This window comes from Caloenas nicobarica, chromosome 4 (assembly GCF_036013445.1).
Source record: "Caloenas nicobarica isolate bCalNic1 chromosome 4, bCalNic1.hap1, whole genome shotgun sequence".
Classification (NCBI taxonomy): domain Eukaryota; kingdom Metazoa; phylum Chordata; class Aves; order Columbiformes; family Columbidae; genus Caloenas; species Caloenas nicobarica.
The window spans coordinates 10,342,933-10,487,111 of NC_088248.1; the positions used below are offsets into that span (position 1 = coordinate 10,342,933).

The 144,179-nt window shown below is 40.2% G+C and overlaps 1 protein-coding gene across 1 annotated transcript; it reads right to left on the bottom strand.

The window, feature by feature from the left end:
* Positions 1-27,668: 27,668 nt before the first annotated feature.
* Positions 27,669-114,726, bottom strand: LOC135988121 (bifunctional heparan sulfate N-deacetylase/N-sulfotransferase 4). The gene is made up of 13 exons (XM_065633799.1): positions 113,746-114,726; positions 86,481-86,568; positions 81,195-81,349; positions 71,458-71,643; positions 69,660-69,788; positions 42,219-42,401; positions 40,347-40,443; positions 38,527-38,650; positions 37,426-37,600; positions 35,433-35,603; positions 33,193-33,302; positions 28,092-28,194; positions 27,669-27,788 (listed from the first exon to the last, which is right to left on the bottom strand). The coding sequence occupies exons 1-13, from the start codon at positions 114,724-114,726 to the stop codon at positions 27,669-27,671; spliced, it is 2,622 nt and encodes an 873-aa protein (XP_065489871.1).
* Between the last annotated feature and the right edge of the window lie 29,453 nt (positions 114,727-144,179).

Consider the following 144,179-nt stretch of genomic DNA (forward strand, 5'->3'; position numbering starts at 1 on the left):
TCCAAAAGGTATCTGTAGGGAGGCTGGGCAGCCAGAGAAGGTGAGGAGGACATGCAGCCTGAGCAAAAAGAGCAGTTTTAAGCAAGATGTCCTGCCTCTCGCAGGACATTGGTGGCAGACGGGACAGCGTTCTCCAGGAGAGCATTCAGGTACCAAAGCGGGGACATCTGCCCTTTAATCTGCATGAAGAATTGCAAAAGCAATGCATAGCTTTGGCGTTGGGATGGCTGCAGCGTTTCAGTTCAAAAATCCCTCTTCCCCACTGCAAAACTGCCTTGGACAGATGTCTGTTGTGGAAAGTTTCTGTCCTAATGTTAAAGCCTGGCAACATTGCAAGCAATTTTCTCAAGAGAAGTGCTGGGTAGCCTGCACCATGTGTAATGCCACTGGCCCCAGCTGTAATAAAGAATATAGCTGCTGCTCTTGCTAGTCTGACTGGATAAGGAAGGATATCCTCATAGGCAACGAGCATTTCTATTTTGATTATACTGCCCCCTAAAGCTGGTATTCATATTGTCGTCAATGACATTTTGCAAAAATGTTGTGTATGTTAAGGATTTTAGGAATCCAGTCTTCTCATTAATAGAGTTATCTCCCTTGGACAATGGGGTCTGTGACCCTGTTATTTCAGCCCTATATAACTCATATCAGACACAGCTCCCGTCCCCAGACATTCTAGACAGACGTGCAATGAGGGGAAAGAAGAGCAAAATATGAAGTGACTCGCTCAGTCACAGAGGAAATCAGCTCTGGGTCTGGTTTTCTTGTCTTCTTCACAGCACCTGTTCACTAGAACAAGCTACCTCTACAGGGTATTGTGCTCTGCTTAACTTAATGGCTGGCGATAAATCCTTTCTAGCTTTAATTCAATGTCTTGGCTACTCGTTGACACTAAATTACATTAAGAATGGCTATGAGCAACATTGCTGCCAAGGGATGTGACAGTGGTATCTGTAAAAAGATGTCAGGAGTGCCTGGAGGAGTGATTGCACATGTATGCAGCCGACAGGATGAAGATTACCCTCTTGAAAACTGAAGACTGAGTCTGGTATTCATTGGTTGTCCCATTGGTTTGTCTTCCATGTGGAATGGCTGGGAAATCAAGTTTAGAAACATTTAAAAAATGTCAGTGAAGGAAAGTTTAAAGAAAACTAGTTGATTTTTATTGGAGAAGAAGGAAAGGGCAGGGAGAAAGAGGAAGCTGGAAAGGGTAATGGCATGTAAAAAGCTGTAATAAAATGGATGAAAATCAGCTGTTTTCCTCAGATGCTGGAGAATGGTGAGGAGTCACAAGCTTAATTTATTAAGAAACTGGAGAGGGTGGAGCAGGGGACTAGCAGCCATGTGTCCTCCCTTCAGAGACCTTCAGACATGGGTGGGCAGCTGCCCCCAGCTGCTGCTGGTCCTGTGGGGCAGCTCCCCTGCAGCCCACCCTCCCCTCACCAGTTTCCCAGTGGGACCTTGAGTAGAAGTTGTTGTGGGGATAATAACACAGGGAATGGTTTGGCTGGGGATGCTGCTAAATGCCATTTGCGGAACGCTTACAAAAGCCGGATTGGACTGACATCTGCCAATAAAAACCATTGCGTAGCTGGGCCTGCTGCTGCGGCTGACTGGTGCCTGGGGAGCCACTGAGGCCCCTTCCAGTGCCGGGTTTCTGGTTCTTTGCTGGCATACGAGGAGGCCTGGTGACATTTTAGTAGTTTTCTTGTTCTGCACTGGATATTGCTTCCACATTAAGCTATTTGTAATATTGGTATTATCGTTTTCCTTTGTGCTGCTCTAACTGTGAGTGGTGCTGTCTTTCACATCTCTGTAGCACTGAAAACCCATGCTGGGCAATTCTGGATATGTTAATGTGTAAGGGCCGGAGTGAAATTGTTACTAGGAGTCCCATATAAAACCAGGAAATTCAATGAATACAATAAATGCTGCACTCAATAAATCCAGTAAGCTCCGCTGTGCTGTTTCTACCCATAAATGCCATACTGAATACATACTTGGAGCTCTGTTGAATTGTGCATCCCTGATTAGCTGTGCTGCACAGAGCCCTTCTCCGGTGCATCCCCTTCTAGGCACAGCTCTGAGCTTCTGCACAGACTGCACCTAAGTCCTGTCTCCCTCTTGTGCGACAGACTGGAGAATTTTATTTTTTTCTTTTCTTTATGAGAACGAATAACACAGCCTGACCTGTAATTACTTCACTGTCTTGTGTTACTTTGCTGGGTTTTAATGTTAAACTAGTCTACGCTTTCAACTTCTCAGATTTACATACTGACAACCTATAGCTGCACAGAAGTGGCTTTCAGGGGGGATGGCAGAGGAGATTTTGGAGGCTGGAGGGAGGTGAACTCTGTAGTGAAAGCACATAAACCACCACATTTCACACCTGGAGAATACATGGAGCCTGCCCATAACAAGATTTTAGGTCATAAACTGCACATAAAGCTGCTCTCCCCTGCTCCCTTTTAATACAAATATATATATATATAAAGGATAATATATAAATGCCACACTCAGTAGCTCTGGGTACTTTTTGTCCCCCTCCTCCCAAAGATCAACACAGCTTAAAAAAATACATGTCTGTAATGGGAGAAAGCTGATAGCAGTACCTGAAAGCTTTTATACTCCTAGGACACCACCCAGATAATTAATTTCCTGAGCTGAAAGGAGAAAGTTTCTTGTCTGCACCAGGGCTGGTGGGTGGAAACGTAAGGTGGTGGTGTTGGTTGCTTGGGTTTTGTTTTTTGTTTTGTTTTGTTTTGGGGTTTTTTTGTTGTTTTTTTTGGGTTTTTTTTGGGAGGGTGGGCTGGGGGGAGATGGGGAGGATTTTTTTTCGTTTGTATTTTTGTATTTATTTTTATGTGTAATATGGGGAGTGCTGTGCATGTGTAAAATACAGCTCTTGTTTGAAAGAAATTTCTGTTTCTGAAAGATGTGGTGGCTTGCTTAGGCAAGCCGAATCTCTTTAAGAAGTTAGGAGCCTGGATCTGTATATCTAGGATGTTTACGGGGGAACTGAGGCAGGTCACCCAGCAGAAGGCGTAGCAAAGATTTAATAAGAACAGCATTAGGAGGCACGTTAATATGAGCCATAGTAGGTTTGTGCAGGTCTAGGAGCTTTACTGCTGGGAGTGAGGTGAGTGTGAAACTTGGTGTGTGAATGTGGCTCCCAGTGTGCTTGGGTGGCCTTCAAAGTTACTGCTGATGGCTTTCCTGTGGTCTAACCTGGTGCTGGAGGAAGAAGCAACTGCTAGCATGCCTAAGCAGGACTAAGACAAATAAAATACCTGTGCATCTGGGCAGTATGGATTAATTTATATTTGAATACTGGGTTCAGGTTAAGCTATTGCTGCCAACAATTTTCCCCTTCCTTTTGGTGAAGAGCTGCGTGTACCCACTGCCAAGCTCTAGTGCCAGAGATGTGCCTGCCCTTTGCGGGGAGGAAGGCTCCACGTTTGTGCCTTGGTCACAACACCAGGATGCCTGGTGAGCCTGGAGGAAAATGGTCCAATTCTCTTTTGTCTTTTGCAGTTGCTCTTGTTGCTGCAAAATAAATGGGCAAGGTGGCACTGTGGAGCTTCCTACCCGAGACGCCTGATAGTGTTAGAGTGGAAGGTATTTGTGGCTTTTTAGCTCTGCTTTACTTACTGCTACCTCTCTGATCTTACATGAAATGTATCTAAAATACTCAGTTCCTTTTTTTTTTTTAAAAAAAAAAAAAAAGGAAATGCATTTGATTCCAAATAAATAGGAAAGAAAGCACAGTTCTTTGCTACTGAGAGTATTTAAGCTGTTAAAAGTGAAGACAGAAGAATTCTGTATAAGAAGCTGGCCACCTCGTCAGCAAGCAAAACTAGCATTGTAAAGATGTAAGCCCAGGAAAGAGAAGTGGAGGAAAAGTCCTATTTGAGGGCATATTTGCCCTCTTTTTCCTGATAGTCATGGGTAAATTCCTGCTGGTTTCTCGTTTCTAATGCGAAAGGACTCTGGCCAGCCCTGTGGAGGGGCAGCTTTAAACACCTGAATTCCCAGAGTGGTCCCTTCCTTCCATTCCCTGTCTGTGTGTCCCTGCAGCCAGAGCCATGTGAAGCCCCGCAGCTGGCTGCCTGTGTCTTCCACCACCCTGTTATCCCCACGGCTTTTCTGATGTATTGCGACAAAGCCACAGCTCCTATGGCTTGCTGCAGGCATCCTCTAGAATGATTAGGGTTTAGCGAACTGAATTCTCATCCTGTAGTTTTGAAAAGGAGCAAAGCTTCCTTGTCTGCATTGTGTTCAGAGTTGAATCGTTTGCATCACGTGGGTAGATATTTATCATTAGGATATTTATCAAAGGAAAAAGATGACATCCCCTTCCAGTTGTCTCTGGCTATGGGCATTTTATATAAATGTTGGCTGAAGACAGAGTGGGATACACTGCCTGCATAAAGTTTGTGAGTTCTTGGGAAACAGCAGCAGATGCTTCCCATAAATAATGGGGGACAAACAGTGCACCAGGGCAGCAACACAGATGTGTAGTGAAACTGCTGAGCAAAACATGCAGTAAAATACTTGGTGATGCATGTAACCCTGTGTATTTTCTTTTGACTCATTCTGGGTGCTTGCATGCTGGACTGGTACTGTAGTTGTGTCTTCTGGGGCACAGGGCATCAGTGTACTCATTTTCAAGTGTTCTGGTGTGTGCATCTTCTTATTTTAAAGGAAAAAAAAACTATCCAGTACACATCTATAGTCACGAATCAGGCAAGTACTTCAGTGCAAAACTGTCAGTATTACTTTGTGGGGAGAAGAAATTTTCCACATTCAGAGACAGACTATATCTCACACTCCAAACAAAGCTTGCAAAAGAAAAATCTGTTCGATATTCAGTCAGCTAAAATGAGCCATAGTATTTATTCCCAGAGCTGTGATCTCTGTAAGTATCAAAGGTGCTTCCAGCCAAAGTACCATGCTTTTTACATCAGTAAAAGACAGGCACCTACAGATAACTCTTCTAAAATGGTTTTATAGCTAGTTAATCAATATATCACAATGGACATATTGCCTTTTATTTTCTGTTTGTACACCACCCAGGATCCTTGTATATAGCGTTGACGCCAGCACAAGGATACAAGAGCTTAGGCATCAATATGAAACAGTTCTTCAGGTATATTGATTTCCAGCTGCTAAGAGAGGGATGACAATAAATTTTTGTAAATTACCTTTCTGTCTGTGAGCCTGTTAAAGCCTTGTCCTGTAACTGAGCCATGATGGACTATCTGTGCCCTCAGTAACACCGCCTGGGGAAGGGGATACATGCAGTTTGGCTGCGGGCAGCATGTGGACAAGAGCTTCTGAGCTCACCTATCTTGAGGCTGCTGCATTGGGGCCACTCTGGTTTTGCAACAGTCCTCTGTGTCAGAGTCCCCATATAAAAGCACATATTTCTCCCCAGTTTCATTATTTAATTGGTCTGTATGTAGAGCTTCACATTCGCTCCTGTGAAAATCCTTGCTCCTTTCATCCTATCAAATTTGTTAAGGTGCGCCCCCGAAACTCATCATGCCTTGCCTTTCCTACCTGCTGCGAAGTTCAGGAATGGCTGTGAGGCTGGTGATTTTTAGGTGTGAGGGCTTGGGATCTGGAAGGTCATACTGCCCTGCAGCTCCCAGGATTTTTGGGTGGCTTCCAGGTTCGTTGAGCTGGTGGCTCCTGCTGCTCTCAGGCCCCGTCACCATCTCGAGTCCCCTGGAGGGAGCCAGTCTGTCAGCAGACAGGGGAACCTGAAAGGGGAAGGAAAGAAATGCCTCTGCTTTGTTTTCACTTTCTCTGTTCTGACAACATGAAGAAAAGGTGGCAAGAGCTTGGGGATGCTGGGTCTTGTTTTATTTTATTAGAGAGTGGGAGAATCTGATATATTTCTTATTTGACTTTTTGTCCTCTTTTCTGTCTTGGAAAGAGAAAAAACTAGGATAATGACTAAAAGGGAAAGAATGCCAAAACAGGAAAAAAACCCCAACCCTGAAAAGATGACTCCTGTATTTTTTTTTTATTAATCTAATCAATATTTGTTTTAATATTGACTTATTGAAAACTTGAATTGAATTACTTTTCATTGCTATGGAAAGTGGGAGTTATGTAGCACAGGCTTCTGTACCAGCAGGATCTAACCTTATTTCTGCAAACACTCGAGACCTTTATTTGGCACAGTTTTTCCCACTCTAAATGCAGAGGCTCTAAGAGTGCAGGCTTGCCGGATGTGCTCAGCATATTGCAGAACTAGGCAAGCAGGAAGGCCATCCACTCAAGGACACTCATCTCCAGTTTATCTCCTGAATTATGCTGCAGAAGCTTCAATTGCTTCCATCAGCAAGTGCCTCTTGCATTTCGGAGAAGCTCTGTGATAAGTAAAGGACACAAATGAAAGAAGTGGAATATTCTGAGCTTGATACCTTTAACAAAGCTTAGTTGTTACAGCTAATTTCAGGGTGTATGTGGGGATAGGGCTGACACTGAAGTGTTGCATTGCTTTACACAAAACATCCCAAAGTCTCGGTGCTGCTCCTGAGCCAGGCACCAGCAGCTTCTCCTTGCTGTTGAGCGAGATGTTTGTAGGGAAAAGGCACGATCAGACCAGTGTGCAAGTGCAGCACCAGGTTGTTACTGTCTGCTCCTTTACAGAGAAGAGAAAAAAACATCAGAAGCTTTTTGATGGCCTGCATCAAAACAGGTGTGACCAGTAGGTCAAGGGAGGTGATTCTCCTCCTCTACTCCACTCTAGTGAGACGTCACCTGGGATGCTGCATCCAGCTCTGGGGCCCCCAACATAAGAGGGACATGGACCTGTTGGATTGAGTCCAGAGGAGGGCCGTGAAGATGATCAGAGGGCTGGAGCACCTCTCCTGTGAAGCCAGGCTGGGAGAGTTGGGGTTGTTGAGCCTGGAGAAAAAAAGGCTCCAGGGAGACCTTGTAGCAGCCTTTTGGTGCCTAAAAGGGACCTACGAGAAAGCTGGAGAGGGACTTTTTACAAGAATGTGTAGTGATAGGACAAGGAATAATGGTTTTAAACTGAAAGAGTGTAAATTTGAATTAGATATAAGGAAGAAATTATTCACCATGCGGGTGGTGAGGCACTGGAACAGGCTGCCCGGAGAAGCTGTGGAAGTGCTCAAGGCCAGGTTGGACGGGGCTTTGAGCAACCTGCTCTAGAGGAAGGTGTCCCTGCTCATGACAGGGGGTTTGGAACTAGATGATCTTTAAGGTCCTTTACAACCCAAACCATTCTATGATTCTATGGTAACATGAGTGAGCTTACTAAAGGACATCTACAAAACAAAGCTTGTCCTTCAGATATGTTCCTTGCTTGTCAGCAAAGAATTACCATATAATATTTCAAGATTCAAAGCATGCCATAACATCTCTTTATAAAACCAGCTACTATTAACGTTACTTCAGGTTTTTTTGTGGTTTCTGTGCATATGTTGGAAACTGAAAATGGTCCAATGATTCATGTGTATCTGGAAATCGTAATTTGATCATTTTGTTTACATTTGCTTAGCCATTTTGTTAAACTGAGCTTGTTTGTTTTTCTTTTAAATAACTGCTTCTGGAGGAAAGGAAAACCTTGACTCTGTCTTATCCCTTGAATTACTTGTACTGCCTGGACTTCACAAGCAGGCTGGTCCATGCATCCCCAAATTAACAAGCCAAGTTTCAGAAACCAGGTGCTCTTTGGAAAATGGCCTATCCCTCTTGAATGTGAGTTTGTCTATAAAAAAGGAGTTTATGTCTGGGGATTGTAACTCTGCAGCAACACAAATAGTAAATCAGGTTAGAGAGGATATGAAACCTGGAGAAGTGAGTGACTTGCCTAGCGAGGTGTTACTACGGAAAGAGGCAAAGCTTCGTGCCCTGGTTCATAGTTCCCTGTGAAATATTGCCTGTCACTGAAAAGTTTCCAATGGAAATGTGTATGGCTGTGTGACTTTTCACATCTGCTAAAGTTTGGCCCCTATGGAGAAAATTATGCCCAGAAAAAATAACTGTATCTATGACAAGTTAGTGAGCTTCATGGCATCATCCCCTGGCAAGGGGAGATCTCCAAGCTAGCGTGTGTTTCTGGCTGGAACAAGCCACATTAATCATCTAAGGATGCAGCAGTACATAAAATACCTTTCAAGTGGGCTGTGGCGATGTCCTTAAATTTCATTTTACAGTCCTGCACTCCTGATTGGGCCTGCCACCGACACTCAGCTAGAGCATCCCTGCCCTACACCTTTGCCTTTCACTGAGCACCACCAACACGCTTGCAGCTGGGGACCTCTCCACCCCCCAATCAAATCTGCTGTGCCTCTGGGTCTGGCCATTGCCACCCCGCATAACTCTTGCCCTATGGTCAGATAACATGATGACAATGACTGCAAGATGGCATGTGAGGTGGCCACTTTCCTGCTGTGAATGGCAATGTCCCCCCATCAGTCATTTTGTTGGATGCTGGGGCTGTGCAGCACGGCCTCGGATGAGGCTTGTGGGTAAGAGAAGCTGCCCCTGCACTCTGGTTTGAATAGGGGAGCAATGAGGAGGAGGGTCTTGCCTGGCCACCACACCTCCTGACCACCTTTCATAGTCATAATTCGTATTGTTCCCGTAAGTGTTTGCTGATGATTAGAGTTACAGCCTGAAAAAAATGAGCCTCATCAAGCTGTGAATTCATGCTAGGAGGATGGCATGTGGCTGGAGGGTGTGAGTGAAGAGGCACTGGTAAAAGAAAAATCATGTCTGCTGGGGGAAAAAAAGAGATTTCTACAGTTGCATAGGTTGTGAGTAGAGGCTGCCAATGATGTTTTCTGTGAGCCTTTAATAACAAACCTGTCTACCAGGTCTTCTAGTATCTGGTGAAATTACCTCATTTTGGTTTTTACACGCATATACTGGAAACTGATAGGTGTTATGAGGAATTTGGCGATCTCGGTGAATGAGAGGCTGCTGATGAAGTTGAATGAATCAAAAGTGATTTGACTGAGTTGAACTTTGGGATTAAAAGACAAAGCTGGAACCAGCCAGGGGTAATGAAGTGCACTCAATTTATCGAAGTCATCACCCTTGCAGAGGATAGTCTGCAACCAACCAAAATCTAAAAAGCCTTCCCCAAATAAGCTTTAACCTTCAAAATGGAGGTACTGGTAAGTTACTTGTGTGACATTTGTGAGGATGTGTATGTATGTGGATTACCACCTCAGTAAAAACCCTTTCACAGTGTGCTTTGTGCTGGGTGTGCACATCAATCTGTGCAGCCTGCCTGGAGATCGTGTGTTTTTCTTTTACTCCCTTTAAAAATATGCAAAAAATTGACTTTTATATAGTCAATGTCATGTGCCGTAATCTTACTTTGAGTGGTGTTAATGACTGTCTCTGAAGGGAGAGGTTATGTACGTGGCGAGGAAGGCAGAGGGGATGAGGTGTCGGGGCACAAGGAGTGTCCCTGGGTGAGGGGCTCAGCCGGCCTGGGAACCTCACCTCTTCTGCAGATCCTGGAGAGGTCTGGTAGTGGGAAGAGGTTTGTGCTGGGGATAGGGTTTGGGGAAAATCATGATGCTCTTTTGGATCTTGTGGAAATTTCCTGAGAGGTTTCATGTCCCTGAGATACCCATCCTGTTCTGGGGTTGCAAATAAGTTCTGAATAATGCTGTGTTCATTTTAATCCCCTTAGCCTTGTTGTTGTTGTGTTGTTTTTTTTATTTTTTTTCTTTTGTTGTTGTTCGTTTGTGCTTTGTTTTCATGGGTTGGTTTTTTTTGTTTGGGTTTTGCTTTTTGTTTTTTTTTGGTTTTTTTTAATACTATAAATACAAAATAAAAAGTGTGGCTGCCTTTTCATGCTGTAGGTGAGGTGGGATGAATCAACACAGGCATCCAGGCTGTTTAACTGGGGACAGTGAGCTCTGTGCCGTGTCCCAGGCACTTGGCAATCGGCCCCATCAGCATACCCTGCCTTCACGGGCAGGCTTCCAATTAATCATAGTCTAATCGCACCAGGACAAGGGTCTCGCTGCTCAAATAACACTGAGGCAATGCTATGCTGGTGGTGTAAATTATGCAGTCCAATCTCGGGAAGGCTGCAGGAAAGACAGTCTATCAAAATGCCATTACACGGCACGCACAACTTGCTGCTGCTGGTGGCTCGGCAAGCAGGTAGCTGCAGACTCTGTTTAATGACAAATTTAATGATAGACTTTTGAAGAATTACTGTTGATTACTTTTCTCACATTCATTTCAACCTTTCTCCCTGCGGACACAGAGATGGGCACACAGCGACCCTGTTTTAAATCACCCTCCAGCGCTGTATGAAACTACTCTAAGCACCAGCTGGAAATAGTCAGGCGTGTCTTTAAAGGAAAAAAGAGAAAAAGTATGTCTATTAAAGAGCCAGATCATTCCTCAGGAGGCTGAGGTGCGTGTGGGGAGCCAGAGGAGGCTGGGGATGCCCAGTGGGTGCAGGGGCAGATGTCCTTTTGGGATTTGGGGGGAAGGAGAGCTGGAGCTCTGCACCCCCCTGCCCAGAGGCATAGCCGGGAAGCTTTTGCTCTCCTGGGATGACAGCCTCAGCATGAGAGAGAGGCATCACGAAAGAGCTAATTGGGTCATTTAAGACTATTCTAGCAAAAAACCCCAAAACGACAGAAAGTTTGAGCTCAAGCACAAAATGTATCTGCAAAATCATGACTCTAGAGTTTCCTACTACTTTATATCCCAAATTCTTTGCTTCCCAGGCAGTGCCTTGAATCATCTTTGCAGAAACAAAACTGTTGATTGCACCATCCCGGCCTAGGACTGCACTCAAGGCTGGTGGACTGAAGGAGGGTGGGATCACCCCAGCTCAGGGGACTTTGGTCCAGTTTATATGGTTTTGGCTGCACAATGGAAAAGCACAAATCCACACATATTTATGACAGTTATGTCCATAGCATCATGTCTATGAGAGAAAGGGGAATCTGAGCCTTTGCATTTTAAAATACATCATGGCTATTAAAAATTGTAGCTTTGTTTAATCTGTTAGATTGAAAAACATTTTTTCCCTCATGGGAGAATCCTCCTTGCACACCTGAATGAGGTAACTCAGGTTTGCGTTGTACTCCATGTGAGGGACAGCTTTTGGTGAGACATGAAGAGCACCATTATATCATCTCCCCTCATAGATTCTTCCTTAAAACTTTATCATTGCTGTTCCCAATATGAAGTGTTGCTCTTTCATGGCCCCTTTTTATTACCCAATCCGACCCTTCCACCTACTAAAAATAAACAGTCTGTGTTATTAGGGAATAAAAGCAGTTGAAGTATCCTGTGAGCTGTTTCTACCCAGAAAAGCATAAAGTTAGAAACAACCTTTTTCAAGACGTTCATATTTTTGTTACAATCCATTTTTGACCATGTATTCATTAATCTCTTTCCAGCGGTAACCACAACTAAACTTTACAATGAGCATAGTCTGAGAAAAAGATCATGGCTGTATTTCTTGAAAGTGTAATAGCAAACAATAAAAGGTGAATGTGAGGAAATAACCTTTAAATTTAATCCCCTTAATCTGTGCAATAACATTCACATATCTGTACTATGTGACATTAGTGATTCCTTTTTTTTTTTTTTAATTGTGGCTACTTGGTTCTGTTAGCTGATAACAATATGTATTACAAGGCTGCGGGTACTTCAGCTGAATTTTTATGGCCAATGCTGAGCTGGCTTCGTGTGTCGCTTATGGAAGTCAAAGATTTTATTTGTGTCTTACTCTGAGTCCAGCACGCCCTGACTTTCACTGCAATGATTGTACCGCAATCTTCTGGGAGCAGCACAGAACCACAGAACCTTCCTCTCTTGCCACTCAAATGTCCACTTCAACATTGACCACGAATCCTAAAAGTGGTGGAAGCCAGGTGGGATGTGGGGCTTTAGGGACGCGGGGCTGGAAGCCTTCTCACACAGCTGTATGAGCCTGGGTGCAGTCGTTAGAGTTGGGCCAGAAGTGGTGTCATGGTGGGGCTGATCTGGTGTCAATAAGATCTTACTGACTCAAAGCAAACTTTGGATGAAGTCTGTATTTCTCTGAGTCCATTGGGTCAAACACTCAGGATGACTGGTAACCAGAGATGGATGCATTGAGGCAAAGTTATGCTATTTTTTTTTTCTGATGTCTAATAGTGTTGCATTGAGATTATTATTAAGACGCAATTAGGAGAATAGATTTAAAAATAATATCATCAGTGCTATTAGGCTTGGGTTTTTTGGGGGGGGAAGGAACAAGCTTTTACTATAAAGTTTTATGGATTTTTTTCTCATTTTGCCTTTTTTTCTAAATGATTTACAAACGGCTGTGGCTTCATTCATTCTGAAAAAGCTTTGTTTTTTGAAGAAGCTGCAGCATGTCAGATTAAAGTGCAAATACCCGCTTCAAGGCTCTAACAAGTTCTGTGCCACTAAGTGCCTTTGATTTCTGCATTTAATTATGTCTCATTGGATTATAATAATCCTATTCCTCCCTGTTTCTTGAACTCAGTTTTCCATACTTGTCTTTCACTTAATTAAAAGTACCTCTGCTGCTAGGCTGGTAGTGAAATTAAGGCTGACATATGGGGGGAACTTTGCATCTGGAGGCATCTTATTTTTGACCTCTAAAACTCAGCATCTACAGGGCTCCTGGTGGGTGAACTTTTATTCTAATATTGTGAAAATCTGACAAGAAAATGATCGCATCTGCATCGACGAAAGTTTGGATGAGGTTCCCCGAAGACATCTCCCAGATGGTGCCCGCTTTCCAAAGTGCTTCAAAATCCACAGTACCGTACATCATTCAACTGGGTTTTTCCTCTTTAGATGTGCCCCAGAGCTCAGAAAATTTGACTGAGTTGACACTGACTGGTGAGACCTGGAGACTGGCAGGGTCCTGTGGTAGGAGGTCCTGGACCACCCCATTGCCCTTGCTGGGGAAGCTGGTGGTGATACGGCTAGTCATTCAGAATCATGATGAAATCAGATGAAATGCTTCAGACATGCTTCTCAAATAACAAGTGTTGCAATTCTCAGATTTGACTGGCTGTTTTTTAGGTACATGAAGAGAAACCAACTTTACAAAAGTTTGGCATGCCTGCAGCTTCTCAACACACACAAAAAGGCCATCTTTTTTTTTAGCTCCCCATTTTTGTTTTCTGGGACCAAAAGTTTATATTCTTCCCTTATGTAAAGAAATGCTCATCTTGAGTCTAAAAAAGTGAAAGGTTATTCTGGAAAAGTGCTGTTAAACATTTGCAAGATACTTAGAGGTGAAAGGAAAGAAAAACTTAAATACCGTGCCAATTTCTATCTAAATTGGGCTAAATTCTGGCTAACGTTTTGGCAAAACTTCCCCTGCTTCCTGTTTTTGTTTTAATAGTAGCATTTTATGATTAGTGATCAGTTTGTTTTTTGACCCTTTTTTTGGTGTGGAAGCGGCTTCATTAGCAGAAATGGAAGAAGCAGCAGCCCTTGACCCTTTCCCGAGAGCTGTGTGTTTGGGAGAGGAGGGCAGATCTACTCTCTCTGCTCCTTGAGCACCTGCTGGAGTTGGAGTAAAGCATGAAAACTTGCATGGAGATAAGAAAAAGATCATTGGATAAGTGAAAGAAACGCTGTGTTCACACCACTGCTGTGTTTTGGAAAGCGCTTTGTGCCAGGGTGGGAAAAACCAAGCGTTTGGTATTTCTGCTGAATGTGGGAAGCGTCATTGGACAAAAAAATCCACTTTTCAGAAAACACTGGGCCAAGTTCATATATTGTGCAGCTCTGTCACAGTCAAATAGAGTTACAGTAAGAAAAAATTTTGCCTGGTGCCTAAATAGATTTATTGCCTTATATAAAACATATCATAATCAGTATTTTCTATAATACCTGCAAGATGCTATGAAATCCATGGCATCAGATGTGGACAAAGTTGGTAAAGTTACCTGTTTCGCATCTCTCATAAATGCACCACTTACAGTCTTTTTGTCCAGCCAATATTCAATGTGTGTAAATGGGTGGGGAAGAGCTCCTAGATTTAAGAGAGAGATTTTATTTATTTCCCAAAATGGTACTAAAACATTTAGAATGCTGTCTTCAGAAAAATAATAGCTAATGCAGGGTAGTAAGTAGTTCATGTCAAGTATTTTTAAACAGCTGTTGTCAGAGTTATATACTAGATAGCATTCTAGTATGTTCAGTTAATTATACAATTAAAAGGTATTTTTTGCATTACTCACCAACACATAATGCTGTGACGAGACAAAGCAAACAAAATGTACTTTGGCATTGTTATATGTCATTCCATTTTGAGTTTGCAGTTGCTTTGAGACACGATGTCTGACTTAAGTTAGATACAAATAACATAGACCTTATCTAATAATGTTCAGCTGAGGCAGCTGAGAAAACTCTTTAATTTTGCAAGTACATGCAGTTATTTTCAGTTCTAATCACCTTATTTCAGTTTTATTCCATTCAGCTCTATTCAGCTGAGCGGATTTTCCTATGTGGCCTATGACTCAAGACCCTTGAGTCATCCTGTGTTTTCAAGCCAAAGGATTTTAGGGTGTTACAGTTCTTATTCTTGAAGTGGTGATTTGGGATTTTTGAGATTAATGCGGCTTTTTCCTCTGATCCCTATTTTCTCCTTCCCGTGGTGCCAGAAGTGCAGATCTGGGCACGGTCCCCCTCCACCCCAGCTGTGCCCACAGCCACGGGCTGGATTTTCGGCCGGCTCCCCCAGAGCGTTCCCAGCCGGTGTGAGGGCTGTGCCGCCGGGATCTGATCACCGCGCCGGCTGTAACCTTTGCTCTGGTGATTAAGGGAAAGCGTTTAAACTCTGCCACCATAATAGGATTGTGCTTTTATACCTGGAATGATTCCAGCTTCAGAGAAGCCTGTCTGAAATCAGATCTGGATTCCCACAGGCTTTGATTATTTCCGTAAGCTGGCGAGTGATGGTGCGATCCGTTGAGCTAATTACGAGACACACATAATGCAGGTTACTACTGGAAGGGGTAGATCTTGCTGGAGAAAACAAGCTTTGGCTTTCCCAGGAAGTCCACAAACAAAAAAAAGCTCTTGCAAGCTTCAGGGCTGCCCCTCGTCTGTGGCTCCATGGGTGATGCACGTGGTGGTCTCCCCGGAGCTCTCACAGCAGTGCAAATCCCTGGCAAAACTCTGCCCTCCTTGCTCTGCTTCCAGCAGGCTGGCTCGTGTCAGAAAACAGCTCCCGCTTCCAGCACTGCTAAAGCATTTAATAATACGGAGTATTTAAACGTGGCAATTTCTCCTCTGATCTAGTGCCTGTAAAAGTACCTCTTAAGGTAGGACATCTAATTTGTCTGCCACTAAATTCCCTTTGTTGAGGACTATGCTTCAGGCTGCCACCAGTTTTCTGCTACTCTCACCTGCTAAAGTAATACATTGTGCTTACCTCTGTTAAATTAGCCACAGGCTTAACCCTCTAACAATGTTCCCAAAGCCTGTTTGCTGTGAGTACAGATTAGAATATGCTTTTTTATTTGGGAATTGCCTCACCTATCGGGTTCGTCAGCTGGTTCTAACACGGCAATCACAGGGCTTGCTTTTCCTGAGGTGTTTTACTAGGACTCCAGACTTTACCATGTGAAAATCTTCTCTCTAAGAAGCACTTTCTGTTTCAGGATGTGCTAGTCATTTCCCTCTCATTATAGTTTTCAAAAACTTCTTGCTAGCATTATGGTCTCCTCTTCATTAACACATGTCTAATTATGGTGATTATTATTAACAACGCCACTAAGGAAGTGACTGGTCCAAACTGGATCTCCTAGCTTTCCCAGTCGGGTGTGAGAAGACGTTTTCCTGCAGTGCTCAGCCTCTGCGGGTAGGACACTGTTGTGGCAGCCTGGCTCTTGTGGGAAAGGTTTCTGTAATCCAGACACACACAACTGCAGCGGTTTCCTTTGCCCTTTTATTACAGAGAAAAAGGATGGGTATCTTCCTGCCCTGGAATTCAACTTGTCTTTTATTGGAAATACCATGAAACTATGAAGGAATAAATTATTGAGATAATTAATCAACAGGTGGCAAGTGAAAAAGGCAGCCAATATGAAATGGAATTACCTGTGGATAAACACATCACTTTAAATTGGCTCTAAGATCTGTAATTGAAGGTTCAAGAGTGCAGAACTCACCATTGGAAGAAAACCAGAAAGTAGATGTACTTAAGGTTGGGCATTTATGAAAGTAGTTTTATTGCACATTATTGGATTTTATAATGTCTTCATTGTTACTGTTAAGTGTCCAGAATTCTTGTTGTTTAATGAGTAAAATAAAAACGTGCTTAATGTGCCGGTATTAAATAGGTCCATGGGAAAGACAAGTCTGCAAAGGATATTTTTGCTTTAATACTCAGCATTTTGTCAAATCATGTCTTAAGGAAGACATGGAAATAGAGATCAACGACTAGGCTTTTGGTAAATGCTTCACTTCATTCTCCTCAGAGCTTAATCCTCCAGGGTAATCACAGAATCACACAATGTCAGGGATTGGAAGGGACCTCAAAAGCTCATCCAGTCCAATCCCCCTGCCGGAGCTGGAACACCCAGATGAGGTTACACGCGAAGGTGTCCAGGCGGGTTTTGAATGTCTGCAGAGAAGGAGACTCCACAGCCTCCCTGGGCAGCCTGTTCCGGTGTCTGTCACCCTCACTGAGAAGAAGTTTCTTCTCAAATTTAAGTGGAACCTCTTGTGTTCCAGTTTGCACCCATTACCCCTTGTCTTACCATTGGTTGTCACCGAGAAGAGCCTGGCTCCAACCTTGTGATACTCACCCTTTATATATTTATAAGCATTAATGAGGTGATATTTCTGAAGAAGGACAAAAATTAGTTTCTCATTTACAAAGGAACATGAAAATAGCATGGACATGTCCATGTGCAAGGGGTCTTTGTGGTACGCAAGACAAAAGACCCTTGTGGTCTGAACATCTGTGACTGGTGCCGATGGCTGTCTGACACAAGGATTGGAAACCCCAGGTACCTTCATGTGTATCAGCAATTGACTGCAGAGAGAAGGCTGAAAAATTTCACAGGATGTAGTTTTCTGACAGCTTCTAATAGCTCTAGTTTTCTGACAAGTCAGAACTGTAAAGCCAGTGAGGTCTTTGCATAATTTTTTATTAACACAGCTGAAATTTCCAAGAGGTCACACAATTATCTTCTGTAAAGATTTCCCTTTAAAGTAAGCCTTTTTTTCTGATTTACAAAATCACCTTCAGAGTATTTTCCTGAATTCTGCTTCTGTTCTAAGCTCACTTATGGACTCAACCTGCGTTATCACCAGTGATGCTGTATCGGGGGACCAGAGGCACTGAAATGTCTCTGAAACGCTACAGCCGCTCTGGTCCTGGGGTGTCCCAAGAGATGAGGGACGTCCCCTGTGCCAGCCCATGGCGAGAAGGTGTTTGAGATTCAAAGCCTGTATGTCGATTTCTCTCGTCGGTTGCTGTGGGAGAGTGGATTCAGCCCCGATCCTCTTTTTCCAATGGGATTGCTGCTCAGCTGCTGTGCACACCTCTCCTATGGGCCTGGGGGATGTGGTTATTAGTGTGAGGGTAGCATAGGCTTGTTAGTGTGTGATTCTGTGATTGCGGATGCTTTATCTCATTGCACAATTCACTTTGTTGCCTGATTAGTAGTTGGCTCTGTTACATGAACATGCTAAAACTTAAGGAAAAGTACTTGGGGTTCATGAAAATATAGGGCTATTTGAAAAAATCTGCAGCACTACATAAATGGTGATTTAAGATCTGCACTAAAACTTTCAGCTGCTGAACAGGCTCCTGTGGTCATAAAAGTTCTCCATTATATGGGTGTTTTCCATGCCAGAGCAAAAACACTGTTGCAAGATGTCACCAATATAAAACACATCTGTCAAAATTTCGTATCTCAGCTTGTCCCACGTGGGGAAAAAATGCTTCTTGTGAAATAGGCTTTAGAAAGACGGTGACAACATGGTCTGTGTTATAGCACTTACGCTACAGCTTCCTACAGTGATGCAAGCAAGCCCTGAAATATTTCTTCTTCAGCTAGATCTTCTAACATGAAGGCAAAGGGAAGAGGTGGCTCCCTGTCTGTGCATCTGACCTTTGGAAAAATGAGTTGTAGTGTTGCGTGGGGGTGCTTGTCCATCCTGATTGTCTTGGCTGCTTTGGATTGCCTCCCCGTATCTTCTTAGGCTAGCAATGTTTTTATCTTGAGGTATTGGATCATATCTTTTCAGAAGATTGAAGGGAATTAAGTCTCCAGGCTCAGCTCTCTCTTCTTCCAAGTAGCTGACAAATTTTAGTATGTTCTGTGTGGCAGTTACTGGAAATAGCTGAAGTCTGCAGAGGATGAGCTGAGATCCATAAAAATGTTCTTCCTACTTAAGACGACAATTTATAATTTAACTGCAGCTCTCAGCCTAATGATGGCAGATATACATGTGGTGCCATCCAAGTCTGCCTTGCTTTGTAACCAAGTAGCTTCCCTGAATTGATACTGGGCATCTGAACAGTGGAAAAACTGTGGAAATAATGCAGAAAAGCTAGCAACATCAAAGAAAACCTCAGCATGCTCCTAGTGCCCGTTGCCTTCATTAACTAGGATATTTAAAAGTAATTTAAGCGAGTGTAGTTTCGAAAACGAAAGATGATGCTTACTTGGGAGACTTGCATTTTTTCCTCTGTGAAAACCAGGAGCACGAGAAAGTAGTACAGAAAAAAAATCAGTTGGTATTGAGATTTACAGGTAAAGTAATAGGTCTTGATGGTGAGAAGTAGCCTCAAGGAGGGTGGGTAAGTAAGAGGAAATGGAGTGGAAGCAGGCTACAGTACAGCAGGGAAGATGGCCTTTTAGGAGGGGAGAAAACATCTAAGACAGAAAACTTTCTCCTTAAATATAAAAATAATGAGCCTAGTGTATCTGTATAATCAACAAATATGAGTGAAGACTATTTCAATACATGTTTTTATTTTCCTGTATAAAAAGCCCTTCCTTCAGTTCAGAGTGGTTCTTATTGCCAGATGCAGTACAGACCCCTCGGGCAGCAGATGTGGCCACAGGCAGGGGCTCGGCAGCTTTTAACCTCCTTCCCAGCCTTGTGGAGCAGCCTGGGGGTTCCAGAGCCTTCCCTGCACAGAAAGGGATCCACCTTCAGTCCATGGATTTAGATGTAAGCGTTAAACAAACAGTCAGGTGACTTTTACGTCTGGGTACTCTATGGAGGGTAATGACTTGATAATAAGGACATAGGCTGCTGAAAATAGCCAGAGCACCAAATGTATGACCTCTCAAACCACGAGTTTGTGGTATGTTGGTTTAGATGTGCCTTGGGCTGCTGAAAGCCACGGATTCTCTGCCTTGCAATGAAATGGAGCAATAGGGAGTTCGGCTTTGGATCTTGATCTGAACGCCCCTCCAGCTAGGTAGTGTTTGGGGACTTTCATAGCAATAAAAATCACTGGGTTCCTTCAGTCCTGAGTCATGATGGGGCAACTAAAAGGTGATTTTTTTGCTTTTTTAAACCAAATTGTTGATGAAATTTTAAATACTTCACATTGCAGAATGATTTTCTTTGCTTACTTGGTGTGATTACACAAAACTCTGCAGGAAGATGTGCTGTAACTACAATGTCGTTAAAAAACTTTTTCTGTTGGTGGGTTTGTTCTTTCTTTCACAAGAATATCTAATTCTCACTGATGGTGATGGGAATTGTATTTCTTTGGAGGACATGCAGATTAATACTGAGATGATTCCCTGGCCTGGGCAAACGCAGTAAAACAACAAAAAAAGAAATTTTTGGTAAATAAGTATCTGCCTCGCAGGAAGTTCTGTAAAACTCATCATCTCATATATCCAGCTCTTTCTTGTAGTTCAGATCATACCATGAAAGCAAGTTAAATTACCCAACAGGGAATGTGTTTTACAGATAAGTTCTGCAAGACGGCAGAGCATACACCAGAGTTAGAACAGCATCAAGTACAAAGTCAATTGAACAACATGCAATTATTTCCCAAATTATGAAGTGCATTTTTCAAGCCCCATAGCATTTTATGGAATTGCAAGTAGACAGATTAAGGAATCCCACTCCACCCACTGCTGACCTTCCTTCTGCTGAAAAAAACTCTGAAAAAAACCCAGGATAATTCAAACTACCAGCTCATAAAGGTAGTTGACCTTATGTGACGAAAACAGATTTGTATATTAATATCTCACATTCCTATTTCAGAAGGAATAGGAGTACTATGAAATCAGCCTGTGCTTGATTGGACTTCGCTGTATCAGGAGAAATGGTTTTGTAAACCCAAACTGGAAGATATGGGTTTATTTAGATAATTTAAATATTTTTCTCTCTGCCCAGCAGCTGCAGCTGACCAGAATGTAAATATCAATCTAGTTTTCCTAGGAAGTCTTTAATTCTTCATGAGCAGAAATGATTGTAAATTACACATAGAAGTCATTTATCTAATTCTGTAAGCCAATTTCTAACTGGAATTTGGATATTTACATAAATGAAAAAGTGGTCTACCTCTCCTCCCATGAACCGCATATAGAAAGAGCCCTTTTTGCAAACGAATGAGCTCAGAAGTTTTAGTGCTTCCAGCTTTCCAGTGGTCTGGGAGGGAACAGTCTGATTCCAGAAGCTAGAAGGGAAAATGCAAACCTTAATGAATTTAATAGAAGTGGTAAACTTTCAGAAGAACTCTGCTATGCTTTCACTGAATAAGACTCAGGCAGGAATCTCAATGAGCCTGGGATGATTTCTGTTTTAGGCAAAAATCTAAGCATCATTCAGGTTCGAGACATGATTTCCATATGGCTTCCTTTCCCACCAAGGATATACAAGAGGTGGCCAAGAAAGGACAGAGATCTGTGAGACAGAGGAACAACTGGCTATATTTTTTTCCAGTAGCCTCTTTATTTAAACGTATAAAGGTGTTTGGGATCCAAAGTGTTAGACAGGTGAATGTCTTTGAGGGCTTTTAAAAGTGCCTGTCAAATTCAATTGATAACAAATAATTATGATAGAAAGCCAATTGCTTTTTAGTTTCTAAGGGACTACAAGTAATTTTTTTTTAAAACAGATGTAAAGCCCTAAAATATTTTGAAAATATTATCTACCACCTACCATGTCTCCCTTGTCTGAAAGCATCAAGCAAACCTGGAAAGAAGCCAAAACCAGTATTAAGATGTCTGTAATGTCATTCTAATTTGCTTAACGATAAAAGCTCTAGTGAGGTGTAATTTGTATTCTGTAAGGCTTGTACTAAGAATTCTTGACTCTGATATGATTTAACCTCATTCTCACATAGATCTGTAAAACAAATGAATATTTTATAGTAAAATGTAGAAGCGTTATGATATTTTAGGGGAAAAAAAAAGTCAGGATCTCTTAATTCTGAGTGCATGGTTTAAGGCACCTTCAAGGCAATTTGCATCTGCTGAAACCAGGTCCTTTTAAGCTTCCTCAAACAGAGTAATGAAAAATCCTGGCATGATAGTTAAAGAGCTTGCACAGGGCTGTCTTATCTGGTGAGCTGAATATCCACACCTCTCATTGAGTGCAGGCAGGTAACACTTTTGAAAGGCAGGTCCATAAATGCGTGTTACTCAGCGTAACAAAGGTGTGTCAGAGGTGCCTGAATTAACGTTCTCTGCCTGGGAGCTGGTGGGCGAGGAGGGAGGCAGAGGATGGGGTGGATGGCGCTCCCAGCACCGCTGCAGCAGCCGCTGTAAATCCCAGAGCGTCGGGGCCAGCGTGTCGAGGACAGGTAGAAACCTTGAGGTGATGCTGAGGCAGGAGGAGCTGAGTCAGTGCACAACTTGAAATGTATTGCAGAGGTTATCGAAGAGCAGATTTTGGCTCAGGAAATAGGAGAGAGAATTGAAGGGAAGAAGGAAAGCTCTCTCTATAATACACCATCAGAAGTGTTTATTCTGCGGCAGTGAGAAGAACTAATAGTAAGGGGTGTGCACATCAATTATTTAAAACAATTCCAGCAAATACAGACTTTGACCTCCCTCACCACCCCCCAACAAAAATACTTTGAGTGTTCAAAATTTATTTTGATTCCTTTTTCTTCAATACCAAGTATTTGTTCAACTGGATTTGCTGTCGTCATGTGGGGCATGGGCAAGACAGTGAAGTTTTTCCTCAGGTCTGTCAAGAGGACATATTTTGATTTGAAATACTACAGAAATGATACTAAGTCTTATAAAAGTTGTCCAGTCACTGAAGCATTGAATACTTCAGAACCTGTGTCACTTGCAAATCCTTATTTGTTTTTGGTAGCTTTTCTGGGTAGGATAGTGATGAAGGAACTGAATCTGTAGACAGGTCCACACCTTTGCAGTTGTGCTAAAAGGATGAACTGAAAGGAAAAAAAAAGAAAATAAAGACAATGTAAGAAATGTTGTCTACAGGGAAATTCCTATGCCAAGAATATACACTTACATAATAATAATAATAATAATAATAATAATAATAATAATAATAATAATAATAATAATAATAATAATAAATCTCTGAAACAATATCTCCTGGCAAATTTATGCAGAGAGGTATGAGCTAATATAATGGTTGAGAGGCTGTTAAAGCTGTTTCAGGAGGTGATACCAATGAGGACAAAAATAGTGAGGTGATCATATGTGATTTCAACTCTTTAAGAAAGAAAGTGTCTACCGGTGAAGGAAGCGATGGCACTATAATCCAAGACCTAAAATGGCAAAGCTAAATTGTATGTGCAAAGAGAGATTCTCCTGACACCAGCAGTAAACTTAATCTTAACTACAATAAAATTAGACACTGAGTCTCTGCTGATTTATATACCTAGACTATACCTGTTTTACGCAGCTGTCACACTCTCACACACCTATTATAAACATCAATATTAAACTCATTATAAACGTAATTTGTTACTGATGGAAACTAAATGACTAGCTTGGACTTGATGTCTAACTCTAAGGTGGCCCAGCTTGGGTGAAATAAGCACCTTGTACCCAAATTATTCTCAGCTGATCATTCTGGATATTAATAGCTTTCCCCTGTCTTGCAAGCTCTGTCTATCACGTGCTTTTCAGATGCAGTATGTTGGCTCAAAATTTAACATGAATGGGAAGGAAGAGGAGGAAGGGTGAGGGAAAGGGAAAATATTCAGCCTTTGCTTTTGTATTCAGGGCATGTCCCCGCTGCCTTGTTATCACATCGGAGAGTCTAGACCCATCAGCACTTTCATTACGCAACATTTTCCTCCCCCAAGAATTTATAATTCTGCCATCTTAATTTGTTTTGGGGGCGCTCAGCAGTCTGATTCCCTATCAGAGGGAAAATTTGTTTTATTAGAAAACATCTATGAGCAGTTAATCCGGCAACTTTATTTTAGACCTTGAGAGGTCAATGCATAATTTAGAAGTTTTTGGATTCCGTTCTGATTGCTTCTCGCTCAAAGACAGCCTCGATTATACGAGCTCAGTTTTATGAGGGTTGGAGTCCTGCTTTAATCATCAAATATGCTGCCACAGACCCTGACACCTGCGTCAGTCCATAGGGTTTTCTATTTCTCATAGTCTTTGAGGCAGGAGGATGGGATGGCGAGAGACCCACATGGTGTGACAAGGTCAGAGATGGTGGGGATGGCTTGCAGCAGGTCCGGGGGCCCCGACCATGGCACAGCACCGACCGAGAAGGTGGGAGCGGGGGAAGAAATTGCCACTCGGTAACAGAAATCAAACTAGTGATGGATTTCCAGCAGTGATAGGGCTACGTGGTGCTTGAACCACATGGGTCGTGCCTTATGAAACCGGCCCCGGGGGGCCAGCCAGAATGTGCTGGAATTAATACAAAGACTCCTGCTGGTCTCCACAGGCAGTAAGTCAGGTCCTCGGTGCGGCAAAGCTCCCTCAAACCTTTGCAGGAATCAGTATTTGCAGGGGAATGGGAGCAAACTACAGCTGCAGGTCTTCAGTATGTAAAACTCCTACTGATTTACAGCCTGCACCACATGGAGGTTTTGTGGAGATGAATCCTGCAGCTTATGAACAGGAAAGAAGGGCCAGCAGTATCTTTCCCAGCTACAGCCCCCTTGCTGTGAATAAATGTTTCATTTTTATTGCGTTTGTTTTGCTGGTCTTTAAGAATCTCAACAATTATGTGGTCAGCAATATGAAAGGCATAAAAGAAATAGAGATCATTTACAGTTAGTTCACACAGGCTTCTCTGTAATACGGTGGTCTAGAGAAATTCTGTGTTGATGGATCTTATTACAAGTGGAAGGAATGAAGCTTTGAAATACTGTTATTTCATCTTTATACGACACATAATGAAGTCACTTCAAATGTCAGTTTTCAATGGAACACGAGATCTCTCAGAAATGTGATGCCCATTCAAACTTAAAAAATAACAAGGAGGTATAAAAATGTCCAGTGTGTTTTAAGGACATGATGCTATTACAGAGCTGAGAGTTGGAAAGACTTAGATTTTCATTTACAAAAAAAGAGTTAAGAATAAGAAAGAATCTTCCAGATATTAAGGCATTTGCCTTATATCCTTAAAAACTCCTGAAACCAATTTTATGTTTATTTTGCTTTTAGTCAAGAAGTTATGAACTCATCTTTTAATTAAAGATGAGGCACTTTTAATGCATTTTAACAGCTAAAATTTTATCAAAGTTTGATTGAGATATTCTTCTCTGACCAAACCTTACTTATGCAAAACTCCCAACAGACTAGTCGTCTTTGGTGTGATCGGTGCTAAAAGAGCGTGAATTTGCAACAAAGCATGTAACCGACTTCCCCCCACAACCAAAAAAACCCCAAACACCAACCAACCAACAACAAAAAACCCCAGAAAGATACACATAATGTTCCCTTTATTTGGCCTTTAGATTGCCCTATCTTGTTTTGAAGAGTTGAAATATAAGAACTAGGAAAATTACTTCAAGAATATGAAAAAAAAAGATAACCTTCCCTCAGATCCACCTAGCTCCCTCTCATCTTCAACAACTATCGCTGTGAGATAAAATGCCGTGTCCTTTTCAGCTCACCTAATTTTAGACCTACACAGCTGAGTTCTTCCTCTGAACAAGCTGCCTATTGTCCTTTTACAATCAATAGAGACGAAGAGGCAAGATTAATCTCGCTCATTTAAGAAGTCTGCTTTGTGATCAGATGAATGATGTCCTAGAAGCCCTATTTCCCTCCATCACCTACAAAATAAAGTGGATGTCTCACTTACGTGAGATTAATCCCATCTCAGTATTTAAAAGCAAACATGAGACAGGGTAACACTTGTCTTTTGGGCTTTTCTGTGCTGTGCGCAGGCTGGTGCAGCACTGGTGGGGCTGGGCAGGAGGGACCTGTCCTTGGGCTCTTCCCACCCCTGCCCTGGGTCCTCCTGCTGATGGAGCAAGGGCTGAGGTGGAGAGCAGGAGCAGAAAGGGCTCTGCGGGGACTTGGTGCTGGTTACACCTCGACATCTCCTCTGTGTGTGTGGGGCCAAGGAGGGCAGCGCCGGCTCCTTGCGTGAATGAGGTACATGGACCAGGGCAGTGCGGGACCGGGAAAAGTGCTGAAATGGTACAGAGAGAAGAAACAGCCAGGCACGCTTAGATGGGCAGTGGTGGAGGAAAGAGGTGGAGGCCAAAGAAAAGCTGTGGAGATGGGTGGTGTCAGAGGACACTGGCCGGCAAGTGCCACCACCGCCCAGCTGGGAACAGGACGGGTGGCACCAGGATCGCTCCGGGAAGCACTGGACTTGCCAGTCCAAAATAACCTAGTGTCATGGTCTTGGTGGACAGTCTCATGTTTTAGGAGTCTGGAAGCGCGAAGATAGACATCTCCATGTATCAACTGGTTGGAAGCCTAAATGAATTAATCTAAGTGTCCTTTGATACCACAGTCCGTGATTTGCACTAATTTGCGCTCCCCAAGGCTATCTCTCGCTAGTCTGAATTCATGGTGCAACCTCACCCTCCAGTTCTGTTTCCTGACCTGGCAGCGAAGCGTCAAATTCATGGGGAGGGAAAGCACAAAGCCTCTGCAGCACCTGAAATGGCTTGTGCCCAGGAACTAAGATGGGGAAGTTTGAAAACTGAAACCTGCTCCATTTTGTGCTGCATAAAGAACATGCAGCAAGGCTTTGTCAGCATTTTTTTTTCTTGAAGAAAAAGTGTTACAAGGCTAAAATGCCTAAATATGATTTGTTCACCCAGCTTAAATTTCCCAGTGTGTTTCGGCCCAGTCTCATTGACCTTGTCCACACTGATCTGAGGAGGAAGCACAGTTCATAATAGCCTATTTTTGGTAATCCACCATTTCATTTTTTCATTTACCTAAAGGAACAAAAAGCATATATTTAAAATTAAGTTGATGTCTGATCCAAATAGGTAGATATGCACGCATAAAAATATATGCATCATATATGCATATGTGATATATAGTGGATATACTTGTCCTTTCAACTCAGTTAAAGTCTGTGGAAAGAGTTTATTCTTCAACAGACACTAGTTTTTTCAAAACCTTAAAAAATACCTTTGGTTGTTAAAGGTGTTTGTTTGTTTGTTTGTTTGTTTGTTTTCCCTGTAATAGATTGCAGACTGGGCACCTACATGACTAAACTAATTTCTTACTTTGAAGGCTTCAGTGCAAAAAGCTTGCTTTCCAAATAGAAACAAAATTGTCGATATTAGGTCAGTACACTGCTTGCGTGGCCTGCTTAGAGTTTAGGAGGCTTTGGTAGTGTTTTAAAGAGCCCTATGGCATTGTGGCAAAATACTTGAAATGATTTTACATCTCAGAGCTCTGTCACAGTTGCTGTAGGAACCCAAGAGATGCAATAAAAAACCTTATGAGGGTGGTAAATTAGCCGTGTCCAAAAGACAGGGAGTAGATTTCACTGGGATCTGGGAGAAGGGCCACCTCACTGCCTTGCACCTCAACAACCCACACGGCTCCAGTAAATAAGGACACACCTTCTTGTGAAGGAAAAAAAACCCACCAAACCTCAAACAAATCAAAAGAAAGAGCATAGACTGTCGTCAGTTATTACAGGAGTCCCAAGGAAGTTAGGCAAGAATTTAGACCACCTCTTTCTGTGGAGAAAGCAATGATAATACATGAATACTACATATATCATAACCATTAGGAATCCTGACTGCAAAATGCTGAATATCCACCCATAAAATGATAGGAAAACCTGCCGGGTTGGGTGGAAAAAAGAGCAAAAACAAATGTGGAAAAACCCCAATGGATGACCAACCTCACAATCCAGCGAGAGATGCTCCCATCCTTTGCTTGTGTCCTGACAGACTGCAGTTTGTCATGTACAATGAAGTCAATCCGTCCTACACAGAGTTTCTGGTACTTCCTGGTGAACAGATGAATTAGGCTATGCACGAATCCCGGTCCAGATAAAGAGTAATGTCACGTAGCTCTGTATTGTCTCCCGGAAGCTGACAAAAGGGGTTGATGCTAATAATTGTCAGCGCGTGCATACAAACAGTTGTCGGTTGCTTTTTTTTTTTTCTTTTTAATAGAAACAGCATTATTCATGAGGTCCTCTACTGACGATCACAAGTGAGTCGGAGAAGCAAGGGGTTTGACAGTGAAGGAAATCGTCCTTATTGGGTCCCTTGCCCTTGCGTGCTACCTGACCTTCTGCAGCTCCTGTCTCAGCCAGGAGGGCAGGGGCTGCCCCAGCCTGTGCAGCAGCTTGGACAATTCCACGTTGTGGTCTCTGTAGTAGCTTGACAGAAACGCTCGAGACTGAGAAGGGTGAAAAAAAACCAACAGTCAAACAAGGACACCCACATGATCCCAGTTTTCAGCATGCATTTGTGCCGCAGCGTGGTGACCTCCTGAGAGCTACGCACTGCTCACATAGAGAATCCCTTAAGAGGAGGCAATTAATCTCCCGTCACTCAAAGGTCATTAAAAGTTTCTGATTTTTAAAAATATCAAGTCCGTGAAAATAATTAAAAAAAAAAAAAGAAGAACGTGTTTGTTTTAGGAGTCAGACGCAGGGTCCCTATTAAAAAATGTTAAGTGAAATCTCTGGAAAGCGCTTACCTCTTGGTCCATTGGTGGGTATTTTCGACCTTTGCTTTTTCCCAGGCACTTTGTTTTCCCTCCTTCCAACAACTGGCACCAAAAGCCTTTCTGAGGGTCAAACCTATAAAGGATTATATTTTTTGAAATATCTAACTACAGAAGAATCTCTGGATACTAAACCATCAGTGTTAGCCAAAGATGATTGCTGCATACATCTCTTTAGATCACTGAAATACTGAGGACAGAGTGGGGAAAAGCTTTCCTCTGTTGTGCAGCTCTGAGTATTTATATGTTCCACAAATTTGCCGTGAGAGTGGCTCAAGGCAAGTTGTTTTTTAGATTTCACTTTACCCGCACTACGTAATTTTTATTCTACTAGTCCAGCATATAAAGTACAAGTTTTAAGTGTTGACCCATAGGATGTCAGTAAAAGTCCTCAGCCTCAGTCTCAAGGATCTTATGTGGCTCTGCTCCAGACTGCGACTCATATTTTGTTGTCTGGTTTTGATCAGAGATTTCATTCATGTCAAACTGCTCTGTGTATCCCTGCAGGTTGCTAATGTTTTGACCAATTGACACTTGAACAAAGAAAGTTTTGTTGAAAAAAATACTAATTGCCTCTTTTCCTGGAATTTTATGCGCTATATTCTCAAGAACATTATCAGCTGTGCTCAGGGAAAGCTCTCCATTTGGCCAGTTGGAGCTGATGCTGTTGCAGGTCAGTACTGTCAAGGTGAGAGGGGTTAAAAGGGTCAAGCGGATCTTTTTGTTGACTTCAACAGGCACAGACTCAATCCATAAGTCTATTTCTACAGAAGTGTGATTGTTGCATAACTATGAAAAGATGAGACATATAATATTGAAATGTTTTATGTTGATTTTTGAGTGAAATAAGCCACATTTAGGTCTTCTGAAAGAACTGCTGATTAGTTGTTGATAATTTAACTGCACCTGAGAAGCTGTTTGTTCCATATCATTAGATCTAAATAAAATTTTCATTCCAAAGACTGCATTATAACACAAACACTGCCTTAGCAGTCTTATCTGAAATATGCAATTTGATTTTGATGTCTAAAATTCAAAGATATAGGAATTAGAGATTAAGGCATTAAAACATATTCACTAAGGAATGAACAACATGCAGCGTTTTGAATTTATTGCTAAGGGATTGCAGCATGCATAAAACATTGAAAAGGTTCACATTTCTGCTATTCAGCAGATGTTTGAAAAGGATGAAGTATAATTGGCTGGAACACAGAGTTAATTAGTTACAGACTACCTTTCGCCCTGGGTTTATCCTTATGACACAGGCGCACCCGCAATTTACTGCTACACATAAGTGAACTAATTTCTGGAGAAGGGTGAACCTTTTTCACCTGTTTTTCTTGCCCAGTCTCTTATTTCAGGCCTGACCTGGGTTCCCTAAATTGTCTCAGTAGCTGTATCAATTAAAAATAAATAAATCATTGATTAAATGAATATATTGATCATAGATTTATCTCTACTTGCGCCTTTCCCATCTGCTCATTGTACAGTGAAGTACTTTAGCTGTCTTGCAGTAATTTCCCAAGAGAAGAAGCAATATAGTGTGCTGGGTAAAAGGAAAACTGCAGAACTCTCTCTCAAACAATATTTCTGCCTCAGAAGGAGCATATTGAACATTATTAAGAGAATGTGCAAATTTGCATAGGGGAAAAGAGGGTAAGACAGCTCAGGCTGAATTCAACCCACTGCGTTCGGGTATTAGGAAACTTTCAGAACTCCTGAAAACATAATTGGGTACAATGGAAGTATTTATTTAAAATAGTGATAGCCTTAAGGCTAAAGTTACAAGTGGGCTTTTTAAAGCAGTCAGCAGAAACCTTTCCTCCAGACGCCGTTATGTTTCTGCCCTTCGACCAACGCAGGGAACACTCTTGCCCTTCCTTTCTCAGCAAGGGCAGATTTGGTGATAGGGCCACGGCCGCATGGCATGGACAGGAACCAGCTGTAAGGAGAGGAGGACACTTCCTCGGGGTTGCAGTGTCAGCCCGTGGGAGATGCGGGGCTGAACCTGGACGCCCACCTCATCTATTGGGAAGCGGGTACCCAATGCTAGGGGTGGAGTGGGTGCCTGTGAGGGCCTGGCTGCACCCACGCCCAGACTAGTCTCGCTTTCCAGCTTTACTCCTTTATGCAAAAAGCTCAGAGTTTTGCTGCTCCTTTGGCTCTAGTGCTTAGCAATTTCCAGCAAGCTCATTTTCCCTTGGCTGCGGGCTGCTCGGTGATCTCCATAGGAAGGGCTGAGCAATGGCCCTGGGGGAAGATCTCCCTTGACAGGCTGGACATGGAGCTGTGCCTGTGGGCAGCGCATGGTGTGAGGAGCTGGGCTGGAGGAGGTGTCATTTTGGCTGCCGTTTGCCAAACCCAGGTTCTGTCCTGCCTCCCTCCTTTGCTGCCTGCTGAGAAAAACAAAGAGAGGAGGAGACCACCAGCCCATGCTATCCTGGACCATGAGTATTCTGAGGATGCTGGGCACAAAATACGTCTTCCTAGCAGTCAGCAGAGCTTTGGTAGGGACATTCTGTGATTAAAAGGAAAGGTCTTTTTTAACTATGTGTCCTAGTTTTCTGTTCATTAGGTTCAGATACTTAAAAAAATTAAGGCCTCAGTCACTCCCTGTGAAAAAGAATGGGTGGGCGAGAGGTAGGAAACATCCTTTCAATGCCCAAGTGGGAACTTCATGAAGACCACTGATTAGTTTCCCTCTCCTGGCAGTTCATCTGGGGATCTCAATGTATTTCTGTTGATGGTATTATGTGTAAAAGCCTTGCAACATTATTTGATTGTGCCTGAGCCCTGCTTCTCTCTCCTCTCTGCTCTCTTTCCATGGGTAGGAAGGGGCAGGTGTTCTGATCAGTGCCTTCCTTCCACCTGGGTTGATTTTACTCTCCTGTAAGACATTCATGTAATTACTCAGGGTGATGAACTTGTTGTTCACTACTGTTTGCAGGACTGTGTCCTTAGGCTGCCTTGTGCCAACTTTAAAAATGTGTGGTATACAGTTATTAGGCAACAATGACTAGGACTGATCCTATGCAATCTTTTTTACTTTGACAGTCCTAACATGAAGCCACTACATCGTTTAATGCATTTTTCTCTTCCATCCTAAATCTATACAGAAGTGTGTGCTTCCACAGTACATTTGCATTCTTCGTTTCTCTAAACAGTGATTGCATAATTTTATAGATCTGTTTACAATCCATTTTTTCCTGCCCAAACAAATATGAGAGGCCAAATTTTTTCCTCGTGTGTGGCTCCACTGACTTTAATTTAGTTACAGAGAGGAAGATATATGTATATGGGTGTGTATTTTTAAAAACCTAGCAGAAGGCAGTGCAGATGTGCAGCAGCAGTTGTTCAAACATCAGTAGTTCAGCTGCGTATTCAAACTCCTCCTTTATTTCATCCACTTCAGAAACCAATGACTTAAAAAATTACATTCTGAAATCCACAATTTTTCCTCTCAAAAAAGATTTTGGCAAGGCAGCATGCTTAAGACTCAAAGAAAAACAAGAACTCACCTCTCACTTTATACCTGTTTTTTATATATATATGTGTATATATATATATATATATATATAGTCATAACCCTCCCAGGGAAGGAAACATTAAAGAGTAATCATGAGCAGACATGAGACAGCATGGAGTAGGTGGGAAGTCCATGGTCTCATTTTCCCCATGAACAGCCTGCGGGGAAGGTGAGGTACAAGCTTTTCTACATCCCACCCCCTGTGCAGTCATGGGCAGGCTGCGCGGTGGCCAGGGCTTGTGCTCTGTGCCTGCACACTGGTTTGGGAGAACCTCCAGCACAGCACCAGGCTGCTCAGCCCACGGACGTCCCCAGCCTCTCCCAGTACAGAGCTTCTGCCTCTGATGAGACGATGCCCCTCACATGGAGGGGCTCAGTGCAAAAGCTTCTTACAATTTTCTGCTGGACTAAGAGGAGAGAGAGAAACTCAGCCCTCTCCTGCCCCTGCAGAGATTCTGCCTTCCTGTGGGGAAGAAAAAATGTCAAAGAGAGAGTGCCACACAGGCCGTTAATCCCCTTTCAGGGAAAGCCTTATCCTCTGGGTGGTGAGGATGAGAAATGTGATCTGGGCTTATTGCAGCTGCTTTTGCTAGATCTGAACTGAAGGCTGCAGGAAGTCAATCAAAGGGCTTTCACTAAGTTCAGGGGGCCTTGATTTGGGCCCCTGCAGAGCACCTATGGTTTTGGCAGCAACACCCCAGCCTGCTCACGGTTTTGTGCTTCACAGGCAACTATGAGCTTCCCTCACACTCCAGGTGTTATGCTTGAGCCCTGCACTTCCAGGTTAGGGATCTAATTATTTTACTGAATTTTAAGTGTACTGCCTGAATTTTTCTATGCCATGTGCCTGGCTACCACCAGCTAAAAAGTCAGCAAAAATGGCTCAACCGTTTATGAAAATGAGATTAGGGAATGATATATTTGGTCCACATTTAAAGCAAACAAGCAAAGAAACCACACAAACAGGTGAGTCCTATCATACTGAATGCTTCCAACCCAATATCTGTCCTTAGGCTCCTACATGAATGTGGTAAAAATGTTTAAGACAAAATTTTTCATACCTGACACTAGGTGGTCTTCACCTTCTGGAGGCTGTCATAATGTTCAACAGTCTGATTTGGAAATGTGTGCTGAGCTCTTACATGCTCAGCTCTCATCAACTGAACCTACATTTTAAAGCTGTACGGCTATGAAAGCAAAACTAGGTCCCCTGAGAAAACAAGTCTCGGGCATTGCCAATTGAACACTCAAACTAGAGCAAACGTTTTTTACGTGCATCTGGGCCTTCGTTCTACATCTAGTACAAAATACTGAGCAGTCATTTGTTCGGTATGTTGTGCAAACTAAATTTACATGTGGAAATGTATGCAACCATGCAACTAAATTCTGTAACCTCTTATATGTAGGCAAGTTAAGGGAAAACTGGATGAGCGTTAAACATAACTTAAAAAACCCCAACAAACAAGTTTTGCAGAATCATCATTGTTGGAGTGTGGTTTTTGGAAGGGGTGTACACATATGGGGCAGATAATAAAGGAACAGACTCACGTTAGAGCTTCAGAGTAATTGTAATGAGGAGAGACTCCAAGAAACTTCTGCACTTCATCCATCACAGTAGCTGGGTCACTTCTTAGCTGCTGTCCATCAATAATAAGCAACTGTAGAAGTAAATATGCTAGCCATTTAAAAACAGGAATAAGGTTACAAAAGAACAACATTATTTCCTTTTTGTGGCCTTGTTTGTGACAATATAGATTTAAATTAGCCTGTGACTTTGTACGGAGTTAATAAAAATCATATGGATGAATTTCTTTTTAGATTTAGTTTTGTACTTTATTATGTTGAATTTGTATACATGGGCCCCTTGTAACTCTGTGTCTGCATATTGTTCAAATGCAAGAGATAGATCTCACAAGTTGCTCTTTCCCCAGTCTCAGAGAATTCTGAGAAAAAGAGATAAGGAAGGAATGTAAAATTTTTGCAAAGGTTTACAATGTGTCAATAGAAAATCTGGCATGGAATAAGAAAAATAACAACAAGCTCACGTATATCTTAGAATTAAATGTTCAGAAATTATACAATTACATGTTCAAAAGTGATGTTGTGGCAATTTATTTGAGACTTAGGACCAGACTATCAACCTTATACACTTGCAAAATAGTTAGCAAAGGATTTTTTTTGTTTTGTTTTTAATTAAAGATTGATGTGATGTAAAAGTACATTGACCTCCACAGGCAAATGTTAAGACAATGTATCAAAAGTCTACCAGAGTACCAACAGTATTACTAATAACTATTCTGGATGGATGTATTTTATATTTATTGTGAAGGCTTATTATGAATTATTAAGTTTTTGAGTGCACAGGCTGAGTTGAATGCACATTACTGAGTGTCCATTAGTAAGCACTATGAGTGCACTCTCTGTGTGCACCTTATTAAGAACAAGTGCATTTTGTTGTGTATCTTGTAAAATTAATCACTATAACTATGAAACATGAGTGGTTACCGGTTTTACATGAAATATGTCAATGTGCCCCTGCATGTTTAATAAGAAGGCTACATTTGGTCTTTGCTATGGCAGGAGGAGAGTAATCTTCATGAGAGGAGGTAGCAGCATGGAGTGAGGGCAGATAACGAGCACAGGTAACAGGGTACAGAATGTTCGGCACCCTTTGCATGCTTCGAATTTGCCAGAACAGCCCCTTCTACTTCAGAGGAATAAGTTGGGATGTGGTGGCCGATGAGGAGAATGTGCCTTGTTTGCTCCTAGGGTAGTGCTGCCTGGGGACTGCCCTTGCTGCAAGCTCGGCTGCTTTGGGCAGGACTCCCCATTTATGAAAGAGAAGAAAGACCAGAGATGAAAGAAGTAAGTAAATGACTGAGGCTTTCTCCTTTCTACTGGAAATGGGATTGACCTGCTTCTCCTCTTTGTAGCACAGCTGAGACTGAGGACTGCAAAAAGACAAAGCTCATATTTCTTGTTTTTCCTGACCCCTGACTAAATAGACAAAATGCAGTTCTACATCCTTTTGGCAAAATCGTGTCCCACGTAAAACAATCTCTGGAGATACTTGTTCATTATGCTTGCTCATTAAATACTCTTTTACAACTTTTTCTTACAATAGGCACACATGTGAACTGAGCTATGGATCATATCCAGAGGTAAAGAGTGCTCATGCATGTGTTTCATAGTACTAAGATGTTTGCTTTAGGTTTATATCCAGAAACATTTTTTTTTTTTTTTTTTAGTAATGGGAATATTCTCTAGGTCTATGTGTTTACGTAAAATTTTCACACAAAAGATGATACAAGACAATTCAAGAAAACATCTGAAGGAAGACTGGGCAAAATGAAGAATTTCTGCTCTAACACTGAGAGAGGCTAATTCCGTATCAGGATCAAACAAATCTTCTATGAAAAGGAGTGAGTGGGAAGCAGAATGAAATTTCTTTTTAGAAAAAGCCTTGGCATTTTCTAAATGAATTTGTCAAACCTTCCTACAGTGTCTTATGCTGCAGCTGCTTTTTTCTTGGGGCTCTGAAGCCTTAACAACCTTGGCTGATTCTGCAAGGAAACCCCAAAGTCCCCCATCAAGTCCATGTGGGCACAGTTTGTAGCATTTTTCTGTTGCACCATTTCCATCAGAAGACAATAAAATCAACACACTTCTGCCAAATATTCTGATCTTGCCGAATCTGCGTTTCCCATCACCCCTAATGATAAGGCTGTACTGATTTTGAGACTTTCTGAGAATCGGTAAGCTTGGCGATACAACAGTTTGGAAATTACCTGTGAAGCAGGGTAGTGAGTTAACCATCTTTCGATGTGGACAGCATACCATCCTGGTGTCAGGCATCTCTTCTGGAGAGTCCTTATCTCCGAGGGTGCCCAATGGTCTGATGTAATAACTTCATAAAAATTGAATTTCAGGGCTGCGGGGTCCTCATGGGATCGCTGATGCTAGTGGAAGATATGTAGACACATGTCACAAGGACACTGAAGATTACACCGTAATCAAAGAGAAATAAAAGGAACAAGCAAATTGCTCTGATACTTCTAGCTCCCATGAAGAGCAAAAATGTGCGTCCTAAATGCCTCCTTCCAAATATGCCCTGTAATTCCCTTCTTGTGGTGCTTAGTCCAGAGCCTGCAACCTGCTGAGAGCTGAAGGGCAGTGGCTTATTCTGCTCCACAGCTCTGCGTGCTTCACGCTGGAGCCGTGGGCTGGACATGCGTGGGCGCATTACCTGTATCAGGCTAGACAATCACTTCTAGTTTTAATGCATATTGTCCTCTCTGCCATGGAGCGGTAACTTCCTTCCAGCACCATGCCAGCTGTTCTCCTGGCACATGTCAGCTGGCAGTGCCAGCCCAGCTGCAGCCCGCAGCAGCCCCTCGGCTCCCCACGAGTGACACTTCTGCTAGATAAGAGTGAGGGAGGCCTGGAAGCAGGATGGAGCCACCATTCAGACAAGGGTCCTCCTGGGACAGGCAGGAGGAGAGCTGAGGAACCAAATGCTGTCAGAGCAGACACAATTTTTTTACTGCACTTACACTGGCATTTGTAAAGGTGCAAATGAGGTACTAACAAGGGTGCAGATGGCATCCCTAGGCCATGTTTTATTCCTTGCAGAACCCACAGTAACCGTATCAGACATGCTTACTGCAACATTATTGATTTGTGTCTGTTTTAACACTGTTCTTAGTATTTTTTTTACCTGCATGACTACACTATATTTTGCATGCATGCTTAAATGTCTCTTTAAAAACCTACTACAGACTTTGTTATGGGAAGGTGTGGGCTCAGTAAAAGGCAAGAAAGAGCATCCTAGAGTTTCCTAGGAAAACCAACAGGCTTTCCTTTATTTCCAGTGAGGGGAAAAAAAAAACCTCTCCAGGCACAGCTCTTTTTAACTCCTTGGAAATGAGGTGGAATATCTCTTCTATGAGGACAGGCTGAGAGAGTTTGGGTTGTTCAGCCTGGAGAAGAGAAGGCTCTGGGGGAGACCTTATTGTGGCCTTTCAATACTTAGAAGGGGCCTATAAGAAAGATGGGGACAGACACTTAGCAGGGCCTGTTACGAAAGGACAAGGGGTAATGGTTTTAAATGAAAAGAGGAGAGGTTCAGGCTAGACATGAGGAAAAATTTTTTTACAATGAGGGTGGTAAAATACTGGAAGAAGTTGCCCAGAGAGGTGGTAGATGCCCCATCCTGGAAACATTTAAGGCCAGGCTGGATGGGGCTCTGAGCAACCTGATCTGGTTGAACACGTCCCTGCTCATTGCAGGGGGGTTGGATAGATGACCTTTGAAGGTCCTTCCAACCCAAACTATTCTGTGATTCTATGAAACTTTAAAAGACACTGCATACATTGTGCACCACGGCATACTGCTCAGTTTACAAGCTGGAGGACAGGATGAGGTACCAGATTCTCAGCATCAAGAGTTCTGATTTTCTAGCCAGGCCATGTTCATTTACCCCTGTGTATCTCCCTGGGCGAGGAGCACAGCTTTTCCTCTATGCAGTGTCAGCTGTAATTGAGATTAAACTGTCTGTTTACAGCTGGTGGCAGCTCTGCACTGAGAAGTTTCATCATTTATGACACTGGTGTCATAGGTGCCAGCTGCAGAAGCTGGCATTCAGCATCCTTCCACTTCTACGCAGTGCAAATGCTTTGCAATAAATCCCGTTCTTGCTCGAGGACACAAATTCCCACGGATGTTGGCCATCATCCCCTGCCGTCGATTTCACTATCTGTTTCTTGAAGGCATGGTCTGTACCTGATACCAGGAGTATGCTCGATCAGATGGGTCGATGAGGATGGTGATGATCTTGGCCTTGGGAATGAGGGAAGCAGCTCGTTTAGGGGCTTCCTCAGAATGGAAATAGTTGGCACTTTTCTCAAAGAGGAGGTCAGTGGTGATGTTGGAAGGAGTGGGGAAGAAATCCATGTACCTGGGATGTATACAAACTAGTTAGAATTAGCAGTATCCCAAAAAGTCATGACCCTGTTCTTCCCATTTTATGGTAGGTGAAAAGATGAATTTTCAAACATAATTCTCAAGAAGCAAAATTGAATTTCTCAGCTCACTTGAGAACTGGAGTAGGGAGAACTTATCTTTGCTCTTATATGGTACTGGTGATAGTTAAATCCTCCATGAAGTCAGGTAATTAGATTTTTCCTTTGACAAATGGGATTTTTGCTAATAAATTCAGTGTAAAAAGGGATATCTTTCACCAGTTTGGAGTGACTTTAGTTTTTGCTGCAGAAAAAATGGGAAAAGCTTCAAGATGTCAAAAATTTATTTTTAACATTGTGGAAATATTTCATTTTGGAAGTGACAAATCTTTTCTTTTAGATGTTTTCAGAATGGCCTTTTCCATTTAAAATTGTTTGGAAGTAAAAATAAGTAAAATAGAAAGTTCAATTCAAAAATGTTTTTCTTAAAGTAAAAATAGTAAAAACAATATTTAAAATTGTGATAGGAGTACAGGTGAAATTCTTTACAGTGGGTTATTTTTCTCATGAAGAAACAAATCTTAGTTCATGAAAAACCACTTTTGAAGAAGAAGAGTATAATTCAGTACAGATACAGTCCTGAAAAGACGGGTGCTATTCAACATGAAGACAGACATCATAACTGAGCTGGCTATTGTATTTATTGGTAAAAAATAGAAGAAATTTGCTACTGTATTATCTAAACAAAATTAAGGACTTGATTAAATGTCCCATCATTACAAATTAGTTTCTCTGTCTGATAATGCCAAGCATGACAAATTCATCCAGTAATTATGTAGATGTCATACATGCTTCTGTAATTGTTTCATTGTGATTTACCATGTATTAATAATGACCAGTTCTTTTTTGTTATTTTTCTTACCAGTCAATTCCCTTGTGGTAGTTGTTTCCACTGAAGAACTGAACTTCTTCAAAAGTTTTTGGACTAGGGAGATTACTGATAATGGAAGGATGCATCAGAAGAAATAAATAAAGTGCTGTTGTTCCTATAACAACAAAAAGAGATGCCATTGGGAAACAGAAAAAGACCTTAAACTTTATTCATTTAAGAAAGTACTTTAAATCGATGCACGCTGAGATACAAAAGAAAATTAGAAAGATTACCTTTTATAAGAAAATTGCCTATTCATGAAAGGCAGACGTAAGCACAAGGGGCTTTCAAAGGGAGCAGGGAATATGTGCAGAATTCTGTGCTCATTACGCTTTTCCTATTTCCAGACTCTGAATTCTGCCCTTTGACGCAAGCCCGAGATTGCTGTTGATGGCATTGCTTGCTTGACTGTCTGTTTAATCAGTGATGGAATTTGGCCTGAGCACATTTGTTTTTCAAGTATTTATGTTGCACAAAAATTCTCAAAAGCACTAATCGTGGGATTATGTTTTTATTTTTTCCACCCTTTTTTGTTTTTTCCTCCCAGAACCACACTTTTGTCCTCTGTGTATTTTTCTTGGGGGTCTGCTATTGAGGAATAAGAACAAGTGATTCTGTCTATTTCAATGCCAACAAACCTGTTTGTAGTAAATATGCTTCAAAATCCCAGTAGCAATACTTTTGTTGTTTGACAAAAACAACTGGAAATTATATACGATGGTAAATGAATTTTTGGAGAATGTGTCTTTGAAATTGCTCTTCAATGATTTTTTGCTACCCAAACTTGCATTGAACTCCGAATCAAGACCTGCCGTCTCTTTGTCACTGTCACAGAATTTCTATATAATCTTGGATTAGTCATTTATTTCCCTGCCACAGCATCCGCTTTCTGTAATATGTCCACAACAGTAATAGCTATCTTGGGAACGAGAATATGTGGCTTAATTTAAATAATGCCCTGAGACCCTCAGAGACCTGCAAGTTGGTAGATACGTTTATTGTCAATTAGGGTCTCAAAAGATGTTGAAATAATTTGTCAAAGAACTGAATAACAAACTTCACATAGGACACCCTGACAGCTTGGTTTTTTTTGTGGTGGATGTTTACATGACTTTCTGGTGCGTCTTATTACTGCTGGACTAAATTCTGTAGTGAAATAGATGTATACAGCTGTTATGCACCAGTATGAAGACCTGGCTGCTGCACAGTCCTTTTCATCTCCTGCAAACAGGTGAGCTGAGGGGAATTTCATCCTGTTCTCAAAGCGAAGCCTGGGATGGCAGCAGAAACACTGGGCTCTCACCACAAAGGCGGCTGAGCTCTACAGTCCTGAGCTGACCCTTCTTCCCCAAAAGAAATCAGCCAAAGCTATCGCTAAAATAATAGATCCTCATATATTAGAAAACATCTATTATTAAGTTTTTAATAAGAAAATTGTCACTGAAGGTAATAAGTACATCGTACTTGAGCCTTCCCTGTTCAAACAAATGCTGCAGGAACTGAACTTCAGGAAATAGTAATAATATCCTGAAATTCAGGAAAGAGTAATAATATCCATTAGAACAGAGATTGCTGTGAAATTTTTGTGCTATTCTGTTGGAAGACTTGTGGTAGCTGTGTCTGGTACAGGAAAGAGAATGCAATTTTACTATACATACAGTTGTCCCTTTCTGTTGGCAGTGAAGGAGTTACTGCCTGAATCTCTTAGGGATGGGAAATGCACCATCCCTATAGCAGGGGGTTGGCTACAGGACACATACACGGATACAAACTGGGGGGCTAGCTTTGGTTACAAATTTATTACTTCTTACCTGTCTTCTGGGGTCCTATCACAAGAAATTTTGGTAAGTGGTCACAAGTTTTGTCTCTGGACCAAATATCCCTGTGTCGTTTATCATCACATGGATTCTGAAGAAGAAAAAGGGCAGTTGTATTATCCTGGGGATACCCTAAATGCTTTCCATGTACAGGAGTCTCTGCAGGATCTAAATGTTGTTCACTAACACCAGAGCCTTACACTAAGCTGTAAAATCCCACATTTCCTCATAAGAGTTTGCTCGTGACAGATGTGGAGCACTCTGGTATGGACTCATGGAAGCCCTTTGGTTGAGCATTCAGGTACACAGAGGCCAAACTCCTGGGTATCCTTCAGGACCAATCCTTACGGGGGTCCCAGCGAAGTCAGGAACACTACACAGTCATGTAAATCCTGGAGGGTTCAGTGTCAAAATCTACACCCTGTGAGGCTACTGCATTTTCTTTCCTCTCTTAGGCTCACTTCATAAACTCAGAGTCCATAGGACGTAGGTATGCACGTATGCGGTCCCTTTGACTAAAATTCAATGTGTTTATGATGGTTTTACATGACTGAGGTTTAAGTTCAGTCATTAGAAAAAAAAAAGAAAAGAAAAGCAAAAAAAGAAAAAACTATTAAAATATCGATTTAATCAAGTTTTCATTTGAAGTTAAAATTGAAACCTCTGTTTGAATAGCTTCAAGGTATTACTTTCTTAGGTGACAAAATGGTTTCAGACGCATAGGACTTAGTGCCAATTTTAATTTACATAAGAACCCAAAAGGAAGGACAAAATAGAAATGTGGGATATTATTCATCTCCTTATCTTTCTACTAGCTATGAATGCAGAATAAAAATGTGTGAACAGAAAACTCCACAGAAAAGGTTAGGAATGGCTGTTCTTTAAAGCAGTTACCATATAGATACTGCTTTTACATAGTATTGGCTGGTAATAGAAGATACAGTTTGCTAGTGAATAAAGTTAACAAAATATAAGGGAGGAAATCATTAACTGATGTGAATCACTGCAGCTTTGCTAAACTCAGTGGAAATATTGTAGATTTGTACTTCTTTTGCATCTGGGCCAAAAATAATAGGGAAATTTTCTGCTCCTTTTTAGCAGCCTAACCCTAAAATAACTGCACAGATCTCCATGGTGTCTGGATTTACACCTGCATAGCTAAAAGCACGGTGTGGCACATCATATTCTGAATAAGAGAAGTGCCAGATATGTGTAACAATGACTAGGAAATTACAGTGGTGAGATTATAAGCAGCACTATTGTGCATTTGAAACAGAGAGAGAAAATAGTCAATCTCTGCAGAAACCCTTTTCCATTCTTAACATAACTGCCCATTCTGCTACCTGTGTTTGCTGCTCTGACCCCTCCCACCCTCACTTTTCCTTGCTGTTTCACTGAAGGAAGCTCAGATGGTGGGAAATCCTCCTTGTAGCTGCAGTGATTCAGTTTAGTGATTCCCCCTTAATGGGCACAATGAAGCTTTATTGTTTGCCTTTAGATAGCTCTCGCTACCTGCCTTCTGCCTGCATCTTCCCAATAGTGCAACAGGATTAGTTAATGCAACACTGTTGGTTAACATGATGCATCAACAAAACTACAGACAGGAGGGGCAGGGAGGGAAGCTTTATCTCACATAAATGGCAGTTAGGTGCTTTCACCCTGCCTGATTGTGGGTGAGTGGAAGAAAGACCATTTCTAGTCAAAAGCAGCGGTCTCTCAGTGAAATTTAGATAATCTAAAAAGGCATGCAGGAAGAAATAACATCTGAATGCGAAGTGCCTTTTATGTATTTATTTATTTATCAGGGAAATATCTTTATTTCAGCAAGTGGATTGTAACTGGAGGAGGAAGAGGTTGTGACGTTACCTGCCAAAGAGGGTCCGTCTGCTCCGGGAAGAGCTCAAAGTACTTATGAGCCAGCTGAACGGGGGGCAGCGTCTGCAGGTTCAGGTTAGTCGAGCTCTTAACAAAGCTGGCCAGGTTTGCAAAGGTGTACAACCCCAGGCGGTCATTCCCGTAATTAGACAAATGGGTCATGAAGATGCTGATCTAAGAGACAAGAGAAACCTTTCAGTCATGGGACATCAGGAGATGGTGGCATCTGGCTGGAAGGCCAGGCGTGGGGCTCCTGAGAGTTTTGCCAAATCATCTTTTCCCTACTCAAAAACAAAAGAAGAAAAGTAAAATGTTAAACTAGTCACACTTACTAGGCTCTCTGTGAGAGCCAAATCTCCAAACTTGTCTCGTATGTGCCATTTCTTTAAAATCCTCCTTCTTATCTGAAGTGTTATATTCACTTGTGGGCTCCCCATGGACCAGCATTTAGGACATTCTTTCAGAGGTCTTTTTATTCTTCTTTTCTGATTTATTTTTACAAACTTGTTTGTTTGTTTGTTTGTTTGTTTCTTGCATGCCTCCTGTTTACTTCAGTGTTCCTCATCCCTGGGTAAGTGGCCGGGAGGTGTTGTCTTACGTGACCCCTTGGTTAGGAGTCCCCAGACCGCAGCAGCTCCAAGAGAGCCGGCTCTCCACTCCTTAGGTGTATAGGCAAGGTTTAGTTTCTAACCTGCTATTTATGGAATTAACTTGAAAAATCTGGCTAATATGCTGTTTCCTCTGAATGCAGGGTTGGCTTTTTTATTTAAAATGGTATGCCTGTTAGTAGGTAAACAGGTTCTGAAATATAAAATTTTTAAGCCTTTGTGAATGATGATATCTCAACTAAATATCACAGTCATTGATTTCTCCTTAAAGCAAATATAACTTCTGTCTTTTTATCAGCCTTACTATGGTTATCCTTTACATGGTCACTGCTTTGTAGATCTCATAATTTCTTTCAGAAGGATAAAAAGGATTTGTAAGAATAACGTGAAGAATACATTTCCCTGTATTTTCTTTATATGAGGTGATCAAACTCGGCTTCATGGCTGCAAAGGCCTGGTTTATCTGTAGATTGTCATTATTTAGTTTTATGAAGATACTATCAAACTGAGTGTTGTTACTTGACTATTTTACTCAGTACATTGGCCTTAGATAGGATGTGCAATGACAGTGGAATTTAATTGCACTGTTATAATGAAATAACATCATTGTGGTAACTAACCTGTGTATATTTGTCTTCTTTTCCACCACCAGCTTTGAAGTTGACAATCAATAATATGCAGCAGGTTGCAAAAAATACAAATTAACTAATGCGGCCACCACAATTAAACAGAACAGCATGTCAGGCAGTGCACTTCTTAATAATGATATCACATGTCATGGAGGCCTTGATGTGTAGTGAAAAATTAAAGGTAGAATGTTGGCTACAGTGAACTCCAGAATATACTGGTGGGAAGTTTGGCAGTTAGCTGTCCTGCCTTAATGCAGGAAATCTCTGGACAGCAAAATAAAGCCTAGGCTTTGTGAAGTCAGTGATTGTTCTTGGTTAGAATAGTGTGTCCATAGTCCAGAGTACTTTTACTTTCCCAAAATCTTGTCCATCTACCACGGCTATGGTTTTCACAGGGGAGATGAAGAATCCACACAAAGGCAGTATCTTCAGTGGCCTTACACGTGAAGCCCTCCTTCACATGAGGTTTAAAATATGTCCATATAGGAATGATGTGTGGATGGCCTTTATGGGAGTGTTCCCTCATGTTGCACTGAACACCTGAGCCCGAGGGCAAAATGTGGCCTGAGCCAGGCCCCTGGTGATGAGAGGAAACCACGCTGAACAGCAGGCATGAACACATGGAAGATCAGATTCTCAATGTGCTGACGGTGGTTTATGTCCTTCTCTTTACACAGCGAGTTCATGTGCACCCTGTGAGACCACAGGTCCATCCACCGTCAGGTTGGACCGGTCTCAGAAAAGGGACACAGGCTCAGCACTCTATCTCCTAGCCTTCCTGTGCCATATTTTGGTTAGGCAGCTGGTTCGTGAAGCCTTGGGAGAAGTTGACACCTGAAGACCAACATGAGCAATAGCCAGACTGCTAAGCCACTTAGGTTACCTGCGTTACCCAGCCAGGATGCAGGTCTGCAGGCAGGGATGGGGGTATAGGCGATGCATATTTTGGAATCCAAAGCACCTGACTGTAAAGAGATTAGTCATCAGAGGTGAGGACACCTGATTCACAGGTAAGTTGCTTGCTTTACAGATAGATACCTATGGCCAGGTGAGCCTCTTTTTGGATGGTTAAGAATGGGAACTGACAGCACAGCTGAAGGCTGTTGGTACCGTGTGTGAGCTTATAAAGTGATGTACAGGCAGCAGGGAGGGGGCTGTGGGAGACACCAGCATAGGCACCTTCTGCCTTTAAGAGATGCAGCAGGAGATCCAGATCTCCAGTACCCCAGGGGTGCGCTCAGGTCAGTGAACTTTTTTTCCCCCCCCACTGTGTCTTGAGGGAATCTGGATGTAGTCTGAGTGATGCCTTGCACAACCCAGGTGCAGGGGACAATGTTTAGCCAGTTTTGAGGCCTGAAACAAAAATTAGACGTGCTATAGATGCCAGGATGGATGCTGTCCTTGCCAGGGGGAGGCCATGGCTGGGAAACTAGGGAGGTGCTGTAGTGGCAGCCTAGTCCCTGAGTTAGAGCCCTGGAAACCTGTGTCTCAGCTGGGTGGCAACCAAGCTCCCAGAGCAGCTGAACTGGTGGGAAGACCTGAGTCTCAAAGCTCAGGACCTTCACACCTAAAATGGCTGCAAAATGCCCAGGGATCTCTCAGGACAGTTATTACCACCAATCCACCTGGCTCTGTCCTGCTGACTGTGAAGAGCTTTCCAAAACAAACTGCTATGACCACCTAAAAATTAAGTTTACCCTTCAGTATGTTGCTTCTTTGTGGTCCCAGGCTTGAGCTCTAGCAAAAGAAAGAGCTGCTGGTAAAAATACTATGTCTGTAGTGCACTGTGCCGATCTACCTTTCAAAATAACCACAGAATACAAAGCTGCAAGCTTTCCACTTTCACTATCTTGCTCTGCCAATGTGGTGCTTCTTTAAGCATCAGCCCATAATGTTTAAAAACACGTCCATTGGTTTGTTAAATTATTTATGAGGCTTTTAGTATTTCTATAAGTTGAAGATGGGTGTAGCTTAGGAGCAAATGTCCCTCATGGCCCATCTGCAGTGTGTTTTCACTGGGCCCACTTCATTGCACAAAAGGTAATTTATTCCTCACTTTTATGTGGTTCTAGGTCTCTGTTGAGCAAATATTGGCAACTGTACAAGTAAGGTTTTTTTCCTGTCAGCCTGACTTTTTGGATTTCAGTGCCTATGCATTTTATGGCTGAAAGTGCTTGCTATAACTGGAGTGAACATTAAAATTGCCCTGAACTTTGTGCATGTCCATATGTAGTACCACAGAAACTTATAAGCAAGGTAATCAATCTTTTTTGGGTTTCCAGTCTACTGACCTTCTCCCTCACCCACCAAAAAAATCCTAACATAAACATACCCTTTCTAATTTAGAGTTCAGGTCCTAAAAATGTGAGAAGTGGTTTCTTCAACCTATTTTAAAATAATGAAAAGGGAAACACTTATAGGAAATATTGATAGAGAATATAATCTTGTCTCTGAAGTGTGTGTTTTTTTTAATAAGTGCTAAAGCATCTGTCAATGACATTTAATATTATTGCAGCAAATTAAGTATGTAAGTACCTCTACTTTTTTATTTTTAGGTTTTTTACACTTGAATATGGACAAGATTTTTTTAAAATGTAAAAATGTACTTATAGGAGATGGATATTAGCTTATTTTAAGAGTTTCATTACACTGTTGCCCAATCCAAAAGCTTCAATTGATCATTATTTATGCAGTCAAAAGATCTGAGATATCTCTCCTGACTTTTTTGCTCCATTGATCTTATTTGACATGAAAAAAAACCCAATATGATGCATTGTACATGGGGTAAAGCCATATGTAATTCTTTGCTGTCTATCTCTGAATCAGTCAAGAGAAAAGGTGATGGATATTAACTGTTCATGTTTACGGCATGGATGGACACGGAAGTGTCTTTTAATGCTGTCGCATCAATACCCAGAAAATGCAATAGTCTAAAAATGTGCTGAGCTAGTATAATGCTGCTGGGAGCCTTGAGGCTGGTGCTGTGACAGGCATCGGTGTTGCACCACTTTGCTGTGTGTTTTTTGGTGGACACAGAAAGGCTTCAGAACCAGCCTCAAAGGCAAGAGTGAAGAAACCAGTGAAAACCAAGGACTGTCCCCTCCTGCAGTGCTCCAAGTAAAACTGGTGAATGAAAGAAACTACTTTTTGTTGTAGAAAGTATGGAAACAAGGCAATCTACAGCACACAGACTGACAGTAAACCAGCAGGCAGCACTTCATCAAGGTAGAGATTACGCTTTCAGTAAAGAGGCAGGATGCTGCTCTGTGAAATGGTGCGGTACAAAGGCAATAAATTGTTTTGGATTCCTGAGGCTGGAGAAAGGGCTCTGGCTGCAGTGCGTTACTCTTAAGGTAAAACTAGCATGAGTCATGCGGGTTAAACAAATGTACAGGGAGGCACTGAGTAAAATCCCTTGCTGTCACTATACGATCTATAGCCAACACAATATGTGAAACGCGGTCAGTTGTGTATGACTTTGCCGGTCATGTTCCCACAGAGGTGGCAGCACACAGACACTTTGCGGGACAGTGGCGTTCAAATGATGCTGTAGTTTGTACTGAGGCAGTATCTTATGAACTTTGGCAATTCACTTCTCCTTCTGTTCCTGTCACTGATCACTCATATTTTGGGAGGTGCAAAGGGGAAAGAATGCTGAAGGTGTAGTTAGGAAAACTTCTTTTATGCTTTCTTCTCTCTTTCTGCTGAGTGTTCCGGATCTCAGTTGCTGCCGCCGCCTCATACAATGTAAAATGTCTTTCTCAAAATCACTTTGCCTTTTCTGTAGCCAGGGCCCTTTTGTTACTATTTTTTTTATCATTTTTTTTAATCCCCATTTTATTGTAAGCAGATAAGGAACATCTATGGCTTTTTAGCTATGACTGTCAAAGATTTGCACAAAAAAGGGAGTTCCGCGATATGTATTTTGTTGGTGACAAATCTGAGATACAGAGGGATGGTGTGATTTGTGAAGAGTTAATCACCAGGCTGATGAATGATAACCTCTGATCCACCTCCATAGCTGTTAGACAGAAAGATGAGAGCTGTCTGTACTTGGAAGAACTGCCATCAGCTTAAGCTTGAAGGGGCAGAGCTCTTTGTATAAAGAGGGGTTTTTTTTACATCTAAGAAAAAATCTGTCCTCAGCTATTTATTAAAGTCAATGGGATTTCCCTTCTTAAGCCTTTCCTCCATTGATGGAGAGATGAGTTAACATGCATTGCCTCCACTGACAGCAATGGGTAGGAGCTTTAAGGGTCAAAGTCACTGGCATGACCTGCCCCATGTATTTTTAATGTCAGTGTGTTTATGTAAAATATGCATATTTTAATCTTGCTTTTCGTTGCTCAGTGCTGTGACCGTTCAAATCAGTGCAAGACCAGAATGGAGCTGGCATGCGGCGTGTGGTGCAGCGTTGGCCACGGCAGCTGCTGCTGGGCTGGTCTGCCCTTGCAGCGCTCCCAGGAGCATCTTATTTATATCTGTATTAAATAGGAAAAAACCAATAGGCGTGGTCCACAGACTGTGGAAATTCTGGTTTTACTATTGTAATGGGCTTTTTTTTGCTGGTTTCTGTTGCCTGCTCTGTATTAACATTTCAGAAATGTCCACAATGGTCTGCAATTTTGCTCTTTTTAAGAGAGAACTGTAGTCCCAAATTTCTCGGACTGCCTGTGTAGTTAACGTGCTATTCTGGTTGGTAAATTGTTTTATTTCCATTAGGCTGGGTGGGCAAAGGGGGGAGAAAAAAAGGGTATGTCACACTTCCTCCACCTGACAGAATCCAACAGAAAGCTGCATCCTGCATCTGGCTATTTACCAGCTCCTCTGTTTCGAAGTCATAATACTTGGTTAGTGAATCATTAACAAACCCAAACTAGTCTGACCTGAGGCAGCTAAGCATGGAAAAGGCTCTGGAGAAGTCAGCAGTGACTTCTGAAGCAGCAGGGCCGGGGCAGCTGCTCTGGCAGGGAACCAGCAGCTTCTGCTGGGTTTCAAAGCAGGATGGGATGACCACCCATCTTCCTTCAAGCACAGGCCTGGTTGATCAAAAAGGCAACACACCCCAAACAGAGGGTAATTAAGGTGGGTGCAAACTTTTGGGGGAGTAGTTTGGCTGCCTGTTTGGGGGGGTGTGAAAGAGGGCCATGGGCTTCAGGCACAGCCTAATGCAGAGTTGGATTTTGCAGGAGAGCTGCTCATCGTGGCTTCCTGTAGTGGGTTGACCCAAAACAGGAGTTGGTGGCAGGGGCAGGTGCTGCCTGCCATCCCACCCCAGAGCCAAATAGGCTGGTGGGGCAGCTCTGAGGAGCGGCATCTCCTGCTGCCTCCCCAGGGATGTCTGGCAGGGTGAGGCTTTCCCCAGGCAGCACCTTGCCTGGACATGCCTGGTTGGTGATGTGAAGTGCTCGCAGATATGTTAAAGAAACACAGATAAGAAGCTGGGGCGGGGGGGCGGCCATGCAGGTAGATATTATGTTTTTAATCTCCACTGAAACTGCACTCAAATGAAGAGCCCATACTTTTCACACCTATGATACGAGATTGTGTATAAACTAATGACAGAGCATTGCACCATTTTATTCTCTGGTTCTTGTTTTCAGGAGTTTTTTAAATGGATTGTATCCAATATTATAGAAGTACAGCATTTTCTCTGCATGTAATGTTTGTGTTTATATAGGTAAAATTAAATCTAGGTTAGCTAGTAGGGAAAAATGAAGGACTTGTTTCAAAATATTGGAATATAAACCATGTTAGATCTGCTTGAAGTGCCTAGAAACTGTATTCTGTAATTAGGGAGTTCGTGCACTTTCTGCAGATGAACAGCACTATGTACCCGTTAATGCAGAATATAGAGCTTTATTTCCTCCTCTAAGTGCAAAACTCAGTATGGTCTTAACTAAAAGCACTCATGACTGCATTAGAGCATCCACGATTAACAAACACATATTTGGAAACTTTTTAAACAATTGCTTAGTTGAATTTAATAATGTGCAGAAATAGGGTGAGAATTGCTGTCACAGAGCCCAGTAGAAACATTCTGTAAAGCTAATGAAGTCTTACCAATAAGTATATTCACAGCAATATCGTGTTATTGTGTATGTGTGAAGTGCTGGTCGAAGGCTTCTGGTTTATAACACAGCATATAATGATTATTAGATTTGGAAGTTTTACCTTTTACGTCTCCATTAACACTGTACTTTTGCTAAGCACCATGTAAGTAGCTAAGTGCCATATCCTAAAAACATCAGGGGAGTGTCTGTTTGCAGTAGTGTACCTAGAGATGGGAGTCCCTACATGTTTTTACAATTGTAGATATGACCTCAGGCATACTGATAACTGTGTCACCTCTGCTATCCTCACTCCACCACATCAACTAGTATTCAGACTCACCTCCAAACTTGTCGGCTGCGGCTTTACTATTACTATGCCAGAATAATGTCAATATCTTGCAGGGAAGATACTTCCGTAAAGCTCACCTCTAATTTTGTCCCACTCTCCTGCCAGCAGGTTTTGGGATGCAGGTTAGCTGCCTGTGTCCAGGGGGCGTCAGGGTGCTTGTCTAAGACCAGAAATCATATTTGTCTTTTTTGGGTGGATCATCCCAGAGAATTGCAAACCACTGTAGATTCTGCAGTGTGGGGCATAGCTTCAAAGAGAAGCTTACAAAAAGTGTTGAACTCTAGTGGGATTTCCACATTGGCTAGCAGTAACCAGGTGACTATGAAAATCACATTAGCCACTTAGCGATGTTTTCAGAGGCTTAAAATCTTTAGTATTTATGGCCACCAGCAACACAACTATCCTGACTGTCAAAGGGTAAACTGACTTCTAAACCCAGGACATAATTGCTTTTAGAACACTATCAGTTGTGTCTATGTGGTGTTTACTACAGCATTTTGTTTGTTATGCATGCAGCTTTGAGTGCTGGAGTATTTGATGTTTCACTTCAAAGCTGTGGAAGACCGAAGGTCAGCCCTGCCTTCAGCTGGTGTGAATCCCTCCAGCCCGAGCAAAAGAAATCTGCAGTTGTGTTGATTTATACAGGAGCTGGTGTTAAATAAGGCTGCTTCCTCTGTTCCCCAGGAGCCTGTGCTCCATAGCCACCAATGTCCTTGCTGTCTATCCCAGTTAATTAAAACAATTATAAAATTAGCACAAAGCTTCTGGTTTCTCCTTGAGGATAACGTATGCCCACATGCTAGAAAAGAAATTCCTGGAGAAAGGGTTGTTAGCACTCCACCTTCCAGATGAAGTGTAACACAACCAATCTCACTGATGTACCTGGCCAGTCTCAAGGATGGCTATCTAGTCTTGAGAATCGAATATTGACTGATAACTTTATGCTGATATTTGAAAGTATGCCTATCCATCAATATAGTTCTTGCAATGAAAATATAAATTACAAAACTTATGTATAAATGTGGTCCACCTCCTCATAGAATAATTTGGGTTGGAAGGGACATTCAAAGGTCATCTAGTCCAACCCCCCTGCAATGAACTGGGACATCTTCAACTAGATCAGCTTGCTCAGAGCCCCATCCACTCTGGCTTTGAATGTTTCCAGGGATGACATTCAGTAATGAGGTGCAACATTCCCTCTTAGGTCCTTTCCTTCTGCCCATCCTTCTGCCCTGCTGCTGGAAAGCCCGGCAACAGAGATGGGTCTTGTGTGTGAATCCTGCTCCTCTAAAATGAACTTGTTTTTCAGTCTTTGTCAACTTTTTACTTTTCTTCATCTCTTAAATAAAATTTGCAGGAAGGAAGGAATTAATGCATGCAAAATAAGCCAAGGGTATAGCTTAATCTTGTGCAAAACCAAGACATATTGGGAAATATATGGTGCAAGCACCCTGTTCTTGTAGAAATGTGGTAGCATATTTACTGCTTTTCTCTGCTCCTCTCTTGCATGAATGTTTCCCAGAAAAAATGAATTTTGCTATTCTGTCTTTTTCCATTGTGCTCAGAAAATGCTGCACAGTTGCTCCAAGAGCAAGCTTTCATAATTGAATCTAGATGGCAGCATGTTGTATTTCCGAATGTGTAAATGGGATGTCATGGCTGAGGAATGCAAAACTGTCAAGTGTCCATTTAGTAACACCAAGTAGCTCTATGCTAGGCTGACCACAGAAATACCTCTTTCAATTTCAAGTGTTTAATATGTTTCACATCCTGACAGCCTCCTATTATGGATTACAGACTTTTCTTGTACCTTATGAGCCAGAGCCCCATTCACTGATAATGAATCCCAGAACACTTGGGCCCTTAATGCAGCTGTTTGTGCAGCAGCACAAAAAGGAAGATGGGAGTGATATTTTTGTGTTGACAAAGCACTAATTTTAATAATGACAAATTGTTTCTCTAGAATTCAGCACTATTCATATTCATGACCCTTCTGCTACTGAGGCAAAATTGCTTTTTTTTTTACATTTTACTCTATTTCCACTCTGCACATCTTTTTATATTTTAGCATTCTTGACAGGATAATAAAATATTTTTCCAAACATGATATCTCTAAAGAAAGCAACAAAGGCAGTGTTTGGAAAGAAACGTTTTTGTCTTTGATTGAAGGGGAAATAAAACCATCGAATGTCATTTTATTTCCCATGCCTATATTCATTACAGTGCCTGTATTCCACCCTAAGTGCTCCCAGTGATGGGAGGGGAAGCTGCTGTCGATCCGTGGTGGTACATGGCCCTGAGACAACTGTACAGATGCTGTAGTGTATCTGTTGGTTTAACATTCCCTATTCAAAGAGCAAAATAGTTTCTCATCTACCCAGGAATGCTTTCTACTTTTCCATTATTTAGTTGATATGATTAAATGAATTCTTTATTATTGACAGAAAAGTCCTGTGTGTTGTTCCTTTCCCTTTGAGAATAAAGTTGATATGTTTGGTTTTTATTGTCTAATATGTACAGAAGTCTCAACTCTAAAATAAAGGCTAAATCATGACCACATTGCAATACAGCAACTCAGCAACTCTTTCCTATGTTGTATACATCTTTGATGTATGGTGTCCTAGATGAAGAAAGCTGGTTAGAAGGTTCCACTCCATTAGTTCTGTATCTATTTTTTTTTTAAAGCCTGCTATTAGAACAAAATAAGGTTGGTGTTTTTTTTACTATTAGGGCACGCTTTCAGAGCTTGTGGAAAAAGTAAGGGTTGCTGTTGATGACTTTAAGCAATCAGTGCATAGCTGAATTACAATGGAAAATAAAATGGATTTTTTTTTGGTGTCCATTTGCCACACTTGTATAAGTGATCAGCAATACAGCTAATTGTGGCTAAAGTTTAATGAATTCTGCACAGATGTGGTGCTGCCAGTTACATCTCTGGGCCCCATGAAGTCTTTACAGAAGTCCAGAGCAATTCAGTCCTCCTGTTATAAGGAAATATTTGCATTTTTGTGAAATTAATGATGTCGGAATTTGGTTTGTTGCCATCTGTGTTTTCTCACTGAAAGACTTCCTTATGCTATAAACATCCTCTCAAAAAACAAACGAAACTCAAAACCCAAACTTACACAGTTCAAACTCAAGAATAAACCCAACTTTTAATTACACAAATGAACCAGATGAAAAAGTGTTTGGGTACTATAGTCTTAAGTCAGATTTATACACCTACTATTTCTGACAGAGTAATGAAAGTATTGTCAAAGAAACAGCTCTGAGAAGGCTTGGATGGTTTTGGTCTTCAGTTTTCAAAGATGATCAAAGGAATTTGTATCAGGAGATAGCTATCAATAACTCATTTCCCTGACGGTATATGTTGTATGGTCCTTGTTAACTTCTATCAAATAACTACAAAATACAGGTTGAGGCTGTCAACCACTTTAGTCATAATCTGCAGATAAAAATCAGTTCAGCTTCCATTATTTTGTGCCAATGAATAATTTGAGTATTTCTTAGCACCACTTTATGATACCAAATTACATCCTGCTCTGGTTAACTCTGTCTACAGAAAATAGTGAAGTATACTCTATGACTGCACTGGAATAATGACAGCTCTCCCTTACTGTTCTTATTGTCACAAGTACTGTCCTGACAGCAGCACTGTCGCAGTAGGAGGGTGAATGAACACCATGGGCCAGCATTAGTCCGAGATCCTCCACGATGCCTTTGAGTGTTGTGCTGTAGGCACCACCTGTGTACAGGGCTGTCTTGCAAGCTTTGTATTTATCACAGCATGGAAAAACGCAAAAATGATTTTAAATAATACGATGTGTCTCTTCTGTATTCATGGGTAAAGTAAAATTTTTGCTTTTGGGTCTGTGGGAGTGATGTTAGCACTGAACAGGGAACTATATTACTCTAAAATATAGTTTCTAAGATCTGAGAAGGAAGCGATATGCCAACTGGAAGCGGGGGACACTCGGCACTTACAAGAAACCTTATGGCTGCCTCCTCTTTAGGACCAGGATGTCCTATGCACCAGGTTGCCTGATCACTCGCACTGCATCATTTTGGGTCCATGTTGAAGCTAGGATCTAAACCTCGCCATGGGAGTGACAGGGGATGGTGCTAATTAGTGACAAAGTACTTGGAGTAGCAATGCCTGCTCTGCAGTGCTGTCCAGTGGCTGTGAGCAGCAGGGAAGGAGCAATGGGTCAGCCCAGTTCTTCTTCAAGGGACATCCAGGCAAGGGTTGTTGAGTGGTGCTAAAACCCTCTGGTTAAATAAAGTGCTGGATTGGATATGGATAAAAATGTTTTACTCAGCATTGCACACACGTGTATGGGGAGGTGACAGGTGATATCTGAGTGCTCAGGCCAGAGCCATGACCATCAACCAGCTTGCAGGCTTTCCTGCTTCTGCCCCCACCAAGTTTTCCCACTGCTTGGCCTTATTTCCAAGGAAGGGTCGGCTTTGCTCTCTGGTGTATACTTATTCCTAAATACCTAATATCTAATTAAATAATGACATGCTTTGGTACCATGTAGATATTACACAAAATCCAGGAGAGATCACTTTTTAGTGCAGATTAAATACCTTTGCAGCAAAAGTAATTACTTTTTCGAGAATTTCTAAAATATCTTATGGGGTCTCTTAGTTGTTTGAGTGGAAAATAGAATGTTTTTTCCTGTTTGACTTTTTATTTTAATGGATATAAACAGGTCTTTCATTACTTTGAAGAAATCTAAATATGATGCTTATGTTTTAAGCAACATTAAACCTCAGTTATGTAGCCAACAGAGGATATGATGATACATAATTAAGAGAATTTGCTCTAGCCATGTAGTACCTTTATGACTGTGATTCCTGGATAAGAGGAGGAGACTCTGCCACTCAGGAATCTGTGTAAACAACTAGACAGCATTCAGCCAGGGGAGTCAGCAGTGGCCAGGCTGCCAAGTAACTAATAACAGTGGTAATAAATATTTATGAATGTTGCATTTGAGCCAAGCTGTGTACTTGACTCTGGTCTCCTTGGGTATGCACTGTGGGTCATCTGGGAATGCTCCATCAAACTTCTTTCACCTGCAATGACCTGGGGTTAAATTTTGTCATCCTACATCTGCTGACTAGTCTGGCAGGTTCTGGGGAAAGCAATATTTCTAGGCAGGATGAAACTAGTCCTGAAGTAAACACGGTCTTTTTTTTTTTAAGGTTGGCAGACTGGGAACCCTAAGAAACAAAGCATTTGCTTTAGCACTGCAGATGCATAACATATCACTCAGGGGCCTGTGTTAATAACAGTAGAGGATGTGCAATATGTCCCAGATCACAGTTCAAAACAACAGGCAAAGATGCAAGCTGCCCTATTCACTTCAACAGGACTTCAGTAAGTTCAATAGTAGCCCAACCTAGTGACAGAATCCTTTTTTTTTTTTTTAAAAAAAAAAAAAAACCAAGCCAAACCAAAAAACCTGGGTCTTTGGTAATTTTTCTCTCTATTTACCCTTCCAATCATTTGGTTAAAACATATTCCTCTGAGCCGGCTGAACTTTGAGACAAATGTGCTCATGTATCTTCTAATGGCAAATAATGGTCAAAATTATTATTAGCTTGGATAAGCATCCATAAATGACTGTTTCTCTGACATTTCTCTTTATAGATGTGTTTAAACAAGATCTGGTTCTGACTGTGTTTTGAATGATGGAATGAATTATGTCTATTACCATTAACATAGTACTTCATAGTTTCCAGATAGAGGAATCACAGAATCACACAGAATCACAGAATGTCAGGGATTGGAAGGGACCTCAAAAGATCATCTAGTCCAATTCCCCTGCTGGAGCAGGAACACCCAGATGAGGTTACACAGGAAGGTGTCCAGGCAGGTTTGAATGTCTGCAGAGAAGGAGACTCCACAACCTCCCTGGGCAGCCTGTTCCAGTGTCTGTCACCCACACTGAGAAGAAGTTTCTTCTCAAATTTAAGTGGAACCTCTTGTGTTCCAGTTTGAACCCATTACCCCTTGTCTTACTATTGGTTGTCACCGAGAAGAGCCTGGCTCCATCCTCGTGACACTCACCCTTTATATATTTATAAACATTAATGAGGTCACCCCTCAGTCTCCTCTTCTCCAAACTAAAGAGCCCCAGCTCCCTCAGCCTTTCCTCATAAGGAAGATGCTCCACTCCTTTAATCATCTTTGTTGCCCTGCGCTGGACTCTCTCCAGCAGTTCCCTGTCCTTCTTGAACTGAGGGGCCCAGAACTGGACACAATATTCCACATGCGGTTTCACCAGGGCAGAGCAGAGGGGCAGGAGAACCTCTCTCGACCTACTAACCACCCCCCTTCTAATACACCCCAGGTACCATTGGCCTTCCTGGCCACAAGGGCACAGTGCTGGCTCATGGTCACCCTGCTGTCCCCAGGACCCCCAGGTCCCTTTCCCCTACACTGCTCTCCAACAGGTCATTCCCCAGCCTATACTGGAAACCTGTGGTTGTTCCTACCGAGATGAAAGACTCTACACTTTCCCTCGTTATATTTCATTATTTTTTTCCCTGCCCAACTCTCCAGCCTGTCCAGGTCTCACTGGATGGCAGCACAACCTTCTGGTGTGTCAGCCACTCCTCCCAGCTTGGTGTCATCAGCAAACTTGCTGATAGTGCACTCTATTCCCTCATCCCAGTCATTGATGAATATATTGAATAGTACTGGTCCCAGTACCGACCCTTGAGGCACTCCACTAGATACAGGCCTCCAACTAGACTTTGACCCATTGACCACAACTCTGGCTTCTTTCCTTCAGCTAGTTCACAGTCCACCTCACTACCCGATCATCCAGTCCACACTTCCTCAGTTTAGCAGCAAGGATCTGTGGGAGATGGTGTCAAATGCTTTACTGAAGTCAAGGTAGACCAGATCCATCACTCTGCCATCATCTATCCACCTCGTTATGTCTTCATAAAAGGCTATGAGGTTGGTCGAGCACAACTTCCCCTTGGTGAAGTCATGTTGACTGCCCCTAATGACCCTCTAATCCTTGCTATGCCTTGAGATGGCACCAAGGATAAGGAAGGTAAAGTCAGAGCAATACTGACATTTCCCTCTGAAAATTACTACCCAGAATCCTGCACAGCACACAGAGCTGTACAACAAGTGTAAATCATCTCGTTTAAACTGAGGTCGCCTATAAACACTGAATAAGTGTTTTTACTGTTATACTTTCTTTCAGACTGCAAAGAAAGAAATGCTAGGCAAGTTGATATAGATTGGAGAGACATAGGAGATTTATCATTTGTTTTTATAACTCTTCTACTGTCATGTTGCTATTCTTGCGGTTTTATGAAGAGCTGACTGCTCAATGTTATCGTGTATTCAGAAATGATGATTAATTAATCCATTTTGGTGGCCTACTCTGAGCAAACAAACCTCAGAGTTAATTTAATTCTACACTCTTGGTTTCAGAAGAAAAAAATACAGCATTTTCAGTTCACTAGAGGATATAATATTCTCAAATCAGCCACTTTCCAATTAATTTTGAATAGCAAACACAGCAAGGAAATTTTGTTCTTGTCCATTTACTTGTATTAAGGATTCATTTTCAATAATCAGAGAATTCTGAGTCAGCTCATTTTTACCTTACGGGCTTGCTCCTGACACTTTAATAAATTATCATATGGTGTGTGCTTGAAGGTAACAGATTCTTTTTCTCTTTACCCAATAACCCTCTTGTTGACACGTAGTCATTTATTACCATCTCTGCCATCACATAACTTGCTGGGAAGTAATTCTGATAAAGTAACAAAATGCATGGTATAGGGTATCAGCTTTCATAAAGAAGGAAAATGTCATAAAAGAAAGAAAGGAGATGTGTTATCCTTGAAATATTTTCTTCATGCTCTGAGTTTTAAGCTAATTAATTTCCAAATATGCTGCTGAAGGCTTGATTTTCCATGGGATAATATTTTCCTATATCAGGTTTTAGCAGGTGGGGTGGCCAGGTGGCATGGAGGAAAAAAGAATGATTTACAAAGGGGAAAAATATTCAAAAGCCTGAGCAAGGTTGGAGTAGATTTAATCATACACCTAGACTTGGGTGATAAAAGTGGCTTCAACTTTTATGTTTGTATTATAATATTTGTATCACGTTATCACTGCTCACACGACTTTCAGTTACAAAAGGAAATATCTTTGGGGAAGAGGTGATTGCACTGTAGACACAGGTACTTTTGTAGTGTGCTATCTATCCATACAAATGTATGTTGTTTGTATTGAACCTTAATGTGTGCTCTCTATCCATACAAATGTATGTTGTTTGTATTGAACCTTAATATGTGCTGTGGCAGGAAGAAAACAAAGTGTTTACAATGCCGAATGTGCACAGGATTTAAGGGTTTTTCTGAATAAAGAAAAGATACTACCCTCTTCCTCAGGCAAAAGCTGACAACTGTGTCCTGCAGTTATACTCTCTGCACAGGTGGCTCTGGCTGGGATGCCCTGGGATGGCGACCTCATGGTCCTCTCTGCAGGGACAAGCATCTGGCCACTCTCTTATGCTTCACTGTAACCTTCACTTATATGTGGTAATAAGGTTTACGTTGTCCAAGTACAAAGAAGAATAAGGCTCAACTCCCTTTTTTCATTTGATTTAGTATGTTTGTGACCATTAAAACAAATTCTGACATAGCTGGTTAATAACAAAACTCCCTTATAATTCAGTAAAACAAACATACTCTTCTCGTTGTGTTGGAGAGGGACACACCTGTCCCTACAGGTAGTAGCCTGCTAATTATGGCTCAACAAGTATTGACATTTTTGTAGTGAGGAGGTTGCTTACTTTCTTTTTCCTGTTCCTGAAACATGCTGAGATGCTCCGTTCACAGGGCCCTTATTAGAACTGCATTATGAATTACTTTTGGATTGCAGTGTATTTCCTACAATGCCCAAGGTTATTTTTTATTCTTTCTACAGCTATGCTCAGAGAAACAAAGCAAATAAAAAGAAAAATATTATTAACACTCAAGATGTTTCATAATAACACTCCCACATCTCTTGTGGAAGGTATAAATTAACCTCTCTCTGCATTTACTTTTAATATTCTGAAGCAATAACGTGTGATTCTCATCCATTTTTGTGACAAGTGAGAGCAGGAAATAAGAACAAAATGTTCAAGGGATGGCACATGCGGGACATGTAGAATCTAGATCAACAGACTAGATATGAACAATAACCCTTTAGTTAGGGTGAGCATTCAAAAATGTAAAGGCATTTAAGTGACCTTCAAAATTAAAAGCATCCCATGGCACTTACAAAGATTTTGCCCATTTCTGCAGTGTGTGATCATGTCTTGTTCAAAGTTAGAATAGTAATGTACCTTATTATGGGCTGTCTATGGCTTCTCTTGAGTTGAGTTCAAAGTTGCCTTTCAATCAAAAATCTGATTTCACTCTCCACAACCAAATTCCCACAAAAGAAGCTAATCTTCCTAAAATTCATATACCACATTTCATCTCAGGTTAAAGCGTCTTAGAAATGTCTGACTGAAGTAGGAAAATGAGTTTAAAAAAATGTGTTTAACTTTCTCCTTTTCTGCTTATTTTATTTTTTTTAATTTATTCTTTTTTTAAACTTTAAAAATTACTTGATCTGTCAGTTGCATATATTTCTTATTTTGTTGGCTTTGAGGACACTAGGTGTTTTGTGCAGGGTACGCATGTATCTCTAGACACCATGTGGTGATACAGATATAAATCTAGAGTAAAGATATACATATATATATAAAAAAAAATATACATACATATCTATAAATACAAACATGTAGGAATGGCCCATGCAAGTTCTTTACAGTGGAGCTATGAAAAGGAGACAGTGGGATACTGAATTAAAATGCCTTGTAAGAAGCAAGGGAAGAGTTAGACCAGCCAGGTCCATGTGTGTAACAAAGAGAAAAAGGAAGGAAGAACAGGAAAAGAGAAACATCTCATGAATTAAGACACTGGATGTAAGGAACAATCTGATTCTTGGTAGAGATCTTCAATTTAACCACCTCTCCAGGGATAGCTGACCTTCTTTGCTCAGGCTGCAGAAAATCTTAATTCATTGGGTTCAGCTGTGACCAGGACAGAGATGGGAATGTCTTGAGATGGTTGAGGGTCCCACGTTAGGTCCACATCTCAAAGCTTCATAGACTTATTTTTGCTTTAGTGTTTGACTGAGGTCCTTTTTTGTGCTGGTACTTGCTGGCTTAATAAAAAGCTGTCTGGGTTAGAGAGATTATTATTATTTTTTTTTTTTTAAGGAGAAATTACTCTCTTGCTCTTGTTTGTATGAGCGATAATATTTAGGGTTGTATTTATTAGCTTATCTTGGCTGTTAAATGTTTATGGCTGTTCTTTATCGTCTGTGAAACAGGAGAGTAAAGGAGATGAACTAGAAAACAGATACTGGAAGACCTTGTGGATGCTGAAGATGTGATATATGGAACAATTTTTAAGAGCATGCTTTAAATATGTCAGAGCATCTCAGGAGACTGCCTGAAGGGCAGTGGTCAGAGAACATGGACTGAACCCACTTAGTTTTGAGCCTGCCATGTGGATGAGGAAAATCCTCTTTACATTTAAACTGCAATGGGGTTTACTAACTTTTCTCATAAGAAACCTGCTTTTTGCTGCTGAAAGTATTTCAGTTTGGGAAGCGTATGTTATGAATATTTTGTAAGTTATACATTTTTATGGGTTACATTTTGAAGCACAGCAAGGGATTTGCCCTCTTCATCCCATTTAATCGCTCTACCTCATGCCTTATGTTTGTTCATGATAGCAGGTGATGTGACTGAGTGTGTCTTAGAAAATATATTGCCGTGACTGGCACATTACAGATTTCATACCAAAGCTTTCAAAACAAAGAAGGTACCTTAATGCAGGTGAATTTTAATGTCACTTGTTTTCTCTCTGTACTGAGTACATCACAGATAGAAGTACACGTAAAGTTGGTTAACGTTTGATGGGAAGTTATTTAAAATTAAAAAAAGGAGGCACAGCACTGGTGAAGTAGACAGAGGGGAAGGATGATTTTACAAATATAACCTAGGAATAGATAAAGTTATTCTAAAGGGCAGTTATGTGAAGTAAATAATGAGAAAATGAGAAGCAGAATAAAAAGAAATACTGATTGAAAATGACTGAAATATTGAACGCCTCGAAATAAAATCCGCCTTAATTATTTTTATAGTTATGTAAACCAGCAAAGCAAAGTTTAAAAAAAATTCTTTGAAAGCACCTAAAAGCACTGCAAAAAGTTTCTAAAGAATTGGCAAGGTTTAGGAAGAGAGAAAAGGAAATCCTGCCTTTTGAAATGGTTTAAAAATAAATTTAAGAAGTCTTAAGTTGGCTTTGGTTTTTTTCCTGTTGAAGCAGTGAAATGCTGTACACCTGCAGAAAACCTAAATATTTTTTCACAAGGAATTGCATTGCTATAGTGCTGGTCAGAGCCAGATAATTTTCTGTCATATTTATGTAGCTGAGTAGTATTAGATTTACCTTAAGGACATGGTATTTCTCTTGTATGATGCTTTAAAACAAACAATCAAAAAATCCTGCCCAAAACTACTAGGCTAAAATAAGCATCTCCTAATGAGACTGACATTCTTTGACTTTGGATGGTGTGTTTTGCTTTGGGCCAACTGATGCCAGCTGTGACTCCCCCTGTACCACATACACCCTCCTGAGGCCTTCGGTTCCATCTTGAAGTGTTTGTGAGAGACAAAGAGAAACACCAGAAATAAGCTGCCAGAGCTTTTCTTTCTGGGAAGAACACTGCCAGTCTGTCCAGGGACGGGCGGGGATGTACAACTCTTTGGTATTAGATTCCTGAAGATATGTCTTGAGTAGCAATGTGCTTTCCTGAGTAGTAATGTACTTTCTTGTTTGAGGATCTAACTACAATTAATACAGACATATGTGCTGTCACTGCACAGCAGCAACAATTTTATTCCTAGTATTGCAAAAAATGTTATTTTACTAACGAAAGTGGATTAGTTTCAAAAACAGCTTTGTAAAACTTTTTTTTTTACATTTTTCATTGACAAATGTTTTAGATGTCTTTCCCCTTGCCGCCCCACCATGCCCCCTTTTCCCCTGCTTATTTCTACTGATTGTGGTGGTTTCACTGCTTTATTTTCACCACTGGCACGGAAGGGCTGATGCTGCGACTTTTAGGAGTTCCATCCTAATTAGGACTTAGCAAATAACTGATGGTTGATGTCGTTGTCAAACTACAGAGTAAATAACATTGATGGTAATAATAACACAGATTGAACTGCTAGCTTTGGGAGAAAAAATATTTCGGTTAAATGTATCATTGCTTTTCTTGCATCAAATGGTAAACAAAAACTCCAACGACCTCGGTAATATCTAATTTTCTGTCCCAGACTGTATGTGTATGTATTATTTGTAAGTAAATGTGAAGCTTCTTGTTATTGTTCTAAGCCTCCGAATGAACAAAACCCTTCAGAGAGGAGCTAGATTGATACCTTTTGAAAGGGTTGCACTGTGTAGGTTTATTTCACGCCTGGTCTGTTCACTGAGACTTTTTCCACTAACTTTAATGAGCTTTGCTTTGAAGTGCAAAGAATATGCAAAGAATAAGTACCACAAACTATAGACTTGACCAGCCTTCTGCATTAGTTGGGTCCTGGAAAGGTCTGGCTGGGATTCTTGTAACCCTCATTAAAACTCAAAGGAAAGTTTGATTTCTGTCCATGTTGGTGGAATTTATCCCTCCTCTGCATACTACTAAATTGTCTCTGCCAGACATGACTCATCTTCAGGATTCATAAATTAGAAAGTGAAAAAATCTCTCTTGAACCACAGAGTATTTGGTAGAAGCCTTTAAAAAAAAATAGAGAATCTCTCTGCAAACTCTTTATCCTAATGCAATGTCTCCTGGGCATTTCCTAATTTAACCATCTATGTAGTATTGCTTTATGGAAGTGCAAACATTTTAGATGTGAGCTTAATATTTATTTCCTCACACATTTGTTGAAACTGCTGACTCCAAGCTGAGTAACAGATAGGGTTTCGTAAGGCACTTGCTTGTTGAGGCTTAGGAGGGGGGAAAAAAAGAAAATTTGACAGCAGCCTTTGTTGGTGGCGTGTTTTAAAGTTATGGAAGGCTGGCAGAAATTTGGTTCTTGCCCTTTTTAAGATTTAGTTGCAGGTTCCTTACCCTATGCAAACCCATTATTATTTCCCACCAGTTCCCTGCTGAAGCCACTTTGTGAACTTCTCACATGTGAAATACATGGAATATATACTGACAGAAGAAATTGTATTGCAGTCAATGTAGGCTGCTGCTCGCTATTATCATGAAGAGACTTGCAATCTGACCCTAAATCAGTTATAAATAAATTCTTCCTCTTTAGTAAATTTGCTTCCCCACATTTAATTATTCTTGAAATGTGCTCCAATAATCAAACTAATTGAAAAGGTGTTTCATCAAAACTTGATTGCTTAAGTTGTGCTCCTACTTGCACTTGTTTGGAAGGAAGAGAAAATATTATAAATGGATGGCATAACAGCCTAAGGAAACATGGACTTCTCTGTGCTATACTTTACAAGCCATATTCACTGCTATAATCCTGTTAAAAAATACAATGACAAATCAAGTCACTGCTTTGTGCCTGGAAACCCTGGTCTTCTACATCATCCAGAGTGGGTATTTTCCTAAACAAAGTAGGATTATAGTCCACATGCTATGCCCATGCAATGGGGAGAACCATGATTTTTACCTTCTTTTAAGCTCTGCTGGAAACTGTTTCAATTAGACGTGACTGACTAGTGACCTGTTTAATGTATAGATGTCAATGCAGAGGGGGCATTAGGTGAGTGGCGACGGGGTTGGAAAGCGGGCAGTCCTCCTGGAAGTTGGTGTTCATGTTGGCTTTGGTTCTGCTGTGCTCGGGCTGCTATTATATTCATGCTTATCCACTTTCTGCATCTGCATCTTTCCAGAGCAGCTTATAACACTGCTTGTTCACAGACTCTCAGGTTTCTGTTTCTTTGTCCCTGACATCTTAAGCTAGAAGGCCAGAAATAGCGGACTTTGAGTTTGCTTTTAGACAGCTAAATAGCTGTAAGCCACAGCAAAATGTGGTGTTGTGCCGATTTTAATCAAGGCACTGTAATTATTTCTGAAATTTGAAACAGTCTGAAAAAGACAGTCTTGAAGTGTGTGTGGAAAACCTGTAATAATCCTATTTGCTGGAGAGTAAAGTATGGCTTTTCACTTCTGGACTCTTTCCTCAAAATAACTGGACATGAACTGAACTGTTTTCAGCTGTACTCTTGTCCTCCCTAACTAGTGAATATTTATGGCAGTGGTCCATGAAAAGGGGCAATTGTTGGACTAGTAAGATGAAGCAAGGAAGCTGGTGAATCTGTACTGGATGGTGAAGGGAAAGAGGTCCCAAACTGTACAGTAACTATTTTAGCTTTTTTTAGCTAGTGTTGTTGGTCTACTTCTTATAAGCAATAGATTCACCTCCATGTTTCATCGATGAGGTGAGCTGAAGGACTGAGAGAAGCTTTATGTTTTTAGTTCTCCAACAGCTTGGGTCGTTTTCAGGTGGCTGTAGGAGATGCCTTACAGCAGCAATGCTTGTGTGTAGGTGGGGGTATGAGATGTGGAGTGTGTTGCTCCTCTCTATCCACTCATGGAGCAAGCTCATGCCTACATTGCTCCCACCACATAGTGGTTTTGTACATACAGTTCAAAAACATAGCAATTATCTTGTATGTCTGTTTAAGCTCAGAGTATCTGAAATAATGCAAGAACCACGCTGTTGCTTTAGAGTGGTGTTTTTATGCGTGACACCAGTAATGTTTTGCATGCTCAAGGCGCTAGAGTAAAAGAGTGGGAAGATGTGAGGATTGAAAGCCTATTGAGAATGGTGTCGGAGGTCTGCAGAGAGCCAAAGCCAATGTACCATTTTCCAGATTGGCTTTTGAGAACAGTCTCTAAGGCAAACCATCTTCAAAATTGGACCTGGATTTTGATTTGGATGACCTTCAAAAGAGAAGCCAGAAGAGGAAACAGACACTTACGCAATGTGTGGGAGATCAAAGTGAACTTGGGAACAATGTTTTCTGAGAGTACTGGTGTGGCCATGGATTTCCAGGATTTTTAGTCCTGTTACCTCTTCGTTATAGCTTGGTGTTAATCTGTACCACTATAATTCAGTGCACGCTTGATACTGTTATTCAAAGGCAGGGCCATCCAGAGGGAAACTAAGCCTCAAATAGAAGCTCTCAAATATGCTAGAAAAAGTGTCAGATATCTGAGATATTTGACTGTGAAAAGAAGGACTGTGCTCTGCTGCTTCCAGTCCTTACCCTAGCTGTTTTGGAAGATGTCATTGAATGACACAGCTTGCTTTTTTTTGGTTTAAAAAGTACATTAGCAATTATTTACGAGTGAGTGTCTCTTTGAAGGGAAAGAGTCTAGATTTTCAAGCATCTAAACCCAAAATGTTATTATAAATTACATCTAACTTGGAACTGTTGTCCCACTATTGTGTTAGGCTCATCTACAGAAAAATAAGTGTAGAAACTGGCAAAGGGAACAAAGAAACTCCACAAAAATGAGGCAGGCAATGACCACAAACAAATTCATTTGGAAACCCTCTTCTAACTTCTAGCTTACTTGATGATCAAGAAGACACCACATAATATGATAATAAAAATGATAATCTGCTGTAGCTGTAGAAAAGGCTTTGTGAAAAGAGATCTTCCTTTTATTTTTTTGCCCTGTGCTTTTCAGACCAGGCGACCATAGTGAAGGACACCATGCAGAAGAGGGCAGATAACTAACTAGATGCATAAGGAGGTTTCTAACCCAGGGCCGTTCCTCAGCTTTGGAATATGATCTTTTATGGTAATAACACACATAATTTGTATGTAACTTCAGTTGTCATGGTAGCCTGGCGGCACCGTGAGAATACAATTGCATATGTTTTCTTTCAGCAAGCAGAAGTAGTTTTATACCATCTTCACGCTACAGAAGAGTGCACCCCCATATGGAGGGGCTCCCCTTTCCCCTTGCTGTGTGCACACGACTCGCACAAATGCAATTGGCAATTGCACAAACCCTCTTGAGATCAGGCCCCACTGAGCAGGAGACTGGCGCAACTGTGTGTCAGTAGAATTAACAGGAGTTGCTGTATTTCTGTAGATCACCTCCACAACAGAAAATTCTGGCCGTTGCTTTTAAAAAGTAAAAGAAAATTTTTTTTATTAAACAATGTCAATAATGCAACAATCAACAATGGTACAAATAATTCCTTTTCTGCAAAACCTGAAGTAGGATAACTGCAATACTGTGTAAAGTGGCCTACATGTTACAGCAAATGATGCATTCTTGCTAGGATTTTATTTTATGGATCTGGTTTCTGTCCGTGGTCTATGTTTGCTATCTCATTCGGTATGACTCAACAGCAACAAAACATTAAATTATGGTTTTGAAAAAGCCTTCACATTCCAGACAGTTGCTCTTTTCCATAATCTATTTGGAAAACGTGCTGGTTTACACTATACTGCTCTTGGCAAACCACTGAACTGCGCAGGTTGATGTCCTAGTACTAAGAAAGCTTATTAACGAATGTAGATGTGTGAAAAGCTTCTAGGCTATAGGATGGGAAGACTTTCATTGCTATTCCAGTATGCACTACTGCCAGATTGGAGAACACACTAGATTCAAAACATATTTTTTAAATTCAACTGAATTTGTGATTGGCCAGTAGAATAGGCACTCTATTGATCTTTTTCAGAACACACCTTACATTATGAAATACTCATCTGTAAACTGTTTCCAATTAACCACCAAAACACTACACCTTCTCTTATATTGAATAAAAGAAATGTCTTTCCATTTGTTTGTGTGCTGTTCAAACTTGTTATTTAAAGGAAAAAAGGGGTATATGAATATAGGTGATTTTGTTTCCTAGTCACACCAGATTCCTTCTGAGATAAGGCTAGATTTTGATTTTACTGCTGTCAGTCAGTGCATATTTCATAGAGTAGTGTACCAACCTGACCTGAATGATGGTGGGGTTTTGTGGCATATCTTACTTCAGCTCACACATGATTAAATTATATTTCTTCCTGTCTGAACAAGCCCTATATTGGAACATATTCATGCTTAGAGTTAGGGATCTGCATGCCACTATTTCACTTGTGTCACTTAGCTCAGTAAAATATCAGTTTTGGTGAGGTAAGGATAAAAAATAGTAAGTGGGAGGGGGGAATCAAACATGATTAACGGTATAGAAAAGCTGTTCTTTTCAAATGCCACCCAATAATATATTTTGTGCTCTCCAGTTATTGGAACATAACTCCATCAAAACAAGCTCATATACTGAAGAAAACCAAAGAAAATCTTCCCCTCCACACACCCCTTTTTTTGGAAGACAGTCTTTTAACTCTGTCGTGAGCACCGCAGATGCGTGATTAAAGTTGGAAAGCTTTGCCTGCTGTTACATATTGTCGTCTTTGGAAAGGTCCTTTCTCTGCTGCATCACCCTTGAAGCCTCACTACCAGCAAAAGGCAGACAGTAGAACTGCTCTCAAGTATTTGTTGTGTTATGTTCAGCGGGACACCAAGAGCTCCCGTCTGTGCTGCAGGACTTGTCTAGGGAGGGATTTGGTCCTTTTCTGGGGGAAGCAATTGAGGGAGGGGCGTTCCTCCTGCGGGCCTGCCGCAAGGAACTGGTGTGTCAGAGCTCCCAGAAGGAAGATGCTCTGGCACCTACGAGGCTGGTCCTCCTTGGGAGCTGCCTGGAACAGCCAGGCTAATGAATTATGAAGCGTGTAATAAATGGTGGTAGAGGCCTATCTGGTTTCTTTTGGAATTCAGTAATAGCCTTTAAAATAATTTTTAGGCTAATTGAAGACCTACACTCCCCCATAGCCTCAGCCTGTCTTTGGAAAGAATGTTTGGACACAGTTGTTCAAAAAATCCAAAGGCTGACATTCCTAATGAGCAAGTATGAGCTTGTGGCTTCTTGCTTGTTTGCTGTCAGTAAGAAAGAAAAAACTGAAATCAGGGTAAAGGCAAATTGTAGGAGAGGAAAGTTGGGGTGGCCTTGGCATTCTCACACCTTGGACACAGAACAGGTGATTGACTGAGGAACTGGGGATATTCTGAGCACCTCTTATGGAGTAAGAACATACTTTATTACAGACTGCTGAACTGCCTAAAGCTGAAGAAATCTATTGATCAAAGTATGGTAAAGCTAAGGATAAATTCCAGCAGCATCCTAAGACAGTGATGAGCCAAGTTACACCTAAGGAAACTATGAGAAGAAAAGCCAGTCTGAGAGAACTGCAGGTAATGGAGAGACAGGACAAAGAACAGGGATATTTTTTATTTTCAAATTAGGTGTTAAGTGTATGGTATAGAAAAAAATCGTAATAGAAACGTCCCATTTTTTCAAGCCCACTAATTCTTTGACTCAGATGCCAGTTTAGCTCCTCAGCCAAAATTTTCACCTACAAGCACCTAATTATACAATACCAAAGTCTATATTTAGGTCTCTAAATAAAGTGACCTGGATTTGAGAGTTGGCTCCACCTGAGGTTTCTTTAACTCTACAGACAAGTCAACGAGTACTGTATTTTACAACCAACAAAAATTAGGCCACCTGGCAAGACACAGTACATTTATCTTGTAAGTAGTATAGCTTGTATGGGTGAAATGGGAAGAAGGGAGGACAATGGCAAATATATATATCTATTGTTTTTTCCCCTTGTTCTTCTTCCTTCTACCTCTAGACTGCTGTCTTACCTGGCACCAGACTGTTGTTCACAGGCAAGAGAACTATGACTTCAAAATAAAGCATTTGCAGTTACGTAGCTTTCCTCCTTGGTAAGCACAATCACATATGTACATTGTGTTGTCATATGTGTGTGTGCATGTGTCTGTTAGCACAGCACAGTTCAGACTGCTTTATTAGTTGAGAGACAAAATTGCAAAATTGCTGCGAATCAACCTTGAAGTCTGTGGCACTTTTGATAAAACCATATGTATGTGTGTGTTTGCACACATACACATATATATATATAGTTAATAGTTTACGTAATGTTGACTGAGAAAAATAAATGCAGCACCGAGGAAAGCAAGAATGTTCTTGGGTAACACCGCTTCTGATACTGCTATGCAAGTCCTTTTTGTGAAGTACCACCTTTCTTACCTATATATACTTGCCTCAATGTACTAGGAACATTCAGCCAGTTTCACCTCTTTTTTTTTTTTTTTCTTCCCCTGTAACTATTAAGTGATGTATGGCCATTAGAAGGCTCTGTACTGCATGGGTACTACTTAGCTGCCCAATATCAGCCCTGAGCCCTGGGGTTTCCATCGAACTACATCAGGAGTGCCTAGGGAGCCAAGCTTATGGCAAAAAGGAAAGGTGGAATAAGACCACACAGTTTCCTCTGTCCTCACTGGTTTCTCTCAGTCTTGGTTAGCCAAGTCAGCAAGCTCTCGCCTCATGGGGACTCAGCTTCAGGTTGGGAAACAGTTTGAAGCTCAAATGAATGCATTTTCTAGTAACTCGTTGCATACAGTCCATAGTTAGAAATTAACAGAACACATTTTGCATCTTTCCTCTTAAACTTCTTGTTACCTCTGAGCAAGTGGTCTTGATTTTTATTTCCCAAAAAAGATGAAAGAGAACCGATCTTCTTCCCGCCCACCTCCCCGTTATTCAGCTTGTCCAAAAATAGGAAAAGAAGGTACCTACGGGATTCAGGAGAATGGTGAGGAAGAGTTCACCTCCTTGGATACTTTTGTCCAGTTCCTGAGGACCCCCAGGATATTCCTTATAAAAAATAGTATGAGTGAAAAGGCCACAGGTCTGTCGAGGGAGCACCTGAGAACAAAATAACAGTGCTGTTGTGACATTAACTTATTTCTGCAAACATACCCTTGCAAATCCACCCGAATCCCTCCAGCAACTCAAAGAAACAAAAGTGCAACCCTTTCTGCCTCTGTGCTTCTGGTGTGTTTATTTATGGGCTCCTTCGTGCCCTCTGTATGCTCATGGTAAGCAAACACTGTCCTGCAGATGTGGAGATTTCCAGATGCCAGCTGAAAAGCTGCAACACAAAAGCCCCGAGCTTTCATGCAGACTTTTATTCAGCTCATACAGCCATAATTAAGTGTTTGTTTCCTGGCATTTAGAAGGGGAAGAAAACAAAAAGTCAAAACTCTCTTCCCTTAGCAAGGTTAGTTTATTAACAGATAAATAGTGCTTCCTGGCCATTGTTGCTATCTCAAGCAATTAATCTTGCTGTTCTTGAGACACTGAACTGAATTTGTATTCAAGGCTGCAGTCCATGAAAGACCTGTTGTTTCATAATTTCCCCAGTCCTGAAAACCATACTGAACCCTTCATTCCTGTTTGAGAGATGTGCACAGGACTGGTGGAATATTTGCATGAGACCGGCCCAAGGTCGACTCTCCTTCTCATCATAAATCAAGAGACTGCGTGCCAGAAAAGTGAGCTAGCAGATGTGGGAAAACAAACTCAACTTGGAGAACTAGATGTTTTAGTTACATTATTAGCTAGCTACTATCAAAGTGTTCTGGTACAGCAAGTAAAAACAACAACTGTCAGGGCTTATGGATACTGCCTAATGTATGCAGATACATAATTCACCTGAGAGAGGACTTTAGTTTCCCTCCAGTCAGTGGTTTGCTTTTCTACTCAGTTAAAACAACAAATAAGACCTACATTCAGCAGAGCCTTCTAATATATGTGTAAATACACTGCTGAATTTGAGTCTATTCCAATAGTAATTGGGCTCTGTGAAGTAACTTGTTTTGATTAAGGTGTTTCTTTTGTCTTGGTTAGGGGATCACAATTTCGACTTTATATGCATGTGAAATATTAGAGTCAGCTGGGACTTTAAAGCATCCTGGGACTTGTCATTGAAATATTTCTAACTTAAGTTAGGTATGTTCAATTTTTGCAATTGTGTTTCATGTATCTATAGGGTTGCAGCTGGCCACTAAGACAGGTCAAATTATTTTGTACATTTTCCTGCCCTTAATACAGTTGAAACGCGTATGTGAGGATCCTTCTCATGCAAACACATGATCTTGGAAGAGTCAGGCACGTGTCCAGTCCCTGGGTCTGGTTTCCAGAAGGAAACCTTGGCCTGAGAGAAGTGTCATATTTGCTAGAGGAGATTACTTATACCTGTTCACCTTCCCAGGTGGTGGATTTCTAATCTTTTCATGCATAGAGATGAACCAGAGCTTGAAACACAGGTCTTAGGCAGTTTAACGAATTTCAAAGTATGCATTTATAACTTGGTTGATAGTTTCTGAGGATTACATTTGCAGTTGCCTGAGTTTGTGTGACTTTTTCTTTTTTTTAAATTGACTGCATAACAAATGCACTATTTTGGCATCCTTACAAATCCTTGATCACAGAGAATTTTAGTGATTGCTGTAAAATTGAAGCCATTGGTAAAAATAGCATATTTTGAGTCGCTTAAAGTGCTATTGCTATGAAGCATGGAAATGCAGTGTACCATGATGCCATTGTGGATGAAGCCCCGTCTGTACCGTGCAGGCTTCAGGTGTGGGTATTCTTCTGTACTGGTCACTCGGATGTGCCAAACCTTCTTCCAGGCCTCGTACAGCTGGATGTGCACCGGGTAGACCCCCGAGTGGTGCGGAGCCACCGCGTACCCCATGTGAGTCGGGATGCCGTGCTCCTGGGACACAGCAGAGGGGGGAATATATTTAGGAAGAGAAAAAGAACATATGATTGCTCAAAGTTTATTTTTCCTTCAGACTGCAGCATCAGAGAAGCTGTTGTCCTTGGACAGACTTGTATCTATTTGTATGTGGCACAAGCTGAAAATGGGGGACAGAGGAGAGAAACTGGAATTACATTTTGATAACTGCAGAGTGATAAATAATCCTCTAGGATTATGTTGCGTTACTGTTATATGGCATAGATTTGCCTCCTTGTTCATCACATACTGTATTTATTTTAATATATGTCCTACCTGTTTGGCTTTTTTTAAAGGTAATCTGGCAAGCCGATGCTGCTTATTTAGTAAGCTATCACACAGCAGTAAACAGAAGGAAAAAATGTTGCAATGACACATGCGGGATTTTTTTGTTTCTTATTTCTAGAATAAGAGCAAGATTCCTTCCTGATTTAAAAATAAATAAGTATCCCAAATAGCTTCTGAATCTGCTTATATTTTTCCATGGTACTAGGGTGGTAGCAAAAGGGCTGGACTTTGATGGACAGTGATGGACAGCTTTTTTGTTTCATAAATATTTATTCTATTATTCTATTAAGTTTCTACGAGGAAATGTGTGCATTTTCATGGATAGAATCTATAGATTATCTTGAAAATATCTTCTGATGGCACAATGAAGTGGTTAATGTGCAGACCAGAAGGAATTAAGGAAGATGCTTAAATGGGAGTGTGCTGATCTGCCGGGCACGTTCGCTTTGCTCCTGGTGCTCTTCTGCCTTGGTTCTGCTCCTCATCCCTCCTGCTCCTGAATTAATGTGGGCTGCCTGAAGACCCCATCTGAAGACAAGGCCTGATAACCACATCTATATGGAGTACAAACTGGAACACAGGAGGTTCCACTTAAATATGAGAAGAAACTTCTTCTCAGTGAGGGTGACAGACACTGGAACAGGCTGCCCAGGGAGGTTGTGGAGTCTCCTTCTCTGCAGACATTCAAACCCGCCTGGACACCTTCCTGTGTAACCTCATCTGGGTGTTCCTGCTCCAGTGCGGGGGTTGGACTGGATGATCTTTCGAGGTCCCTTCCAATCCTTAACATTCCGTGATAAATTCTGTCATCTGTGATATAGCCCAGAACATTTTTAAAAGACAGCGAATTATCTGAAGTGTAAGCAATACATGTGAAATTGAGGTAATTAACTTCACTGGTCTGAGTGACTATTCCGCACTGCATCCAGCGTTGGTCACCAGCTACCGGCAGAGAGGAAAGCTGTGCTCTGCCTCCTCTCCCTTCTGCAGGGCTCATTTCCAGCAGGTTTAGTAAAAGCCAATTTCAGCGGTCCCACGGCATCTCCAGATTTGCAGGGTGTGTTGCTGCAGTGACTCTCACTAGAGATCGCTGCCCACACTCTGATGTTTACCAAATTCCTTTTATTCCTGGTATAGTGCAGTGTGGGATAATGCTGGTCAAGTCACCCAGATACATCAGCTGTTTTCTGTTCCCTCTGAACATCAGTTTTAAATGAAATGGATAAAATGTGAGTTGATTTTTTTTTTTGTCCTTTCTTTTGCCCACATTATCTGAGAACTGTTCATTACTCTAATTCCAGGAACAGCAGGTTCTGCTGCACATTTTAAAGTACTGTGCAAAGAAAGGCTTTTGGTTCATTGACAAAAATTAATTTAAATCTGTGGGGAACACTTGTTCATACGTCACATAATGCAACCACTTAAAATTATCCATTCCTTATTAGTAGAGGTCTTAAGTTACCAGCTGATCCTGAAAAAGAGAAACCCAAACTCATTGTTTTACAATTTACTGAGAGAAAAACGTAATTTCTGCTTATTAATGTTGTTACCTGCCTGAAAGGCATGAGTCAGCTTAAGGGTGAAATGAGGAATCGTTCTATAATGAGAAGTGTCAAATCACTCTTTTCTCTGCTTTTTTGCTGTAGATGTGTAGAAAGGAAAAAGCTGTATCTAAAGGTTTCTGAAGCCTGGCAATGTATTACTCTGCCTGAGTAGTCTATGATGCTCACGCTGTCAAATATACCGTTAAATATGCTGTATTAACTTGAATCTACGAGCCTTCACCAAACCAGTGTTAGGGAGCATACAGACATGTAAATGTAAGGGAAATGTGTCTTGAGCTAGATAAAGAACACTTCACTGAATATGTCCAAAAGTAGGTACCTGGATGAATGCATGCAAAATCCTGTTTATCTACTTACAATTTGCTGCTGGTATTGCCATAGCAACAGAATGGTGAAATGGTAATCTACCATTCACAAATAAAATAAGGGAGCTTTTCATAAGTTCTCAATACAAAAAGCACACTACATAGCTGTCACATAAATACATGTCAGTCACTCAGGTACCCAATATAACTTTAAGAAGAAACAACAGCAAACAAATAATTAGATTATCTTTGGTCAGTTCTATGATCAGTTTACTCTGGTAAATTAAATATTGTGTTTTGTCTTTTAGTGACTTCTGTTGCTCTGTTTCCTTTTTTTCTTGCATTTTGTTATATAATTCAGTTTGGTATTGAGAACTAATGTGTGAAAGGAGGACTAGGCATCTGAGTCCAAGAGGACCTAATCCAAGCTGTTGGGCAAAATAGGAGAGACCTTTAGTGAGCATATTTACTTATGCATTCTAAGAGACAATTTCTTACAGGATTTAATTAGGTTATTTTTACATTCAAGACTTCCATTTATTTTTTTCATTTAAAAATTTGTTCAAAAACTTTGTGCATATGTTTGTCTAGCTTGGAAAACATCTGGACCTTTTTGGCACTGAGAAAAACAACACTAGGTTCCTTTGCATGCTTAAGCTGAGAGGCCAGATTAATTTTGGAGAGGTTAAACTTGTATTTTTATTTTACTTGTGCATTAAGAGTTTCAATTCTAATTTAAATGACAGCATAAGCTGAAGCAGCAGCAGTGTCTGGATGAGTTCAACACTAAATAGAATCACTGTTACAACCTGTGAGAGGAAGGGAAGTCAATCAAAACAGTTGTTGCATTTTTGGCAGAAACATTCCCCAAGTCATCCCTGCTTCCCATGCACTGGTTTGCGTGGTATGCAGGCACAAAACCTGCCCTGTTCCAAGGGCTAGACCAAGCTAGAAGATGCTGTCCAGGAGCACACCTTGTGTTCTCCAGGCACCAGTGAGCCTGCAGCACCTGGATCGGGCTGACACCAGCTCAAAATAACCCTCCCTCTGGTGCCTACATCTGGTCAGCACATCTGGCCAGCGGCAGCTGCTTTACGTGGTAGAGCCCAGGGAGTCCCTGTCTTGTGTTCATACTGATGCACCCAAACCAGAGCAAAGGGAACTGGAAATCTGGAGTCTGGCCAATGCAGCCTGGTTCGTCTGTGCACCCCCAGAGTTACCTTATCCAGCGCCCATACGTTGGACAGGGCTTTTGTCTGGAAGGCTGAAGCAATCTGCCAAGGCTCCTTATCTCTCTCACTTATCAGGTTTGTTCAAGCAAGTAAAGATTCGCTTGAAACTCCTAACCTCTTTTGACCTTCCTATTTGTACAGAAATGATCTGTCTGCTAAGGAAAGCACAGGTAATACAGAATAAGCACCGCTTTCCAGAAGTAGGTATATTCTCAACAAGTAAGCTTGCATTCCTACAGCAGTTTTTCTGTGAGTAGTTGTTGGAAATTTGAATATAAAAGCATGTGGAAAATTTGGTATTTATATTAGCAGGATCTTATCCAACAGAAACCCCACAGTTTTTGATTGCACCAAATATTACATGTCCTTGTTAAAAAGCAGTAAGAAATAAAATTAAACAAAAACTAAAACTGTTATAATGCAACTGGCATTCTGGTTCCTAAAGATTACTGGTGATTCTTTTTTCACAGAAACATCTAGTATTCGCCATTGCCAGATAAAGAATAAAAACCCCAGCCATTTAATTTACTAAAGCTTATGTCTACTGTTGATCTTTTCACCATCAGTTGAAGTGCAGGATTCCCTTTGGTGTAAAAGACTTACTAGATTAATACAACCTCAGATAAGTTTGCTAAATTCTTTGACTTTGTCCAACAGTAGGTGATAGAGGAAACATAACACTTTTTGAGGTATTACCTTCTAAAGTTAAAAGATTTACGTAAGTCTGGCGTATTTTTAGTACTGTAATGTATTTCTAATATTGCTGCAGATGGGTGAGATTTCCTCTAAGAGATTATACATTACTATGTTTAAAATACTTAGTAAAGTTTCTCTTATTTGGTAAATGAATTTGTTATGTTCTTGTCAGCACTCACAAGAATGTCGTGTAGTATTTTGTCCTTCATGGACACATAGTTTTTGTTCTCAAGGTTTACATATCTGGATAATTTTTATTGAATAAATATTTCAGCCTTCAATTACTTTAGTTCAATTTTAAACTTCAAAAATCTGTTTAAAAAATCTCTAGCTTCACAAGACGGTTCAGCAAATGAGCAGTGATTATTATTGAGATATAAGAACCTACGCTGTATGAAGTTAAAATATGGTCTTTAGTTTTATGGAATGATATGTAATGTTTGAGTGACTGGAGCTATTATAGATTACTGGGGTTGGTGGCCTGCAGGAGTGCTAGCTCAAAGAGCATAGAGCTTGTTGTCGCTTCATCTGGTGGAGCGCAGTTGGCTTTGGAGGATTGTCACAAGGTTAGGCCACAGCAAGTAGTTTTAGCAGACTGAAACTTGGTTCCTAGTTCTACTCCAGTATTTTTGTAATGAAGTGTGACAAATCTCTTACTAGCTCTGTATGTTTGTATCTGCTTGCACCATTGTTTTGTCACCTCCGTGGTGCGCTTCCTTGCTGTCTGGTTGTGTCATGAACTGAGCAGACAGTATAAGGGTCTTAATGAAGTGGGTTCTTGGGTGTTGGTGTCAGATACAGAACTGACAGGGACATGGGAAAAACCAGCTTTTTGCCAGTGTTACATAGCGGCCTCCCAGATACCAAGACTCCTGCTCTAGGCATGCTTCTCACAATTGCAGGCTACTAAGAGACAGAGAAGATGTTGTGATTTAAAATCCTAGATTTCTGAGGATATGAAATGAAGAAAGGCAGCCTGGCACTGAGGAAGCTATACAAGACCAGGAAAAGTGTAAACTCTTCATGTGTATGGTACCAACTAAAGCTGAGAAAGTAGAGGCAATCTTAGGGATTTGCTGTCAAAGCACATTACAGAGATGAAGAAAAATGCTAATGAAGACGGACTATTTAGGAGGGACCTTAAGGTTAGGCAGAATAAATCTCATATTTTCTGTACAGGACAATGTTATTCTATATATGCAGACAATTTACAGAATATTTTTAGAGGCAATCTCTAGTGGGCATCTCTCCTTCCCAACATTTACTACAGATATTAATAATGGGACAAATTAGACTCTCTTTGCATCACATGTAGATACTTTTCATTTGTTATGTGGTCTCTACCTTTCATATTCTTGGTATTTAATTGGTATATTAAAAGCTCATGGTCTTTTTGTGGTTTGGGCAGCTCAAAAATTTTAGCCAGAGGAAGTGCTAATGTGCATCTGTAGTTGGTTTAGAAACAGGAGATTGAATCCAAGGAGCATTACTAGACAGGCTCTGAATTGATTTGTTTATTTTGTATATGCGTATCTCTGAATCGATTAGTTCGTTTTGTACATGTCTTTCTCACTTCTTCATATCAGATCACAGCTACCTTTTTACGGTCGATGATAGTTTTTGCCCTATCCCTGCCATGCCTTGTGCACGTCTTTGCAAATGAGCACACAAGATAATCACTGAGCAAAAAAAATCAAGGTATAAAATAAAGAGCTACAGGCTTTGGATTAAATATATTCTACTTGGTTTGTCAGATAAGGATGTACAAAATGGGGGAGGAAGGATATCTTGTGATTAAAGGATGGCAGTGAAAACTCGGTTCATTTTATTTTTGGAATAAGTACTCTCAGAGACTTCTGCTTGTGCAATTTATTTACCTCTTTGTGTATCAATTGCGTTGCCTATAAACAAGGATAATAATACTTGAGATATTATCAGTTTGCGAAGTTTAATCCAAGGCTTAATCCATTAGTGTCTTGAAAGGATTTTGGCATCCTCTGATAGAAAAAAAAATATTAAGTCAAAACCAACTGATAATCAACATAATTGTAATTCTCCATTTTCTTAGCTAGGCTTTGAAACACACCATCCATATTTATGCAAATAAAATGACATTGGGATAGCAAAGTTCTGAGTACTCTGCAACTTAGTTTACCAGAGTTAAAATCTCTGTCTCTTCTTCCTCTGAGGCTGAGGATATTGAGAACACTTGAGAAGAGATTCAGCAGTGAGGACTGGGGAATGGGGCTATGGATGGTGGCAGCTGTGGGGCTCATCTCTCGGGAACACGTGCACAAGGATTTTGCTAGGCAAAATGTCCCACCCTGTCTGCCAGATCCAGAGCAGGGTGGCAATAAAATTTATGAAAGATATGAGATATATATCTTTCTCTCACCAACTAAGCATGAAACAGGAGGAAATTATAAATATCTCAGTGACACATAAAATACAATAATAAAAAAAAAAATGAGGGCTTTTATTAAAGGCAGTCTCCTGATTCACAAGCAATTCACATATCGGGGAATCCTTTAAAGACTGTTGATTTTACTAAGCTCTGGATGCAGATGTATACATATCTGCACTGAAATCAAGGTGATTAGATACTTAATTAACAATTAATTGTATGTGTACAAAACTGTTTAGGTATCTGATTTCTACATGTATTTTGTGATACAGCTGTTTGAGGCGGGCTGGAATTGTAAGCCCCCATTTTATAAGCATCATTATGAGGTATGGATATATCTGTGTAAAACAGAATGAGGTCTTTTATCTAGTTGCCGGCTGTAACATCTCTATTTCTTGCCTGTATTCAACAGACTGTGTGTGTACTTGAGCTCCTGCAAACCAAAGATTATGCATACAATGTAAATACAAGAGCAAATAAAAATTATGCGTATGTACATTTATAGCTCCATGCGATAATATCCATGAAATGCTGTTTCAGGTTTGCTGCCTTGTGTTTATTAAGCTTGACTTTAATGCACAGTACTCATTACTTTCATGAAATCTTTTGCCCCAGTGAACAATCTCAATCCCAAGCCTGATGCTGTCTTGCATGGAGAAACTGCTGACTGTGATGGGGTTTGGGTCTGGCTCTTGAAGTGCAGGTCTCTGGTTAGTGTGATTTGTGCTAGCTCTCTTCTAAAATGACAACACAAGGTGGAGACAAAAGGTCTTAATAAACAGAGTTTTTGTTGACTTTTTTTTGAATCTTAAGGCAACCCTGTCTGTTCTTTTCAGGTATAGTGATTTGCTCTCCCATCTTGGAAGATCCTGTTACCTTCTTACCCATGCTTAAGAAATGAACAAAGAAATGCCACATTAGGTGAAGAATGAATGTGATCATATTACAAAATAATTATTGCATCTTTCCTTGCAGACACTTACACAAACTGTTGTCTCTGCTTGCAACTGAAACTGAAGGTGGGGAGATATGGGCAATAAATGGGAAATGCAAGAGAAAATGGCATCGGCATCAAGCTGTATTCCGCTGGGTATGATACCACATAAAGATATTGGAGCGCAAATAAAGCATGTATAACATCAGGCTGTTTTTCTATGCATTGTTCTAGATCTCCATTTTAAATTGATATTCACACTGTGAAGTCAAAGAATAATGAAAAGGGGTTTGCTTTAAATTTGGAGGCCTCATAGAAGTGCAGCTGTAGAACAAGGGGTTCGTTCCCAAATAAGATATGATGCTGAGGGTGAGAAAGGAGGGGAGGATACAAAGCTACTCTGAAGTCATGGCTGAGACCTCTCTGATAGCTATCAGGAAGGCTGTCATATCAGGAAGATAAATTTCTCCCACAGAGAGGATTTCACAGGAAGCCTTTTGAAAAGAAATGTTCTCATAAGTAAATTGTACAGCTCATATAGATTCAAGGTTAAGAGGTTGGTACAACCTCTGTCTAAATGTTAGCAGGAAATAAAACTGTAATAACAGCAGCCTTTCACTGACATCAGCTCCTTATTTATAGGCACCCTAAGGAGTCTCTACCCTTCAGTGATGACAGGGACATGGGTTTTATCTTTCTGTAGCTTAAGTTGCAAACGGATTCTATTACAAGCCCCATTTTCAGGCTACACTACAGATTTCACTCCTAAACGTGGTTTGAAACAAGAGACTTCATGTTTCTTGAAACTACTAGGAGAATTTCACTATAGGCTTAAAGCTGAAAGGACCACGTGTTTTTGAGATACAGATTATTTTAAAAAATTACTCTTACATTTAAAAACTCGACTATATTTGATTGTCTGGGTCAGCTTACAAAAAAAGCATGAACAGGCCATGCCAGGAACGAAGGCTGACAGTAAAGCAGAACTGCAGAAAGGACAAGAAGTCATCCAGAATTTCCTCTCTACTAATATCCTATAAAGCAGGACATGAGAAGGGAGGAAGTCTGGCAAGAAGAGTAAACAGTTAAGCCATTTAAAATGAATTTTCTTTAAAGGTTGTTAGGAAAATATTTTTGTAAACAAGGGAATAAATTGCTTCCAACTGCTTGTTCAGGCATCTGCCTCTGTTGGTTTCCTGATGCATCTTGGCTCATGTGAGGGATGGGAGGAAGGGGCAGCTGCTGGCTGGCCTTTTGAGCTGTGAAGGGCTGAGATTTGTGTTCCGTGAACAGCAGTGAAAGCCCAACTGTGTCACTCTGCTCTTTTGAGTGGCTCTGGTTGCTTGGCATTTCTATGCCTCGTCAAAGACCACACAGTGTCTTTTCCAAAGTGAGCATTTACAGACTTCAGGTTTTCTTTGTCATGCTCAATAATCAAGTAGAATTACCCTGAAAGGACTCTAAATGGTTTCCACATGACCTCAGAGTACAAGTGCTCTGGCGAATGCTGGGAGGATAGCTCTTGTAAGTTAACAACACAAATGAGCGAAAATGGAACATCATTATCTATAAATATTAGCAACATGTTAGCTATGTAAAAAGCATATTTTCAAGCAGGTCATCTAAAAGAAAGAGCACAGTGAAATCCAGCAGCTTCACTTATTTGCTTCAAGATTTCTCACAAACAACGCACAGCATTTAGGGTTCACTGCAACTCTCCCCCTCACCTATGGGGATGTTTGCACCAGACCTCAGGAAACTGATGACCTGCATATAAACCCCTTCCTAAAGCTCAGAAGGCCTGCTAACATCTGCTGAGATTTCACTGCTTCTGTCCACTATGGTCTCGTAAATTTGCCTGTGTGAAGGGCTGCTTCTCCAGAAAGCCAGTGTCAGTGAAACAGGGTAAGGCAAAATTCAGCCCAGGTTTAAAACACAGGATTTTTTTTGAGCTGAGGTTGTAATCTTTCTGTCTTATTTGCACTTCTATGTAAGTATATCTATATATATGCATGTATAATATAAATAAACACAAAAAAGATCTTGTAAAGGATAACTATAATATGCAAAGGTATCCTAGTGAACTTTTTGGTAACTTTCACTTACTATTGCAAACTCTTTGTTGAGAATCATCTGCTCCACCAGTGATGACTCATTGTGGAAGAGGTGAGGCTGCATGTGACTCCACATATGGGGAAACCACCAAAACTCATCGACAGATCTCAACAGCAGGTCATCGCCTTCATCCTCCTCTTCAGTTCCTGCAAAATAAAGGAAGAAAAAGAAAGGTAGGAGAAAAGTAATAGCAGAAAATGCTTATAATTGTTTTTTAAAAACACAAGAGAGGCTGACATAAACCCTAATGTCCTTGGCCTGGATGTCTCACTGTGCTGCAAACAAGTTCTAGCATATCGCAAAAGGAATGAGGTGAATTACTATGGACCATGGTATTGATATTTTCCTATTCCTGGCATGGTGTTAATGGAATTGTAAGCCCCCATTTTATAAGCATCATTATGAGATTCTAACAAGAGTTAATTTTCAAGGGCTGACTGTTGTGCAATGTGATGCACTAGGAGTAAGTTCAGGCTCCCCATGAAGGTAGAGATTGGATGAACTTGTACCCACCTGCTTTGGTCCTGGCAGACACTGTGCAACCAGAGCTGGCCAGGGCGGCATCACAGAGCTGTGTGCCGGGGGCTTGTCAACCTCACCACTCCTACCTACCTCATTATTAGCCTCAGTAAATTGAAATCTGATAATTTCTGATTCGGTGTGAAATACATTTGCAACAGGTTCAAAATATAACCAGGTGGAAAACATGTGATGTAATGACGAAAAGGGGTTCCAAATGTTGTTGCCTATGTTTCAGTGTTCAATTTTTGCCAAGTTCAGCCTTGAAGTAAAAAGAATGAAAACTTCTGTGTTAGTGAAGTGTACCTGCTTCAGGCAGAAGCAAGCATGTGTGGTTATAATGCAGAAAACCTTCCACTGAGAAAGGGTACAGTGCTGCTTCCACTATCTGCAGACGTGTCTAGCGTGCTTTTTCAAATCAGAAAGGCAAAGTCACATTTCACTAACTTCACCTCAAGTTATCCGACAATATTTGGTTTATTAGCAGGCTTCCTTCTTGCTGCTTGACCATTTAAGTACTCTTATTTAGCTTCAGTCAAAGAAATTATTGACAAAATCGATCTACAAATGTGAACATAGTTGTTTTTTTTGTTTGGTTGTTTTTTTTTTTTACCAGCCTTTCACAGTTTTGCAAAACTCACTAGAAGAAACTACTCCATGGATGTCACTGTTAATGTTTGTGGCATGAGGTGGGAACATACAGAGATGGCTGTTCGGTGCATGTACTTCTGCTCTTTTTAAAATTTTTTTTCACTTCTACAATGTCTTTTTGAAGGAGAGCATTACTTTGAAACTTTCTCCTAGTGTCATTGAATCACTTTTCCTCCCTCTTTGTAGCACTCTACGAGTTCTAAGAAAGCATAAAGTTACTCCTGCAGACAGGAGTGCTACTGGAAAAAGAAAACCACCTTGTTTTCTAGGTGGTTCCTTATTGAAAAGAAAGAACTGATGACTGCTCTTCCTGTGAATGGCTGCTCCTTTGTGCAAAGCTTCTGTGCAGTGTGTTTGTTGAGTGATCGCTATCTTGTTTTGGGGTGTACGTATTTCACTTGTAGTCACCCAGGCGTGTGCAAGGGAAATGTGATTGTGGAGGAAAAACCTAACACAGGCTTTCAAAATCAGAGAGAAGAGAAAGGGATAGGAGTTTGTGAAGCCATTGAAGATCTCTGGTAACCCAAAGGTAGAAAACCAAAGGGAGGGATGAAGGGAAAAAAATGGATATTTGAAATATTTAAAGAACTGCAATCATTTGACATAAGATTTAGGTCAAAGTATAATTTAGTGCCTTATTAATATTTGAAGTAGAGTATGATTCTTAAAATAATTTCATTATTAGACCCCGTATTTTAAAATCCTGGTTTTTGCTACTAATTTCTTGAACATTCACATGCAATTAATCAAAATTTGGACTTTTTTTTCAACTGTAAAAAGAATCAAACAAGATAAAGCTAACACTTTCCAGTTCAAACAAAAACAACCCCACCCTGTAATGGCAGAGCTGGAGCAGAAAAGTTTGAACATGTGGTGGTGGTGTTTCTTGTGAAGATAATTTTCTTTACAAGCATTTAAAGAGAGTGTTGTTTGATTTTATTATATTTATATATTATATTTATATAATATATATTACATTTATATATATATAATATTTATATATTATAAATCCTTAAGTAGAATTATTTTAAAAAATCTCATACAAAGTTATAATACAACATTTGGTGAGGTCTTATTGTTTGAATATTTTTGCAAATCTCTTATTAAGAGTATTGGAGGCAAACCAAAGGATTTTGAAGATTTCATTTCTTGTACAATCAACTTCCTCTGTGTAACTTTCTATCTGTATTTTAATGTGAAATCTGAAAAATACAGTAGGCACACAATCAAGGAGGTGAACATGTATCTGTTTTGAGATGATGTATGTACTTTACACAGGCAATAATTCAAAGTTTGTGCATAATAAATAATCCCACATTTTTAATTTATAGGCATCGTTTGAGCTCAAAACCGAAACTAAGTTTGAAGTTGCTATCAATAATCTTCTAAATCTTAATACAGATCCTTATAACAGATTAATTCCTATTGCCACAACACAAACAAGTAGAAGATGTTTGTTAAAACTAAGTAACTAATAGGGTCTACTCAGTTTTTTGCTAGTGGCCTGAAGTCTACAGTGCACAGTTTACCCATGCCATAGAAGGGAATGGTGGTGGTGAAACGATGAGCAGTAAGGCTGATGTGTCAGCTATTGTACTTGTGAACAGGCATAACAGCTAGCACTGGTATTTGTGGTACAGATATCAGCAACAACTTTTGATGAAAATGTATAACTGTTTAATCTGCCAACACGTTTCCAGGCTCATCTTCCTCCTGTAGTTTTAAAATGATCCAAGTTTTGGAAAGGAGAGCAAAATCACATGTTAAGGAAGTCAATAAGACACCCTAGTTGCAGTGCACTAATAAAACATGTTGAATATCTGCTACTAAAAGCCTCTCTGGGTAAATAAGCCACATTTGCAGTAATTAAAGAATACATTTCCATGGTGCATTTACAATGAGTCAATAAAGTGTATATTGCATGGAGAATACTTTGAAATCTTTTCGCTAAGCTGATATGACAAAACGCCACCATCAAGCTGTAAATGAAGTGCTCACTTAAGAACTCAGATACATCGCTGAGGACAGACCTTAGGACAGGTCCCTTAATGGAGGCAATGACATGCTTCAACTCCTTAAGCAGTTTTGTGCTATTTTTGTAAGCTTTAGAACCTTACAAGGACAGGTACACACACACTTTCTCCTATTTTCTCTCTCTACACCAGTAGCAAATCTGAAATTGGTCAGAATTACATCAACTGGGCAAGAAAACCTGTGGACTGGTTGGAGATGGCTTCACAAGGGACCAGTAACAGCACATGCAGCTGTTGGGATTAACAAAGAAAAAAAATGTATTGGCAGGTCAGGGCTTTGATTTTATAGAAAGGCTACATGTTTTGTGCCAGCCACTCTTCCAGTATGTCATAGTACTTATAATAAATTATCTCTTTCTCCCTCTCCTCTCCTTCTTGAATTACCTTTCCTTGCAGTGGACACTGTAATGACTGATACCAGCTTTACTCTGCAGGTGGCCACAACCAAGCAGCATCCTACTTTAGAGCAGCTCAGAGCCTCGGGCTATTTTTGTTTATTTTGCTGTGTTACGTGCGTGTCCAATTAATCTTCAGAAGGAATAACTATACAGTCAGGTCAAGATGAAGTGAGCAGAATACTGAAGGTCTGTCTCCGATGTTGCTCTCTAATCACAGGTCTGCCACTGGCTTGTTATATGACTCCAGGCAAGTAATTCCATCTCTCTCTACCTCTCATTTTTCTCAGGCTCTCCAGCCTATATCTTTAGTCTGTAAGGTTTCCTGGGCAGCAGTTACTTAGCATTATGTGCTCAAGCAAGGGGAAAACAGCCTGGACTTCAAAAGTGACAGTGATACAAATACATAATTTTGGTTTCCTTCTCTCTACTCATCCCTCAAATGCTTCCTCATCTCCCCCTCTCCCAGGGACCCCTGTGCTCTCCTAACGGGTGGTGGCAGAGACACGAGTGGTGGGTAAACTCATCTGTTTGGTGTTCAAATACTGGCAACGAAGAGAGTACTGCTATGCCCTCACTGAGAGAGGTGACTTTCATTGATCTGCCTTACCCCACAGCTGCCCTGCGGCCCGTTACAGCTGGAACTGCATCATGCCTAGATTTTAAACTTATCCTCACATCTTTTTGCTGTTGTAATGCTGCCTTCTCTGCTCCAAATAAGCTTCCGTGCTTTCCTAGGTTCACTCACCAAGTGTCACTAAATGTGGCTGAATGGATTGGCAGCTGAGGATTTCGAAACTGGTCTTCAAAGGTGAGGAGGGTATGGGGTTTGGAAAGGAGGAGGACAGGAGGTGTCCCTGTTAAAGTGAGCTGCCAAATATGTATCCTTTTTTTTTGCCTTAGCAGTACTGGGGAGCAACATGGCTCAGTGGCAGCGAAGGGGAACCCTGAGTGGGGGTGCAGCAAAGTGTTCATGAGAAGGCAAAGGAGGAGGGGGGAAAACAAGGAAACAAATATACCAATGGCATTGTGCTGTGGTGAAATGGAGTAAAAGACAGAAAGGAGTCTTAGAAAGGAGGAGATGTAAAAGCATGTAACTTTCCACAATAAAATAGTGCAAGTGAGGTGCAACTTGTTACTGCATAGAGTATGAAAGGAGCAGGGTTTCTTCACAAATCTCATTTTGTTTTTCTTTTATCATCCCCCCTGATTTGCAGACCACTGAGATAGATTACCTTTCAGTCATAAAAAAATCTTGTGCATCCCATTCGAACACATGCCTCCTCAGAGGTTATGAGACATGATTTTTTCAGTCTCGAATATTTCGTCATACCGATCACACTGGAAAAACCTTAGTATGTTTTCTGTGCTGTCCTGTCTTTTGCAGAACTATGGAGATCTCATCAGCTACTTTGCCTCTATAACTCTAAGATTCACTACCATGTGTCTTTCAGAAAAGCACAAAGGGCGTCTACATGTTCCTAAGAAGCTCATCTGCAGCCTACATTGCCCCTTTGCACAGCGAATTAAATTCTGGATACTATTAAAATGGTGGAGCATGTATTTCCCACTATTCTACTCAGTCAATGAGTTGTTTAAAAAGGGCATGTTTAATGCTACTTTAAAATCCTGTCACCTATTTAACTGTAGCTACCTGAGAGCATGAAGTTCCTTCTTACCTGTGTGGTAAAATTTTCCTGAAAATCCAAGGTTGAAGGTAAAATTTGCAACCTGAGTGCGCAGTAAATTTTGAGTCTCTAGTAAAGCCTGAAATAAATAAGAAATTAACATGGATTTAGAAAAATTGATATTAATTTTTGGAATGCCTCATTTTAAAAACTGTATCCAACTGAGGTGATACAAAAAAAGAAGATCCTGTGAAATGTTTCACGGTTTATTTTGGGCTTTTTTTTTTTAAATACTATTACAATTAGCTTAATTTATTCCATCAATTTGATGGTCTAGCAATGCTAGTAATAGTACTTAAGTACCAAAGTATGTGATGATTTTGTAACTTGGACCAAGATACTATATGTTATTTTCAGTGATTTATGACAGGACTTGAATCCAACCATTCAGAGGCAGCAATATACTAAGTCACTAAGCCACCCATGCTTTAGATTATTCATGAAGCTTGATAAAATGTGCTTAACACCCAAAGTAAAATTAGGACTACTACTTGCAATCCAGATGTGGAGGTGTTGGGATTTACTTACCTGAATACCAAATTCAGCCTGAAGTTTAAATGAGCAAACCTCCAGTTTTGACCTATGGCAGAAGTACTGTCCACTTTTTTCATGTCAGAAATTAAGTCTGTTTATTTTTATTCTCTCATCCAAGCAAAAGATAAGACCAATCTAAATGAAATGGAGGAAAATGATGCTGCTTTATAGATGAAATAAGTATAGTCTTTGTCGCCTATCCAGTCTTTCATGGACATATTTCCAACCATGAGAGAAAGAGAAAAGAGAGTGTCTCAGTCTGCATAAGCTATCTACATTTAAGGTTGTTGATTCTACACTACTTGCTGTGCAGATATCTTTCCACTTTGAATCACCAACCCATATAATCTGGATGTGCTACATATGTAAGATGGATGGTGCATTTATCTCCCTATTGGTCTTGCCAACGTTGAATGGGTTGTATGCTCTATTTTAATCAATTTTCTGTATCTCCATTATGTGACTCTTGAGAACTTTTCCCATTATCTATTAATAACATTTCTATTGATTGAATGTTCATGTTCTTGCACAGTTCAAAGACAAAATGAACACAAAGGTTTATACACAGTCCGAGTCCAGCTAATGTTTCCTTTCATTTGGAAAGATCACATTTTGTATGGTCATTAGTCATTTCACTTATTATTTCAGAAAACTACTTTTACCTTTTTGCTCAGCCCAATGGTCTAATTTAAAAAACAGCAAAAAACTCTACTCGTTGACCATAAACCAAAAGTATAGTAGTCAGTCCATAGTAAATTTTGAGCCCAGGATTTAAGCAGCTGAGATGTGGACTGATGGCCGGTGCAATCCTAGTCCAGAGTGGAGCCAAACTAGGCAGGTAGGGTTTCAATGGTGTCATGTTTTGTCACATGTCCTTTGCACTGCAATGGGTTGGGAGGTGCTGTCAACTACTGTCAGCCTTTGCTGTAGGCCATTAACTTCTTAAAGTTACTGATTACATGCCAATTATAATATGTATTTGGGCACTGTGCATGTTGGAGCTCAAGTCCCTTCTGAAGCATCATTTGCTAACAGCCATCTTCTAAAGAGGCATCATCTGGGTGCCAGGCAGCTTGGGAGCATAATATAAAAGGTTGTCAGTGTGTATCTGTCTTCATTTTTTCAATAGAAACATTTATTGTGTGTTAAGGAAGATGTGAAACAAAGATAGTGGTTATCAGCTCAAACAGTCACCAAGCAAATTCCTTTCCTTGCTGAAGGAAAGGAATGAAGTAATCTAATGACAGTAAATCTTGTGCATTAGCATTGAATATCAAGATAGCAGTATGGTTTCCAGCCTGTCTTGCCAGACATTTAATATGTTGATTATTTCAATCCTACGACAGTTTCACATGTGGGACTATATTTACATAATATATAACAACTAAATGTTCACTAAAATGTAAAACCTTAGAGATCTGTTAGCTAAGACACTGAAGAAAATCCCCAGCTGGTAAAAACTGGCACTAAATTGACACCATAAAACTCACAAGCATAGAATCTGAGTCATTATATTTTAGAACATAATTCTCCAAGCTATATAGAGCATTTTATATACGTTGAGAAAGACTGATGGGCTGAGCAAAATCAATTCAATTTTCCTTTGAGGAAAGAACACCTCAAAGAATTATCATCACTTAACATATAGTTTAAGAAGGTGCATGAAACAAACATTGCTATATCACTTTGTTTTTTCTCTCCGATTTCCCTAACACTCATGTCTCAGTAAGATGACAGAACTGCAGGGTAGGCAGAAACCTTTCAGACCAGTGAGGTCTCATTAAAAACACAGAGCAAGGATGAAGATGTAAATCCTGTAACCTGCAGTGTGTCAAGCATTTTTCTATGTCTAAAGGGCAAATCTGCCACTCAAACTGGGTTTTTTTGGTACTAAAGACTTTTTAATTGTAATTGCCATATATGCTTAATAACTTAAATAATATGCAGCTAGACTTCGTCTTCATGACCTCACCTAATTTAATAATAAGAAGATATTATCAGCTCAGTCAGTCCAAACGTATTTTGTCACTACATGCCTGTTTGTAGGGGGGAGGGCGACATCTTCCACATTCTTAAGATAAAAACCAATCTTTATTTAGGTGATTAGGGTTTGCCTTCCCTATTTTTAATAAATAGATATTAACCCAAAATTGCTAATGACTCATAATGCCTTCATCGGTAATTTTGTACATTAAACAATGAGAACTTTTGTCTCCTGTAGGTACAGACTTTAACAGCACATGGCAGAGAGAAGTGCTGTGGCAGGAAAAGAGGAGACAGACAGAAAGCATTTATTTTATTCTGAAGGGTTTTGAAGAACGAGGAAGGGCTATAAGATTTTAGCAGCTGGAAATCATACCTAATGCCAGGTGCGAACACAGCTATTCACACTCTGCCTTGGTCCTGCCATGCTGCCCCCAGCTTCCCTGGGCAGCCCCCCTTCCATTCCCCGGGGGCTCACCCGTCCCTCTCTCATCCCCGCCCTCTTTGCTGATCTTGGGACTTTGCTGCCTTCCCTGAGGGAGAAACTTTGAACTTTGGCTGACAGGCACTGCCCACAACTTCAGAAGAAGCAAAATTTATATATAGGAATGCAGATTACGAAAAAGCATGACAAATCTTATATTGTAGAGACTTTTCCCCTGGATGTTTCAACTGACCACAGTATTTAAGGTCTATCTGCCCATGTGTGTCTTTTTTTTTTTTTTTTGTCGAGTACTGAGTCTTAAAAGAACTGTAAGTGAAGGAAAGGTATTTGCATGTGAAAATACAATTAGTATTCTCCATTGAACTCACAGGGGTGTGTTAAACCAACAGCTGGAACCCACTGTGGCTATGTTTTTGGACAGTTAAGTAGATCATGCTAAGTAGTTATCGTTCTCCAAGGAAAGAACCACTGAGCATGCCTGCACATGGCAAACAGGCATGTCTCAGTGCCAGGCTAATTAAATTGAATTTTTTTAAGGTAATCTAAACTGTCCTTTCAAGTACGAAAACCTTAATTGCCTGGAATCTCTCAGAACTCATGGGTTTCATTTATTAATTGATTCTTTGTTTTGTCAATGAAGCTTCTCTCTGTGACATCCACAAGATATGGTTTCTTCTTTATATTGCATTTACATTCAACAGTATTTTGTATTAATCCATATAATTACCTTTTGTAGATTTGAAGTTGCTGTGTCTTTATTCTTCATAATTGGTGCTTCTATTAAGCAGAAGTGATATTTTCCTGCTATGTCCTGGTTAATTATAACTCTATCCTTCATTTACATAATAAACTTTTTGGGGCAATTTCTGCAGTAACATTTCATGCCTAATAGGAAGCAATTTACTTTCTTTATTAAGTACGTTAAAACTTCATGCCCCAGACATCATTGACTGTAAACATTTGATTCTGCTCAAATTTAATGCACCAAGGCATTTTGCTCTGCCATATTAGGTTTATTTATGTGCTATGTTCTGGATTGTTAGCTGCTAATGAGACTTCAACTCTTATTGCTCTAAGGCCTGAACACTAACCTCATTTTAATGAGTTCATTATTTGCTGCCTTCTGAATGGAAAACAACAAATTTTCCTTTTAATTAAAGGTCAAAACACCTCCGGCTAAGGAAAGTGAAGAGGTTGTCAAATCCTTAGAGAAGGTAAAAGAATGACTTTTTCTGATTTTGATGGCAAGCAGGGGCAGGGAAGGCTGAGGTAGAAGGTGTTTCTCTGAGGACCAAAACTCCAAATCTAAGATAAGTGATAACAATCCTAAAACTTGTTCCTAGTGTTCCCAAGACATTGTAAAAAAAAAAAAAAAAAAAAAAAAAAAGGCAACCCAAAAGTCAGCCAAAGTAATTAAAGAGGCTTTACTCCTAACCCAAAGGTCTGTGTGGATCAATAGTACTGCTAAACCAAGAGCCCTTCTTTGCATGTGCAATGACTTGTAGGGTGCAGAGGACAGATGTCAGATTAATTGAGCCAACAAAAACTAATCCCATATTTCTTATCAGGGAAAGTGAGGCAAATGTGATCAATACTGAGAGCTGTTTGTAGTGAGACAGAAGTATATGCAACCGTGTGTTGTGTGTGTGTGCATATGCATGTAAAGGGGGTTGGTGATCCCTTTCTCTGAAAATACAGAGTGGAGACTTTGATCCTTTTTTGGTTTGACTAATCAGAGGAATTAATATGCAGATCCTTGTCCTTTGTCTAACATTTTATACTTGGTCACCATCTTAAAGGCAAACTGACAAGCGTCATTTCATATGCCTCTCGTTCAAGAAGCTGCTCACAATGCACGTAATAGTATTAGAGATGGGAGGAGTATTTGTGAAAGAAGCAGCCAGCATCTGTGAGAAAAGCTGGTGAAAACTTAAAATCTGGTTTTGGTGGCAATTCCTAACAGTTTGTGAAAAATAGACGTTGTCATTATCAATTTAAAAGAACGAATCCTGTCTGCAATTACTAACCTAAAGATGCGTAAATCCTTTCAGTTTTAGATCAGTCTGACAAAGATAAAGGTGACTTGCAAAACACCTAAGAAGAGAGACTGACCTTGCAGCTTTAGACATTTTGAAGCCTGCATGATTAGTTGAGTCTTTCTTTAACACACACCTTGAGACTGTTGGATAAAGTGTCCTTTAGCTGAACACTGCTCATTACATGCTAGAAGGATTATGTTGCAATATGCAAATGTGTAACCAATTGGCTCTTCAGGACTGCCCTGAGTGTGATAAGATTTTGTATATAATGGCTATTACTTTTCTTTCTGGTATACTGGCTTTATTCCAGTATCCAGCCTTGTGCAGCTCTGTAATAAACGATATCTCATGTCTGTGTGCTAAATTTGGCTCATTTAAATGCACACTGAATAAAAACCCCTGGGTTTTGTGTAGCATGAAAACTTAAAATACCAAACTGTCCTTATAACAGCTCTAAAAGTTATTTCTGTAAAACTGAACCAAAATTTATGACTGTTGCGGGTGTTTCAGGGACCTTCCCTGAAGCTGCTGAATGTGTTCGAGAGCATCAGGAGAAGCCTAGGATGGACCCAAGATTTGCAGGACTCAACATTACCCCAATGTGGAGTGGGAAGCACAACATTTCATTTGGGCTCCTGGGCATACATATGGCCTTCCAGAAGCAATATTGTGAATGTCAATTTTGGGAACCTGCAAAAACCCAAGATCTTGGAGGTTTCTGTGTCTGTAGCAGAGACCTCTGTCGTCAGGGTGCCCATGGTCCTCTGCCTATGGGACACTTCACTAGGTAGAGCTGCCCAAGGAAATATGATCCCAAGTTACTACATAGCCTGTCTGTGAGGATTACGCAATGTGGAAGATAGATGAGAAAGGATATAGTTCTTCACAAAGTTTGGAAGTACATCAAGTAAAGGACAGGAAGTTAGGTATTTCTGCTTTTCAGTGTATCTATAATGTGCTGTCATCATGAATTATTTTATTTCCACAGACTCATTCTAGGAAGTGCTTCTGACATGACTGGATGTGCCAGCATCTGGAATCTGAGGGCTACATGGTCAAGGTTATGTGGCCCCATCACCATTTGAGGGATAAAACTGAGATTCTTGTCAAAAATTGACTAACTTGCCATTACTCAGTCATCATTCATGCATCCTAGTGCTGTGTAGTGATTCACTGCTGCAGATTTTTCTTTTTTTTTTTTTTTTAAATGTGTGTGGACATAAATGCTCACTGTATACAGTTTGCTATTTATTTATCTATCCTGTAGATATAAAACATGTGTAAATATATAAATGTAGATATTCCTTATAGTAATTCTTCCTATAGATGATGTTTATATACACTGCTTAGTAAGCTGGACTTTGGGACAAGTTGCCCAAAGAGGCTGGGAGATCTCTGTCCCATCAGATACAAGAAACAGACGTGAACAAGACCCTGTGTGATCTGATCTAACTTTGAATTTAGCTCTCCTTTGAGCAGGGGCGTAGAGTAGATCACCTCCAGAAGTCCCTTCCAACCCCAATTATTTTAATATTTGATTAAGATTTTTCCTGTATTTTTCACTTCAAGACAGTTTTCTCAGGCTTCTATGGTACATACTTGTTATTAATGTCAGAATTCTTTTAATGCGTTTATTCATTTTTGTTCCCAACACCTGTCCCTAATGCTTTGGCAGCTATATAGCTCTGGGGTTCATTCCCAAGCTGTTCTGTGCAGCAATTTGCTGGTGGTCTGTGGAAAATTGGAAGACTACAATGTAGTAGTTTTGCTTTTGGTTTCCAGCTGAAAATTTGTAGAGAAAAAAAAAGCAAAGACTATTTTCAGCAATGTTTCTTTCCACTGCAGGCAGCTGCCGTCAGGATGTGATTTTTGATTTCTTCTTCCTGCTCTTGTTCACTTCCTGAAATCTACACTAGGAAAAAAATCTGACAGTGACTGAGGTAGTCCTGGCAACCTTCACAGCCAGACCAATCTTCATAGGAGTACCATGAAATAGTAATAATAACAGTAACCATCATAAGGCTGGTGTGAAATAGCTAGTCACTGTTTTCCTGATAGGAATATTTAAAAAAAAAATATGTCTAGCCTGACATTACTGACATGGTGACTGCAAGACCAGGACTTCAAATTCCTTAGCTTCATCTTTGGTTTGGAGCACAACTTTGGGCCACAAGGGGGGCAATTAAATCAGCTGTATCTGCACCTCTTAAAACTCCGTGATGAATTTATAAACCCAGTGAAGCTGAGTCATCGATTTCTGTGTGGTGAGGATTTCAGCCTGCTTCACATGCTTATAATAGAATTTCGATAGAAAATTATTTAATACTATAGCACAGAGATTATAAAGAATTCACGTTATTGACTTATTGGCTAGATTTTGAAAGGAGTTTAGGGGTTAAAGTTAGTCAAATCCTTAATGGGATTTTGAAATCTCTCATGCTGTTTACCCTATGCCAAAACTGATTTGAGTAGCTGTTAACCAGGCAGTGGATCAATGGGCAACTGTCAACCCTCACAGCCTTACTTTCCCTCTTAAGACTTTTTTTTCACACAATGCATTATACAAATGGTGTATTTCCAAGTACTGTCTGCAGACCACTCACCACAGCCAGCAAGGCGAGCAACGCTTTGTCCATTGCTCTGCCTTACTGACTTTACTACTACTTCTTTTTGTATTTATTTCTGTGAAGTACTATGCTAATCTATAGTGCTATATAAATAATGAATAGGAAGGTCTCTGATGGTGCTGAACACAGCTAGCTCTGTCTGCAGATCTATTTTTTATTATAGAGCTATTACTTGAGTCTGTTCAGCATTTCCCTTGAGTAGCCATCTTAGTGTGAGGTCTGAGAGGATATGTGGGTTTATTTGAAGCAAGAAAACAATCGTGTTGTGCACCCATATGTAATATGTTTATTGCATAAGGAAGAATTTATTTTTTCTTTGTGAGTGGAATACTCAGTTTATCAGACCTAATTCTGCTGCTATTCTGTAACTCCTTCCTAACATCAGAAAGCTGTCAGAAGCCTAATTGCATTTAATTCAGCCGAGGAATGCATCTGTTCCAGTAAAGGTTCAGCTATGTTCAGCTGAATAAGATGAATGGGGTGATACTGCACCAAATTTACTAGGTACTCATGACTAACTGGCTAATAACATCACTTGAGAACTCAGAAAGTTGCTTTTGGTTAAGTGTATAGGAGTGATGATGTTATGACAGTGACACAGATACTCCAGCACTGAGAGAGCACCGTGGCCAACCGCACGGGTGTGTGTGTGTGCAGGCAAATAAATAGCCACGGCAATTGTTCAGTCTCTGTTCTTGAAAAAGGAATTCATAGCCAGCCATCTTGTACTTGTTAGAAGATCTGGCAACAAAAAGCTCAAGTGAAGAGCAAGGGGACAGTCTAGCATGGCATTAAAAATAATGAGCTTCAATAAAAGGCAGGGTTTATTTTAACCAGGACCACATAGGTGAGTCAATTCAATTCCTACCAATTCTCCAGTAGTAGCTGGCTGGGGAAGACCAAAGCCACTAGGCACGGCAGTAAGCAGCCAAGGGACCTGCTGCTGGTGCTGGAGCAGCAGGGCATGGCTACAGCAGCTAAATGCTGGCAGTGATTGCTGCTCTGTGTCAGTGTTATCTGCAGAAAAGATTTACAGCCTATTTGGGAAATCACTGAGGGTCTTTAATATAAATCACTACTGATTCTGAAGGATTTTTTTAGGAATACTAGCCAGATTTGCTGCCAAATCCTGGAAGAGGATTTGCCCAAACCAAGAAGGGGTGACGGGTCCCTGTGGCCATGGGGAGGGGAGAGCTTCCTGACACTAGCCCTGCTGCTGACCAACGTCCCTCCCCATGGGTCACGTGCAGCAGGGACAGGAGCCTCTGCCACTTTGAGCAATGTAGTGAAGGGGCTTAGAGCTTCTTTCTTATCAGTTCTTGTTTTTGAAAAGATTAAGCATTTTCAGCAAAAGAAATCTCTTGAAGAAAGGCTATTCAGGCTTGGGAATCAGGAGAAGGTGATCTGCCAGCTGTGGATGAGGCATTTTTGGTCCAGTTTTTAAAGCAAGCAGCGTGATCAGGAATGTGGTATAGCTTAAACATATCTCCCATCTTCTCTTGGACCACCTGCCCACTTAATGGAAAACTGCGGTATTGTATTCTCTGAATGAGATTATAAATCAAGTACGGTGTCCTTGCAAGGGCATGGCCCCTTCTTCCTCATTTGTAATGTGACAGCAATATCAACATTAGCAATGTTGCAACTAATTGTTTATCATTTGAACCAGAATTCAATGGCTGTAATAACAGCTCAGGTTTCTGGGAAGGAAATGAAGAATCTATGTAATGTCCATCAACCTTTCCTCCTCCTGTTGTTGCAGAACATGCTGGAAGATACATTGAAATGTGAGATTTCCCCACTATGTCTCTCTTCTAATCTGTTCTGCTTCAATGGTTTTGATGCCTCCAAACAAAGTCAATAATAGCAGTCCCTTGTTCAGAGATGCTGGTCTGAAAAACGGGTCGAGTCTGCAGCTTTCTCTGCTGGTTCCATCTCCCCTTGAACACGGGGTCTATTTGTCTCATGCCTGGATCTTCCTCTGAACTGGGGTCCTATGCTATCCCGCCTCAGCCTTTGAGTTCATGGCAGATCTTGGTGGCAGGGTGCTGCCTGATTGCTAAGCTGGTTTCTCCTGCCCGTAGCCTGCACCCAATGCAGGCTTGGAATGATAGTTTGGAGAAGGAGCTTGTCTGTGCTTCCCCCAGCGTGGATGTGGCCAGCCCTGCTGTGTGGTGCTGTGAGGTGAAACTGCCTTTGCCCTGCCAAATCAATGTTTGACCCTCCATGGAGATGAAGGCTATTTCTCTTTCTAGTCTGATAATTTTGCTGGCTTCTGCCTGGAGAGCACAGAGTACAGCCTTATGCGCTGTTTTCTGCTGTTCCTTACTCCTTTCAGAGGCTGTGTGGTCTCTTGAGAGCAAAAAGCCCCAGCTCCCTATGGCTGCAGGTCTGCTTGCCCAATACAACAACTGCACAGAGGAAAGAAGAGATGCATCTTACATCTTGCCCTGTGTCTATGTCTGCATGAGGCAGGAGGAGTTTGTCCTCCTTTAATTCTGATGGAGTGCTAGAATGAGAGAGGCCAGAAAGGCGTAGGGAGAACCATCATCTAGCTCTGATTAATCACAAAAAAAATTAAAATAAGTATTGAACGGGAAACCATCTCAAGGCTTTAAAGGGGCAACATCAAGATTAAAATAGTATGTTAATAAAAAATTCATGTACACCAATCCTGACCATGTTGCAGCATATTGCAGCAAACTCTATTGGTGTCAGGCATTGTGCTGGATGTCACTAACAGTAAAACACACAGACTGGTATTTACAATTCCTCTCAAGTAATGTTTAGGCTGTGCCAAAAAATATCAAAGTCTCTCCTTCTTTGGCACAATACAAATATATAGTAAAGGACAAGTAACATTAACAACTGCATTTTCTTCTGGTTGCGTATACTATCTCTCTTTTGTTTTTTGGTTGCCCAGAATTGCTTCTTTAAGAAAAAAAAAATACCCCCAGCCTGTTATAGTTGGGCACTCTGTTGTTATAAATTATTTAAGGAGTGGACTAATGGAGGCTGCCTTACTTACATTCTTTAATTTATGGATTTGGATGTACTAAGGTTTAACCAGAATGGTTTTCTGCTCCTTTACTGCCCTTGGAAATAATTTATTTGGGTAACCTTGTCGTAAAAATAAAAATCCCTTAAAATTCTCATCATGGACATTTATCCATTTATCTCAAAATTCCGAACTCTTACCAGCAATCTCAAATTTCTACTTTAGATTTACTGCATAAAAACTAACTGATGTATATGCTTTGTGGTGGAATTAAAGTTGTTTGTTGGTTTGTTTTTCAAACACACATTCAATCATAAAGGAGAGATTGGAACAGAGGTGATACATTCAAAATTCAAGTCTGTCCTTCAGTTTTCAGAATGGGCGTATTTATGTGATGATGGATTTAACTAGTAGCTTCTAAGAGGGTGTATCTCTTTAAATGAAGGGCTTCTAAAGTTTTTGGATGGAAGAGGAACAAGGAGAACACAGCAGTCACTAATTTCTCTGCTCCTCTTCCTGCTGTCAGTGGTAAAATATAGCAATGTCCAAAATATCCAAAGGACAGAGGAGAAATATATCTCTCCTGGGCAATTCTTTGTCTGTGAACAGGTAGGTTTAAACTCACACGCCCATTGTGCAGTCTTTTTCAATTTTACTGTTTTATCATTAATCGTTATTTTTCCTTATAACCCCTTCTAAACTAAGTAATGGGAATCTCACATTGTTCACTCAAATAATTTCTACATACCTTTCACATCACTTCTAGCACCTATACGCCAGCTGTGTCTGTGGTCTGTTATTTTTACCCCTTTAAAAGTCTGGCCATTGCTACCCTGTCTGTAAAAGCCAGAAACCAGGGAGCCTAAATTGATGGGATACTGGGGAGCACCAACCTCAGGGCAGAGCAGCTGCTGGGCAGGTACAGCCCTTCTGCCAGCAGCTACAGAAACCCAAGTCGCTGTGAACTCCATAAACACCAATGGTTGTGCTGAGATGCTCTCAGAAGCTTTGGAGATAGATGGGAGCAAGAAGAGAGATGGCAGTCATAGTCCCTTCCTAGTCTAGCCTTGCCCATCTATTTCATTGTGCTGTACATGGGCGAGAGGAAAGAAGATCCTGGACAGGCGGAAAAAGTCACTTACTTGTAGTGTAAGTTAGAGCATACCTGGCAGCAAAGTGATAAAACATTTCCTTGTATTCTTTTGGGGCAAAGTAAAAAAAAATGCCTTAAGACTGGGATGGGGCTGTCTTTAAATTATTGTGTAATATTTCTTAACCAAATTATAAGCAACATACCCAAATCACACAGTCTGCTCCCTGTTTACTTGCAAAGTTCTAGGAATGCTTCTATTTTACAGAAAGCCCAAATTGTAGTTAATCAGTCTGTTGGTGTTATAGGTCCCCTTTCATCCCCAGTGGATTGCAATTAGATATCTGGTTGCAGTCTGTAAAAAGTGTAACTGGGCTAAAAATGGAGTCCCTAAAATTGAGTAGGCTCAGAGAAATCTGTGCCAGCACAAGGTTTTTCTTTGCTCTGGAGCAAAGGGATAGCTCACGAGGAAACTCCTATCAACCAGCTTTCCTTGGTGGTGCTGTGGAGACTTCCGTGGTTTTGTCAGTTATTCTGAAAACTGAGTTTGCAAAATCTTGACAGGTAAGGATATGCGTTAAAAATCACTAGGATTAAGTGTTGCTTTTTAATACTTTTGAGATGTTTGATACTTCTGTAGCAGAGCTAAACTTATCTGACTCTTCTTCATGATGCTGTCTTGCATTATCTAGGGAGCTCACTTCAGTGTTTTGATTGTGTTTGTTAACTGGTATTGGAGGTTTCTGTAAAATGAAAAGGGGATTGCAAGGCAAATGTTCTTGCTTTGTACCACTCTCATCTCTTTTACCAGAGGTCAGACTGCTTCTGCTGCCCCCACGTCCTTCCCGTTTAGAGTAGAGGATGTTAAAGCCTCTTTTGCCCTTGAGGATGAGTTCAAAATCCCGCTGTCCCCGATAATCCTTGTGCTTGCCACTGCTTTGTTATCACTCCCAGTACTTGAAAACAGCACTGTAAGTTGTCCAGAGAAGGGAGCTGGAAGATCCAAAGCAAAATGGCAATGCCCATGCTAAGTTTCTACTCAATTCTCTCAAACAGAAACATCAAAGGCCAGTATGTTCTCCAGTAGAATCAAGCCAGATCACCAAGTGAGGCTGACAAGTTTGAAATCAACAATTTCAGAAGTTATTGTAGGTTACTTTGTCGTAAAACTATTTTAGATGAAATTGAGAACAAGTCTCTGTAAGAACCAGAGGAAATGGTTCAGGTCATAGATGTATGGTTAAAAAGTATCACCATACCTTTCCGAATGCGGGAAAATTATACCCAGAACAACATGGAAAACATGGAACTACTGCTCTTGTTCAGATCACTCTCAATTAGACACTTGGAAAAAAAAAAATAAATCACCCTTCCTTTTACTGATAAATTCAAGCAGTATGATGTAATGGTTGAAAAGTATGAATAATTCTTTCGGTGCTTCCAGTGACTTCTGATAACAGTGAGCCCTCCTGACTGGCACCACAACCAAAGGCAGATCCAGGGGCAGCGGATGAGTCTAGGTGTCTGCTGGTTATGACAGATGAAGCTGGATGAGTTTCTACCTCCTGTGTTATTTAGGATGTCACACCAAATTATCCCAACTGTCCCTTCTGGCCTTCCCAGCTTGATTTTATGTAGGTGCTCATGGCAAGCCAGCCTGTCCCAAGGCCCCTGAGTGGGGAAAAGGACCTGGGTGGCTCACTGGGCTTTGGAGGAGACCCTGAGCAAGGACAATGTCTGCTCCCTCATCCTGTCAGTGGGAGGTCTGACAGGGAATTCCAGCCACCGGTGAGAAAAAGAGTATTTGGGTGAATTTCCTACTGTCTGATGGAGCTCATCCCTTTCTAGATACTGCTAAATCATTCTTGACAGGGATGACTTATCCCCAGGGCTCCTAAAAATGCTTCTGACAAGCAACCTTTTTTGGTATTGGAATGCACTGAATTTCCCCAAGCATCATGCATCTTTGAAGTATTTCCTGTTATAAAAGTATGCTTATGCTTTCTTCAAGATCCTCATCCCTGCTTTTCTAAATTGCACAGGATGAACGCTGTGCTATGCCGTAAGTACACAGAGTGGATTATTTGGAAGGAAGAGTAAACATTTCCAGCAAGCATTTTTTTTTAATCAGTGTTGACTTGTGTCTTTTACTACACTACACTTTTACTGCACTTCCTTTTTCCCTATGGCTTAGTCTACTATAATATCAACTCTCAACACATGAGGGAAGAGAAGGGACATCCTCTTATCCTTCACAAAATCTTGGAAGCAGAGAAAAAGGGTAACTTGTCCATAGACAATTTTACATCCATGTCTCATCCAATATCCTGATATTTGGAAATTTCTAAACCTCCCTCCAGCATCTTCCTATACACATGAAATCAAAGTGTATATCGTCAACTCAAAATGTTTCCTTATAGTAAGTAAACAAATGACAAGGGGTCACTAGTCCCAGACTTTGCCTCTTATTGCTGAGTGTTGAAATGTACCTGGTGCCTGAAGGCTGAGAGTAAACCCCTTCCAGTCTAACAGAGAACTGCTCTGTAACACCCACCTTGCAATATTTACAACAGTGATGGGTAGCTTTTATTTCCTAATAATGTACCAGAAGCATGTTCCCAGTTACAAGAGAAATAATAGTAAGAGCATACAGGAAACCTTATTCCCTTTCCTAATAACAAATACAGTGGAAATACACTTTATAATACCACAGACATATTTGTTTATGATGCACATAAATCTTGGGATATGTTATTGGGAAGACACATGCAAAGCTTTTATATTAAAGAATTCACAGTCTGCAGCTGAACTTATTTTTTTAAAGAAATGAGTTATTACTATTAACCATGCAGAGGATAGCCTCATCAGTTCACACTATTGCCTGCAGCTCCATTAAAGATTTCCTAATTTAATAAGATTATAGAGTATTTAGTCTATATTAATTATAGAGACATATAAAGTTTATTTTTCCATGTATGTTCAATTAATTTCCAACTATTTGTGCTAATTTGTTGACATACGTACAGTAAATATTATTATGAAGGAGGTTTTCAGTCTACAGCCTTTAGGGATTAAATATTACTGGAAAATAGAGAGTCTGTAGTCCTGATACAGGGTCTGCTTTGATGCTCCCTGTGTGGCAGGCCTACAACCTCCCTGTGGTACAACCCCTTCCTCATCTACGATTCTTGTATTTCTTTTCTCCTCACACATTCACAGCAATAAACCAGGCAGAGGTAGCAGCTCTGTCTTCTCTTTGCCGATAACTATTTTGTCTGTGCTTATCACTACAGGAGAGAAGGCGAGGGGAGCAGCCACGCACCCCAGGGGTGACCAGCTGGGGCCTCCTCCCTCTCCAAAGCCCCAACATCTCAGCTGCAGCTGCTCTCGCAGAGAATATTTCTGAGGTCAAATCCTCTCAATATTGAAATCAATATCAAAACTTCTGTTAACTAAAACGATCCTGATCTTGGCTTTGTGTCTACACTATTAATGAGCAGGCTAATGTACAGACCTACAAGCTTCTGAGGAGTTTAAAACTCCAGGGAACGGAAAATTATGCTGAAATTTACCCCGTTAAAACAATTGGACCCCAACCAAAAAAGCACTTGCGCTTTCAAGAATCACTGACACATTTAAGAGCCAATATTTCATGGGTTTCAGGGAAGGCAAGCAAATATGGTATGCTGTCAAAAATGTGAATTCATACATTCTTTATACAGCCTTTACTTGAAAGTCTGATGTTTTGGGGTGAAAAAACCCCATAGGTCCTTGAAGCCCATGACTTTTATTCAATCTGATTCAATCGATGCAGTTCAAGTATATGATCGAGACAACTTTTATAAGTTGCTTAAGTGTTGATATTTTGGGTTTAGTATGTAATGTAAAAGTTACATTAAAAATTCTAGCTTTTACTTAAAATGAAGAGGCAGTAAAGAACTCAAATATCAATTTCCTGGGATATTTTTGTATTTAAAAAGTCTCTCAGCAGAGAGAATTATTTGATTTTTTAAAACTTCCGGAAGATCAGCAATACCAAATCTACATTTAATTAAGGACTTTTGGATTTAAAAAAAAAATATTCTTCAAACTGCCCACTTTTCCTTCAACATGCCAGAGTAGGTGAGTTGGCAGAATGTAATTTTGTTTAAATCACCTGCCAGTGGAACATTATGCACTTAATAAATCAATATTTTGCCATGGGAAACTGTTTCACTGCAGCAGTCCAGTTGATCGAGTAACAGGAATATGAACTTCATTTTCCCCTGTCTTGCCACATTGCTGCTTTGGAAGGATTTTTCACCCATTTAGTCCAAAGATAAATGGCTAACAAGTTGGAAGGAAAGGAACCTAAAATCCTAACCTCTAAATCTTTGAATTTCATCATACCTTGATCAGAAAATATTGCCAAGTAGGTACTACTTTAAATACATTTCATTTGTGATTTTTTTAAAAAAATGCAAAAAAGCTAATTAAATGTCTGTATCAATCAAAAAAATAAACTTTTTTGGATAACTATTTCAGCCTTCTCCAATCAGAAATGTTGAAAATAGCATGGATGTCATGTGCTAGAGAAGCTGAGTGTTTATCAAACCATAGATCCCATTTCTATTTGAGTGTTGTCTGAATGGAAAAATGAACAGTAAAATAAAAGACCCCTGGTAATATGAAGAAAGAACAAAAATGTAGAAAAGCGAGTAAAGTTTACAGATACTTAGAGAAACTGTCAGGCCTTGGTAAATGGTACTTATAATCTGTGCTCATGAAGGGAATGACAAAAAAGAACTAACACCTGTGGCTTTATTTCCTCAGTAAAAGATCTTAGAGATTAACAGTGCAGTGATGTTTTGCTAATATAGTGTATTTGGGGACAAGGAGGCATTAGTTTCATTTAAGTGAAAGTTAAAGCAGCCAGTCACTGTTTGTGTTTTTCTAAAATGAGCCAGAGGTGGGATGATGCCTTTACCACTCAAATTCAGTGGCCGCAGAAAGGCACAGATGATTGTAAACTTTGCTAGTTGTGCTAGATCTTATTGCTCATTAGACGAAAAAATATATATTTTTTAAAGGAATCCAGGATTTAGGATTAAAAAAAATAAATTAAGAAAAACATAGAGTTTCTCTCAAGTTTATTTAATTTAAATTTGTTTAAATTGAATTTAAAATTTAAAACTGAATTTAAACTTGTTGAAACTACTCTCTTCCCAAACTGTATCCATGCGTAGTTTAATGTGTCCACAGAAAAAATGCTTGTGAGCTCTGAGGACTTGGAACACAGACCTGGGTATGACAGTCTGGACCCTAAACAGACAAAGTCACTCTTAAAGAAACTCAGATTTGAGGGACACCACATTGCCTTAGCAGTCTTTCTGTGCCAACCATAACTTGAAAGGAAGGAGCTTTTTATCATATGCTATACTAGTGCTGGAGTTTTAAATTGGGAAATTTTAATACATGCAGCATGTTGGAATAAATCAAATCCCAATGTGCAAAAAGACTGTTCAGGACTGGAGTGTTTTTACTAATATACTGGTTTGGAGAAAGTTTTGAATGACTTATCCTAGATTTTTTTTGTTAATTTTGAAAATGAAGTCCTATTAAGGACAAAAAAGTTGTTTGTTGGTGGGTTTCTTTGTGTGTAGTGGTGGTGATGTTTGTTTGTTTGTTTTTCCATTCTGGCATTTGTTGAGAAAAAATCTTAAACTTTATAAAATATTTTGTATAAAATATTATAGCTGTTGAAATGATAATTTATCATACTTAATTTCTCTACTATAATTTTAGAATTTTGCCCACATTAAATGACATGTTTAAATCAGTAAATAGTCTTACATGAGACCAAAGACTTCTTGTGTTCTTCTTTTGGAGAAATATATTCTAGCAATAAAAAAATGATTTTTATATGTTGTGGAACTAGTGAGGGTTTTTTTTTAATGTCATATTTAATAGGAAAAAAAGAAATAAATGTGATTTTAGTAAATGAAGAGACATCTATACTGTAAGGCCCTATGCAGATTAATTGCATAAGTGGTTAGAAACCTTGATTTTAGGACCTCTGTCTGTTCTGGCACTGATAGAAGACTAATTGTAAAAAAAAGTATTACTTCATTAGGGCAACATTTCCAAAATAAGAGGTTGCCACCACAATAAAAATGTAATGCATGGAGGCTTCTCTGTGTGTAATGATGGTCTGTGGGCAGTACTCTTCAAATTACTTTTACTTCTTATCTCTAAGAAAATCTCTGGAGAAACATTGCCTTGTGCATTTGGCTCATAAGGAATGGAGTTTTATTCCTCTTGCCACCTGTATTTATGTAGTAATCGTGTTTGCTGCCTTCAGAAAATGAATATAGTTGGATACAAAGTGATGCCACATCCATGTACAATCCCTGGGAAAGGGTACCACTGTGCATTCAGAGCAGGTGCCGTGAAAGGGACACGTAGATATTAGTGCTAAGAAATGTATGGATAAGACGCTTAAGGCCACAAAATGAAAGCGAAGGGTAAGCTAAAACTGGTGTTGGCATCCCGCTGCTGAACTGGGAATAGGCTGGCAATGAAGAAGTAGGGGGATTTACTGGAGAACCTTGTTGCTGCCGGTGTGTGTGCGGCAGTAAACCAACGGGAGCTCTCCAGGCCTGGCAAGTGAGCGATCTGTACTGGCAGCAAAAAGGCTTGAAAGCAGCGAGTGTACCTCTCGGTGATTGGCTTTGAAGTAGCAGTGTAGCAAACAATGATCTCTGCAAATGGAATCAGGGGTGCCCTGTATAGCGAAGTGGGGGTTTCCATAGGAGACACGTTAACATCTAACCCCCACCAAGTGTTTCCAGGCATGCATGCATCACACAGCAAAAAAAAAAAAGTAAAGCGATCTCATACAACTCCTGAACAAGGGTAGTCTGGGGGCCTGTGGAAGGGGAAGATTTTTCAGGAACATCCCAGTAGGGTAGTGTCCATATTTTCACTGTTTTGTAACTTCTGCAAGCATGGGAAGCTTCATGGGTGCTGCAAACTGCTAGCCCCAACTAACATCAGTGCTCTACTGTGTCTTGGTACAAATCTTTCCAATCAACCCTAGTATGGAAACAACAGAGGAAATTGAAAAAAAGCTTTATCCTTATGACTGTGAGCACTGCCCTGGTCTCTAAGCATGGAGAATGGTCTGCCTCTCCTCCTGAGGCAATGGCAGTGGCATGTTCCTGTGGCATTTGCTAATGGAGAACAAAGCGATCTCCCATGTATTTCTGGTTCAGACTCCTATGTAACTTGACAATGACAAAAAACCACTAGAACCAGCTGAAACCATAACGTGCTGGAACTTGACAATACAGATGAATGGATCAGCATTCAGCGCTGCTGGTGCAGCGCTAACCTGGTGTGTACCGATGTCAGCTTTATCCAGGAGACAGGCATCTGGAGTGTCAACCAACTGCAGTTTTTTACCATCATCCCTTGAAAACCAGAACCATACTGCATTGCCACAGGGTCTGGTATAAAGCAGGAGACTAACTGACACAGTTTGATGCCTGAAACTCCCAAATGTGCACGTTTGCAGGAGATGGCATTAGGGCTATGACAGGCAGGTAGCAGACCTTCACCAGAGATCCATTAAACACTAGTAAATAACGCCTTTGGTACTCTTGGTTTCGAGGTGGAGAACCTTGATTTGTGTCCCCACAAAAGGCTGGAGAGTTGCCATGCCAATGGTCATAGGTCAAAAACTGAGAGTCCGTGAGGTCTAACTGGTCAGGATCTGACAGAAAACCACAATGCAGTGTTATAGCATTTTATTGCAGCTAGCACTTTCACGGCAAAGCCTGAATGCTTTGCACAATTTTTGATTCTTTTGCTTGTCCAGTCCACATGGACACAGAATATTATCTGGTGGCATAAACATAAAAGGCAAGATGTTTTTCTCATCAAATTTGATTCTTTGTGTTTGTGCTTATGATCATTGCAAAAAAAACCCAATAAACTCTCTGATGCACAGAAAACTCTCTCAGCGGTGAAATAACTGTATCAAACTGTCACAATTCCAAATGTTCAATGAAATCATTCATTTTTTGTTTATTTATTAAAGTAGATACACACAGGCCATGTGAAATTTCCTAAATAAAACAGTTTCCTGCAAAGTGAATCTCTCTAGACAAATCAATGCGTTTGCATGCAAAGCACCATTCTCCCACAAACTCTGCTGAAAGCAATATTTGACTCATTCTAACTATTCTGAGCAATACATGACTCATGTTGAATCATAGAGTCCGAAAGATATTTGTTCTTTTGTCTCTGTAAAAATATTTGGGCTCTGCATATGTCCAGAGGAAAAGGAAACCCTTATGGAAAGTGTCCAGCCCTTTGGGGAAAGCCTACATCTTCCTGTAGATGGATACGCAGCTCACTAGAAGCAATGGTCATATCCTCCAGTTTGACCAAAAGCTTTTTTTTTTTTTTTTTGAAATGAAGCAGGAGATTTAGCTTGAAAGTTATTCTGTTATCTCATATCGCAATCTGCTTGTGATTTACCAGTTTTGAAGTTTTGCATGCTGGCACGTGATGTTTATATTCAGGAATGATAATTAATGGACAGTGTCCATCTACTAGAAGGCAAGTTTGTATTGAAAGGGACACTGAGCCCAGTGTTTGAGGCACAGCTCTTGCTAGACTCTTATTCTGCCCTCTGCATAAGCTGGAATTTTGTAACTTTTGCCTAAAAGCCCTTGCACTATTCTACCTGTACGGAAAGAAAAAAGGTGGAGATGTATAACGTTAGAATTAAAAGTGTTAACTGAAGGGGTCTATGGCCATATTAATAGAAGAGACAAAGAAGATCACCAGCTTCAGTTTGTGTGCAGGACACATGGAAGGAACGTTATTGTCTAAACTGCTGTCATGACAGAGCTAGAAAATTAGAATCACCAGAATTTGCTTTCTGGCAGGACTGTATAAAACACTGTCAAGACCTACCGTATATTTAGTGGCAAACCTGGAAAATAAGAGAACCCCAAATCTATTAGAATTCAGGCAGGGTAATCAGACAAACAGTCAATCCTCAAGGCTGCCAAGGAGAAAAGTAAATGTTTTGCTGATGGCAAAGGATTTTTTTTTTAACTATATCAGTATTGAAATTCTGAATGAAAGAGCAAGTTTTTTTTTTGGAGCAAAAAAGCCCCCAAAACCCCAAGAGTAGAAGTATGAAACAGTTTGTGTGATGTGTCTTGACAAGGCACTTGAGCAGTGTTCAACACTCAAATTATTGCAGAAAGAATTGGGTGATTCAAGAGAACTGAACAAGGAAAATATTGAATGATCTATCATCTCCCCTGAAGCAGAATGGAGTAGACACTCCCATTTTAAAAAGATTGTCTGATTATTAAATTTTTCTTATAATGTGTTCTCAGCTGCTTTTTAGATTAATTTTTTAAGTCTTTAAGACCATCCAAAAATGGGAAGTCCAGAATTTCTGTTCATTGTGTTCTTCACTGCTGGTCTCAAGTGATTTAAAAGGTGACAAGAGTAATGCTTAGCCTATAATGACCAGCACTTGGCTGCCTCCTCTAACTTGCTATGCTCATGCAGATTTTGTTCTTAGTTTCTCCCTGTATTGTCTGTTGATGTGGTTACTTTACTGGTAGGAGTTTATTATTATAAAAAGGCTATAGGTATAACTATTGTATCTCACATTATCAGCAAGGAAGCAGTTGTTGTTCACGGCTTCTGCTGAAGGTAAAAGCCACAGATGAATTAAAAAAAAAATACATATATGTATATATATATATATGTTTGTTTCTAGTTCCTATTTGTAGCACCAGGAGTTTCAAATTTTTCTCAAGCACAGGGGATTTTGTAGACTGATATTGAGTACATTTGGATCTAACTGGATTCAGACTGAGCTATTTGGTTGCTGTAACTTCCATCATAATCTTCCCTAAATTTGCACGTGAGTACAGTAAGAGTACAGGAGAGCAGGATATCCAGAGAAACTCTTCAGAAACCTGAGTTATAATCCTCCCTGGCTCTTAATTCTGGTCTTGACCACTGCTGACAAATTTCTACAGAAAGCTGGGTATCTTCTGTGACTCTACAAGTCAAATTCTGTGATGGGATGCAGAAATGCGTTATTGTCCTTTGTTAATTAGTGGTACCTTAACCACATGCCCAACTTGAGTCTGTACCACCAACCCCAAACAACAGGAGCCCAGCAGAACTGAAGTAGGAATGAGCATTGATCTACAACAGTTTATTGAATTCCTCCTTTCAAAGAGCATTTAGACTTTGCATAGATAGGGAGGAGGGTTTGCAGACAGTAGCACGGAGAGTTTTGCCCACCCGCAGCTTCGTACTGACTATCATTCTGCCACGCCTGGTGATGTGGCCCAGACATTTCTAATTATTCCACCTGAAAGCAATTGTACCTGCAGAAAGATCAGAAAAAGCATATGCTGGAGAGATTCAGTTATTGAGTTCAGCCTCCCACTGAGCCAGAACTCTTTAATTTGGAATTATCAGAAAAGATGCAAGTCCAACATGAATTCTGGTCTTCAAAATACTAAAATGAGCAAGAAATCACACCTTTTAAGTGTTCAAGGCATGTTAATGATGGTAGAAGGTTAAAGACAAAGTGCAGACTTGTGGAACTGAGGAGATGTCAGAGACTAATGTAATTCTTATTTCCACTGAAGTAAGTGGGCTGAAGCTTAGGGTGGAAGAATGGTGGAGAATGCAGACAGGCTGTTCGGTGCTGCAAGGAAAAGGAGGGAGCGCAGTCAGCAGTGACATAAAGGACACTCCCAAGCATTGCTCCATCATTCTATAGTATCTCAGAAAGCACAAAGATGCTCCTGCCCTCGCGGTAGCAATTGAGGGCACACAGAAAAGGGAAATATGGATTTTAGAGAAAGGGACTTTGTGATATGATGGTGCTGGGATGAGCAATTTCTCTTTGATTACCAGCTCCAGCTGGCAGAGTGGGGGAAGAGAGGGAAGCAGGTGGCTCCTGAAAGGGTCCACCTGGAAGAAAGCTATAGAAGAGAAGCCATGCTATAGTACAAGCCCTGCATTTAAGAAGAGGGTAGAAAGTGAAAGGCTAATGCTTTTTGGTTTATGTATTTATTATTAAAAAGAGCCTTAGTGTGTACTGTGGGGGTTTTTTTGTGTGTTTTGAGTTAACAATAGCTCGCAGAAAAGAAAGTGTATTTGTGAAAGGTGTTGAAAAAGCCCTGGTTGCTGCATTGAGCTCTTCCTGGGTGAGTAAATATTGTACTAGCTTGTACTATAACAATAAAATAATAAAAAAGAGAAAGAGTTTAGGAAGTTCTTACTACCTGTTTGAGTAATGCAGCTCCGTTTGTGCTCAGTGAGAAGGAAGATTTAAAGGTAAAATTTTATTTTTTTTCTTTATGTTAATCCCAGATACAGTTCAACCAGACATTTTCAGTTCTTTTTGCTAAATCACTGACAGCAGTGACCTTGAACTTGTTGTGTGGCCAGGAAACGATATAACGTGTAAGTACATGAATTCAGTAATTCTGCAAAGTAGCTGATAAGTTCTGGAGTCTTTTGCCTTCTAAAATCAAGCAGTGAGATAATATATTGGCATGAGGGAAAGGGAGAAATTCATTTGCAGAGGCTTGCAGGGCTCAAGATAGATCTCCACAAAGCTCAGGAAAATAGCTTTCTGTGGCTCTGTTGAGTTCCTGTTTAATTACTTAGGCAGATGTGACCTTGCACAACTTCTATAATACAAGGGGCTAGAAGATCTTTTGTGGCAAACAGAGCCCATAATAACTCTGTTCTCATCCCCGTTTCTCTAGCTGATGCTACCCCTTATAAAACTATATATATATTTATCCCTGAAGCACCTAATTAAGAAATGGCTTTGTGAGCAAATAAAAACATTTGAGTTACAGGAAGTAATTACACAGAATTGTGTTACTTGTCTCTTTACTGTTACGTACAAATACTATTATCAGAAGACCCATTTCTAGTCATGTGTCCTTTGGGTTGGCAGTTATTATACATTCAGTCACTGGAAGAGGTTGAACAGAGTAATGTTATTTAGTTGTTTGGGGGGTTTCGTGTTTGTTTGGTTATTTTTTTGTAATATGGTTTAGAAAGTGTGTAACTGTTCATTGCAACGTTCTTGCTTGCGCCTGGTAGCCTAACGTGTATAAAAGCATTCCCAAGGGATGCAGGTGTGCATGGCACCTCAGAAGAACCTAACAGGGAATCCTGTATAACTCTGTAAAGGGAATCTATGCAGCTTGTGTTAACAAATGCGAAGAACTGAGGGAACTGGAGAAGTAGTGAGGTGGCATAATGCAGTGGATTGTACTGTGTTTAGAAATTGTTTAGTTACAAGCCCTGGTGATATGGTGGGGGTTTTTTGTTGTGTTGTTATTGTTTGGTTGTGATTTTTTTTGTTCGTTTTGTTTGAAAAAAAACCTGTATAAATAACAAAAAAATTATATTAGTCATATTGCTCTTTTAAAGTTGCACTACATGGGACAGGATGAAATGTGTTCTGAGGTGCATGACATTATAAATGTGGCCTGTGCGGGGTTGCTTGGTTTGTTTGTTTTGTGCTAAATATACATGTAATATAAAGTTCAGGAAAGAAAGGAAATGGCCCCAATTCTGTCACATTCTTGTTGAACAACTTACAGAGCCTGTGCTAATTTAGCTAGTTATCAGAGCCATTTCCACGTTCATCCTTATAATGCACCTACAGGACAAGCACAACCTACCTCAAAATTTCATGGTGCCTCTGTGTGTCAGAAACATCATCACACCTGCCCTGGAAACACAACCCTCTCTGAGCAGCTGGTCACAGCAGCTGCTTCAAAATGCATGGCAATACTTTGATATCCCTTAAATATTGGCCTTTTAAATATTGTTTCCCTTTGCTATTTTGCCTTTCAAGCAGAGAAGCTGCTCAGCCTTATTTGGTGAAGGCTGGCCCACTGGTTCCTAATTGCCTCTTTCCCCAAGTGACTTGGAAGATTGTTCTCTGACTCGCTGTAATTATCCTTTACTGTAAACGAACCAAAGTACACTCTGATTTTGGTGTTATGTTCATTAGCAAGCATCCTCTTTTGAATGTTAATGTATTCTGGGAATGTCCGGTATATAAGAATGGACTGATTAGTGTAGCGTTTGTGAAATGCCCTGAGGAACAAGCCCTTACCGGGTAAATTATTTGAAATAAAATGCGCTGCTTTAAGTACAGAGTATCAATGGATGGTCAAATTGCAGAATGGCTTTACATGTGAGCATAATCTAAAAGGGAGAAACTTTTTATTGTCCTCAAAAGAGTGCTTGATGGAAAGGCTGGTTCTGAGCTTGTGCCTGCAAAAGATTTCTCCCATGGTCGGTGTTTATGTCATGATTTCTTGTTTAAGGCGAAGAGGAAATTTATCCCATAAGTGGCACTACTGGTGGTTTTGTGATGGAAATGGGCTGCTAATTTAGCACTTGAGAAAAGCAGGAAGAATGAAAGCTTCCTTCATATCTTAAACATAATACTCTAAAAGACGACTCACCACACATACCTATAATGAAAAAAATTTTTAAAAAAGTTCTGGATCCTAGCTTTCCTTTGTTATTTTCAAGGTATTCAGCAGTGTGGCTTGCTTGGTTTTCATCTAGGTAAATGTGTGACAGCATATAAAACTGATGCTGAATGCTTTTAACAGCTTTGGTTCTGCCATCCAGCTCCTACTCAAACCCCTGGATCGGGAGTTTTCTTCTGTGTTTCCTATAATAAGCAATGAAGTACGGCTGCTCTGCCAAGCGCAGGTGGAAAGGTCTGCCTGGTAAGGTTGCTGATTGCTGGATAGTAAAGGAAGGGACTTGGCTTTTTTCTGCCTAGTGAGATTATTGAGTCAAAAGTATGATTTGAATTTCCAAGTGACTCTGTGTGGGCACTCTTATTAGAGTAACAGAGGCTTTCAAACCAATGGAGAATAAAAAACTTCCTTAGTGGGGCAAACCACATCAGAAAAAGACACTCAAAAATGTGCAAGCGGAAAGCTGTTGCTGAAAAACTTGTTCCACAACTGCCTTTTCAGTTAATTTCCTCTTGTATACAAGCCCTTTCTTGGAGCATTTTACTATATATTTCCAGAGAGAGAGAGAGAGAGAGAGTGAGAGAGCACTTGATCATTAAGCTTGTGCACAGTGTTCAGATCTCAAGATGCCAGACACTTGGAGTGCCTGGTGCTTGAAAACAGTCCCGATGAGCATTTGTATACCTGGTTTGGCTAATATAATAGAATTACCGAACGTTTCTGATGTGCAAAATTGTTTTAATGGTATATGAGACTGCTGCTTTTGCTTGGTATTTCAATCTCTCTCTTAATGATCTGGATGAGGAGGCAGATGAATATAGAAGTTGTAGAAATGGAAATCATCGTTAAGGAACAAAATAGAAATCTGTATTTAAAAAACTAAAGTGTTGCATATGAAAGCATTGGGGTATTCAAAGGCAAAAACCCCTCTAGAATAAAGGCTTGAGACTGTGATGTTGCATGCTTAGGAATTTCAATGTATCTCTGAATATGACAATTCCTACATGTAGAAAATTGCAAGGAAATAACTGTCATGCTGTCTATTTTTCCCAAGTTTCACACATCTTTGAAAGTTACTCTGAACAATTCTAATGGCATCCCTGGATACTACAGACTATGAAAATAAGTTTAAAAGAGCCTTCAAAGAATAGTCTCTGAGCTTTTCACCATATCAGATGGCTATGTGTTTTGCTAAAGTGTAGGTTATGCTTCTGTTCTGTCACAGGTAACTTTAAATACTTATCTGCTAGTCTGCTAATCAAAGTTATCCTGCTAGTTCTTGTAAGTCAAACTGTGACTGCAACATTTTCATGCCTTTTTTTTGTTTGTTTGCCTTTACTCTTTTTTTTTAATTTTTAAATCTAGTGATAAATAGGAGAGATTTTAAAAGGCAAACATCTTCTATTGTTCTATCTACTTCTCAGAAATAGTGGAAGAAAGAAAACAGAAAATGTCTGTAAATGCTATTTATAGATATGCTACTACATGTGTATGTCTAGCTGCATATAGGGAAAAACAAATTAATGCAGTGTAGAAATGTGTTGTTACCTAAAAGTTTGGATATCTCAGGAGCAAGCTTGTTCCAGGAACAGAGATACTTTTGTTTAAAGAAAGATGTCTGTCGCGTGAGGCATAACAAGTTTCCTCTGCTACCCAGGTACTCAGGATGAAGCCCTTGAGCAGAACCTATATAAGCAAGAGGCAGCCAGTACATTCACTATATGCATTATTGTATGAGGCCACCTTTATGTATCAAAGTATATGCATGTACATGAACTCATCTCTGTATGCATGTGGGTAAATAGACTTCTAAAGTAATCTCAGGTTATGGTTTCTGTATCTGCTAGCTACACTTGCACACTTTCAGCCTTTACCAGGAAATGGAACCTGCCAACTTTTTCACAATTTGTCTCTTTTAAAATACTCATTTGTGCATACATGCACCTGGGATGGTATTACCCGATGCTTGCCTTACCTTCACATCGTCAATGTTCATCCTCGTTCCCTCCTTCCCAACAAAGATGTCATCTATGTCAACCAGAATGTACCTATCCAAGGACAGTCTGAGCTTATTCCCCGACAGGAAAGAGATGGCATCAATAAAGATCAGTTTGTGCAACCAGAATGCCAGGTTGTTTCCAAAAAGAACTCTTTGTATGCCATCATGAAGCCCCAAGTCTTGGACAACGGTTGCATACAGAGCAGCCTTTGGCAATGCCGTAGGGGGTGGTCTGGAGGTCTGCAGTTCGGTTAAAAGCACGGGTTGATAGGTGGAATGATTAAACTGGAAAACTGTCCAGTCTTCACCAGGCAGTGGACCTTTCTCAACTCTTGGTGCTTTGGTGATGCGCAGCAGGGGAGACTGAGGGTTTACCACACAGTCTTTGAGGGCTACATTATTGTAAAGATGTAATGGCAATCCTTTCAGTTTTGTACTTGGGAAGCTGTTCTCGTTGGCTTTATGAAAACCAATTATGCTAACACTGTATTCCACACAGTATTTTTCCAGAAGCTCTCTATTCCATGAGTCCATGGATACATACTTTAAAATATTCTCATATATAACAATTGTGTATTTTCCTCTTCCATTGTCTGTGAGAGGGGGAATATCCCCCTTGGCTGGTGCGATGACCATGTGGTATTGAAATCTGCTGGACTCAAGGATGGCTATGATGTCTTGCCCCAGCTGGGAGTACTGGCTTTCCACGAACAGGAGGACAGTGGGATCAGTTTTAGATGGATCGATTGGCTTGGCAGTTTTCAGCTCCGTGGACCTGTATGGTAGAAACTTGAGATCTTCACACTCTGCTTCTCCGGTGGTTTCCACAAGTGCCATTTCCTGCTTGTAGCCAGTGTAGAGGTAATAGGCAGAAATGATGATACTTGCTAAGCAGAAGGTTGCCAGGAGAATGACCAGCGTTCTGAAACTTCTGCGGAGCTTCACGGTTAGATTCATCTTTTGCAGGACTTCCAACTCCTGTCGTACTTGCTGCTTTTTTGATTCTCTCTTCTTAAAGTGCCATAGTAACGAGGAGACGCAGAGGTGCTGATTCCTCTTCTGAGATGTTCATGTGACCATTGCAGTGCATTTATGAAGCTGTCAGGGAGGTTATAAAGCTGTTGGAGTGGGAAGTCAAAGGATCTGGAAAGCTAAATCGAAAGAGATTTTCTCAGAATGCAGCAGCTGCCAATAATCAGTGAAGAGGACTCTTAACATTATCTGCAATAAGACGTAAAAGAAAAATAAAATAAAATCCATGAAGCAATTAAACCCAAACATTAATAAAGACAGTGATGGATACTGGTAATCTGAGTTAAGAGGGATGTTTATGAACAGTTCAAGGAGCACTCAGTGTCACTTGCTTTCTTGATGTGTTAAGATAAGTTGCATTAAACAGCTCTCCCATATTCTCAGGGTATAAAAATAACGTCTAAACATAAGTTTTTGAGGACATGTATCTCTCCATTTATGGGAATTTCCTATCTAAAAGGCTTCATTGATATTACAAATGGGAATGACTGAAGATTATAAGGCAAAATTAAGACAAAGTAAATATTTGATAAATATTAGGCTCCATGTCAAACTCATACTTTTGCAGATAAGTATTTTGAAAAGAAGAATAAATTCTGTATTGAACTGTGAAACTAATGAAGGCAAATTGAAAGACATGAGAAGACCTTAAAGAAACACTTGGAGGATTTATTTCTCTCCAGTTTCTATTTTGAACCTTGAATTTACAGTCTGTTTAAGGACTGTCTGGAGTGAGAAAAATTATGCATGTGGATTTTTCCAAGTGAACGAGTAGGCTACTAAAACTACAGGATGCACCTGTGCATGGTCCTGCCTCTGTCCTCCCGGGGTGAACAGGGGATGGCACGGGGCAAAACCGGTGTTGGAGCTGCTGAACCACAAGGGAGCAGTCCAGTGAGTGGGTGGCCATGCAGATGTGTGCCCTGGGCTGTGGCACCTCTGGCTAAAGGACTGGGGCTTCAGTCCATCCCGGCTGGGCTGTGTGGCTGAAGCACGAGGTGCTCAAACCGGACTGCTTGGCCAGCTCTGAAGCCCTTGTACAGTTCCCGGTAGTTCTACCTCAGCTAATGAAAATTTATTGTTGCTAACAATAAACCATGTGACTCACAGGCAATTAAAGCTACCTAAATAAATAGGCCATGCTGTTCTATGGATTTAAATAGGAATTAACATCTTTCTGAATTATTTATATTGTTTACCTATCGGAACCATGTGAGACTGTAAACAGTGGATGAGTTTTGAACTGCAAGGATGAAACACCCTTTCCAGGCAGATACTTGTCAGTTGACATGTCCTTCTCCATTAACTCACATTATGACTTTGAGTTTTATTCTGAAAACTATTCATTCATCTTTAAGCTTTACATCTAAAGCTAGAAAAAGCTTGTAAGAAAGGTATTTTTATTTATATTTTATATTTAATGACTCTGGTGTACAGTTCTAAGAAACCTATTGATTGTGTCAGTTCAGGATCTTAAAAATGCAAATGAAAAGGTTTAATTCTGTTTTAAATGCCTCATACACCACGCTCCCAGTATTAGAGTACCATACTGCTTTTGGGAGCTTATCAAGCAATGAACATAATGCCGAGGTAATTGTGAATTAATAGGTCTACTTGCTCATGAGAGGCTTGTTGCTTCCCTAGCAGTTTAGAGAGAGGGAGTTGTTGAGGCCATTTGTGAGTTTGCCAGATTCAGGTTTTCATCTGCTTTACCTTTCTCAGTTGGAAGCTTTCTTGGAAATTCATACTGCTGTATTGTGGGCTGCTCCACCAGGGACCCTGCTGTGTCTTACATGGCAATTGGCAAAAAGGTGAACAAGGTGAGCGTTTTGTCCATGGACAAATGTGAGAAATGAACAGAAGTGAGAAAAGTCTTCTATGTTTAGTGATGTCTTATGTATGAAAGAAGAAATATGAAAGAAATCCCAGCTATTGCCAGGAAATTAAAATAATTCTTATAATTGTAAGAGTATTTGCCCCCCTTCGGTGCTTTCCTTGTTCTGCAGTTATGTCTGCTTGTCAGGATCTTGCTTCTTATTAAACCTTCAATTAAGATTTTACCAAAAGATAAAACTGGATCAAGTGAAGCATTCTCTGTGAGGCTGCATTTCAGTTTTGGTGACGTTGATGAGTCACTCAGCCTGACGCTGAGGGTTTATCGGATGAGGAGACTCGGTCTCTGCGGGAAGAACAGCCTTGCTGCGTGCGTAATCTGCCCACAAAACAGCTAATTGCAACGAGCCTTAGTTTTGCTAGCATCAGATATGCAGGCATCTTGGAAGCCGTAAGTAAAAACCCCTCTTGGACTCTGCATCCTCTGCTTGCATTCGGCACTAGAGGGCAATATTTTCTTGCTTTTCGGCAGGCAGCACCTGCTCTCACTCGGGCTCCCAGAGCGGAGAGTCCTACCTGCGGTCAGGCTCCTTCTGGAAGGGTCTCGGAAAAATTAGAGCAGGCAAAACACCTTACTTAAGACTTTTATGGTCAATAAATAAATAAATAAAATTACTCCTGTTTATAAGAAACCTGCTGCTGAATCACACTGAATGCTTGCCAAATGTCTCAGTGTACATCTATAGCACAAAGGAATAGCACAAAAGGACACCCCAAATTGCACATTTTTCCTCACTGCTCTGTCCTGCTGGATCTCCCAGGTACTGGTATCATCAGCTGCCAAAAAAATACACTTTGCGAGCTGTATCATTGCTGTTACCATATCTTGTATTACTAAAAGATGAGAAGTCCTTAACTTTATGCTAGACAAAATAAAAATACAGTTTTCATCCCAAATTATTTGATCCAAATAACATTGGTAAAATCTTTTCCAGTTAAAATATTAGCAAACAGACATAATGGAAACTGGCACATCTGGTTTGTTGCACATGTTATAGGTGCAAGTATTTACTCTGATCTAGATGTGTAAGTAATAGAATAGGTAAGGAATTAAAACTTGCATATGGAAACCTGGCATTGGAGCAGATCCTCTTTTTAATTTGTGCATTGTGTTTGAACTGCTCTGTTGAACTGATTATACAGTTCAGTAAAAAAGAAGTGTGAAGTAATTAAAGTTTATGAAAATAAATCAGCTATATTAGCCATTAGTGGGACATTTTCCAAGGCATAATTGGAAGTTAACTGCCATTTGTGCCTTTGAAACTCTCCCCCTTAAAGTTCAACAGCTTCACATTCACTCAGAAATTCAAATATCTTTGGAGTATTTATGGGCTATACTAATTTGAAGGAAAAAAAAAATGAGCCATATTTCATGGTTAGCGTTACTAATGTAGTTTCATTTTAGAAACTGGTGTTTGAGGTCCTGTGGTCACTGGTCAGAACTCATTGACTCTTCAAGGGTAGAGTGTAAAGTTGTGTGCATTTGATCAAGGAATCCAGGTTACATTCATCTGGAGTCGATCCTTTAGTAGATCTTCAACCTTTCGTTTAGCCAGCTTCCTAGATGTGGGGCTGTTCCCCAGACAGAGCAGAAATCTGCAGTGTAACTGTTGTGATGCTGTAGCCACCTGCAGGAACTGTAATTTTTTTTCTTTAGTTCAGGCAGCCAAAGAAAAAGAGAGGTTTAAAAATTGCTGCTGCCTTGCTAAATATTACTTCCTGCTTCCCCTACAAATGGACTTGATTGATGATCAAAGCATACTGATTTTGAAAAATGATTGGTTAGGAGGCTGGGACTCAACTATTTAAGACCAGTAGAACAACAGTGAAAAGAGCCTCTTATTAATACCGCATATTAACACTGCATCAGGAATTAAAGCCAATTCTCTCATGATCCAGTTACTATACGCAGACCTCCTCACAGCACTTAGTGATTTGACAAGTATCTTGACCAAATTAGGTGCAACTAATCAGTGGGGGAATATAGACACTGCAGAAACCAGTTACATATCGCAAAAGTAGCTGTTAATTGGCAATGAGGCATAGCTGAAATAATGAAGTTATTGCCTGGGTAAATAAGGAAAACTCCATTAAGAGTGGGAGTTGCTGCCTTGCATCATCTGTCAGGAGAAATATGTGACATGTGAGCAGTTTGGCTTGGGCACAAGGACAGTGGTGAGTACTTGGTGCTTGGGCTGCCAGCCTGAGCAAAGGGTTACAAGCTCTGCTCCTCTCCTTGTCTCTCCTTGTAGGCTCAGAATCTCTGATCTAGTTCAGCTTAGGAGAGCAGAGATCTCAACGTTAAGCAAAGAGTTGTGTTTATCCACCCTACTTCACATCTGCAGCAGATTAAGAGCATGTTGCTGATTACAACGCAGAGTAGAGGAGCAGTACGCTTGTCAATTCTGTATAATATGGTCATTTCTGATCGCCTGTCAGTACTGGAGTGCAGTGCTACGTGGAACACTGTAACTCATCTGGAGATGGGCCAGAGTTTTCCTCTCATCTTATTCCAGTATAAATCAAAAGTCATAATGTCTTTATTTTCTATATATAAATCTTCCCTTTAGGCTAAAAAAAGATAATGTAAACTCTTTCTTCTTTTCCTTCCTTTCTAAGCTTATATGAGTCCTGCCATTTATTAGCAGTCCAATGATCTGTGATACCTACTTGCTGCTCCTTACATATGACTGCTCATTCAACACAGAGACAAGCAAACTGATTTAAGTGAAAAATGACTCCTGTTGACCATTAGCAAAAATTCAAGCTTTCTGTTCACTGCAGAGAAAGAACAGCTTTTTGTCTCAGAAAAGTTTCCAAGAGACTTTTCACAGAGCTCATGAAACGTGGGTGCTGCTTGAAAGCAACATTGTAGCGGGTTGTTTTTCAGCAATTTGATCAGTCTATAGTGCACATATAATATTGTGTGATTCCAGAAAGCTAAATGATGCAAGAGGTTGAAGTTGATAATCAATGAAAATAAAGCAAGGTGTTTCAAATACCTGAACGTGTGCACTCAATGAAAGCTGGCATGATCTTGCGCATGAAACAATACTTGAAAGGTAGCTATCTAACCCCTTTGACTTCTATGTTTCTTTGGCTTTAAACTTTTCCAGATGATTTCAGAACTTGGAACTTCAAAGGAAAAAAACCCCTCCCTGGTGGAAGGGCAGCTATAGGTGTATTTAGCAATAGATTTTACACATATACATATTCTCACATGTGTATGCATGCACGCATGTACACCTCTCTTACTATGTATATATGATAGCTGGGAAATGCAGTGTAAATGTGCTTAGGAAGTCTGTAAACTCTTCACTTGATAAACTGATAACATCTGATTGCTGCAGGCAGATTCATGCGAAGCTAACAGTTTGTCTCACTCCAGGACCACTAAAGTTGTTCTGTTTTTATCATAGTTAGTATTGTCAAGTGTGATTTCAAGCATACTAATGGAGTGGTTTTCTTTGTTTTCAGTGTTTTCCCATCTTTTGACAGAATAGGGGAATTGTGATTAAAGAAATCCTTGTCATAATGGTCTCTCTTCCTTCCTTTAGGACTGTAAAAATGTAGGAGTAGTCACACTTATACAATCCTAAAATGACATTTGGCCCTTTGAAGGCAATCGGGAGGCTGATGTGGCACCCGGTGAAAATGAGTTTGACACCCCTGCTTTAGTACTTCCAACAAGTGTCCGTCTTGCCTGAGTGACGGTAATAGAAGATAAATATTGTTATTCTTGGGCAGAGGCCTGACTGGTACAAATTGTGTGTGACCTACAGGATCAAGTCTCTAGTGGGATTAATGGAGAGTGCAGATGTAATGAACACCCTGTGATTGCCCCAGTCCTTTTGATTGGAGCTGGTGAATAAAAGCAGGCTTCACGTGTTTTCCTGAGGCAGCCTGAAAAACATTCCTCCTGACCTGATGCAACAAATCTTATCATCTCACTTGGTTAATGTCTCTTCATCACTTTTCAATTCATAGTTTAATGCTTCAATGGAAGCCAATTTGAATTCATTTAACTTTTCAAATAAAAATTTTGCGAGATGCCGTATCAGATGTTTTATTACAATCCATCTATTCTGTTACTGTTTTCTACTTTTATAAGGCTGTCAATTAGCCATCCAGTTTCAATAGAATGATTTGTGTTGTGAATTCAGTTGAGAGAAAACATTGTGCAATATAATGGTTGCCTAACCAGAACTCCTTAAAGTCAATCAATTCAACAGTCAAACTACGTATGTCTTGTTTGATCATATACAAAAGCTAAGACATAAAATCTTTTTATAGTTCTATTAGCATCTAAATAACTGCAGATTTTCTGTACGTATTTTGTAAATTTACCAAGGATTACAGATTTTCTGGATAGCTATTGAAATCTTACGTTTTGGAGATTTCTTACACAAAAGAGTTTAAAAGCTCTCTTTTTAATTAAAGAGGCCCCTTGCCTACAAGACATAGTCACAAGCTCTGGAATAGCTTATTAGATGCTAAACTCTTTGGACTTTATACTTTTTTTTTTAATAGTTAATGTTTTCCCACACCTTGTGTTTCTACTGCTTTTATGCAACCTAAAAGTGTTTGCCACCATACAAGATAATTAAAACATCTCCACCCTTATATCAATGACAATATATTTCACTGAATAACATGTTTTGTGGCGTCTGTATCCTGTCACAGGGACTAGTTGTGAGAGAGTCTGATGTGGTCACATCTGTGCTAGGAATTAAAAGGAGGCCACTAACTTATTTTGGAAAGACTACTGCTGTCACGTAGTAATGATCTACTACTACTGCAAAAGAAGTCTATTTAAACCCAGATAACAAAGACTTTGTACCTAAATCATTACAACAGCACATTTATCACATGAAATTTAAACAGAGGTTTATTCTGAATTTACTCAAGCCAGGTTCCAGCCAGCCAGTGACAGTTGTCAAGGTCTGGGTGCTTCAACAGCTCCCTTGTATTTATTCTTTAAGTCAAGTCCACTGGAGTCCCCTCTCCCCATCTTCATCTTTGTTGGCTGAAGGGTTTTGTTATCATTGAGAGGATTTGGTAGAAAAAGGTGTAGAATACATAGTGAACGAGTCTGGTCCCTGCAGCCTCTGATCAGAGCAGGTGTGTGGGCCACAGCGTCATCTAAGCCACGGGTGCTGGTCTGTGCTGGGCAGGATAATGTGACAACCTGACAGGTCTGGCCAGCAAGAAGTGGTAATGTCAATTAATGGCTTTCAAGCAAGTGTGCACAAGCAGACTGAATGAAGACATGCCCGCGTGTGTGTAGCTTCTTGGACTTCCAAACGGCATTGTTCTAAAAAGGAAAATTCAGACAGTCGCTTCTACCTTGCTTATAAAATACTTTCATTTATCACTGCTTTATTGCATGACAGTTTGGGGGCAGAAAGTTAAGTTTATAATATTGATCCTGTCTTTTCTATATATATTTGAATTGCTTAAGTTGGACTCCTAGTCCTACACCAGTTTCCAGGCAGTCCTGCAGAAAATTCCGGGTCTTCTTACCAGTGCTTAAAACCAGGAGAGATTAGCTCTTTGTGGGAACCAATTATGGCTGCACATATTATCGTTGTCAGTAAAACTAATCTAGACAGAGAAACTTCATCATGGACTAAAAATACTACAATACCCAACAGACTGTATCTCACTTTAATGTATTTAAGTATTTCAGACACTGCCAAGCAGACAAGATAGTTAGTCCAAGAAAGTTTTATGGAAGATGTTATTACAAAATCACTTTGATTTTTTTTCTTATCTTGAAATGATTGGATGGATATTGTTTGCATATCAAGAGGAAAAAATGGCTAGTGATCAGAGGATAAGACAGGGAGATGAAACTTTGAGTTTTGTCTCTTCCTGCCACCAACACGGTGTTTTGCCCTCTGGGGGCCACTGGTTTCTTTCACTACTTCAGTTTTGCTGTCTGTAGTGCGGGCGCAATACCTTTTCTACCTTTACGTGAACATTATCTGTAAAATGTTCTAAGATGTTTCATATCTGGTTCAAATGTCTGTAGCATAGTTATTGAAAAGAGTGCATTTAAGAAAGTGCGAAATTCAGACTTTTGTGTGCACAGCAAAATATACTTGCAGTGCTTCCTTCATTTTTCCTCTTATTCTTCGTACCCTGGTTAAATTTCTTTGTGTTTTTCTGTCACTGTTTTATGGGGTTTCTCTGAAAGAAGTCACTTTATCAGTCAAGTGGAAGATCTCTTTTGAGATTTCTGGTGTGTCATCTATGACCTATAGGTACAGTCTTTCTTTCAGCTCAAAATATAAACAAATGTTTCTTTTCAAAGAATTTATTCTTTGTTTTGCCTAGATGAAGCTCAATTTAGAAGTGCCACTAGTAGGATAAAGGTCCTACTTGGGAATTCAAGGGATCTTTTTTTTTTTTTTGGTAGAGTCACACTAAGCTCAGAGATTGGAAGACTCTGGGAAAAATAGAACTAATAATTTAGAGCTATATGATAGAATTAGCAAGGGTTTGATTAACCAGCTGTTTTTGTGAAAAATCTCTGCTTATTGAGCTACCGAGGCATTAAATTATTCCCTGCCCCATGTCCCTGTCCCCTCCCAGCAGCGCCCCCCCAAAAAAAAAACAAACCAAAAAAACCCAAAAAACAAAAAAACAAATCCAATCAGTTGTCAAAATCTTTCTGAATATACTGCCACTGCACCAGGCTAGGATTATTGTTATATTTCTTTATATTCCTATTCTCTACTGTGGACTGGGAGCACAACTATACTGTGTTTTCCAATATGCATTTCCAGGATGTGTCTTGGAAGAGGAAATCCATCTTGGCCTTCTGGTTTATGGAAGGGGCTTATAGCCAACAAATGGTGTCTCATTAGTTGACACAATGATACATTGTAACCCATAAAGTTCTGTCTTAGGTAGTATATAAATAGGTAGATATTTGATTTTCTGCCTGAATACAAATATCTTCCATGGAGGATAAAACATTTTCAGAAGTACTTTAGTTTGAAATACGAATATGCAGAATGACTGCTGCTGACTCATGCTGGCACATGGACCTTGCTACCTCCAAAACTGATGAAGAGTTAGTCTTATGGGAGTCAGAGAGTGTCAAGTGTTTTGAGGTAACCTCTGCATGTTTTGCTTCTCATGTGGACATTATGTACCACAGAGGTGTCCTGACCTTTAGTTGTGATTTTTCAGGTACAAATCACAGTAACATTCACCCCTGCAGGTAATTTAGAAACAGTAATGTATGGGGAAACAAGATTCAGTTGATATTTTGTTAGAAGATGAAGTTCCAGAATCACTGCTTTTAAGTTACTAGTGAGATAGACCATAAGAAGGAAGAATGGTCACTATATCAATAATAATAATAAAAAAAAAATCCTCCCCAGAACAACCTAGACCTTCACTTGCTGACAGTATTTACTGGTTTATACAGTGCCCTGTGCAGTAAGGGATTGCAAACTGTGTGTACATGCGTGATTCCGCCTTTAACAGTGCAGTTGTATGGGGGTAGAATAGTGAAACCATTTTAAATGACACTACAAATACAGTCTACTGACTAGTAATGAATAAAAATGCCCTAGCTGTTTAGGTAGGTAGAATGCAGGTAGTCTGGCAAAAGTGTCAAGTCAGCCCTGTTTTTGTTTAAATTTTTAAAAAAAAGTGACCAGCAAGTGTAATTTCTAGATCTTATCCAGAAGCCTAGACACTACTGCATTTTCCTCTCATATTTGAAGATTTCTCTGTGAATCACTGACCACTTGCCCTCCCCTCTGGTGGTTTAGGAGGTGATAAATACCCCAGTGAGAAAAAAGAAATTCAGATAATACCCTGGGGCTCTGGACATTGAGCTCTGGCCTTCTCCTTGCAAAATACGTACCGTGCAAAAGGAAGGGATGTTGGATAAAACATCCCCTCTAACTGGAACATAGAGGTGGGTGCATATTTCATGACAGACTGTTTTAACTTTCCAAACAGTCGCCTCTTTTATGGCCAGCAGCTACTATTAATTATTTATCAGAACACTTATTTATACACTAAAAGCTAAATGCAATCCTTTCAATGGAAGCCTGGCAGGGTGCGGGTTGAAATAAGTAGCTGTAGATAGTCCTTCAGGAGAATGTTTCATGCACAGTTCTGCTCAGGGAAGAGCCTGTTCACATTATTCTATCTGCTGTGTGTCTCTAATGATATAGACATATGGGAGATTAAAACCCAGCCATTAGTAAAACTCTAGAGATGTAGATGCGTCCGCCCTGAGCACTAGCTATTTCTTGGTGCTCTTGTGGGCTGTGACAGGATGGCAGATGCTCTTCTCATCCCATAGCTTCTTAAGGACTAACTAAAGTTGCAAGATAGTCCTGGCCAAAATTCTGCAACAGCAGCATTAGGCGCAAGAGCATGCACTCTGTAAGTTTAGTTATACTGTGGCCTGGGACCAATGCATCAGCAGCTATATGTGCATGGATTTTAAATGGCTGTTTATATTATTCTGTTTGCTTTGAGGCTGTGCTGTGGGATACCTTGTGTTAGCATGTTTTGGGAGAGGAAGGAAACTTGCATGGTAGAAAGAAACTTGCATTGCCTCAATGTCACAGAAGCAGCAGGGAAAACAAAGACTTCCCTAGGTTGTGAGAAGCATCCCAGAGATGCAACAGGTTTTCCCTTGGTCAAGCTAAGTAAGCCAAGTACAGTTCTCCCTTCATCAGCCCACCCTGCTCTGGCTTCTACTGTATTTGCTCTCTGCTAAACATATCCTTACAGCAGACGAGGGAGGATTAATTTGCTCCACTTGCTTGCGCTTGGGGAAAGCAGTCGTGACCCCTCCTGTAGGCAGAGGGAAGGAAATAGGTTTAAATACTTCTCTGCTTCTTTCAGAATTGAGTTTCAATCATCTCATCACAATACATTACTTTTGCTGCCAACATGTTTTCTTCATCAAATACTGACATGGTTTCTACACCGTTGTGCTGTTGCCATGTGATTCTGGTAGCATTACTGTTTAGATAAAATATTATTAGTTTTCTATGGCAACTGTTAATTTCAGAAGAATTTGTGATTTCTTTGTAATTATTACTGACAGTAGTTGTAATAAATGGTTTGAACTGACGCACATGGTTTCCATTTTCTTCCAGCACCTAAATTCTTTTGTAGTTCAAACAATTTTTCTGATTTACATGTCGACATAAACGGAAAATAAATTCTGTATTTGTATCTAGCACTCTCCTGGGTGGCTTCCACTTCAGGAGGGGCATAACTTCAACATCTCAATAGGACAAGTAGACTTGTTGCTGCCATATGAACATTCTTCAGCCTGTCTCAAAATGTGAGACAGGACACTTCATGCTCCAAGCAAATTCCAGAACAGAGACCCTCCTTCTCCCATAGTCTGACCCCTCAAACCAGGCTCCTTACCAGGTGCTGCTGTGCTACTGATCTGCCCTAATGGTCCTCAGCTGCACCCCAGGACTGAGAATAAGGGATCTGCTAAGCTGCCACCCTGCACTGCTTGCTTGGTCCTTGTAGAGGGTTTCAGAACCAGGCTGCCCTCACCTTGGAAAGTGTGGAGAGTCCTTGGCTCATTTAAAGTGCAGTGCCCTGTTTCTGAAATGTCCCCCACAGACTGGGGAAATTGCAGCTTTCTGCACAAGTCTGAGTTATCGTTTCCTTCAGTCACCCAGGCCCCAGCTTGAAATGCTTTGCTGCTCTTAGCCAAGGGTTTGCTTTGTGCAAAAAAGACCCTTTTGCAGGTATGGAAAACGGTTTCTTGGATACACCTATAATGCTTCAACTTCTTGAAAGCTTTGCAAAAGCAAACACTTGATGGAAGCAAACATCAGTGTATACAAGCAGCTGAAGTTCAGCCAGCCCTACAGTCATAGAAGCAGTCAAATCAAAATTGTTTGTGGGCTAAATCGGAAAGATTTGGAACAGAATTTTTTTTGGTAAACAATCATGATATTCTTATTGCTTCTCATAAAATGAGAAACAAATCTCTTTCAGGTATGTGGCTAAACATGTTTTCCTGTTTACCTAACTGAAAAATCATAGTCGTGACTCCCAGTAACTCATGAACATTTTGTTTGGTCAGTATAGCCCTGGGTTTGCAATATGTGGACATGTTTTCCGTAAAGTATCTCATTATACTTCCGAGAGAATTCCTGTACTCTAAGGCTTCAAAAAATAATCTTTACTATTAGCATATTTTCCTCCATTCATACTGAACGATAGTCAAACTCTAGAGTAGCTCATGATTCCCTGCATACTGCCAAATCAGCTAAGTCTGATCAGTGCCATTACAAAGAGCAATATAGCAGATACCATAACATCCATAAAGTTTTAATAGGACTTCCAGAACTTTATGGTGTGAGTTAAGAGCGTTCAGACTGAAATGGAAGTATATGTGGGTGCATATATAGAGATATATATATGCATATATATATATGAGTGGTCAGTCATCCAAGCATCCTGTTCTGTGCTTACATCTAATATTTTGTATTTCATTTACTCCAATAAAATGAAAGTTAGAGAAGCGGTTCTCCAGCCTCACAGAAAACAGTGGTGTCAACAGGACGTCAAGATAAATCTGCTTTCATTGCTGAGGCTTTCAGACGTTATGTATTTATTATGAATCAAAAATGGCCATGTTCCGAGGAAATGGCACAAAAACTAATACACTACCCTAAACTTCTGCAGAGAGCAATGCCATTAGGAACATCTAATCTAATTGAGCAAGGTCGTGTTATTTGGATTGACAAGATTCAGAAGAAAACTGGAAGCCAAGAATTTCCTTAGTTAAATGCAACTTGGCATTTTTCCCACCTCCCCCCTTCTTGAGAGCAGCAAGTCAGCTGCTCAGCAAGCCAGACAGTGCAGCTTGGCTGATGGTAAAACGTGCATGATGTAAGTAACACAGACATGATAGGGCAAGACAGGGAAGCACCTGACAACATTGGCAACTGTTTGAACTTTATCAACAAGGAGATTCTGCTGTTCTTCCACAAGCTGAATATCCTATAGCAGGAGAAGGATCATAATTAGAAACTACTGAAGAAACTGAGTGAAAATGACTTATCTTGGTTTTTTTTTCCTAATCTTTTGCTCTGAGGACATTCAGGGGTAGGAAAGGCAGAATAACCGGCTACACAGGGAAGGCCAGATTCTGAAACATTTATTCACAGTGAATCCAATCAATGTGATTCAGAGCTGCAGAAGTTAGTAAAAAAATTCTGTGGTAAATTCCCCAGGGGAAAGAGAACTTAATGAGTGTGGTTTTTGTATATATGTGTGATTGTATTAGTGTAGTGCTTGTAGGAAGAGACTTATTCACCTCTGAACATTTCTTCTTTGAGTGTTTATTCCCAGCAGCAATGACTTGGAGCCTGTGTGTCAGCCCTACTATAAAAATGCTGGGCTGCTTCTGTGCTCTGGCTCTGTAGTCATCTGAAGAACAAACACTGACTTCTTCAGTTTACCTCTTACTACCTGAAACAATCCTTGCTTCCACAGTATGAATGATCCTGCTGTTTTTAAAACAAACAAACAAACAAAAAACCACAAAAAACCCCCGAAAAAACCAAAAACATGTTGCTGACTGATAGAGAACAGATCTGCAGGTCTTGGCTTCCTCACAGTACAGTCGCTCTTACTTTAAATAGTGCATGCTTACTATAGATCCACAGAAAGCTTTTATGTTGTCATTTTAATACACTAGTTTTCCTGACTTTGACTGCTAGATGGTAGCAAATGAAAGCAAAGTGTATGGAATAGACTAAAGAAGAATTGCAACCTTATTCTTTCCACCCCCCCACCCTCCCCCCCATAACCTCCCATGCTCTAACTTCTGTGGTCTTTCATATATTTAGTCAGACAACTGTTTTTCCTCAGAGGATGTACATACATTTACATTGAAGGCACTTGCATGCAAACATGGCAAAGAAGATCTCAAACTTTCAAATAATCCTTCAAATGCCAGGCTCTAGGCAGCTTTCTGAAGTACTTGCTATATGTAACTAGCTTCTCGGCAAACCGTTTTACAAACCATATGGATATTATACTTGTTCAAGAACTCTTTTCTTGTCACTGAGTACAGGTACTGTCTATACAGTTGTACGAATACATAACCAGAAGCATAGCCTACTTTAGCAATATGTGCAGAAGCTGAACAATTGCTTACCTAGAGAAGAATTTCTCTTCCTAGCGTGCAGAAAAGAGACATCTGCTATTCAAATCTCTTCACATGGCTTCAGGTAAACTAGAGAGAGTTCTCAATTGATAGCAGCTGTCTGAGTGGCATCCCGGGAAGGTTCCTCTTGCTCCAGCCCCAGCAACTGAACTCTACCAGCAGAGTCACATCTCATTTATACACAGACTGTCCTTTTCAAAACAAGCAGCCAGCTGGAATGATTCAAACCTCTGTTCAGCACACCGTTAAAATGCAGCTTCCTTCTTGGACATGAGGATTACACCAGGGAGCAGCCAAGCTACAGCGAAAAGGCTATGAGAACTATTTAATCACCCAAATACCAGCTGCTCCTGTTACTGCTGCCGGTGCTGCTGCTGCCGTGCCTCCTGTTTGCTGTAGTCAGCCTCCCTCTCCCTCATATCTACACAAGTATCAAGGCGGCTTTGCAGGGTGGTGATTGGCAGAAGTGGCCAATTCCTCCAGCTAATCAACCCTCAGACTTTCAAGGACTCGGAGCTGCTCTGATGTCATTCCAACCGGGGGGATGCTTCACACCGGGACGACGCGACGGAGGCTAATTCGGAGATGAGCTGCGTTCCTCTCCCACCGCCGTGATTGACGAGATGCTCCGGGAGGATTTGCATAATCTGTCATTGTGCAGTTGGACCACCTCCCCTCCTGCCCGCCCGCCCAAAATGCGGGAGGGAAATGCCACTTGCAGCTTCTGATTGTACACCTGGAGCTTGTGACTGAAAGCCTAGGAAAAAGGAAAAGTTAGAAGAGTCATTTTCTGGCAGGAGAATGCTTGAAGCAAGTGTATGTAGGGAGGAGCCCCCAGCCCATTCCCAGATACTAAATGAGGCTCAGGAAAGGCTCAGGAAAATCACAGTATAAGATGACCGCTCTTGTTAAGTCAATGATAAGATCAACTGCTACAACAGAAGATTGTTTTAATGCAACAGCATAGCATGACCAAAATCAAGCAGAAGTCACCCAGCAAGTTGGTTACAAAGGCTCTCCCTGGGACAGCCTCTGGGTGGATACAAGCTAACGTGGTGCTCAGAGGTGCAAAGTATTTTTCTAGTGCATGCAACACAAATTCCACCTATTTGTTGCATAATTTCTTATTAAAATGCTATATCTCCTCCAGCTAGAGATGAAACCTACGTCCATAGCCAAGAAACATGACTGTTACGCGACTTTAAATTATATTACAGAGGTAAATCTAAACACTTTCTATATTTTAAGAAATTAGATTTTATACCAATCTAATTTTCAATTTTTGCCAGCTTGACACCTTTCACTCTAAAACTGTTCTTGATACAATGCACCTTGGAATTGAAATTCAGCCAATTCTGTGCAGCAAATGTGAGGAGAAAATAGTTTTGTTCAAGGAGACTGGAACAAACCCATTCTGAGATGATGAATGATGCTGTAAACTCAGATTTGAATCATAGGAGGGTCAGCTCAACCTTTCGTGTTTCCAAAATAGTGTAAATAAATGGTGTTCCATGCAGTTTACCATTTACATCCTTCAGCTGGGACCTTCCACATGAAGAGAGATTTGCTCTCTGTGAATATCCAAGTTTCAAAGATGGTGGGTATTCCTAACTGGGGACTAATTTATTCCTTCTGGCTAAATTAGAAACTGAGGGAAAATTAAAACTCAAAGTATGTCTGAGTAATTTCCTGCAATTTCTAATTACAGAGCACTCGCTGGGGTCTTTTAAAAATGCCTTACACCTATGGCTGGCTCTGGATTTGGGATTTGTTTTCCTAAGACTGTTGCACAGGTGGGATGTGGGGTTCCCATTGGAGCTGGGTGGTGAGCGGGTGCCCCCTTGCACCCCCTGTGAACGTCATATCTTGCATCAGGCTATAAACCGAAATCTCCGAATGAAGTGAGAGAGTTTCTTCCCAACATAAGGAAGACTTCTGGTGCAATTGGTAGAAGACCACAAAAATGCAAGAGCTTCCTGTTGCTAATCGGCTTGCTTCAGTTCTGTGGAAAGATAAAGTTCAATTGTTTTGTTCCGCTTTCTACTCATACACTTGACTCGCAGCTGGACTTCACCGGAGACATCCCATGAGTGGAAGGGTTGGGTTATGGGATGCAAGCGCGTGGCAGGACAGCTCTCTGCTGCTGCCAGATGTGGTGGGAGCAGTGGTGCTTTGAAGCCGCAGCCTACAGCTGGAGCCCCTGCCACAGATGTTCCCAGGGTGGGCTGGTGGCCAAGTAGTTATACATACCGTTGAGAGTGTATTTTAATTCCAATGTTAAAGTTGCTCTTTGAACTTAAATCCTTAGCTTAATAGCATGCCACATGAGATTAATTCAACATGAAGCAGCGTGGCCATTGATTCACACTGCCTCTATCTGTTTGCTTTGTTAGTGATTCATTTTAAGTGGAATATTAGGCGACTTGTTATGGTTTCTTGCCAGGGTCTGCCCTTATTAGAAATGTGTGGAAATCAGTTGTTAGAATTGCTCCAACTCTCTTTATGTAACAAAAAGCACACCAACCCTTGGGAAAAAGGCAGTACAATTTGAATTTTCACTTCTCTCTCCTTTGGGTAGTAATGAGAATTCAACTCTTCTTGCTCAGACACAAATGCACTCGTTACCTAAAATGTCCTTTCAATCATGGTATTATTCTCATGCTCTGCTTTAGGGAAAAATATATGGAAAAGAAAATAGGACAGCAAGAAATAGAAATGAAGTGTGGCTGAAGAGAAACAGTAAAATGAGGGAAATCCTAGTAATAAAATACCATATTAGTGAGGTACCACATTTATGTGTTTATCTGGGTCTTACTTGGGGCACAGATTTTGCATTCTGTATCAGTTAATACTTGTGTGATTTATTTTCCTCCATGTACAGGTAGGGAATCTTGACCACCTAGGCCTCCTACCTCAGTAGTTCAAAAGTTATAGATGAAACCTGTTAGTACTTTGCCCCAAACTGGTGTTATCTTTCAAAAGTGTGACACTTTTAAAAAGTTTGGGGTTCTTTTGTTTGTTTGTTTGTTTTTACTTTCAGGTCCATAGCACGAGTGTTGCTTTGTTCCACACAAATTTTCTTGGAGGTTACACACATTACAAGGCATACAAATGTTTTACTTTTCTAAGCCTAGTGCTTTCACATAGATGCTCTGCTTAGCACTGTGTAAGTTAACAAGATTTTGAATCAAATTTATTTTTTTAAAGGGGCATCTGCATTTATAATAAAGGCGATAGCTGAAATTTCAGCATCCTTCTATTTAAATCCTTAAATGCAGACTCCGATGTTAACAGTTATCTCGAAGTACTCTCCTACCACTACTATGTCTGCACACCTTTTTTTATTGTATTTTTCTTCACAGCATATTATGAAGTAGAAAAAGACAACTCCTGCAGTTCTGAGCTTAGAAATATGACACAGAGTAAGCAAATACTTTCAGAAGTTAGTAAGTATATTATACAGTATCTCCCTGATTCACCCTTTTAGAATATCTGAAAACTTTTACAGAAATATTTGGATTGCTCTTGTGTTGTGGTTATGTAGAGCTTTTGTTTTCTGTGTCTCCAGTTTTTTCACCTATTATTACAGTTCACTGATGATGCTTTAATGGATACTCCCTACTTCTCTCAAAAACTACCTTGCAGCCCGAAGGCCACGCTTCAAAATTTAGTTGACTATGATACATATAACTGTCTCTTTCGGCTAAAGACATCCTTACAGTCTTTATTGAAAGAAATATGGCTTTTGATATTAAGTTCATAATGAGTTTAAAAGAACAAAAAAATGACTTGCTGAAAGGAGTAGCTTTTACTTGAGCTGTGGAGACTTCTTCTGAACTTCCCTATAATTAAACAACTGTGTGTCTTTTATTAAACACAGAGTAGTTGCTCAGCTAGTATAAATTTTCAAAACATCCATTGATTTCAGAGGAACTATGACAACTCGTAAGAGTTAAAGATTAGTCTCTAATTCTCTAGCAGCTCCTCAAGATATGCAGAACTTAATTACACTCACATCAAAACTGCAAGAAACATAAAGGCATAGCAGAACGTGCTTTTTTTAGAGTATTCAAACATATATTTAACTTTACAAGTCCGTTTTGGGTTTTTTTGGATGTCTCAATAAGTTGTTGGGTTTTTTAATCTGAATATTTTGGCTCTCAATCAAAATGTGTTAGAGGTTTTATATGCTCAGAAAAGTAGGGATGAAATATAGATACACTTGGAGCAGAGTTTCACGCATCACAACTCAGTTAAAGCATTCATGTCTTCTACAGAAAGTGCCTGCCTTGTCATGGGTTATTATTATTTCCCAGATGACAGTGGAGAATATGCTGCTAGTAGCCCACTTAAGCATGAAGCACTAATTTGAAACAGCATCAGTGGCAAAAATGGTGTAAGTCCTACAAGCAAAATAAAACTTAAAAAAGAGGCAAAAATATGAACTAGGTTTCCTGACTGACTTTCTTCAGCTGTGCAGTTTTTATTCAGCTTCTGTTTTACTCTCCAGTTCCTGTTTGTTCAGTTCTGTGACAACCTTTATTTTAACCTTGTGTTCTTTTATAAAATCACTCCCATATCTCAGTGTATTTTTGTTACTGTAAGGCTTTGGATGTATTGGTTTCTGAGAGTGTGTTGATACATACTAGTGTTGAAGTATCTGTTAAACCAACATACGGTCATTAACATAGGCAGATGTGGAGCATCTCTAATGCTCAAATTATGTTACTGTTTTATGTTTTAAGTGATTACTCGACTCTAAAAATATGAACTCTGGTCTTTTAAGTACTGTTATCAAGATACTATCAAAGCAAAAAATGAGTTTGTTAGTGCACAGTCTGATCTGTGTCACCACTTCCTGAGTTTTCAGGTCACTTTGACATTGAGAGAAGAGTTCATGTTGTGCGAGAGAGAAACATGTCTTTGCGTACCTGCAAAGCCTTTTAGGTTCTTTCCCACAATTTTCCTTACGTAGTCCTTCCTTACATAGTACTTCCTGGGTTCAGATTTGGCCTGAAGTCAGCAGAAAGTTCCTGTGAAGTAAATGGGGGTAGGACTGGAGTTTAGAAAGCAAAGAGCTTTTTCTCAGGCCACACTTTCATGCAGTGGGAGATACTAAAGCAGCAGAGAGGTTTGATGTTCTGCTCGGCCCTGTTGTCATTTACATTTGCACCTGTAACACTTTAGCAATGTACGGGAGCTGTTTCCCATTTGGTCTGCTTTCATGAACGCTGTTCTTGTGACCTCCCTGCTGATAAGTAAGTCAATCTCTACTTGTAAATCCTCGCAGGTACTAGACTAAAAGCTGGTCCAATTCATCCAATGACTGCCTTGCTCAGAAAAGCTCATGGTTTCTGCAGCTACCACCACTGCATTGCAAACTGTCACAAATATGAAAGTTGGCTGATCCAGAAATTCCAGTGGTGCTCCCGTTTCCACTTTCTGTGGAAGTATGAAGAATAATTTACTCTATTTCTTTATCCTTTGTGACTCACAAAGGTTTTCTTTCATCAGAGAGGATTGTATATTATAGTTTCTCTCATCCCTAGTACTGCAAACAGCAGAAGTGCTGTCATCCTGTTGTACATCAGCTATGGTGCTGTTCTCCAGTGCTCGCCCACAACCTGAGTTCAGGCCAGTGAAGCGACTTATTTAAATAGGTAACATATTTTGTACAGAATTGCTTTACAGCAGCTTGAGGAACTCCTTACAAGAAGACACTGTAGTACTCTTCTCTGACATTAATTTTAGCAGACCTGTTTACTGTCTCCTGACGATCTCCACACAACACAAAATGATTTGCACTGAATTGTGATTTCCACGAAATGGCAAGAATCCACCTTGACCTGCAGAGTATATGCTGCAATAGGAACCAGGTAAAAAATGTCAAATTCAACTCTGCCTGCAGCGAGGGAAGAAACCAACCAAAAAGACCTGGCAATGCTGCTGGTGTGAAGGGGGACTGGTCCATGGTGTGCTGCTCTTCTGCTGAGGTCCTTCAAGCCTTTCTGCTTTCTCCCAGTCCAATCTTAGTGGGGCTCTTTTTGGGAAAAATAGAACTAAGGGAGGAAACCGTAATGTGCTCAAAGGAAAGGTCTCTAACTTTGCTGTTGGGAAGTAATATATGTATACACTTCTCTCTTCTCCCCTTGCAATTTAAGGAGCAATTATATAAAAAAATACTGTATTATTTTTTGGGGAAAAAAGAGAATTCATTCTTGCTGCTCTATCACAACACTTGGGACGATGAGAACAATTATCTCTGTATAATACCAACATTCGGTTGTCATGTGCCAGGTGCATATCTGAGCCTTGGTGGCTTTCTAAGTAAAAAGAGAGTAACGGGGTCGCATCACTGCAGTATGTTGTTTTCCTGATGGATAAATTAGCAAGTCAATTCTTTGAAGATCCAATGGTTAACAGCTCATGCAAGAGAACAAACAGTATGAACAGTGAGGTCCAAACCAACTGTCGGCAAAGCCATCATCACAAAGAACATCATCCATAAAACTAAGTGATAGCATACAAATCTTAAAACTAAGTATTTCTTCCTTGATTATTAAAAAATAAGAAGCTTGAAATCTTGGTTTAATATCTTAAGTGATTTAAAAAAAATATTTGAGTGGAAGGTTTCATAAAGTAACCTAATTAGATTATAACTCCAATGGGAGTCCCCTTTAACATGTCTACAAAGGCTTTCTAAATACTCTAATCCACTTCTGAATAAAAGGTGAAACCACGAATGATATTTTCAAAGGCGAAACTACAAAGAGCGTTTATCTTTCTCTTTTTACTTTTCTGTCCTTGCGATCTAGATACCAAGCTTCCATTACATTGTAAGGATTACCTTTTCTCTAGGCTAGATCTTACAAGCATAGCTCTAATTTGAAACTAAAAAAATCCCCCTCGAAGTGGAAAAATCCATTATCAAACCACTTTCAAACTGGTATTCTAGCTTTATTGTAATAAATGAATCCTGTTGTACAGAGTATTTTGTTTCACTTCTTAGGAAATTTCTTTTATTTTAGACAATCCCATTATAATTTGCTTTCTGTTTCATCTAGTCCTACAGGAGGAGGCCTCATGCTTATGAGCTACTTCTGCTAATGCTCCAGGTGGTGTGGGAAATCTCAATACTGAATGAAACTTTTGTAAATCACTTTCTATTCTTTTTTGCACCTTTTTTTTTTTTTCTTTTCAAATTAACCACTGGTCTGAGGTAAGTCCATGGTACTTGGAGAGATGTGTTCTTCCCTCTTTTAACTGATTTGGTCCTAGTGATTACTGGGTACATGAACATTTTACACTTGAAAGGTCTCCAGAATGTGTTGTACAGCTTTTTATTTTAAAGCTGGCAAAAATATGAGGAAATTTTGTTTTAGATGTGTGAACATGTTTGTTTCCCCAAGTTAACTCTCCTAGCCTCAGTGGGATTAATTGTGTAAATAAAATAAGTACTCTGGGTACAATATTTTTGTGTTACAATAACCACTAGCTGTTCGCTACAGGAACAGTTCCAGTACCATAACTTTCAAAACTATGCAGGGATTTTGGCATCATCTCCAGCCTGGCAGATGCTCTACCTTATGCTCATACGCTGAGAGTGCTCTCTTAATTTTTTTTGTGGGCTGCAACATGTTACACTGGACTGTGCCACTTTACAAAAGCCGCCCCAAACCATGACATGTGACGCAACACCCTAAAACAGGAAGATGGAAGTATTCGCTCCAAGGTCTATTTTAATCTAATGAAACTATGTTGTGCCTTAACGTTAAAAAAAAAACCCAAACACACAAACCTAAGTTCAACAAAAGGGAGGCTAACGTAATTTAAGAAATTGTAGTCTGACAAAGGAAATCAAGACAAATATTTCAGGTTTACATTTACTTTCTTTAGAAATATGAAATCTCCCTGTTATGTCTGTAAGGAGGACAGAGTTAATAAGGTAAAGAAATGTTTTTAATGTCTGACTATTATTGTTTAATTTCTGTTGAGGTAGAATTACTTACAGACTTTAAGCGGCGCTCTCAAAAAAATCAGTAGGACAGCAGAAGGAATTTTTTGGGGGTAAGATATGGTACAGTTCAGTGTGAAAAACGCACAGTAATCATTACTCTTCAAATAATCACCTTTGGATTCATATTCCTTTTAGAAATATATCTTCATCTTGGGAATAAAATAAAGGTTACTTAATTAAAATGATCAAAGAAAATCATGGATGTGAGTTATCAAAAGTGAGAGCACTCCAAGTGAATAAGCTCTTGATACTTGACTTAACCACTATACTTCTTTGTCATGCTCATTCCTTCCCTTCTCATGCTACTCATACTCGACAGGTTACATTCAGAAATATGTGTTTCTGTCTATAATGATGATTTGGAGTTGCCTCTTTGCTTTCTGAAAGCTTCTGGACACTTTAGAAATAATATTTAGTATTCAGAATGGTGTTTGGCTATTTATACCACTGATGTGACTACTTGGTTGTGTGCATTTTGGTTTCAGTGTCTGGTTTTTGTATTTTTTTTTTAAAGTGTCAGAAGGGCATGGACACTTTGAGCAGTGACTCTGTGAACTGAAATCATGATATAAAAGCCAAACAGCAGTAATAGATGTATTTGTTAGAACCTGAAATGTAGGCTCAAAAGAACAAGATTAAATGATGAGAGGGTGCCAAGCTGATTTTCCTGATGGCATAAAGCCTCTATGTCAAAAAGAAAAATGTTTTAAATAGATATTACACTAAAAAACAAACAAACCCAAACAAACAAACAAACAAACCCCCCAAAACCAAAACCACAGCAGCACGCTTATTTCAAATCCGTTGCATCTTGTGCTCCCATAGAGGGCAATATTGCATAAAAGATAAGTTTAAGCCATGTATTAAGGATCTACCAATTCATTTGTGCTAATATATTTTCAGGAAAATTGCTGTTACAATAAACTTTATGCTGCGTTTCCCTTCAGTCAGGCTATGACTAATACACACAATAACGCACACAAAACCACATAACAGAACCTCTTCAAAGGTGAAGGAAATTAATTTTGTAGATTATCTAATTGTAGGTTGTAATGGGGGAAAAAACCTCACATTTTGGCTTGCAATTTTCTGTTCAGTAACTGAGTCACAGTAAGTACTCTCTTTTAAAGTTGATTGAACAAACTCATAAGAAAAATGACACAGGTTTGTGTTGTCAGTTCTGGGAAGAGGATTTATAGATAGATATGTCTTGAGTACAGTGAAATCATCAGCAATTCTGTATTTTATCTGATTTTTTTTTTTCCTGTGGAATGTATGGGTGAACTTATCATAATGTTTTAATTTCCTCTGGTGCTTTTCTGATTTTGATGTGCTGCCAGCACAAGGCCCTGGGCTTAAGTCTTTCCCAGATGATCTATGCCCCTTTCAAATGACCTCATATATTCAGTTTCTCTCCTATTCTTATTTGCCTGATTCACAAGCACTATTGTAGAGTTGTGTCAAAATGAATTGTTAAAATTGTCTACAGTGAGTGTAAGTGAGGGTATGGAAGTCTAGGTTCACGTATAGTGGTTGGACAGAGGTGAGTTCAACTTTCAGGAGAATGGAAAAGCCTCATAGTTATATGTCTACAATTATGAAGTGTCCCCAGTGTTTCAGGTAACATTATTTCAGGCAATGAAAATAAAATTCTTGTTGAGAAAAATACTTTGCAAATATCTTAAATAATTCAGTTAGATTGGAGATGGCTCAGATTAATTCTCAAGAGGTGATATGTTCCCAGATTTTGACTGAAATCAGATTGGTTGATGTATTGATGAAAGTGTCCTGAATTAAACAGTAATAATTATTGTTCTGAGTAGTATACTGTTTAGCCTCAAACCTCCATTAAAAATTAATTTTGTTTAATGGGAAATGTTTGCTTACATTCTAGGGGATCTATACTTTAAAACCAGTCAAGTGCAATGAATTTAGACAGGAAATGAGATATCGTCTTTGAAATGTGTGTAGGTCACTCAGGGCCACGTTTCTGCATTTTTATTAATGTTATTAGCATGTAGTTGCTTCTGAGAGTAGAACCACTGGCTGAGTGTAACGTGTGAGATGAGTATACATCACCTCAAGGTCCTTTCATCATTTGGATAGAAAAGCCTGTTTGGAGTTTGCTGGGTTCCTTCTCCATCTCTGCTCATGAGTTTTCTTTCGGTTGAGCTCACTGTGTGTGTGCACGGGGGGGATGATGGTCCCTTGGGTCTCAAATAGACATGAGTCTGTGATACACCTGGGGTGGGTGGGGCATGAGAAGGAGATGGCACAGGAGATGAATAGAAGGGGCAGATTGAATGAAATGCAGAATATTTTGTGAGAATTGACTGCAAAGAAGTAGAGCTCATCAGCAGTGATGATCTTCACACAGGGCACTCCATGTGGTGTCAGAAAACAAAGGTACTGTCAGATGCAAGAACAGTCTATTGAGAAATGCAGGGAAAGCAGCAAGTCTGAAGTGACTTCCACCAAAAAAGTGAAAAAAAAATTCTCACAACTAGTTTGAGGGAAAGCTAAAGCTTATACAATAAATACTAATGGTGTTCAGTGTCATTAGTGCTAACAACATGAATAAAACCAAATCTAAGATGTTTACTGTAGAAATCTAATAATGATAATGAAAGAGTAAGGTGTTTTTTTAAATTATTCTTATTTCTCTTTTCTTATTTTTTCTTTATCCTCATATAACATCTATAAAGTTCAAGGAAACTTGTTGTTCTACAATGATAAGTGCCAAGATTAGTCCTGTTCCCAAAAGCTGGCTTGGAGACACCCTAGAAGTACAATCAGGAGTGAAAAAATCCTTTATCCAGAAAGTGAATCCGAGTTATTCAATATTTTGGCATATAAATGAACGTGTTTTTACTCTGGATTAAATTTTCCATCCAGATCTCATATCTAAAGCCTGGTCTCCACCCGGGGGTCCAGATGCAGCTGTAGGGTCCCCACTTGCTGCCACGGAAGGTGCAGTGGCAGCCAGCACCTTCGCTCAGGAGCCACCCGCCTCATTTTCTGCCCTCTGCTACTTCAGGAATCTTGAAAGAGCAGGTTGTAGCTGTCTGTACTAGTCAGGCTCCAAAAACAGGTAGATTCAATGATAAAGAAAAATCATAGGAAACTTTCCAGTTCATATAAAGGTCTATGTTCTGTAAACGACAATTTTCAGCTCTTAACTAATTCAATATTCTGGAGATTGTGTTTTTCTGCATTTCTCTGGAGTTCTTGTCTCATGAATTTGCATATTCAATGGTTATTTAGAAGTGAGTTAATGACATTTTGTTGCATTTGTATCCATCCATTTATATTACTCTTAGTTAATATAGTGGAATATTTCTGTATGATATTGCATCACATCTTGGAGCTGAATGTTTGTATGTTCTCCATAGACAAATTTTTATACACTGGTTTAAAACCTTCATTGTTTACAACTTTTTTAAAACGCGGTAGTGAAAACATTTCCAATCACTCCTCTGTCTTGGGAAATATAAGAATATTTACATTGGATTAAAAATCAAAATTAAAAAACGAACTCAAATTTATTCAAGGCTTTCTTAAATGACATGTTTTAATGGTCGTATAGAAAGGGAGGATGAGAAAGAAGAAAGCTTGATATTTGCTTTGCAATTATAATTTCTGTTCTATTTAGGGCTAAATTAAGGCCTGATATTTCAAATGCAGTGTCACTAATGAAATTGCATCCAACTGCACTGCATTTGAACATGTCATTGACAGAAAATTTACATTATCGCTGATCAACAATTAGTTCTAGCATTTAGTTATGTGGGAGAAAGAGAACAAAAAACCTCCTGATTTAAGAAATCTGCTTTCTTTTTATTTCTTTCCTTATTCCTGTTTGCTAAATGGGAGACAAGAATAAAAAAAAGTGTTTGCTGTTTTTATGTGACTCAGTTCCTGCTTTAAAGAACTCCAGTCAGTCTTTGCCCTTCCTACTTTAGACTGGGCTGTAGTTGCTTTCTGAACCTCTTCCCTTTCTCCCTCCAAGAGTTATCTGGAAAATGTAATGATTTATGAGAAAATCCCGAAAACTATATAAATATATGAAATGGTTCCTTTTTTTTTGACAGGATGCAGATTCTAGCAAATTCCAGCTAATCAAAGCATATATTTTTCCAAGACAGATTTAATTTGAAAAATTAATTACATAACTAAATCTTATAATAGGAAACCTCAGCTTTAACTAGAGAACTTCATACTCTAATACACTTGTTAAAAAAACATTAACACATTTTTAACAGCATATTTTTCAATAATCAATAATTCTCCAACAATGCTGTAGTTTTTATTGTTTTTATTTTACTGCTAAGAAGTCATCAGTAATGACATTCCAATGCAAACCATAAATGGAAACGAAGACCTGTCAATAGCATGTATTTAAACATTACATGAGTCATAAATAAGAGCACTAATTATGGCAGTGGATCTATCTTCCATTAGATAAGAGTGAGGGGTGGAGTAAGGATATTAGTATTTTCTTTGGAGCTCTGCTCTGCATAACTTTGGCCAATTTGCATAACTTCTGGGCTCTGGATAATCCTGCTGTAATGTGGACATAAGAATTTTAGGTTCATTGCGAAGCTCCATAATTCTAAAGGCTTTGCACAGGTTGGTGTGAAGTATTACACTGCTGCACCTACAACAACTGAAATGCCGCCAACTGAATTATAGTTGGAAGAGGAAAACTCAAAGAGAGATTTGATTAGTAGTGGAAAACTACATAGTAAATTGCATCCCAGAAGCTTAGTCATGCAAAAGATTCACTGAAGTTGTGAGTTGCTTTTTTCAAATTCGTAACAGGTTTTTGCTTCAAACTGTTGGGGAAAAAAACCTCTTTAAGGACTTCTCATTTTGACTTGCTTTTCATGGAAAATCGGTGCTGGAAAAATTTGAGAGTGAGCATGATATTTGTATTTATGGTACAAGAATAGAGAATTATTTTCATTTTACACAAGTCTGGAGGCAGACGCTCATTTTGAGGCATTGCAGAAACTCTGTCCTGCCTTGTGGCCCTGCCAGAGGAAGAAAGCCACCCGTCCCCCTGTCCTCATGTGACAGCTTTTGCCCCTCTGGCACAGCTGTGCTGTGTGACAGCAGCAGTGACAGGGGACATCACGATGTGACGGCCCTGGAGAGGCCCTGAGCACCCTTGTCCCCAGCTGGGGCCCTGCAGGCAATAGGGAAATTGCGTGGGGTCAAGTACAGCAAGCTGTCAGCTCTTCACCCTCTCATCCAAAATCCTGGTGACTGGAAGCCCTCCAGGTCCTGGAGAAGTGAAACCATCAGGTTTAACAATTAGAAGGTCCATTGAGTTATTTCCTGCCTTTTTATCCTCATCTTTGCCTTTCACAGGCGCTGCAATACATCTGACAGAGGCCCAGCTTCCATGAACGAGTCCCTTCAGCCTCTCACTTTCCCACATCAACCAGGAGCACAGAGGTGTCCAAAAATTACATAATTTGGACACAAGTACATCAAAATACTTCAAATGTACTGGAAACAAGCCAACACAATTGAAAAATCTGCAAAGGCATATTTGGAACTATTTTTTCTAGTGTATGTTCAGAGTCCTTCTAGTGTATGTTTGGGAGGCTGACAGCTTAGAGGGGAGGTTGGAGGGAAATGCAGATAAACCTGACCAAAACCTCACCTGTCATTAACTGCAGTGTGGGGATCGTGAGATTCCTGTTTGGTAGAAATTGATTCATTTTGGGATAAATCACAGTTTGAGTGTGCACCTGGTATAGTATATTTTCTACAGTTCAAAGATCTTCTGTGTCTGTTGCAGTTAATGTACCAGTAGGAAAAGTTACCCTAATTAATTTTGCATTTTCTATTATATTTTTAAGATTAACTAAACAAAGATTCAAAAAAGAAAGAGTTTAAAAGCCTTCATTGGTTATTCTCCACTGCTTTGTTTGTTATGTGGCTACACAGACATGCAGACGAGATGTCACTAGCAAGAGATGTTACTTCAGTCAGCGTTTCACATCCACTTTTGCAGATGCCAAGAACTTTTAAAACAAAGATGCAAATTTGAGGTGGGTCACAGCCTTAAACCCAGTTCAGGTAAACAGAAAAAGTCAACAATGTGGCCAAACACGGAACCCTCAGTCTTTCACCTGCCTGGGCAGAGTTCGCATTATTGTAAAGACAGGGGACACACAGCTTTAAAACAGATTTTAAAAATCACAGTGGTCATTTCTTGGATTTATTTGATATGATCACTAAAATTTTCCCGAGTCAGCAGCCAAACAGAGGCTTATTCTCATGCCCCTCATGGGAACCACTTGTTTTTCATACCAAAAACCACTTCTATTTTGAGGAAATGCTAATTTAATTTAAAAACTAAATGAATTCCTCACCATTCAAAATTCTGGCTATCGTTTGTCAATGACCAGAGAATACTCACAGAGAACGGGCTTACTTAATTGTAATTCAGGACTGCCACACAGCTTTCTGTGCTGAAAGAATTAAATAAACAAAGTCAACTGAAATCGAAACAGGTGTTTCAAACCCAGCAAGAAGATATGAACATGAAAGCTCTGCTATTAGAAAGCAAAAAGCTCATTTTCTCAGTGTTTAAACTTTTTTGTGGTTGCTATGCTACCTTCTCTGCACCTACTTTATGGCCCTTTGAATCATAGCAAAAAAAGCCTTTTAAAATACCAAAACCAGACCTGAACCAAACTGAAAACAAATTTGAGACCATCATGTAAAGTTTTTATAGAGGATAAAACTTGATATTCATCGTTATTTAAATCGTTCAGTCTGAGGAATCAACCAGCCATTTCTTCCTAGCCCAGTGGTCCATTTTTGTTTTTCCCAACACTTTAAATGTATAATATCTTTTGCTAAACCTATACCACCAATATTAACATTAGTTGTTTCAGTATATATGCAAGTTGCAGCTACTGATAACAGTAATAGCTATTATACACTTTAATATATGTGAAAACACATCCAACTCTTAGTAAAAAAAGAATTTGCATAATAGGAAAAAACAGTCTGCATTCAGATGATATATCAAAAGAATGCTAGGCAAGTACTCTGGCATTGCGAAAGCCAATACTAAGCAAATGGTCTTAAAGATATTCAAAAGCTTCAATAAGCATATTGGTGAGATAAAATATATGGGAAAGAAAGCACACCCTTTGGAAAACTAGGAAATGCAGTCAGCTATGAGCATGATAGATCCCTTTCAAGGACATGTTTTCAATAACCTATTTAGGGAATAAAGGTAGTATTAAAACAGAA

What these genes read in the sequence shown, in the direction of transcription:
- LOC135988121 (XM_065633799.1), bottom strand. Translation starts at nt 114,726, where the DNA reads ATGAATCTAACCGTGAAGCTCCGCAGAAGTTTCAGAACGCTGGTCATT. An exon ending in TCAACAAAGAGTTTGCAATA is followed by an intron (nt 71,644 to 81,194) that starts GTAAGTGAAAGT and finishes GCTGTGTCCCAG; the next exon opens with GAGCACGGCATCCCGACTCA. An exon ending in GATAGGACCCCAGAAGACAG is followed by an intron (nt 38,651 to 40,346) that starts GTAAGAAGTAAT and finishes TTGTTGTTATAG; the next exon opens with GAACAACAGCACTTTATTTA.